At 36.4% G+C, this 144,179-nt stretch overlaps 1 long non-coding RNA gene across 1 annotated transcript; it reads left to right on the plus strand.

Annotated features, from left to right (window-relative positions):
• Window positions 1-32,473: 32,473 nt before the first annotated feature.
• Window positions 32,474-99,188, plus strand: LOC123650658. Its single transcript, XR_006739454.1, has 4 exons — window positions 32,474-32,596; window positions 48,525-48,566; window positions 98,968-99,061; window positions 99,164-99,188. It is a non-coding gene; the product is annotated as an uncharacterized LOC123650658 (long non-coding RNA).
• The last annotated feature ends 44,991 nt before the right edge of the window (window positions 99,189-144,179 follow it).

Consider the following 144,179-nt stretch of genomic DNA (forward strand, 5'->3'; position numbering starts at 1 on the left):
GTATACAGCATCTACAAATGGCAGTTGAATATTCCTCAAACAGCTGATTTTCCATGTCAGCAATGTGTAAACACAAGCTAACCCATTTTGACCTCTTGTGCTTACCTTTCTCTCAAGTCATTAGGAACAGTAGCTTTCTTGTGTTATGATTTTTAGGAAAGAGCAGTCCCAGAATAAATTGGCTTCAAACCCTCCTGATACAGCTTATTAATTTTATGTTGCAGCCCTTTTCTCTCCAGAATCCATAGGCACCTCTGTGAAGGTAGATCAGGATTGGTTCAATCATAAGCAGTGGTTTCAAACTCAAATGCCAGCTATGGCAGGCATATTACACAGGTCAGGGGTCACAAATTATAGCCTTCAGGCCTGTGTTTGAAAATAAAATTTTTTTTGGAATACAGCAACACTCATTCACTTATGGATTGTCTGTTGCTGTTTTCATGCTACAACAGCAGAGTTGAGTAGTTGAGACAGTGACCATATGGTCCTTAAAGCCAAAATATTAATATTTACTATTTGATCCCTGCCGTAAATGCACAGGCCGGATGGAAACAGCAGTGAGCGGCAAGAACTGTGGTAAACCAATAAAGGTACACTGTATCTGAAGCACCTAACAAATATTACGATGTAGAAAAGCAGGCCCAGTTTTAACAAATTCAATATTTGAAAAAGGCCAGAAATCCAGATTTTATATGAACTCTTCAATTTTTTAGTGTAATTTTTTTTTTTTTGAAAGAAAGAGTTAACACCATAAGCTCAACAAAATTGCTCTACTGCTTGGATTTACCAGTTTACAACCTCTGAAATAGCACTTAACAGCCATGTGGCATTCATTAAGTAAATAAGTTGCCCAGTGTCTGTTTCTCATTTGCAAGCTATTGAGTGCCGACTCTCTGAAAATACCAACAAAATAAAACCTGCGGATTAAGCAAAGCTGGGTTTTTTGCTTACCCTCAGTAAAGGAAACAAAGATAGTCTTATTCATGTCTAGGAGGGAGAAAATCAAAGGCAAGATATTTATAAGATTTTGGATGGCGGTAGTGGGGCTCTGCTTTAAGGTGGGTCTTTCAGTGTGGGGGCCTGATTGGAATTGAGCAAATTAATGACACAGCAGTTTGGGATTGGTAAACACAGCACAGAGAGGCTTTGGAAGCAAATCTTAAAGGGTAAACGGTTGTTTGAGCCTAGAACAAGCTGTTGTCCCTAAGAGGAGCTATATACTCTATGAGGGCTGGCTGAGTAACTGGCTGTAGTTTCCACATCAGCACTTGCTGCTTCACCTTGCACTTTTATGTTATAGAGATGTCATCTTTCCTTAAAGCTCATGAATCAATTTCTGCTAGCTTCACACTTTTTCCTAGCAGCTTCCTTTCCTCTCTCAGCCTTCATCGAATTGAGGAAAAGTTAGGGCCTTGCTCTGGATTAAGCTTTGGCTCAAGACAATGTTGTGGTTGGTCTGATCTTCCATCTAGACCACTCAAACTTTCTCCATATCAGCAATAGGTCTGTTTCACTTTCTCATCATTTATGTGTTCACTGCAGTAGCACTTTTAATTTCCTTCAATAACCTTTCATTTGCATTCAAAACCCCGCTATTTGGCATGAGAGGCCTGGCTTTTAGCCTGTCTCAACTTGAAACATGCCTTCCTCACTAAGCTTAATCATTTCTAGCTTTTGATTTAAAGTGAGAGATGTGCAACCCTTTCTTTCACTTGAACACCTAGAGGCTTTTGGAGGGTTATTAATTGGTCCTGATTTCAATATTGTTATGTCTCAAGGACTAGGGAGAGCCGAGGAGAGGGACAGAGACGGGGGACTGGCCAGTTGGTGGAGCAATCAGAACACACACATTTATTGTTTCCCGTCTTGTGTGGGTGCAGTGTGTGGTGCCCCATAACAATTACAACAATATAAAAGTTCACTGATCACAGATGACCATAGTAGATATAATGATAATGAAGTTGTTTGAAATATTTTGAGAATTTCCAAAACATGGCTTAGGAACAGGAAGTGAGCACATAGTGTTGGAAAAATGGCACTGGTAGACTTGCTTGTCACAGGGTTGCATAAACCTCAAATTTGTAAAACACATAATGTATGTGAAACACAATAAAGCAAGGCACAATAAAACAAGGTATGCCTGTGTATTTTAACTCAATCTATCCAAAATGTTATTATTATTATAATATGTGATCAACATACAAATATTAATAATATATTTTACATTCTTTTTTATATTAAGTCTTTGAAGTATGGCATATATTTTATACATATTAGCACATCTCAATTTGGACTAGTCATGTTTCAGTTGCTCAATAGCCATACATCATTATGGATTATTGTATTGGATAACACAGGTTTAGAGACTGGGAAAGAAGAGGTGTTGGGAGAACAGGGGAGATAGGAAAATAGGCATTAGCCTGAAGATTCCCAGATGCATTCTAGCTGAGTGCTGAGGAAAGTTATCTAACCTTTCTGAGCCTGAGTTTCGTTACCTATAAAATGAGGAGGACAGTTCATTGATGTATTTTAAGGATCATACAAAATTGTGTACATGGAAGTACCTAGTAAGGCACTTGAAATGTGTTCTCAATGAACGACCTATACATTTATTCTTTTATCAAACAAGCATTAATTTAATGTCTAATATTGTGTACCACTGTTGAGGGGACAGTGAGATGAGTGCCTGACTTAAGTGGGCTCTCTGTATTACAAAGTAAAGTTGAACAGGTATAAAAGATGTTGGGCAATTCAATTAGCCAATAAAGGAGAAAAATGTGGTTTGGGGCCATGGATTCATGACCCCTGGTTTCAAGCATCAACTTTGCCATTTACAGGCTGTGTGGCACTCAGCAGGTCCCTTACACCATATACCTTTGCTTCCTAATCTATAAAATTTGAGATAGCAAATAGCAATTTTATAGGATTGTTCTAAGGTCTAAATGAGGTCATGTAGGGGAAAGCACTTTATAAACTGTGAAGAGTTGACATTCTAAGAGCTTTAACGTAAGGATTTAAATTTTGTTGGTTTCATTGCTTATCTGCAGTCCCAGGTAAATAGAAAAAATATTAGAGTTCCTGAATTGTGGGGTTTTCTTTTATCCTATGACTTGCCACGTATACTTTCTCTAAGGCCTATTTTCTCCAGGCAATTAAAACGATGTTCGAGACAAGAAATAGTAACATTTGGATTGAACTTAAATTTTTTTTGAGCTCTGGGGAGGGAATTAATTATGTGAAAGCAGCGTTAAATCTCCCTTTGTAAGGATGGTTCAATATATTTTTGTCCCCTTTACGACAAGTAAACTACACGTTTCTCATTTGAAGCATATTCCAGAACCAAAATGAAGTTCATCAAGGCTCCTTTTCTCTTCTTTGTCTGCAGTGCACCTGTCGTCACTCTCAGACCCAACACCTTGCCAAAACTCCTTTAGAAAATTTTTTCTCAATTTTCCTCAACCCTCAATTTTCAGCTTTTCTTTTATCAAATGTAAGAAGTAAGGCTGGTGCCTGTGATGACAACTTAAAAGCTCTGGTGGAAAAAAAAGTACAATTTTTTATGCTGGGTAACTTTTCTTCATCATTCATCCTGAAGGCGAGCCACTTCCTTTGTTCTCTAATTAAACAGTTAGGACAACGGTGATTATTCAACCAAAAGAAGCACAGACCTGTCAAATTCTCTTTTCTCACTTTCCTTCAGTGCGGACTGTTGTGATTTCTGAGAACTGGTGTCAGGAGCAGACGTTTGCAGGGCTTGGAGATGGAGTTGTTCTTCTGGATGGCTCCTTGGGGAGCCCTTCTACCGTGGTCAGCACCTCTGCTTGTTCAACAACTCCGTTGGGTCTAGATTTGAGCTGAGTTATTGCTGAATCAGAGGGAAGGTTGTATTATTAAATCTGCCAGCAAAGAGGGCAGGACTAGCTCTTCTGCATGATTAACTCAGTTTAATGGAAGAAATGTTAATGTGACTTTGCCTCTTTTCTCTGAATGGAAACAAAGATCCAAAACTTGGGGTGAAGAGGCATTAAGTACCCAACATTCTAAGGAGAGAGCTAAGAAGGAGCCATACAACTGGGGCCACACATACCCCTCAGGCTTTATTAAAACCCAGCTGAACTGCTGTCTTCTCTTTCTGCTCTTTGGTCATATAACAGAGAGGGAAAGAGCAAGAATGAGAGGTACGTGTGAGTAGGGATCTTGTGGGTGGGTACCTGGGTCTTCCTTTCTTTAAAATCAAATGATGGGAGAAACTTAACAGAGAGTCATTTATAGAGATTGGGGGGCAGCTGTAACAAGGGCACATTGGCATTACATTGCCTTTATAGACAGCACAGACAGGGCATCTCTTCTTTCTCCCCATTTATGGAAACAAGATGACACTTAGAAAGGGGTGAGAGAGCGGAGAGAGACAGTAGAGGGTCCTCCTGCATGCCCACTGTTTGGATGACAAGGGTGCATGAGCTTCTGCGGGCTGGACAAAGGTCAGGTAGCAGGACTGCACCTTTCTTGGTGAGGGCCCACCCAAGAAGGCAGTGTCATTGGCCAAGATCTTCCAACCAGCAAGAGGTGTAGGGAGTAGTCTTGGTGGTAGAAGCTGAGGCAGAGTAAAAAACCCTGAGCCAGAGTAACGGCTCTTAGGTCAAGGAGGGTCTGAGACAGAGAAACAGCAAAAACAAATGGGATTGTATTCACGGACTTGGTTAGGTGAAAGTAACTTGGACTTTTTCCTTTATCCCTTCCATCTTGCTCCAACCCTGGAGGAGCTGGAACAACTATGAGTTCCTTGCACCACAGGTCAAGCCTGAATGCGGAGATTGAAGTTTTAAACTGGATAGGAGTAGGCTGTTTTCACTGGAAGTGACTGGGAAGCTCTGGTACCCATCTGAGACATCATGGTAGAACAGGAGAGGGGGGTTAGACAGAGCCTGGTTGAAGGCAGTGACTGGGAAAAAAAAAATCACTGTTTATGTTTGTGTGTATAGAATTCAGACTATGATACCAATTACCTTCAGTTTATCAGTTCTGTAAATAGTAATATCCTTATTATATGCCAAGTACTGTACCTATAGATTTTTACGTACTCTACTTCATTGATTCTAAAACTCACTTATCCTCATATTTTAAAGTTTCTGAAAATATGATGGTTCTTACAATCAATAGTGTTTTATAATTTTAATTAGTAACCTTTTTCTTTCTTAGCGCTATGCAAAATAATTGTGCATCATGTTTTCAATAGTTTTTAGAATTGATAAAATAAAGTACAGTATTTCTGAGGTGGCTTCCATTATCTCCAATTTATAGCTGTGGAACTGTAAACTTCATGCACATTGCACCTGTCTCCATTTTGGGAGTAAATTTTCTGTCCTCAGTGGTTTCAAGCTTTTTTCAGCCTTCTGAGGGACTGCTGTGAGGGAAGACCACATTGGACTGATCTTTAGCTGCTGTGGTCTGTTTGTCTCCCCGCAGAATTCACATGTTGAAATCCTCACCCCAAGGCAATGGTATTAGCAGGTGGGGCCTTTGAGAGGTGATTAAGTCATGAGGGTAAAACCCTGAGGAATGGGATTGGTGCCTGTATAAAAGAAAGCCCCAAGAGACCATCACCTGTTTCACTATGTGAGGACACAGGACGAGGCACCATCTATGAGCCAGAAAGTGAGCCTCACCAGACTACTGAGTCTGTTGGCATCTTGGTCTTTGACTTCTTGGTCTCCAGAACTGTGAGAAATACATTTCTGATGTTTATAAACTTCCTAGTTGATGGCATTTTGTTTTAGCAGCCCGAACAATCTAAGATACCAGCTATAGTTCTGTGTACTCTACACCAGTAGCTCTTAAACTTTTTGGTTTTAGGAACCCTTTACATCTTAAGATTTATTGAAACCTTAAGAGCTTTCTTTATATTTGGAATATCTATTAATATTTTCTATATACAAAACTAAAGCTGAGGCATTTGAAAAACACAAGAATACACAAGCACTTTAGCTGTTGAAACAGTGATGTCATGGCCCTCCTATACCTTCTGGAAAGCTCCATTGTACCCCTGTGAGAAAATGAGACCCAGAAAAGGCAGATAACACCTTTGTTTTAGTAACAAAATCATTTTCACCTCAGAAAACTTGAAAGAGTCTTGGGGACCCCCCAGGGTCACTGGAGTACACTTTGGGAATTGCTGCTCTAGAACTTGCCTTCTCCTTTTTGCAGCTGTGAAGAGGCTGGAACTGAGTTCCTTTGCAAATGTTCCCATGAAGAGAATGAGTATGTGTAACAACATGCTCAGTGTACATTCCAGAACATTCTCTGTCAGTCAAAAACACAACCCCAATTAGCCTTTCATGGCTCAAGCTTCCCAAACTGGTTGGCCTGGAATTTCCAATAAGGTCATTCTCAAGGCTTAGGAAGAAAAAAACGCAGTGTGTTATCTCTAAGATGCCACAATTAAAAAATACACGTGCATACTTAGAATGGAGCCATGGGATATCTCTCCACAAAGAATCATAGTCATGGTTATAAAGGGTGTAAAAATGAGGATGACATTAGAATTCACCCAGCTTAGCTCCTTCTACTTATGGAAAAGGGGCCCTGGAGGGGTGAAATATTTTGCCAATCATCACATGGCCAGTGAGTGGCAGGGCCATCTTCTGACTTACAGATTAATACCTCTGGTGTTTCCTGTTAGTCATGGTATTTTAATAAATTTTGTAGTTACATTTTAGGAAACAGAGAAGGATGCTTAATCCTGCAGGGTTGAGACATGAAAACCTGCTTCTCTGGGAGGAAAAATTATGAGAAGGATGGAGGAAGTGGAGAAGAGAGTAGGGGAAGGTTGGTTCCCCAGGGGGGGTTGCCTTGGAAGCTATTTCCTAGGTCTGACAGAGTTGGCACTGACTAGTTCTATTGTGATAGATACACTAGATCAATAGGTCTAGAGAGTAGTTACTTGAAGCAGAGCCTCCAGGACAGCAAGGGAAGGGGCCCGTCTTTGTAAGGGAGACAGAAAGGCTGGCTCCAGGCAAACTGTGGCCTGGGCCAGGTTTTTCTTTGTATCATAGATCGCAGTTCTCCTTTTTAGTTCTTTCACCTCATGCTCCCTGGTAGTCTCACATTTTACAAATGCTACTAATACTACTAATAGTTACCATTTCTCCTGAATTTATGAGAAATGTCTGGTACTGTGCTAGGCAGTTTGCACACTTTATCTGATTTAATTCTCACAACAACCCTATGCGATAGGCACTTTCACTATCCTCATATTACAGACAGGGAAAATAACTTTAGAGAAATTGAGTAACTTGCCCTGAGTCACGTGGCTGGCAAACTGTGGTGCTGTGACTTAAATTAAGGCTGGCATTCCCACCCCAGTGCCCAGGCTTCTCACACCACGTTGCTTCTCTTGCCTCACACTCACTGCTGCTCCTGGCATCAGTGTGGACACACTCTCTCATCCATTATATCTTTCAATTCCAGTAGCCAATTTTCAAAATAAATACTTCAACCTTCATGTTGCTAATGAGACTACTTGGTATCTGAGAAATTAAGTAAATTTGCACAAGGTCATATAAGTAGTAGCACTGATATTTAAAATCAAACAGATTTTTACATCTATATCCCAAAGTCCTCAAAAGGCCTTATCCTTTCTGTGTAAAGGTGATTTTCTGAGAATGTGCCAACATGAGAACCTATAAAATAAAGTCTTTCCAACAGGGAGTGCTCTCTGAAATCACAGTTCTTATGTCTGCAGGGATACTTGCACAAACTACATTTGTTGCAGTGTGTGGAGGTGAAGAAAGATAGAGGACTAAGGGAGATCGGAGGAGTAGGTGAACTTCACTTCAAGTGACTTTACTTGCTAATACAGGCTTTCCCTGTATTTTTTTAAATATATATTGCATTTAGGAAACAGCAACTGCTTACCTTTGATGCTTGTCCATTTCAGAAGAACAATAGTATAAGCCAATGGCCTAAATGTAGGAAACATGAAAAAAAGATTTGCTTACTCACTTTAGTAATCTGTATTAACCAAATTTCTTCCCAAAACTTATGAAAACAAAATTTATAAGGTTAGCTAATCGCAAAACCAATAAAGAGAAATTAAGTCAAGAATAAAATAAAAATATTGTATTCAATTCTATTCAATTAGTCCACAAACAAAAGTCTAATTTTTTTTTTAGGAGGGGGAAAAAAAGTTACATTAACATTACGATACACAATGAACTCATCAGGGATTCACATTTTGTTCTAAGTACCAAAGTGTTATCATCCTCTGAGTGGAGGTTCTTTCAGGTTCTTGGTGATTGTGAGGAAAAGAATTTGAGGAGGCACCATGTAAGCCAAGCAAGCAACTTTTTATTGAAAGATTGAAAGTGAAAGTATGATCTCTCAAGAGAAGGTGGGGGCAGCCTCAAAAAGAGCAGCTGCACTTGGTGGATATGATTTTTGGTCTTTTGAAGTCTTCCTAATTTGAGGGGAGGAATATTCAAGGCTAAGGGATTGGCTTTTACTAAGAATTTGGGTAGTAATTCCTAGAAGTGGGTTCCCTCCTGTTTTTATACTTTATTATGTGGTTGTTTTGGAACTGTCATGGTGATTTCAAGGGTGGAGAAATTTTAACATCACAATGTAAATTATATTGTAATTAGCCAAAGTTCGTATAAGGTGACCTAGATAGCTGACAAGCCAGCTGAAGCAAGTCCTTGTCAGTGGTTCTCAATCCTCCTTAGTTAGACTTGAACACCTGCACCCATTCTGCAAGTACCTGCATCTGGTCTCAGACTTGTCTCCTGCTCTAAAAAAGGGGTTAGTATATCAGTGCTTATTGGTTGCTCCTCACCACCTTCCCCTTGTTTCCAAATCTGAAGGTCTGACAAGAGTAGTCTACACATTTTGGCCAATTGTTTTACACAATGTAAGAGCACTTTACATCCCCCTTGCTCACTTCCTGATTCATGGATTCAGTGAGTGAACAACTGACTGACTGTCTCAGGAGAATTCTCAAGAGTTCATTCAGTTTCACTTTAGAGCATATCTAACATAATCACCAAAACTTCACCATCATCTGAGAGACAACGTCTCTTAAACCCAAAATAACAGTATCTCGCCACTTTCTAGATGTATGTTCTTGGAGAGGTTAATTGCATTTTCTGAGCCTCAGTTCCTCAACCCTAAAATGTTGATCAAAATTCCTACCACAAGAATTATTGTAAAGATAAATGCATGAACAAAACAAATCATGGTTACTGGTACATGGATGAATTTAATAAAAATAATATATTTCCCTTTTTTGCATAGAGTCCAGCTCTGGTATACCCCAGAAGAAGTAGCTTGAGTTGTATTTTCAATAGGATGTCTTCAACCAGTTCCCCTTCTATCACTTTACTTATACAGAATATTGAGATACTGCATGAATCCTCATGTGCCAATATTCTTCTTATTTAAATGGATCAGGAATCTACAGATGTAATTCTAGTCCCAGTTCTGCCACTACCTATATAAAAAGTCAGACTAGCTGGATCCGACTCTTTCTGTGATACCCAGTATGTAATTTTTGTGTGTTGCATTTTCTTTCTGCTTCATTGTGCATATCATAGTCCCATTAAAAAAGCAAAAACCAAACCAAACTAAAACAAAAAACACCACTGTGACCATATTATCTTCCAACTCTCCTCCTCACACAAAAAGAGAAATAGAGAAGAGAAAAAAAAAAAAATCTCCCCACGCTGCTGAGGACTCTTGAAGCAAGCCATGCTAAAGGTAAGAAGGCATTGCTAATCACCACACTCAGTAGTTTCTAATCAACAGCGAGTTTTTGACCTTGCCTTTCTTAGAATGGAAAAAAAAAAATCCCTGAAGCAATTCAGGACTATGTCACTTCAGTCTTGTCACAGAACTAATTCTGATTCTGGGATCAGACTCCTTAAGTGTTCAAGATCGTTGGCATTAAAAGCTTCAAGACTTGGAACTCTGGGATGAGCTTGTGCTTTCCAGTTGTGGACCTGCACTTCTTCTAATCATTCAGCTGGCTAATGATCCCCTTCCAGCAGGTGTAAATGAGTTTTCACACTCCAACCTGGCTTTTGTCAAGCCTTTAATGTAAGTAGCTAATGAGTGCTATTGCTCTGAGTTTTCTCCTGCGGAAGAAGGGTATGTCTAACTAGTGATATAATGACAAGTGCACGCTAATGTTATTCTGTTCGGTGGTGCTGAAGAGCACTGAGAATTTAAGAAAGATGAATCTCTGAAACAAAGGCAGACTAAAAACATATTAAGCAGAGCCGTGCTGACAGCCTAATTCCATTACTTCTACACGTTCTTGAATCCACTCAAGCATAGCGAAGATACCTCGGAGGTAAGAGGGAAGGAGGCAATATCCTCATTAAAAATGCAAGCAGAGCCTGCAGGCAGGCCCAGCATGGTAAGCTGGCCCGGCTGGCAAGAAGGAGAAAATTGATCAGACCAAACATTGTGACTTCAGCATTTCAGGGCATTGAAAAGCTCACAGATTTGACATCCTGCCAAATAGGACTGCAAATGAATAATCTTCTCCAGGACTCTTGATGTTCTTACTATTCACCTCTCCCTGAACAATGGGTTTTTATTTTGATGATAAACTCCCAGAGCTTTGGAAAGTGCTAAGCCCAACAAAACAGTTTTATTCTCTTTGCAGTTAGCGTGTGATAGACGTGTTTCAAATGTGATGGCATGCATTTTAAACAATACAGGTAATACTTTTGAAAAGAAACATAAAAAGAGGCTCTGTTACAATTTCCTGTGATTGTTATAAATAACTTGCAGCACAAATTGTTCCCATCATTCAGTAATGGGTGGCAGGGATAGGAGGCTATGGTATTTCTCTTTTTTTTTTTGTTTGAAAGTAAAGTTCCCCATCTGACTTAGAGTTTTCCTTGTGTTTTTTAAAACATCTCTAGCTCTGGTTTTCTGTGTTCCCCCAACAAAGAATAAGCTTTGTTCATCCATGTAGACCCTGCACTGGCCGGCACAGAGTAATTACTCACTGTTGTTAGTTGAATAAATGGATGAATACATAATGAATGAATGAAATGACTGGTTAATCCAAAAGAGTTAAAGCAGGGAATCTCATACAATTATACATAGGTATCGTAATTGTTTTATTTTAAACAAAAGGATATGTTTCCATTTGTTTATGAGTCCTTTGATATAAGGTCAAGGGCTTTTCTTTGAATATGTTCCACCCAACACAGTTCTTTCTCTTCTTTCTTGCATAAACCACACCAATAGTACATCTTTCACAATTTATGGTTTTGTTATCTTTAAAGGGGAGCAAGAACTTAAAGACACATGCAAAGCATTTTGAAGGAAGAATAATTTTAGATTTTCCTAATCCCCCCCAACATTATACAGCTTCCTTGCTATACTAATCCAACAATAGTTTTTAAGCTGTTTTATTAGTTTCCTATTGCTGCTGTAACAAATTACCACAAACTTATTGGCTTAAAGCAACACAAATCTATAGTTACAGTTCTGGAGGCCAGAAATCTGAATTAGGTCTCGCTGGGCTGAAATCAAGGTGTCGGCAGGGCTGTGTTCCTTTCTAGAGGCTCCAAGGAAGAATCCATTTTTCTTGCTTTTTTTCCAGCTTCCAGAGGGGTCCTGAATTCTTTGGCTTGTTGCCCTTTTCATCATCAATGTCAGCAATGACCAGTTGAGTTTTTCTCACCTTGTACCACTCTCACTGATGCTAAGCCTTTCTCTTTCATTTTCAAGACCCGTGTTATTATATTTCCACTACCCAGATTTTCTGGGATAACATCCCCATCTTAAGGTCAACTGATTAGCAACTTTAATTCCACCTGCAATCTTATGTTACAAATTGCTATGTAACGTACCATATTCACAGGTTCTGGGGATTAGAGTGTGAACATCTATAGGGGAGCTTTTTGCTGCCTCAACAGCTATTTTAACCTATTTTCAAACATATAACTTGTTTTTAATAAATAAACTTTCTTTTCATAATCATATTTTATTCATTTATATACATTTAATTAAATATAATAACTACCACTACAAATACAGCTTTCATATATACATTTAGAAACCTAAATAAAAAATTTAGGAAAGCAAAATCTCCTCTGGTGGATGGGGTGTTATGCCTTAGCCAATATTCTTCCTCACTAACAGAATCCCAAATTTGTTTGTGGTGACAATGTATTCTACTGTGGGCAGTTAATTTTTTAAGTTAAATTCCAATCCTGTTCCTTGGTTCTATAGCTTCCTTTGATGCTAAGGTTGGCCAAACGCAGACTCAGTTTTGGCCAATGAAACCTAAGGGGAAATCTCTTGCAAAGGGTTTTGGAGAAGCTTTTGTTTTTCTGAGTCAAAAAAGAACCATTGTAATTGACAATATTCTGACTCCTTTGTTTCTCTTGCTTTTTTCCTTCCATAATGGGAAGGACATGGAAATGATAGTTGGAGCTTCAGTTGCTATTTTGTGACATGAGGGAAAGGTCAGTGCAATCTTACGTTTTTGACCATGGCTTATGGAGTTACTGAACTGAAACTGCCTAACTCTGACTTTTTGTAAAGTGAGAAAAAATAATTCCCTAGAGTTTTCCTTTCCCTGTAGCCAAATATATTACTAATTGATCTCATGAATGTAGAAGGGCATGGACACACTAGAGAATTGACTACTAGCTATGAGTATTCAATGTGTTATGAGCTTCAGTCAATAAACCTTGCAAAGGGAATGGAATGCAGGAGTTAACCAGGAGAGTTGGTTAGGTGGGGGTCACTTAATGGACAACCTACCGTTCACTGAAAGTCTGCTTACAAAGTGATATATAGTCCACTTGTCTTCGATGTCAAGATTATATGCATATGGCTGGAAACTCATTTAATCTAGGAAACCCACAATATTCAAAACAGAGTAGGTTGTATGTTTTGGTTAAATATAGCCTTGATGAAACTTCTAGATGTCCTGAATGCTGCTTCAGGTCTACCTCTCTAATTTTATCTCTTGCCGCTTCTCCACCTCTTCCAATGGCCTGGCAATGCTGAGCTGGGTGTTGTCTATAAAATACTTCATGCTGATTCATAATTATATGCCTTTGGACACATCATTCACTTCTTCCCTTGACCACATGGAAAACACCTATTTTTCCTTTCAAACACTTTTCAAGTTATACCTTTTCTGTGAAGCCCTTCTTTTCCCTAAGATCCAGCACTCTCAGCCCTCCTGCCAATAGAGCGAATCACTTAATCACTGCTGAGCTACCTTTGAATCTGTTACATACTTTTACCACGGCCCTTGTACAAACCTCTTTATGTGCCTGTTTGTTCTACTTTCCAAAAGTTGGGATCATATCTAGTCCATTCATATCTGTAACTCTAGGATCTAACACAAATCCTCATATGTAATAGCCCCTTAATAATTTCTTAACTAAATTAAATTATGATCTAATCAAACTTATTTGTAAAGTTAGACTTACAAATAAAATGAATTAGGTGGCAATTACTAATTTAAAAATAGTTACTGTTTTACAAAAAAATTTTCTTCTTTCATTCCTTCTTTTTTTCCTTTTTTAGTAGGACAGTAGGTAGTACAGTATATCAGGGCTTGCTCTGAAGTTAATATGCTTGATTTGAACCCTGCCTGGGCTACTTAAAAATTTACCAAGCTTGGGAAAGTTATTTAAACTTTCTAACTTTAATTTTCTCCCATACATATTGGAGATTAAAGTGATTCTCTCAACAGAGTTACTAGGAGGTAATAAATGCTAATTCATGTGTCAATGTATATACACAGCACATTGACAGTCACACAGTGTCAACAGACTGAGTTTACTAATGTTAAATTCTAATCCCATCCCAATGAACTTTTCCATTCAGAAGCCTACCAGATTACCCTACTCAGGTATGATCTCCCTCTTATCTCAGGCCCCATAATTTATCTCTGTTCTGACAGTTACATTGTTTTAAAAGATTATTTACCTGTGCATATGTATTGTCTCCCTTAGCAATATAGAATAGTCAGCAAGAGCATGGACTCTGGAGCCAGACCACATGAGTCCTAGCTAGCCTTTTCTGAAACTCAACAGTTACACATGTTGGGCAAGTTGATTAACCTTTCTGTACCTTAGATTTTTCATTTGTAAAATAAAGACAATAATAATGCCTATTCATAAGGCCTATTGAATGCCTATTCAATAAGGATGTTGAGATGATTAAATGTGTTAATATATATGTAGAGCATAGAGTAGTATCTGGCATATCGCAAGCACTCAATAAATGTTAATATTAATATTATTCATTATAACAATTATATATTATTAACATTAATAATAATGTAAATTTTATAACCTCCTTGATGGCATAACCCTTATGTGGTGGATGTTTGTGTCTTCTGAAATTTCTCTTGGTTGTTCAATAAATATTTGAATGTTAACACATGGATGAATGAATGAATGCACTGGCTGTATCAGTCGAGGTCTACCTGTTTCAGTATCTGGGTAAGAGCTTTGAACTCAGGAGCTCGTTCTTCTTAGCTTTGATTTCTTGCATTATGTGATAACTGAAGTTGCTGAACTATAAGAGAGAGTGAAATTATCACTGTAATTAAGAAGGAGGTGTATTTTCAAGATTTATTTTTTCCTCTATGTTATTAATACAATAAGATTGCATTTAAGTGGAATTCATAGGACTTAGAAAAGGAGACTAGGATGTGATTTCCCTGTGACAAATTTTTAGCAGTTACAATTTATTAACTAACTAAAAAAGAGGATGAGAAAGTTAAAGAGCTTGATTCTAGGTTCTTGGAATTTGGGGGTCAAGATGCTTAGCATTATAGCTGCACAGTATTTCTCTGCATGGCAGATGGAGTCTTTTGGACCCAACAGGCCTTTTTAGGTGGCTAGTCAGCTCCTCATCATCAGTTGCCCATGCTCTGGTCATACTGATCCCTGACAATGTCATGTCCTTTCAATCTTTTTCTCTACCTAATGACCTTCTACTCTTCCTTCAAAGATAGACTCAGTATGCATCTCTTCTGTCACTCTCCCCCGACCTCTCCCTCCACAATCCAGGTACTCTCTCTTCTCTCTGTGCAGCATGTTAATGATTTACTAATGTGTTGTCTTCCCCTAAGTGCTGACTTGCTCTTGTCTTCTTTCCCTAGGACCGCTCCCTCAATCTCTGTTGGTCTCTGAGAGAGCTTTAAGGAGCCTATACTCAGTGGATCCCAGTGTTTGCTCAAATTCACAGAGCAAGTGAGTGTAAAAATAGTATTGGTAATTAGTGAGCATTTTCTATGACTCAGGGACATTGCTAAGAAATTTGTGTGGATTATTTCATCTAATTCTTATTTAAAAATAAAGGAAATGGGCTCAGAGCACTGTGCCAGTTTTACCAGTGTTGGTTACAGGGCACCAGGTGGTGTAGCAGGGATGGGAACCCAGAACTTAGGGCCCAGTCAGGCACAACTTCTCAGCACCACAGTGCTGCTCCCTCATTCCCACTCACATCTCATTCTCCTATTTCTGAATTTCTGAACTATGTCACTCTTTATGGCTTCTTGTTCATCATGAGACATATCAAAGATGCTAAATATGTACATGTTAACTGATTGAACAGCTAATGCCTCCATATCACTTAAAAGCCTTTATTAATACCTCATTTAACAGTATATTTCTCCTAGGAGCTATGAAATTTGTGGCCCATTTGGAAACAACATAAATATCAGTAAGTGGACATTAGATGAAATAGATGATGGCATTTAAAATGATGTCAACAAAAGCCCTATGGTAACATGGGGAAAATATTAAGTAACATGGGAAAAATATATTTTCAGCAAAAACCCCCAAAACAGCAACAACAAAACACCCAGGATTTAAAGTCCTGTGTATAATGTGATCTGAATGACTTAAAATTATACTACAAAATTAAAAGTTATTGATTATCAGTGGAGGAATTATAATGATTAACTCATATATATAATCTTATTTTATATATATATACACACATATATAATTTTATAACCAGTAGAACACTTTATTTTAAAGAAGTATGTAGGAAGCAAATGTCCATATAAAATTCTAATGATGTCTTAAAAAGTGGAATGGATGACAGTCTTTTATCAATGCCTAATTGCATAGGAAAATCTGATTAATTTTATTGATCTCTGGCTAAGTCAGAAAGATTTAAAACCCTTTAAAGCTTTTATAATATCATAACAACTGCAGCTTTTTAGGACACCTAAAATTGGGTCACATGGAAATGCATGATTCACAAATATGGTTTCTGACTATGCAAGATTAAAGTCTTCATTTACACTCTTAATAACTGATTTCTCTGACCAGTTTTTCAAAGAGTTGCTCACCCTTTTGCAGAGGAAAGATTACGGTTCTTGTTGATAGAGGAATAAACAAATACGGGGACTTTTTCAGGAAGTTGCTTGTATTTATGTACTTTTTAAGCCTCTGGGTTGGAATACATACATAAAAGTGTTATGCCCATTTAGCAGATATGAGCTCTACTTATCTTTTCAAGGGAATTTAAATAATTTATATCAAAGCAGTATTCGTATCTTGTTGAATTTCCTCAACATTTTTAGGTACTGCTGTATTACATCAGAAAGAGCTTAGTTTCAGTTAGAACCAAACTATCGTACTCTTCATGAAGCCCAGGGATTAAATATGCCTCCAGAACAAAAACCAAACACAGTGATATGCATTGCTTGTATTATCAGCAAGATGTGGTATTTTGTTTAGCTTAGTTTCTAAAAATAATCACCTACTTTACTTTAAGTTTCCAGATGTCTGAGGGGATCTTAACTCTTCAGGTACTTAAATTATTTTTTTAATTTAAACAGTTATGATTCCAAGTATTATCAACCTCCTTGCCTTACTGAATAGAAACTATTAAATATAATTTATCCTTTCCCAATAATGTAAGTCAACGCTATAGTCATTGGATACTAATGGTGTACAAACAGACTCAATCGCTCAGGGACTTCTGAAGTATCTACAACCCCTTGGTAAAATGCCCCCAAACTGCTGCAGTTTTCATTTTATTTGTATCTGATTTTGAGCATTCTTCTGCCTTATCACTCACCATCACTTACTGCTGACATTTTGTCTCACAGTAGCAGGCTCTACACCTGTTAATCTGCTGTTGGCTGGGGAAGACAAAGTGAGAGGAATTGAGTTCTGCATGAAGAACTTGGCATTCTCTAGTAAACTGCTGGAGTTGAATGTATGGTGGGCTTTTGGACATCTGCGTGTGTGTGTGTGTGTGTGTGTGTGTGGATGTGCATGTACCTAATATGTGGTTCTTGGTCATGTCCCATTTAGATGAGATTATTCAGTAATGTGAGTTTCTGATAAATGACACTTTACATATATTTTCATGATAATAATATGTTTAGGTCATTTAAAAATTTGAAAGATGGTTTTGAAAGTAGTAAGATGTATTTCTAACATAGTATCCAATATTTTGACTCTGGTGGAAACAAGCACTCATATATATTAATATATGTATGCACATGCACACACACATGTATATGAGATTGTTATACATAAAACAGGACAGAGTAAAAATTCACTCATTTATTCACTTACTTATAGCTGGGGTGGAAATGTAATGAGGGACATGGGGACAGCTGTATTCCAAGACTAAGCAACCAAGAAAATCAAAGCTGGAAACATGAGTATCATTGATTCCATTTTTTTGGAAAGCTAATAATTTAAGAAGATTTGTGTTCAAAGTCTCTTCTTGCTGATAGATGTCACCTTTGTGTTTAGGTGTGTTTTTGAAGTGAGCAGTTTCAATTAAACTTTCCAAATTAAACTTTCAAAAACATTTTTTCCCAACACCTAAGTTTCTTTTGATAACTTAGAATTCAGGCAACAGCCACTCTTGATATGGTTTGCAACATGTCTTCAAGAACAAAGAAAGGTTTCATATCCCTCATCATCCTCTGTGAGAGAGGCAAGCTTACTCAGTCAAAGTATTTAAGGTCACCTGTTTGAACTTTCATTTCTTCCTGAGCAGCTGACTCCAGAGAACTTTATCCCTATCAGAGAGCGTTGGCTACTCGGGAAACCAGTAGGACACATTCCTCAAAATGTAGATACTTTTTCCTCATGAGGACACACTGCAAAGCAATATAATTCTTAAAAAGTCTTCAGCTGATTTAATGGTTCAAGATATTATCTATATCCTGCTCCCTTGAAATGGGAAAGAGCCATCTAGTAATCACAGTTCATTTATCTGCATTGTGCCTTGTGCTCATTTTATTACTGCAAGACACCACATAATATTATGATATATATGTTCACCTGTTTATCTCATTATAGACTAAATGTTTGTGTCTCTCCCTCAATATAATTTTTACTTTTTGTTTATTTTAAAATTTTAATTTCTATGGATACATAATAGGTGCATATACTTAGGGGGTATGTGATATTTTGATATCATACAAGGTACAATGATTACATTAGGGTAATTGGAATATCCATCATCTTAAACATTTATCATTTCTTTGTGTTAGGAATATTCTAATTTTACTCTTTAGTTATTTTTAAATATATGATAAATTACTGTTAACTGCAGTCACCCTATTGTGCTACTGAACACTAAATCTTATCCAAAATTTTAAATTCAAAACCCTAACCCCTAATGTGATGATATTTAGAGATGGGGCCTTTGGGAGGTATTTAGGGTTAGAAGGGGTCGGGAGTGTGAGATCTTCAGGATGGAATTAGTGCCCTTCTAAGAGACACCGGAGAGCTTGTTCTCTCCCTCTCTGCTTGCACACACAAAGAAGAGGTCATGTGAACAAACAGTACAATGATGGCCCACTTACTAGCCAAAAGAAGATGTCTCAGAATGAAACCTACCTTGCAAGCACCTTGATCTTGGACTATCAGCTTTCAGAAATGTGAGAAATCAATTTTTGTTGTTTAAGCCACCAAGTCTATGGTACTTTGTTATGGCAGCCCCAAGCTGACTAAGAAAGCTCCCATTTTAGATGGTCAGGTCCTTGAAAAGAGTAATTGGATCTTATTCCTTCCTTTATCTCTAGTGTGGTGATCCAGAACCTTGGCTGCATAGAGACGGTATTTAAAATACAGCAGCATCTTGGTCCCACTTGAGACTAATCAAATCTGATTGATTCTCTGAGGTAGGGGTGCACCTCAAAGTATCAGATTTAATTTTATTTTAAATTCTATTTTACTTTTATATTCAATTATATATGTTCAATCAGATTTGTATTTTATTAAATATGCAATTAATGTTTATATTCAATTATATCTTAATCAAACAAATCAACAAGAAAAAAACAACCGCATTAAAAAGTGGGCAAAAGACATGAACAAAAGTTTTTCAAAAGAAGATAGACAAATGGCCAACAAACAGATGAAAAAATGTTCAGCATCACTAATCAGCAGAGAAATGTGAATTAAAATCATAATCAGATACCATTGTCAGAATGGCCATTATTAAAAAGTTAAAAAACAATAGATGCTAGCATGGATGCAGAGAGAAAGGAATGCTTATACACTGTTGGTGGGACTGCAAATTTGTACAATCTTTATGGAAAACAGTATGGAGATTCCTCAAAGAACGATGTCAACCTACCATTTGATCCAGCAATCCTACTATGGAGTATCTACTCAAAGGAAAAGAAGTCATCTTATCAAAAAGACACCTACATTTAAATTTTTATCACAGCAAAATTCACAATTGCAAAGATGTGGAATCAACCTAAGTGCCTATCAATTCGTGAGTGGATAAAGAAAATGTGGTACATATATATACACCAAGGAGTACTACTCAGCCATAAAAACGAATGTAATAATGTCCTTTATGGTAACTTGAATGGAACTGGAGACCACTATCCTAAGTGAAGTATCTCAGGAATGGAAAACCAAACACCATATGTTCTCACTAATAAGTGGGAGCTAAATGATGGACACTCATGGGCACAACAAGATGTAAAATACATTGGAAACTAAGAAGGGGGGAGGGTGGGAGGGGGTGAGGAGTAAAAACTTACTTATGAGATACAATGGGTACTATTATGGTGACAGGTCACTAAAAGCCCTGACCTAAGCATTATGCTAGGTATCCACATAACATAAACATTTGTACCCCCTTAATATTTTGAAATTTTAAAAAATTACATATGAATTATTTATTATATATTATAATTTATATATTATAATATACATTATGAAATTATATCTTATAATACAATATATTCAATAATATTGTACTAATTGAATTTAAATTCAATTCTATTTTAAAAATACTACCCTATTTATTCTGATGTGCAACAATGAGAACAACTGCCCTAGCAACTGGCGTACTACCCATCACACAGTTCATGCTTTGGGAATAAACTATTGTTCACAAAGAACAATATGTAAAATAAAATGTGAAACAAAAGCTTTAATTACTTTAGTTATAACTACTTTTCAGCTTGGGAGCAAATGGCAAAAATGTCTTTATTTTTCTTACATTTATTTTATGTGGTATCTTATAATACATATAAATCAATTATGCACATATGATCAAAATCAATATTAGCAGAGAGTTCAGAAAGTCAAGATTTGCTTCTAATTAAAGAAGTCAATGTATAGAGGCTAGCAAGCACGGCAGGGCTGCATACAGGGAATCTTTGTTATTGCAAAGTAAATCATGTGCATATTTTTGGGTGGGCTCAGATTCAAGCTCCTTGAGAACACAGAACTTTTTCAGTCTCTGTGGTCCTGATCACATTTTACTTTATAATTCCCATAAAACTTTCAAATCTGCCATTCTGTCAACGTACCCCTTGGAATTTGCAGTTCCCGTGATTTAAATGATTTGTGCCCTGAGCAATTAAAGTCAGGGAACAGATTCAACAAATTTTCACTGACTGCATCCTATTTCTCAGGTTTCTTAACATAATATCATATTTAATTCTCACAACAATCCTACAAGCTAAATGCCATTGTCTTCCTTTCACAGTTGAGGAAAACTGGGTACAGAAAGGTGTGTCAATGTGCTGAAAGTCTCACTGCAAGTAAGGAGGCAAGTGTGATTTTAACTCGTGGTTTTGGCTTCTATCTCAGTCCTCTTGCTGCTGCATGGCAGCCTTCTTAGGCCAGAAGTCTGACAACAAAGAATCAAAGATGTATCAAGCATCCTTTAGGCAACCAGTGTCACTATATGGGGCAGTACCTATGACATCCTTGATTAAAGACCCTCTGGGGAAAGTCACTGTTGGCTGACTTATTAGAAAGTGGGAAAGATGGTGGACAGCAAGTATAGGACAGTCCTGGAGTGGCTGCCTTAGGGACAATGTACTGTAGACAATGCAGTGTAGACAATGTAGTGTAGACATTGTAGAAAAGTCCAGTTCTGTCTGTGGTCCAGAATGTGGTGCTGATGAGGGTTTTGTGAGGAACCTGCAGCCTCAAGGCCATATGTGGCCCTCTGGATCCCCAAGTGCAGCCCCACGATGGACTCCAAACCCAAACTTCACAGAACAAATCCCTTTATTAAAAGGATTTATTCTGTAAAATTTGGATTCAGTGAAAAGGCCAAACTCAAGAATCCACAAGGTCACATGCGGCCCCAAGGTCACAGGTTCCCCACTCCTGGTTGAAAGTCACTAAGGTCTGCAAAGAATTGCACTTCCCAGCTGTTTCTCACACTTCTATATGTGTAAGAATCATCTGGGTGGATAATGATGAACTTCCCCAAGTAATAAGACACAAAGGATACTAGAGACCACGTGGTGCAAAACATTGCTCTCTAGGATGGCCGTGGTGACACTCATAATCTCCGTAAACTGCCATTGGCCCATGGAGATGCTGCTTACGAGTTCCTCATGTATTTAAATCATGTGATTCATGGCACAGATGTAGAGAAGAGCTTAACACGTAGGAAGTCCTCCATATATTTTAGCTATAAATTTAAAAGGTGGAAACTAAACCCCACATATGAGAGACACATTAGCCAAGGTGACACTCCAAAGAGCTGGTATTCGAAAATGCAAATGAGTTTATATTTCACTCCTCTCAATTTCTCACAATTTTGTGCCCCTAAATTTGAATGTTGAAGTTTGTGCTGATGTTACTAATTACTAGAGAATGAATGAGAAATCGTTCATAGAGAATAATAATAAAATACACCCTTTTTGAAATTCATGTGCTATAGTCTTTCTCTCAGACTCAATTATTTCATTGTTTTTATAGGCACCACAAGAAATACTGCCATGTCAAATAATAATTTAAACTTAAGCTCTTTGACACACAAGTCGGCCACTGAGATATGGTAAGCTATACGTAGATAGTGAGTGGATCATCTGACTTTCCAAACCCAGGCAGAAGAGACTGTCTAGGAACCTGGAGAAGATGGCTTTGAATATGTTCTCTGACAAGTTGTCTCTGAGCTGAAATGGGACAATTTACTGCTTACATGCAAAGCATCTTAGGAAGGAAACAGAACAGGGGCATAATCTTCCATAAAGAAGGAAGGCAATTTATTTCTTGAAGAATAGGCAGAGGGACAAACTACCTGGCTACAGCAAGGGCTTTTTTGCAATTCAAAGGATGACTGTAGCTTGGTTTATAATGAGTTTTTCAGGGAAGCAGTGTAGAGCTACTCTCTGGAACTTTGCAATATTAGTCTAGCCCTCAACCAGCTTTAAAAATGATAAATCTTTGTCCCTGAAATAGCATCTTTTATGTTTAATTTATTTTCTTTAGCTTGAACAAAGCCTCCCTATTTATTTTCTCTGGCCTCAGGGGTTAATAATTTATTTTCTTCAGCCTCAGGAAGGTCATCTTCATTTTTTTCCCACAGATCAAAGAGGAAACTTTTTAGATGCAGATCAAATGGTAGTACTGACCATATAAGTTAAGGGATAGAGCAAGTATGAAAGTTTATTCCTCAGTTCTTGTTATGCATTTTGCTACATTTGAGAGCACACATTAGGTTTAATTGTGTGTAGTGATTTAGGCAGCTGTAGTTACAGATTCATGTGACAATATAATAAATTGCCACTCATTTTGGAGATTTCATGGTGGTATGCTGGAGTTGGCTAGCTGGCTTGTTGATTGTGTACATCTCTTCCCACCTCCATGTTCAGTGATACCAGGTTGGTAACTTGAAATTGGCCATTATGGGAGCATTACACCACAGAAATTGGCAAATGCCACACATCAGATCTATCTTTCTTTTGTTTAGAGAGGTAGTTATTAAACATGTACTAGCTCACTACTCTCTTTCTACACACATGTTTGTGCATATCTAATATAATTAAGCACCTTTATTCAGTTTCTATATGCATCAGAGATTAAAGTCATATCTGTCTTCATAGAGATTTTGTTTTTTTCATTTAGTCAGTAACCCAGAAGCGTTGAATTGGGAACTGATAGTTCAGTCATGAACTGTCTAGACTTTCCTCTTCCTTTAGGTCTTTAACTGGTCATTTTTATATTTGTTTTAGTTGCTGAGACTTAAGGAACTTCTGAATAATAGGCATACAATTTAAAATTTAAATTTTATTTCCAACTAGCATATTTAGAAGAGAGGGACCAGGTTTGATAAGTGACTTATAACCATGTCTCATGAGGGAGAGTTGAATGGGTGAAAATACTTTCCCAGATGACATGTAGTAGTTGCTCATCCAGGGTCTCCCCAACCCCAATAAGCTGGATGTGAGAAACTTATCCAAAAGTGGTATAGACTGTGCTGGGAAACAGGGACAAGAACCTCGCTCCTTGACACGCTCACAAATTCTAAAGCAGTGCCCTGAAAGACTGAAAATATAAGTAGAAAGCCAAAGCTAAAAGAATGAGAAGCTAAGCAAGCATTAAACAACCTCATGGGTCTAGGAGAAGCAAAAAAAAAAAAAAAAACACCCCAAAATAAATAAAATAAAAACAGATTTTAGGATCCCCAATGAGAAGGAGTCAAGGTAAACAGATGAACTTTTCAGCTGATATCCCTAAAAGGCCACTTCTTAAAAGTGGGAATAAATAAATAAATAATAAATAAGTGAGGCCAGGCATCGCAATGAATGAAACCTGCTCTGAATCCATTCAGTCCACTGCATTAAGGTGATCATTTCCTACTCTATTGCCTGCCGTGAAAGTAGTGAAAGTAAATGCTCGCTGGAGAAAGTATAGCATCATTCAGAACTTCCAACTGAACACACAGAACATCTAGCACTCTAAAAAAATGGTAGGCATGTAAAAGATAAGAAATAAATGAAAAATAAAGAGAAAAAAAACCCGGAAAATTGTAACCAATCCATAGGAAATTAATATTTTGGTGGTATCAGACACAGATTTTAATAACCATGGTTAATATGGGTAAGAAATTAATGAAAACTTTGTAATTTCAGCAGAAAACTTTGGAACTGTAATAATCAATTATAAATCAGGGAAGTGGAAAATAAAACAAATACAATCAAGTATACAAAAGATGGGTTTAACAGCAGAAAAGACATAGTAGTCTAAGAGAGAATTAACAGTTTGGAAGAGGGCATAAGAGATGTAATCTAGGCTGAAGATAGGAAAAATCAAAAGATAGAATATAAGACAAGAATATGGGAGATAAGTAGAACCTAGTGAAATGATCTAACATATATGTAATTGGAATTACAGAAGGAAAGGTGAAACAGAATGGGACAAAACGCTTATTTTGTAGTAATTGAAAAGATAATGATTTAGAGTTTCCCAAAATGGGTGGAAAAAAATTATGCCCAATATTCACAAAGCTTTGTGAACTCCAAGCAAAATAAATATAAAGAAAGCTAAATACATCTTAGAAAACGTCTGAAAACCTAAAACAAAGAGATAATTTTTAAGATAGCTAGAGTAAAAAAGATTACCTTCAAAGAACAATAAGACAGATGAAGAAGTAAACAAAGAAATAGAAGGACTTAGAATTCAAGAGAAATGTGACCCAGCTCTTGGAGATTGATGAAGGGTATCCTGAGGTTGTTACTGAAAGGAGAAACTCAGTATACTAACTTGCCTCTGACCGAGAAATTAATTTGCCCAGATTAGGGAAGAAGACAGTGGATATCCAACATGTTGAAAAGTTTCAATGTAGTTGTCTTCTGTAGTTAACAGATGACAATAGGAGATGCTTCAACAGAATTGGTCTTTCTTATTTCAATGGAAAATAACAGGATCCTTAAATGGTAGAGGCCAAATAAACGGCAGTGGAAAACCATCAGAGACATGGTGGAGGCCATAATTACCACAATAAACACTGGGCATGCACTTAGGATCAGAGTGTTTCCACCTGCAGAGGTCTTGGCAATGGATAATTGATCACAGACTCCCTGGAAATGAAATAGATGGGCCTATTAAAGTGCTATTTGACAAATTAAGCAAAATAGTTTTAGTTCAAGTAAGCAGAAACCTGGCTTGAGTCACTGCAGAGGAAATTAATGGCCTCTTATTCACAGTAGAGGTCCCTTTCTCAAGGAAACTGGTCTCCTTGTCAAATGAAGGGCTATGTTTCAGTGACCTGCTTAGTACTTGCACCATATATCTTAGTTAGTCCGGGCTGCTATAAGAGAATACTATAGAATGGGTGGCTCAACCATGAATATTTTTTCCCTGGTTCTGACAGCTACAAGTCCAGGATCAGAGTACCTGCATGGTCAGGTGCTCAGTGAGGGCCCTCTTTCTTGTTGTGTTCTCACATAGCCTTCCTTGGTGAGCATACAGAGAGAGAGTGAGCTCTAGTCTCTTTCTCTTCTTATAAAGACAATAAGCCCATCGTGTGGGGCTCTATCCTCATGACCTAATTACCTTTTAAAGGCCCCATCTCCTAATGCAACCCCATTTGTGCTTAGGGTTTGCTATAGTTTGGATGTTTGTTCCCTCTAAAGCTCATGTTGAAATTTGATCCCCAACATTGGATGTGGGGCCTAATGGGAGATATTTGGGTCATGGGGGCAGATTCCTCATAAATCAATTAACCCCTCCCTTGGAGGTGTGTGAATTCTCACTCTGTTTCTGCAAGAGCTGGTTGTTAAAAAGAGCCTGGCTCCTCCCACTATCTCTTGCTTCCTCTCTCATCATGTGATCTCTGCACACACCAGCTCTCCTTCACCTTCTGCCATGAGTGGAAGCAGCCTGAGGCCCTCGCCAGACACCCAATCCTGAACATTCCAGCCAACAGAACTGTGAGATAAATAAACCTCTTTTCTTTATAAATTACCCATCCTAAGGTATTCTTTTATAGCAACACTAAACAGATTAAGATGGGGTTTCAACACATAAATTTTGGAGGGGACACAAACATGCAATCCACAGCACCATAAATCACAGTTATAGATGGCAATTCTCCATCAAAGCCTTCTCTAGAGGAGAGCTCTGAAATGCTAAGGGACTTTGCCATCCAAACTGCCCATAGTGACTGGGTATTATCTAAATCACTGAATCATAAAATTAGAAATGCACAGGTACATTCCATTGCAAAATGGAAATGGTATACAGGCTTGAACAGGTCTAGGCAAAGAATAAGAGGGGATGCTGAGAAGCAAAAGGGGTAGATGTAAATGGATTCCTTCTACTGGCTGCACCAGATCCTCATTCCACCATTATTAACTTCTATGTCCTGGAATGATCTGACTTTCAGCTGGGTTTGGCCAACAGGGGGCACCAGCAAGAAATCAGAGCACGAGAATAAATTGAGGTTTGGTTGTTCCCTGGCTCCTTCCCTGCTGGTCTGCTGGTTGGCAAAGGCTATTCTCTTCTGGAGGCCACACTTCCTGTCTGCATGTCCTCTCCTGCAGCTAGCTACCAATTTTATCCCCAGTTTTTATATTCTCTTCCCTTTGACCCTTGAAACCTAGGGAGGTAAAGGATCTCCCTGTTTCTAGCAAAATGGTGTCTTCTAACCCTACTAATTCCCCTTAAACCTGCTCATACCCTTGAAAATAGTCCCTTTATTAAAATGTTTTCAATTAGCTCATTTGGCAGTGCCATCTGTTTCCTGTCAAGACCTTGCCTGATGTAATTTCTAATTTAAAATGCAAACTTTATCATAGTATTTAATTATCATATATATGAGTCTATTTCTAGACTCTATTCTCTTCATTGACATGCTTAAGTGTTCTTGTACCAATAACACATTGTTTTAATTAATCTAGCATTATAGTATAGTTTTATATCTGATAGGGCAGCAGTTTTTAAACTTTTTGGCCTCAGGACCCCCTTGAAGAGCTCTTGTTTGAGAGACAAATATATCAAAATTTTCAATGTTAGAATTAAACTGGAGACATTTAAAAATATTTGGTCATTTATATAAAAATAATAAATCCATTATTTGTTAATATATTTTATAGAAAAAAATATATTTTCCAAAAACTTTAATGTGTTTCATTGTTTTTTTCAAATCTTTTTAATATTTGGCTTAATGTAAAACACTTATAACATGTGCATTTACATTGAATTGATTGCAATATTGTTTTGCTTTAGCTATATGAAGAAATTTCACTTCAGACAGATATGTGCTGGGAGGAGTATTTTAATAGCCTTTACAAATAATTGTGGATTTTCTTTGATCCTATATCTGACTGTGGCAAACAGGTTTTTTTATTGATACACAATATTTTACATATTTGTGAGGTATATGTGATATTTTGTTATATGCATAGAATGTGAAATGATCAAGTCAGGGTATCTGAAGTTTCTATCACTGGGTATTTATCAATTCTAAGTGTTGGAATATTCAAGTCCTCACTTCTAGCTACTTTGAAATATATGGTTATTTGTAATGTGGAAACTGAAGCCACATCAATAAAATTCTTATATTTAAAATCTATTGGTATATTTTTCCAATATTAACCTTAGACACAAACATAATTTTATAGCATCATGCATTTGTCATTTGGAAAATATTGATTTCCTGAAGTATGCAAATCTTTCAAATGTCAAGATATTAGACAATGTCAAAAAATCAGTTAATATCACTATGAATGTCAGTCATCAGAAAAGTCTCAGCTATTGAGAAGCTCTCAAGCTCATGGTGGCAGATACAAGTTTTCCAAAATTTTAATTTTCACTTGAAACTTCAAATTATATCATTGGCAACAGATAATGGCAGTTGTTTTCTGTGATGTGACAGTCTCACTTCATTTATTTTTGAGAAAATATCTGTCAAATATTCCATGTCTGAGTATTGTAGTTTGTTGGTCACTCTTTCAAGTAAAAGTGGCAGCTTGTTCAGCTCATAACTCAAACAATCTCATAAATCCTATTCATTGAGAGCAATATTCTACTTCAACATGCAGTAGGAGCGCTTTAGATGTACTTTCTGTTTTGTCACACAGGATATTAAAAAACGCATACTCAAAGATCAAGATTTAATAAAACTAACAACATATACTGCTTCACCAAGGACATTCATAAGTAAAACTGGCAGCTTCTTCTTCTCCTTCTCCTTCTTCTCCTTCTCCTTCTTCTCCTTCTCCTTCTCCTTCTTCTTCCTTTCTCCTCCTCCTTTTTTTTTTTGTAATGTGAATGTGTGGCAGAATTTTGTTTCCTTGCCTTGCTTGATTCATATGAAGGTGCCAGCAGTTTACCCGCCACTGCTTCTGTACCATCAGTATAAATGGCAACACAATGAAAATGGCAAATAACATCGTTGTATTGTCACGAAAAGAGGTTTGACTTTATGGATCCCTTAACAAATTTAAGGGACCCCCAGGGTCTGCAGAGCACAAATTGAGAAAGACTTCGATAGAGTAACTATTCTGTGCCATACTGGAGGCTACAGATAGCACAATGGTTAGAATTTCGGGACTCTTAAAGTGAGATTTTTTTTGGAACCAAATTCTGACTTGACCACTTATTTTGAACATTCCAACCACGCCCAACCTGTCCCTCTATGAGACACAAACTCTGACACCCTTGAAGCATATAAGCAGGTGCCCAATAAATTTTCATTGAGCTGACTGCACTAATGAATAAATAAGGGCAAAATGATTTTATGTCTGTAAGACATAATCAACAGAGCCCACGATTTTTAAGAATGAGATGAACTATTCTTCTTTTTTTCTCCATGTTGCACTTTTTTTAAAATTTCAGCATATTATGGGAGTACAAATGTTTAGGTTACATATATTGCCTTTGCCCCACCTGAGTCAGAGCTTCAAGTGACTCCATCCCCCAGATGGTGCACACCACACCCATTAGGTGTGAATATACCCATCCCCTCCTCCCCTCTCCCACCTGCCCGACACTCGATGAATGTTACTACTGTATGTGCACATAAATGTTGATCAATTAATACTAATTTGATGGTGAGTACATGTGGTGCTTGTTTTTCCACTCTTGTGATACCTTACTTAGTAGAATGGGCCCCAGCTCTATCCAGGATAGTACAAGAGGTGCAACCCAAGTGCCCATCAATACATTAGTGGTACATGTATACCATGGAGAACTATAATTCTTATATGAAGATTTTCTTGAGTCCTCCCCTCAACCTCAAGGTATAATTATTCTCCAGTATTTCCAAGGTACTTTTTATATCTTTCTATGTAAACAATTTTTTTTGTTTTGATTTAGTGATTCTTTCTCCAACTTAAGTTTAAGCTGCTTGTGAGCCAAGAAAGATGATTTTTTGTTTGTTTTGTTTTTCTTTTTCTATTTCCAATTCCAACCCAAACTCTGACAGAGTGGGCATGCAATAAATGGTGGCTGAATGAATGACTGAATGACAAAAGCAAATTTGACCCTGAAATCCTTTCTGATTCATTTCACACACATTGTAGTTAAATTTAGGTCATGAAGAAGATACGGTAGATTTCTTTGTTTCTTGAAGACACACTTGAATGTGATGACATAATTATAATAGTTATATGTTCTCCTGTATGCAGAACACCATCAGTACATTATTTTTTTGGTTTTTTGGTTTCCTGGGGTTTTTTAATCATATTTTTGAACTTTTTCCAGAAATGAATTAGACAACAGAGGATAGAGTACACAGCATCTTCCTGGAGAAAGATGGTCAAATATCTAGTGAGGAAATGAAATAACTTCTTCTGGTTCTTATTTTGCAAAAGAATAAAATATTTTATTTGTTTTTCTCACACAACACATTGGACATTTTAAGGGAAGAATTTGAAATTCTACTCTAAGATTAGAAGAGCACAAAATGTTCTTTGTGCTATTTTGATTTCATCAGAAATCAAAAAAAGCAATTTGAAAACTGTAGCAAGTAAATTAAAGGACATACTTCATTTTTTTGTATGGCCCATAGTGTCAATTGGATCACAATCATAACAATTACAGTGATCCAAAAAGGAAAAAATTTAGATTTTTAAGAGCCCATACAGATTGTTTTAAACAGGAAATTATGCTCAGTGGAGGTGGAGGCGAAGAGGTACATCCTTCTTGCTATTGCAATGAAGGCATGTGGGGGGCTAAGTGCTGTAGTTTGTTGTTAATTCCTTTTTTTTCTTTCTATTCTTTTCTTTTGAGAATAATTCTTCAATTGGCTGCCCTGTTCTCTGGGAAGCTTGATACTGCAGAATATAATATATACCATCACTACTACTCTAGCTCTTTTAAGTTTTGTAATCTTCCAGGGTAAGGCCAATGCCTATTGATATTCATTCTTCCAATTTAGAAAAAGCAATTTGAAAACTCTAGTAATTTAAAGGACATATTTCATTTTTTTTTTGCATGGCTCATCTCATTGAATTTATAGTATTTGAATCAAAATATAATAACTTCTCCAGTCTATGTCCCCTAAGTGTTCTTGAAAATCTCATTCAATCAAGAAACAATCTCATATTTCAATCATACAAATCTACCTTTAAAAAAAAATGAAGACATGCTCTGAATTCTGAATAAAGGGGTAGAGCATAAAGTGTAAACAGGAGTTAAACTTTTCAAATGTGAGAAACAGAAGGAATTTAGAGATTGGTAAGTTCAATTCCCTCAATTTGACAGATAAGAAACCTTTCTTAGAGAAGTGTATGTTAGCAACTACTATTATGGTTTACTTTTTGGGAGCTAAAGATTGTGTCAAGCACTTTGCATTCATTATCTGCTTTAATTCTAACAACACCTTTACAGATAGGTAGACAATGTCTAGAAATAGAATCTAAGGCTCAAAAGAAGCCAAATAATTTGCCATGTGTCTCATCTAGTCAGAAAGAGTCAGAGTCAGGATTTGAATCCAGGTCTGTCTGCTTGATGTTCTAGCCCATGTTGGAGCCCTGAGAGGATGTGCTGTGAAACTTTAGAAGGAGAAGGTCATAAGCACAGGGGAGTTAGTGCTTTTAAAGTTATCTCTTAGTTGCTGGGAATTGGTAGAGATTTACAGCGTCAGCTAGTGAGGTGATAATTGGATTTTTAGCTCAACTCAGAATGACTAGGAGAATGTGATTTATTTTTCAGTACCTGTGGGAATTAAAAAATTTGATAGTGAGCTGCAACCCCAGCAGGTTCCTCTGACATAGTATAAACTGCACTTTTGGGGAAGGGAAAGATCATTGCTAGGCATTCCCCATCCTAACGTGGGTATTGGGGATGACGTGTGCTCCCCAGATGCATTGGTTCTCTCACTGTTAGTTGTATGATTTTGGTACATAATTTCACCTTAATATCAGTTCTCTCATCCATAAATTAGTGACAGTAAGAAGCAGTTAACAACTTAGTGGGATCGTTGTGAAGACTTAGCAAAAATAATATATATATAAAAGAGATTTTGAAAAGACAGTACAGATTGACATATCATTGCACTAAAGGTTACCAGGTGTTTGTTAAGTGGGAATGGCTAGTGAAGTCAGCTTATGAATAAATCTATAGTAGAAGCTACAGCATAACACTTTTCACTTCTTTTTCTTTTAGTTCTTCTTGTTATTATTTTGTTTCAACATATGAATTAAGGGGGTATAAGTGTTTTGGTTACATGGATACCTTCTATAATGCTTAAGTCAGGGCTTTTGGTGTGCCTGTCGCCAGAATCACATTCATTGTACCCAATAGGTAAGTTTTTATCCCACACCCTCTCTCCCACCCTCTCCCCTGTCTTGGTTTCTCATGTCCTTTATATAGCTTTGTGCCCATGTGTACCCATGTGCCCATAGCTGCGGGGTTTCAAATTCCCAGATCAAGCACCACACAAATGACCTGAATACTTTTATGTGTGCCCTAAAGGAGATCTTTATTTCTTGTAGCTGTAGGGTTGAGACTGATGAATATCAAACCCAGAATCTCATTCTGTGACTGACTGAGTTATGATGCAAGTTGAATTTCCAGTCCCTCAGTATATCTACTGATAAAAGGAGGGCATTAATTGGGAAGGAACAGGATCCTGGAAGTTGGAATAGGAACATGTGATGAAGCTAAGGGCCCCTAAATTCTGATAAGTCCTCTTTGCCAATGGAAGCCTTTGCATCCCAGGTGGAAGCGGCCTCTCCATTCTCATCTGAGGAGATTAACACTTGCCTTGCCTGAAGAAACTCTAGTGGCCTCCGCTGAGACAGCTGCTGCAAGACAGTAAAGATTCTCCTCAGGACCCATCCCCACCACCTCTCTTTGCTTCTAGACCTACAAGAAGACTCAAGTCCCAACAGGCCCCTAAAAGTGAGGTACAAAGTGTGATGCATGAGAAGGTGTTCTCCACCCTAAGAAATCTAATTGAGTTTTCTAATTTATATAGATTGAAACTGGAACACAGGTGGGACGGATATTATGGGTGTGGGATGATAACGGAAGGAACATAACATTGGATCAGACATAATTTATTGCCACAGGTTCACTAAGCAGAAATTCTGCATGTAATGGTATATCACAGGGGATTAGAAAGGGCTCTAGCAGTTTATTTGTTTGGTTGGCTGAAAATAAATGAAAAAGTGGCTCACAGTGAGGTGGTTAGAAATGCTACACATGCCTTGGTTTAATGTAGAGGTAGGGATTCAAAGGCTTGAGGAGATCGGAATGGTGGAGTGGATTTATCATTTAAGACCTAGTCACCCACCCTGGGATGGTCCAGAAGACACACCTTTCACCATGACATGAGAAATGAATTTGTGAGGGGAGTTCCAGTATCCTTGAAAAGAGTTCTGTGACTGCTCTTCTCTGTAGGAACTGTGAACACTGCATTGGGAAACCTAAATGCAATGGGAGTAATTAGATCTCAGGGTAGCAGGGGCCAAGTGGCAGCACTCAAATGCCAAGGGCAAGGAGAACATGATTACTGAAATGGATAGCAGGGTCTATGACATGCAGATCTCATGCAGATCTATGGCATTGGCTTGTTAATCATGGTGTTCCTAGAAATGACATAACTAGGATGCCTACTAAATTATTTACTTGATCTATATAAGGAGAAGGGTTCTGTAAGACAAAAGTCAAGCCTGAATCATGAAAACCGACAGTCACATCCCTGGAATCAATTCCTAACCTTGAGGCAGTTTACAGACCTATATCCCTTAAATGAATCTAGGTTGTGTTTTGATTGTATGCAGGATAGTTGTATCATATTAGGTGGAATTATGACCTTGTCCTAATTAATTGTCTTTATTTGGAGGTTAAGTACGGGTTAAGGAGATGTGTATGGGTGAAAAGTTAATAAGAGATGAACTTGTGATGGTGAATTTTATGTGACAGCTTGACTGGGCAATGAGGTGCCCAGATATTTGGTCAAACATTATTCTGGGTGTTTCAGTGAAGGTATTTCTGAATGAGATCAACATTTAAATTGGTAGACTAAGTAAAGCCAATTGCCCTCCAAAATGTAGATGGGCCTCATCCAATTAGTTGAAGGCCTGAATATAATAAACAAACAGACCCTTCCCTGAGTAAAAGAGAATTCTTCCTGCCTCACTGCCTTTGAACTGGGATATCAGTTGGATATCAGTTTGTTTTTTTCTGCCCTTAAACTTGAACTGAAACATTAGCTCAAGCCCAGGGCTTTAGCCTAATGGCCTTCAGACAGCAACTACTACTCACTTATTCACTCTCTACCTCGCCTCTGTTTTTCTGTCTTCACTCTCATAGTCTCTTCTCTTCTCCTTTTAGATTCATTGTTTTCATATATTGTCCAGGCCTGGGGAGAGAGAGTTCCACACTCCAAAGCCACAGTGAGACCCAGCATAAGACAGTAAATCGGTAGCTTGGGCTGATATTATAGGTTTTTTTTTCTGACTCTTGCCTTTGAGATGGTTCTGTATAAAGCTCAAAAATAGAGAGTGTAGGTCTTGAGTAAATATTTTCAAGAGGCCAAGATACCAGTTTTTGCTTTAGGCAACTTGAGCTTGTTTCTATTACAGGCAAATGAAATTTTAAAGAAAAATCTAATACATAGTTTAGGTTATTATGAATAGGAGCTTCCAAAAATGGGCTTAAGTTTTAAGTCAAAGCTGCTAATAAAGGAGAAAGTGCATGAATAAAAGAATGAGAATATCATCATAAGTTGCAAAAGTAGAAAAATGGCAGAAATGTTCAAAAGAATTCCAGAAGCAGTGACAAGATGTATTTTCATGAACATTCACTTGGTAAGGCTCAATTATTATTAGGGTCAGCCCAATTACATAGTTAGGCCTCAGGCCCATGAGCTCATGCTAATTTGAACAGCTGTTCAAAAGAAGTTCATTGCTATTTGTTTGACAGATGGAGAAAATGATACTCACTAATGGCCTAAGTTGCTTTGACACAAACTGATTTCTCTATTGTTAAAACTTACTTGCAATATCAATTGCAAATAGCTTTGACAATCTGAACCTATTCTTTAGTGCTGACATCCCAAGGAGGAACTTTTCAAAATCTGAGATCCTCATTTGAAAAGATATTACAGTTATTGTAACCAACTTCCTCTTATTCTCTTCCCAAGGAGAATTGAGAGTGGGAAATGTGGGTCTTATACATATTCCCTTTGCTTGAAGGAGATTGTTAGTCACCTTTGTTGCTGATTGTCATTATTTGGAGCTCATCTCCTCTACCTTTGGAAATAAAAGGGATGATTGCATTTTATTCTCAAGAAGGGATTTATAAAACTTATAATGTTGGAAGAAACAGCTGTTTCTCTTTACTATGGCATTTGCTTTCTTTCATTGCATAGAATGTCAGCTGGGAGATGCTACTAAATGTTGGATTAAATGAAACACAAACTTAGTGTTTGTTACTATTTGGAAATAATTTTTCCATAATTGTTTTTACAGAAGAGAGTAAAATGTCCTTAAAATAATTTCTCATTGGGACAAAGAAGACAGAAGACACAATTGAAATGAAGTGCATTCAGCTGGAAAATGTAGATAAAATGTATACAAATTAATTACACAATAATTGAAAAACACTTTGCATTTCTACAGTATAGCTCTTAGGGAAACTCACAAACTCAGGTTTAGGGAGTAAGTTTTTTTCACTCTCTTTCAAAATTATAGATCAGAATATTTAGGATCCTCAGTCTTCTCAGATAACCTTTTCTAATGATCAACATTATTCAGATTAATGAGATTCAACATTCTCCTAAGTGGAGTTTGGGGATAGAGTATTTTGTTTCTGTTATTGTGCTTTTAAGAAACTGCTTTCTTTTCTTCTCACTTTCTTTAGATAATTATTATTGTATCTGTTTTGAACTCAGTGTCTTCCCTCATTCTCATCAGTCTACTGATATTTCATCTGTTTCTGATATTGCCCCTCTTTCATTTACTTTAAAGCCAGCAGCCAGAGTGGTCCTTTTAGAGCAAAAGGTTGATCATGTCACTCCTTTTGATCAAAATCTTTCAATGGCTTCTCTCTCATTCAGGATAAAATCCAAAATTCTTACAATGGCCTTCAAAGCCCTACTTCCTCTCACCCCACATTATCTCTCTGACTTCTTCAGTTCTCTCTCCCTCTTGCCCTGCTCCAGTCACGCTGGCCCCTTCCTGTTCTGGGAACATGCTAGAAGCTAGTCACTTGCTATTTTCTCTGACGAGAATGCTTTTCTTCCTCACCTCCTATAGGACTCTATTCGAATGTGCCTTTCTAAATGAAGACTCCCATACCACAATATCTATCAGTTTTGGCACTCTGACACTCCCTGTCTCCTTCCTCCCTTAATTTTTCTCTCTAGCATAGATTGCTGTCTAACATTCCATGTTACATTTATCCTCTTCAGTGATTGTCCCCCTCAATGAGACCCTATATTCCCTGTTGACTGCTGTATTCCCACTGCCTAACATGAAGCCTGATGTATGTTAGATGCTCTGTAAATATTAATATGTGTTGAATGTTGAATGAATTAGTATTTCTAAAACACATACACAGAAAACAAGCCAAATGTACCAGTTCTGTATCATCTGCTCCCCCTTCTAAATTCTCCTCTGCATCCCTTCCTAGTGGGGTCTGGGTTAGATTTTGTTAATAAGAGGCACCCAAGCAAAATTTGGGGAGCATAAGAGAAGCTATTATCCTCTTCTAGCAGCAGTGGACCAACACGTGGGGACATAGCAGATGTGAGGTATGCATCCCTTCCTGGGCATTCTCCTGTGACTCACCTGCTTTAGAACCTATGTAGCCCAGCCTCTCTCCTTCCTGAAAGTCAGCGGATATTTTCTCTGATCTGCAAGTAACCCTTTAGCCCTTCTGGAGGTTTGACATGTACCAATCCCCTTTTTGCCTGTTTCGCTTGTCTGCCTCATCAAAGTCTGATTAAAATGCACCAAAATTATGAGTGTATCAACACACAAACATAAAAAAAACTTTTTAAATCTTCAGCTATAAGTATGACTCTCTGTCCCTGAACTAAACTCCCCTTCTGATCTTTAGTTCTATCAACTTATTTCCCTACAGAAAGATGGCATCAATTATAGCAATTTAAGGAGAATGCTCAAAACTTTACTAATCTAGGTGCTTTCACTCTCTTTTATTTTTACCAATTTGCTAAATCAAAAATAGTAGATATACATTTTTAATCTTATCATTTAATTTATGGTATATTTTTATTCAAAAGGTTTATATTTTCATGACATTTAAGTATAATTTTTATGGTTTTGTCCTGAGGGTTATGCTGAGAAAGGCCTTTTTCTCTTGGGTTTATATAGAGTTTTTTCCTATATTTTCTGCTATCATTTTCTTTCTTATTTGAAATCTTACCATTATTTTTCTCTAAATATAGGATTTTTTTTGTGTTACTTCTGGCCTTTCAATTTCACTGAACTAGGTATAAATTTTGTTGCTAATTCTAGTCTGTTTCAATTACTCTTGCATTGTAGTTTATATTTATATCTTAAAATAAAGTATTTCCTTTATAATTCTTATTTTTTAATGTTTTAAAACTCTTCTACCATGATTGGTATTACACAAAGACTTAAGAATCTTTTTTTTTTTTTGAAGTATCTAAATTTTTTTCTCAAATATGGATTAGAATCCCAATGTTGGGAAATATATTTGGAAAGACTAAAACTATTAATAATTTTAGACTTTCTCAATATTGATTTTCTTTTCTTTGCCTTAATTTGACTAGATAGTGTTTAATCTATGTTATGTTTTTGAAGAAACATACCTTGGTTTTATCAAGTCTAGTTTCTTTCTTTTTTTTTTTTTTTTATGTATCCATTCCTGGATTCAAATTTCCTAATCCATTCATCCTACTTTCTTTGTTTTGTTACTGTTTTCTTTCCCTAACTTCCTTGTTGAATATAGGTCTAAATATATAATTCTTTTTTAGTAATAAAAGCATGTAACATTATGAATTATTTAGAAATAGCTTTGGATCATCTCTTGTAATTTGACATATAATTTCCACTGTTGCCTTACAAACATTTCATAATCACATCTTTAATATCATCTTCATCTCTGGAGCTATTTAAGAGAATGTTTTAAAATTTTTAAATAGTTGATTTTATTTTTTACATTGTGATCAATTTCTAGTTTTATTATAATATGATCAACTGATGCTCCCTATAACATGGAAATTCTGCATGTTTGCTTTGTGACATAGTATCTAGTCATGTTATTACTGCAAAGGTTTTCATTTTCAGGCATTTGTCTTTTAACTTTGTTCTTGGCATCTTTTGGCATGCAGATTTACTTTTTTTTGGAGTTAAATCTGTCCAACTTTTTTGGTTTCTGGCTTTAATGACTTGATTAGTGAAGTATAGGTTTTAAAAAATAACTCATAAAATTATATAATATGTTTAACTTCTGCCAAACGAGACTATTTGTATTTCCTTAAACCAAAACTACACGTTCACATGAACATAATTTCTCCTAATATTTTATTCTCCCTGAAATGGGTTTTCTCTCATCTACATCTGTAGCAATCCTGCCAATTCCTTAAGATCCATTTTAAAGCCTACTTCCTCTGTAATATTTCCTTATTTGCTTCCATCATACAAACAGATGTACCTTTCCCTTTTCTGATTCTCCACTGCACATTATTTGTAACTTTCCTGTGACATCTCATATCCTTCCTTGTGCTGAAATTAATTCAGTGCTTACTTCTTCCTTATTTTAGATATGTATTTTCTTGAGCACAAGAACTGCTTTTTTTCATGTTTATTTTCCCCTGACACAAATCTTGCACACAGAAGGCAAGAATACTATAAGAATACTTATTGTTCTTGAATGGTTTAGTGTGAGAGAGAGACTTTCTATGATTTAAAATCAAAGCACTCCATTCTGTTCATTCCAAGTTGCTCAGGATGAAAAGATGGTTACTTTTCCAACTTGAAGTATCCATTGTGATTAACCTGACAGGATGAACTACGGAGACCCAGGCATGCTCAGAAATGCTAGACAGACTTTTAACTTAATAGTTCAGGAAATATGGTTACTATCCTTGTTTCTGTTTTATGTTGCTGGGCTTGTAGAATAGATTTCTCAACTTCAGTTTCTAAGCTATCTGAATAAAAATATATTGTTTATCTGTAAAATATCACTAGGGAACTGGCTGTTTCAGATGTCAGGTTGATCTAAAACACACTTCCTTTTATCCACAGCCTTTCTGTTTACTTTAGCAATTTATCGGTGGAAAACAATCCTTGGGCTTGATATCATCACAAAAGTTCTCTGATAGGCTCTTTTTTAAAGAACCTGTTTGAGGTTTCCCAGCTGCAATCTTTTAGGTAAGGCCAACCTGTTCTCTATACCTTACCGTTTCTATTTGGCTGTTAGTAATTGTGTTTGAATGGAGTTCTTTTTTAAAAATTTAATTAAATTAATTGATTTATTTGTTTTTAATTTTTAAAAATGTATTTACTTGTATAAATTTAGGGGGTACAAGTGTAATTTTGTTACATGTATGTATGTCAGGGCGTTTAATGTTTCCATCATTGCAATAATGTTCATTGGACCCACTAAGTGATTTCTCATCATCTAACCCCCTCCCACCTCATCTTCCCCCTTCTGAGTCTCCATTGTCTATCATCCCACACTCTGTGTCCATGTGCACACATTATTTAGCTCCCACTTATAAGTGAGAACATGCAGTATTTGTCTTTCTGTGTCTGAATTATTTCACTTAAGGTAATGGCCTCCAGTTCTATCCACCTTGCTGCAAAAGATATGGTTTCATTCTTTTTTATGACCGAATAGTATTCCATTGTATATATGTACACCACATTTTCTTTAACCATTCACCTATTTATGGATACTTAAGTTGATTCCAAATCTTTGCTCTTGTGAAGAGTGCTGTGATAAACATAGGAGTGCAGGTATCTTTTTAATATAATGATTTCTTTTTCTTTGGACAGATACCCAGTAGTGGGATTGTGGGATCGAATAGTAGTTATATTTTTAATTCTTTGAGAAATTCTTGAATGGAGTTCTTGAAAGAGTTGTCTTTTTTGCAAACCCCTTTGAGGATTTCTTTCATCTTCACAAATGGAAAATAGACTTTTCTATTAAAATTTTAGGGAAAACTTTCCGCTACTATTGCTCATTCTCTCATTTTATACACCATGGACACTTTCCATCCTTTATGGTATCATTTGTTAAGCTCTTATCTTCCATTTTACATGTTAGAGACCTCTCTAATAAGGTACTGATTTTGATTGGCAATGATTGTGGGCTCCTGTTTGATGTCGTTTTCGTGGATTTAAGCACAGCTATTAGCTCTGTATGTCCTAGGTGAATAAAGAAAATCTCTAATCCCATAGCCATTGCCAAAAAGCAGAAGAATCTGTAGCACTAGAATTTCATGACTATTTTGTCAGTTTAATTGGTTTTTCTTGCTTTAAATCAATTTCAGTGGTGCAAGGTATTCTTATTGAAATTTATTATGTCATATATATATAAATTTGCTAGGGCTACTATAATAAAATAGCACTGACTGGGTGGCTTAAACAATAGAAATTTATTTTTTCACAGTTCTGGAGTCTGGAAGTCAGATCAAGGTGTTGGAAGGTTTGGTTTCTCCTGAGGCCTCTCTTCTACTTGTGTCCCCACACAGCTTTTTTCTGTCCACCCTTGTCCTTGGTATTTCTCCCTCTTCTTGTAAGAACACTAGTCATATTGGATTAAGGCCCACTCATATGACTCCATTTAATCTTAATTATCTCTTTAAAGAGTCTATCTCCAAATGCAGTCATATTCTAAGGTACTGGGGTTAGGACTTCAACATATGAATTTTGGGGGACACAGTAGTCCATACACCATGGTAAGTAAAATATCACATTGTTCTACTTAAAGGGACACTATATGTAATGTGTTCAGTACAGTTCCCAGCACATAATTTGGACTCAGTCGTTGGTGGTGGGAGTTACTTTTATTGTTAATGTGTGGCCGTTATTATTACTTATTACTATTATTTAGTGAAGCAAGGCCATACTAATGCTAGATATTTCTAGGGTAAAAATCTTCTTACAACTATAGCGTTGTTAATACCCAACCAATGAATCTCTTATTTCAGATGCAATTTGACATTATAAAAATCCCAGGCCAGTAGAAGGATTTGGGCAAACAAAATAGAAGAGGTAGCTTAATAAACTGAGAGTAGTAGTAGGGGCTTTGGAATATGAAAATCTGCATTCAAATTCCAGCTCTGCAAAGTATTGGCTGAGTCCTTGACGCAAGTCTGTTAACTTCCCTGAACTCTCAGTTTCTAAATCTAAGAAACAAAATAAAAAGCTCATATTTATATTGTAAAGATCAAGTAAGATAACACATTTGGAAATTTGAAAGGGCAATAGTACATGTTTATGTTTATGGGCTTTATTTCATGACTTCTTCTGAGGAAAAGGGTAAAGAAGCTCTGTGCTTTAATAGTTTTAGAAGACTTAAAAAAAGACATTAATTTCAAGTGAAAAAAGACCTGTAGGGAGAGAGTGCCTTTTATTATGTATTATGGCAATCTTTGCTCTTTTGGACAGAAAGGTCTCTTTTGTAAGCAATTCATGCACCTGATAAAAAATTCAGGCACTACAAATGAGTATGCAATGAGTGAAGAGAACAATCTTATTCTCACCTCTAACCTCCAGTTCCTCAGTTCCAATATGGAAACAACCATTGTTATGAGATTTTCATGTTTTGTTCTCTTCATATGGAAGTATATATTCCCCTGTTTCCATACACCCACTTAAAAAAAAAAAAGAAATCTATGATATATTTTTAGCTTGATCTTTTCATTCAACATTGTATCTTGGAAATGCCATCACATGATGTCTGTAGGCACTTAGTTCTCTTTTCTGGGCTTTTCCTCTTTATTACAGGGGGCTTGAAGCCTAACAACTACATCCCATACACATTTCCTTCCCAGCTGGTTGCTGTTTACAATCTTCCACAGGGAGGCACTGCTGGCGATCAGGAGACTGGAGAAAGAGAGAAGGCATTTTTCTTCATATGGCTCTGGTACTGGCAGTGGTAGTCGCAGGTGGCAGCAAGTGGCTGCAGGTGTCGGTAGGCTCAAACACTATGGCTGATTCCAGAGTAACAGCAAGGGTGGCAGGGCAATAGTTCCAGTAGCCTCCGCAACAGTCATGCTAGTAAGGTTGGTAGCAACAGTAACCAGGGTGACTTTTGCTCAGCTGTACTCAAAGTACCTTCAGCAGCTCAGTGGCAAGTAAAGGTACACAGGCTTCTGCCGAAAGGCAGTAGCAGACTTTTGATCAGCAGGTAACACTACCTTGTCCCTTTTCTCACTCCTGCCTTTTCAACCCCTAGTGGCTTCCTAATTTCTGGGAACTACCTCCTTATTCTTTCTGCCATCCCCAACCCTACCCAAGTCTTGTCTGGCTGTACTATCTGGAGAGGTTTATGTTTTTTCTGACTAGATACCAATTAAAACAGCAATTATATATCTAAATCTATTTAATCTGTATTTTCTTTATCTGCCATTTGCTAAATGGTAGTCCATAGTATGAGTGCACTATTATTTATTTAATTGCTCCCTTAGTGATACACATTTGGACTCTTTCTAGTCTCTTATTGTTACAGTTATTGCTTACCCATGTCAAATATATCTGCAGAGTAAATTCCTAGAAAAAAATTGCTTCATCAAAGTCTTTGTGAATTTCAAATGTTAATACATATTATCAAATACCCTCCAAAAAGGGTGTACTAATTTATATTCCCTTAAACAATGAAAGGGAATGACTATTTACCCATAGCCTGGCCAACAAAATGTATCATCACACATTTTGATAATTTGATAGATTAAATGATATCATTAATGTTTAAATATATATATTACCTTAGCTAAAGTAAATTTGAAAATCTTTTCAAATGTCTAAAAGTCATTTATATTTCCTTTTCTGTATACTACCTATTCATGGCTTTAAAAAAATTCTATTGTTATTTCATTTTGACTTATAATAGTTCTTTACATACTGAGGATATTAGTTCTTTGTCATATATATTGCATAATTTCCCCTAGTTTGTCATTTTCTTTTGAATTTCTTCTTTGCAGAATTTTTTAGTATTTATATAGTCAAACTTGTCTTTATACTGTGAATATTTTATTTTATAATTCTGGGTTTTATGTTTATTGTAGGAAAACCTTCTCAACTGTGAGATTCTAAAATATGTTTTTTCATGATTTTTACTAGGGTTTTCATGATAATTTTTTTTTATATTCAAGTCTTTTATCCACCAGGGATTTGGCTCTAGGGAAAGAGGTAGTAAGTGATCTGACTTTATTTCTTCCAAGTGGTTAGCAAGTTGTTTCAACATAATTTATTGAATAATTGATATATTATTTCACTGATGTGAAATTATATCTTTATCATAATGCTAAATTATTCTGTTCCATGGAATTACTGTCTATTCATGTGCCAGTACCAAGCAATTTCAACTATTATTTATATGGTCTTTTAAAATCTGATAGGATTATACCCCCTATTATTCTTCTGTTTAAACATTTTCTTTTATCTTTGGATATTTATTTTTCCACATAAAATTTAGAACCACTTTGACCTGTTAAACATCTTTTAATTGGCATGGCCTTCGACTGATAATCAGTTCAGGAATAATAGAACAACCTTTTATATATTTAAAAATAGAGAGATTCTATATCTATAAAGTAGCATAATGCCTGTTTCATTCTGGCCCATAATCCTAACCATTGTCCAGTGCTAAAAACAATGCTGTTGGGTAGCTGAACATATACTTTGTTAAAATCAGAAAAAAATGCAATTGTGAAGGCATTGCCATCACCATCTTGACCCTTTTAGACATCCTAATTAGGACACAAGAGACTTTTCTTTTCAGTTACAATGTGTGTTTATGGGCATATGTGTTTGTTTTCCTTGAAAGGAAAATACTTTAATCATAAGGAAGATGGACATGAAAGAGTGAAGCAAACTCCGTAAGTGCTTAGAGCTGGAAGAGATTGTAATGTGTAGTATCTAATTCCAGTGTTTCATTTTACAGATGGAGGGAGTGAGGCCTGAAGAAAGGAAGAGACTTATCCAAAGTCACGCCATGCATTTGTGGCAGAATTGAATTTAAATTCCATTTCCTCTGGCACTCAATTTACCTTTTCCATAGAGTTCATTGCTTCTCTCTCCGATTCACCAGTTACATGCTTGAATCTCATGGCCAAGAAAATAATACAACTTGGAGAATTGACTTTATGTGTATACATAAAGTCTATTATGGCACTTGGTACAATTTGAGATCTCAGTGGTTTGTCATGGTAACAGAAAGCCTACATTAAAGACTCAGTCCTGTAAATTATGGGGTATTCAAGAATCTCATTTTAAGATACAAATGGTCCTGAAAAGGTGGCATTTGGGTACCTTTCCTAAAAGTCAGAGGGAGGGGTAGATGACCTTTAGGCGTTTTAGACATGAGATAGCATGGATCCACTCCCTCCACATAACAGCTCAGCTGACACTGACTTTAAGGGACAGGGCAAAAAAGCCAACAGAAAGATTTTTAAAAGGTTGATCATTCCCTCCATGGTGTGCTACATTTCTAAGAGTAAGGATGGGGGACTGAATATACAAGATGTTCCTATTTCTAGGTAGCTAGGATTCAATATTGAGACTCTTGACTCAAACAGAGAGTTAGGAAGGGATGTACCAGGGTCTCAGATAGAAGCTTCAAAAAGTTTTAAATTTAACTTGAGCCCACATCCAATGGTTTCTTACAGGCATCCCTGGGCTCCTTGTTAAAACATAGAGAGTTAGTCTGCTAAGTATCTTTTTGCTTGGGTATTACTGTGAAGGTTCTTTTGATGTTTCTGTGCACTAGCTACTCGGAGTTACAGACACTGTGAATATTTCACAAGATAGCCCTAGATATTAATAGCATTTGGAATGCTTACATAACATGACATTTTAGCAAAAAGAATTATTTTCTATGTGGCACAATTGTTTGCAGATTTTCTTATTTTTTATATTTATGGATAACATGAAAATGAATGGCACCCAACAGAAACCGTCTTACCTGAGGAGCTCTGAGACTTTTATACTAATTTCACTTTCTCTTAAGCATAAGCCTTTGAAGTATGAAAGGCCAGAGAATCTAAGGCACAAAGGAGTGATGTCAGTAACTAAGGATGGATAATGGCCTGTTAGAACCGACCCATAGCTCCTGATGTTTGCTTCAATTGACAAGCACTAAACAGGAAATTCTGAGATTTGAATGGACGTTAGAATTGCCTGGATCTTGTTTAAATGCATGTTCCAGGGATTTTCCCCAAGAGAGCTTGAATAGCATCCCTTGAATTGAGCTAAAAATCTGCATTTTAAATAATTGCTTAAGGGAACTCTTACATTGGCAGCCAGGATCACACTCCTAACAACAGTGGAGTGTCTCTAATTATTTCTCTCCAGCAAGAAATCTTATCAAATCAGACATCACAGAATCTCAAAAATACAGAATACTTTATGAGTCATCTCACTAGTCCAACAATTTTGTCTTTTTAAGATCCTTCCAGAAAATCCCCATTGGAAAGTAGCTATATTTTACAAAGTCCCCCCTTATACTGAAACAAAATCTTTCTCCCTGTGCCCTTCGGTCACTGTCCCACTTTCAAGACTATGTTTAAAAAGTTAAGTTCCTGTTTCATATATTAAAGGGTAATCTTATAGGGCCCCTTGACACTTCCATTCTCTGTGCAAAACATCCCTAGTTGCAAAGCATTCAGGGTATTCCCAATGATAGAAATTTTCCAGGCATGAGAAATAGTTTAGCAATTCTTTCTTCTGACCACTCCAGGTCTGAATGTCAATTTAGGATGCAAGATAATTTTTTAAAATTCACTAGTTAGTCAATTGTTGTGCCCATATTAATTGAACTGCTCCTGGACTACCATAGTCCAAGCCCTTCCCTGTAGTTCACATTGGGTAGTGCAATTACAAGGTGGCTTTTACCAACTTCTGTTTTACCCATTTTACTAAAGATCTATTGTCCAGGTGTTGGCCAGATACTCCTGAGCTATCTGGCTATGAGGTGCCAGGCACTGTTTGGTGTTGCTGATGTGATGTCAACTATAGTGATAGGACAATTAGGGTGGCTCACTTGCTCATTTCACCGTGGAGTGGTCTTTTTCCTTTTAACTGCTTTCCTTTCCTTTTCTTTTAAGTTGTAAAGAGGGGTAGCAAGGACAGGGAGCATCTTTATATGCACTGATTCTTCTAAACAGTACTTCTTTTACCTGCCTTTGTTCCAGAAAACTAGCTTCCTCATATTTTAAGAAATTCTGAAGTTGTTATGAGATTTTTTTCTCTAAAGGAGGAGGACATGAAAAGCAGGGTAGAATGCAGATGGGGAGAGAAGAGGGAGATCAATTTGGAAAAAGGATGCAACAGGAGAAAAATCTACAGGGCCAGCCCATGTAATTGTGTGATGGGAAGTAGATACGTATGTATGTATGTATGTATGTATGTGTGTGTGTGTGTGTGTGTGTGTGTGTGTGTGTGTGTGTGTGTGTGTTTGGGTGGTGGTGGTATCACAATTCAAGGATCTCAAGCTAGAATAGAGAATTCACTTTAGGGACCTACAGAAGGTAAAATTAAGCAAGTATAGTGCAGATAGTCAACCGCGGCTGGCAAAAATGATTAAACTTTATGCTGAGTCAATATGGACCCCATATGTTGATGCTTTGACTTGCCTACCTTACCTTATTTAATGTCCTAAGAATGAGCTCACCCCATTACTGCAAACACTTTAGGAAAAATAATCCAACTAGAAGTTGATTTGGTATGATTCAATTAATTAGCCTGGTTTTAGCCTCTGTCAGAGGAAGGTTAAGGTTTAGCTTCTTTAATAGAGTTCCTGTGGAAGAACATTGACAAGAAGACAAATGTGACTGATTTCCCACCTAAATTAGAATGTTCTATTTGGATGTGGGTACAGAGAGAAATAGAATCTGAGACACTGACATTTGTATTAACAGAGCCATATATAAAAGTATCACAAACATCACCGACAATTATGCTATGACCAACAATTATGGTGAAACTAAACTCAGACCCAGTATCTGTTATTCGGTCCTTATTGGTAGCGTAAGTTCCTATGACTTAACTTGCACATAAGTGAGTATATGTGTAAAAAACTGTATGTGTGTACACATATATTGCTTAAAATAGTAAATTTGCTCCTAGAAAGCAGAATATTTTTATAGACTGATGTAATATTTAAATAACATTTAAAGCAGTAAGGGAACTCTAATGATATTCTGTGAGCCAGCAATATTAGTGGTATGAGTAAAAAAGAAAAAAGCTTTCAGAAACTGCATTAATTCAAGCAGAGTTTATAGATCAAGAGAAGTGATAGATGTAGTGAATTCTGCACTTATCTGATCACATGTATCATACTGTGTTTAGTTCTAATCACCATCTCTTAAAAAGGAACTAGAAGAGCATGTGTTCCTATGTAAGACAGTTATAATATGTTAAGAAAGTTCTGAAAATAACTTTATATATAGGATATTTAGGCCAAGAAGGTTTGAATGGAAAGGATAATTATTTTAAAATATATAAGTAACTGTAACATGAAAGGGAGAGTTTATTTTCTTGTTTTCTTTTGGCTAGACCTAAGGCTAGTAAGTGACAGGTATAGGAAGGGAGCTTTTAGCTCATTATAAAAAGAATTTTCTAAAAAATCAAAGCTTTCTAGCAATAGAGGTATCTAAAGTAATGGTTACATGATTATATGCCTATGATATTACAGAAAAGATTCCTATGAAAATTTGATGTAAGATAGAGTTAGAAACCTTCCATGTTCTTTTCTATCATACATGGTTATTATCCTAAAATATTCAGAGCATGGTAGGTTGACTTTTTTTAATAAAAGTGATAAATTTTGTGAGGACAAAATGAATAAAATATATTTCCATTTTTACTCCTAATTAAAGTTGTATGTAAATTTGATATTTACTTGTTTTTACATATGACATATAACGAAAGAGAAATATATTTCTAAAATATGGTCATCAAATATTAATAGAGTTCGGTACCTGAGCAATGCTATTATGAAAACAATACAATATTACATTGCAAGATCAAACTTACCCAGGCAGTATTCATCTACTTATTTGTGTGATTTAGCACTGATGTCTTTTCTGAGATACAAACAAACAAAAAACCAAAAAATTGAAGATTTAGAACAAACCTTAAATCTTTAAAAGTTATAGTGGATTTTTTAGTACAATTAATCACAGAAGTTACAAGACAATTTTGGTTGGCTGAGCAAGAGCCAGATAAAATCTCCTCCCCCTTTGCCCGGTGTTTGTTCGTATCAGTTAATAACATGCGAACCTTAGGGCTGTGGGAAGACCCAGGAGAACAGCATGACATTCATCCTGCAACCAGCTACTTGCACTGTGTTTAAAACAGGAGACTAGTTAAATACATGGGTACTGGAGCCAGAACAGAACGCCTTACTCAAAATGTGAGTTTTGTTTCTTCAGAACTAAGTGAATTTGGGCCAGTAACTCAAGCTTTCATTGTCTCAGTTTTCTCATCTATAAAATATAAAAAAAAAAAATCTACTTTATTGGACTGTTGTGACAGTCATAATTACAGTAATAGCTAATATTTATTGAATGCTCACTATGTACCTGGCACAATTCTAAATTCATCAGCTGTATTGCTCATTTAACCCTTGTAACACACGATACTATTGGTCTTTTTTTTTCTTTTTCAGTTGGGAAACTGAAGCACAGAAGGAGTCGGCAACTTATTGAAGGTAATGGTATTAACCCAAGCAATCCAGCTTCAGAGATCACATTCTTAGTTATTACTGTCCAACCTTATCAAGAAGGTCTTAGCATGCGGTAAAGAACTCAATAAATTATGGCTAATATTATTAAAGGCTTATGTTTTACATTGCTCAGGTACTGACCTTTACTATTTGGTTACTATCTGTTAGAAATAAAGAGGTGATCTGGACAAAGAGATGTTGCTAGAAGCCTGTGGCCATGCCACCTCGAATGCACCCAATCTCATCTGGCAAAACATTAAATGAGATCCTTTGTGAGACTCTAAACACAAACAGAGCTACTTTGCATTCCAAGTAAAAAGGTAGAAAAAGCCATCTCTCTGCCTCTGTTTAGGACTTGTTTAGGGACAACATGGCAGGCAGGGACACTAGTGAGGCATCACCAAGAGACTTTGCAGTCAGTGGGCACGCACCGGGGGCCAGGGTGAATATTGCACAGCAATGGTGCCCAGCAGTCTGGCTTGCAAGCATGATTAAGGCTCCACTTTTAGGTCTACTTATACTAGCCAAAAGATACATTGAAGTGAACCACTTTTTATCACATATGACAGTGGAGTCTCAAGCTGCCATAATTTGATAATTAAAAATATATCTGGGTTTCACTTCCAGTGATAGCTCAGAAAGCTCGTATCATACTCACCCTCTCTCTCAGGTAACAAATATGAAATCTGGACCAAATATATAATACTATATTTTAAAAAATCTTCCTGAAGGCACTGGAAAGTGAAAGAAAGCAGACAGATTACGGGGGTCTAATGGAGGTGGAGACAGGAATCAATACTGGGAAGGGAATGGTGCTGCGTGAGTTTTCCACTTTCATTGTTTCCATCCTGAGGAGAGGCCCCAGTGTGCACAGGTGGGGTGGTAAACTAAAAGAAAATCTGCTGTCATCTTGGCTCAAAGAAACAGTGGACAAAGTTCAGGGCAAACCACAGTTACAGAAAAACAGGGCAGGAATCCTGGAGAGACAGCTCTAGAGGGAAAGTTAAAAAAAATTCAGTGTATAAATTCTTCCCTCTGAATCTTACCTGTGTGTGTTGGACTTCCAGTAGCATAGCAAGGCATAAAGAACAGATTTGAGATCAGGACTGCTTCCCAAGAGACTGTGCGGTTTGAATTTAACAAAGCAATTTGCTAAAACAGATAAATCAACACTATATAGGACAATGTAAGAGAATCCAGAGTCTCCACAACATTAAATGTATATGTCCAGGGCACATTATAAAATTACTTAACATAAGAAGAAATGGGAAAATAGGAATTATTCTTTCAGGAGAAAATACTGATAAGACAAAAACATCTTGAAATGACCCAGATATTGGAATTATGAGACAAAAGTTTTAAAGCAGATGTGATGATCATGTTCAATGACATAAGGGAAATATACTTGGAATGAATGAAAAAAATAGAAATGGAAAACTGAGAAATGGAAATATTAAAATGGAATTCTTTAGAACTGGGACATACAACGTCTGAAATAAAAAGAAAAACATCACTTCATGGATTTAACAGCAAAATGAAGATGACAGAGAAAAAGGCCAATAAATTTGAGAGAAATAGGATGGAATATTCAATCTGAAGATGGAGAGAAAAAAGATTGAAAAAAAATGAAAAGAGCCTCAAAGACATAACATTTGAGGCCGGGCGCAGTGGCTCACGCCTGTAATCCTAGCACTCTGGGAGGCTGAGGCGGGTAGATCGTTTGAGCTCAGGAGTTCGAGACCAGCCTGAGCAAGAGCGAGACCCTGTCTCTACTAAAATAGAAAGAAATTATCTGGACAACTAAAAATATATATAGAAAAAATTACCCAGGCATGGTGGCGCCTGCCTGTAGTCCCAGCTACTTGGGAGGCTGAGGCAGAAGGATTGCTTGAGCCCAGGAGTTTGAGGTTGCTGTGAGCTAGGCTGATGCCACGGCACTCACTCTAGCCCGGGCAACAGAGGGAGACTCTGTCTCAGAAAAAAAAAAAAAGACATAACATTTGTTTTAATGTATGTGAAATTTGAGTTCAAAGAGGAAGATAGAAAAAATGGGGCAGAAAAATACTTGAAAAAATAATGTTTCCTAAATTCTTAAATTTGACAGAGACACAAATTTATAGATTCAAAAAGCTAGAAAACTCCAACCAGGGTGAATAAAAACAAAACTATGTCTAGGCACATTATAATCAAAATTTAGAAATCACAAGAGAGACACAAAAGAGTATATATTGTAAGATTTTATATGATTTTATATGTGAAATTCAAAAAGGAATAAAACTAATCAATAGTGACACCAGATAAGTGATTGCCTAGCGCCAAGGGTGGGGATGACCTCAAAAGGACATGAGGAACTTTTGTGAGGTGCTGGACATATTCTATATCTTTTTTTTTTTTTTTTTCTTTTTAGAGACAGGGTGTGGCTACAGTACAGTGGTGGGATAATAGTTCACTGCAGCCTTGAACTTCTGAGCTCCAGAGATCCTCCCACTTCAGCCTCCTGAGTTGTTGGGACTACAGGTGTGTGCCACTACGTGTGGCTAATTTTTTGTTTTTTTGTAGAGACAGGGTCTCATTATGTTGCCCAGGCTGGTCTCGAACCTCCTGGTTCAAAGGATCCTCCTGCCTTAGCCTCCCAAAGTGCTGGGATTACAAGTATGAGCTACTATGCTTGGCCCATATTTTATATTTTGATTGTAGTGCTGTCAAAATTCAGTGAATCATATACATACGGGGGATGCATTTTGTATGTTTTTATATGTTATAGCGCAATAATGTTGATTTAAATAAATGAAAGCAGTGTTTGGAAAAGTATCCTCCTAAAATGCAGCTTCACATCAAAAATCTTAATGGTCAAACTATACTATTGCTTTCTCATGGGACATACAGGATAGAATGAGAAAATATACTTATTAGCCATATTGGCTAATAGACTTAGAAGATCATAAGTCAAATGAAATGTCCATAGACATACAGAAACAGTTTCAGAGAGCACAAGTTTGGTAGAGCAGCACATTTTTTTATTTGGTTCATATCAGCTTGTTCAAATATTTAGAAATGTTTTGTTGTTATTGCTTTTCAACTATATACATTTGTATCAATGAAACCTTGAAATCATGCAGTATTGAGTTACAAGTCTTTTTCAAACCTAATTTCTATACCAGAATCTTTCCCAAAATATGAAATTCTGAGATTTTATGTGCCAAATACCTAGGATAATATTTGTAAATTTTGTAGTTTTTCAATATCTTGCAGAATTAGTATCCTAGGAATTATGAGTACCCCTTTGACTCTAATTTCCATGAGCATACCTACTGGATATTGTTTATTCTTTCATACTTTTATTAGGATGATTATTTTAAATATGTAATGACAAATTATGATGTGCATTAATGGGTTCAACCCTATACTTACATGGTTTGGGAATGTGTAGTTATTCTCTGGAAGAAATAATTTAGCAACATTAAGAAATTTTTAAAAACTAGTTAGCCTAAACATCTAAACAAGCATTGCAATTAATAAAGAAGAAAAAATAAATAGATATGATCTTATTTCATGGACATTGTCTGATAAAGTCTTGGATATTTTAACTAAATATAAGTATGTCTGAGAGAGAAAAAAGTCTTGGATATTTTAACTAAATATAAGTATGTCTGAGAGAGAAAAAAGCATATATATTAATTCAATATAATAAGATATTAATATATATTAATAAATTAATTGTGATATCTGAGAACAGGGACCGTGCCTTTCTTATCTTTATATTTATAGTAGTAGTTCAGCTATCAGTTCTGTCTTAAAATCTAACTAGATCCATAGAAAATCATGTATCTGAAACTCATTAGCTTGGCTGCCCACACGCAGGCAAAATCTTTTTTATAAATTTCATTTTAATGCTATTCTATTAGTTTTCTGTCTAATATTGCTAAAACAAATAACTATATTTGAAAAGCTCCAATAATTACAGAACAATTGTTAAAGGCATTGCCCATTTTGTTGTTCGGTGTACCTTATATAATGTCTGAGACAATAGATTGTTTCTGGGCTTTAGTAGGAAAGTTTGTCTTGAAAAATTACACTTTTCTTTTATTAAAAAATAAGAATTAGAGACTAGATTTCCCATTATTGTGTAAAATTTCCTGCATAAAAGCACTTATCCCTCCCTCCTACCTCTCATACCTTAAAGACCCTTCAGTGGCAACCTATTACTCTTATAATAAGATAAGTCTCCTTAGCATGGCCTCCCTGAGGGCATGGCATGGTCTGGCTCCTGTCCACCTCTTCTGCTGCATCTCACTCCTAGAATGGTCTACATTCCCCTCCACTCCCATGGTCTCCCCCTGCCCGCTTCTGCCCTCTCAATATACACATTATCAATTACCTTATAGTCTTGGTACAATCATCATTTCCTTAGAAAAGCCTTCATGGTCCTCCTGAATAGATCAGATCTAGTAAATGTTCCCATGGAACCAAATATTTATCCTCCAAAGCCATTATCATAGTTTGTAGCTAAATATATGTTTTGTGAGCATTTGGTTAATGTCGATTTCCTCGTTATCCTGTGAGCTCTATATGGACAGATAGAGACTGTGTCCACCTTATTGCCCCTCAAGAAACCAAACACTATGCACAATACCCGGGAAGTCAAAATGCTGAAATAAATATTTCTTAAATAATGAATGGCTGCAGGAAACTTTTTTCTGCAAACATCTTTACATAATTATTTATATAGGATAAATTCTTAGAAGCGGAAATGAGTACATTTTTTTCAAGCACTCAGTATATGTGAGCCCCTGTATTAGGTATTATAGTAAGAGAGTGTCTCTGACTTTAAGAGAGAGTTTTATAAGGAGAATAAAGGCAGCACTCAAGTGATCATACTGCCAAGTAGGGTTTGATAAATGCCACACAGATGGTATTACATCACTCAATGTGCTTCCCAATGCTTACTTAGGTATCTGAATACATAATAGGGTAGCAGAGTTTAGGACTTTGATTTCTGATATGAGCATCACTCTTACAGGTGTTGTCAACCCAGAATTCTCTCTTAACCCTTCAGATTTGTCATAGTGCCCTTCTGTGTAAAACATATACAAAAAAAGAAAAGAAAACAACAGACAGATTTCCCATTAAAGTTTTGAGTGAAGAAAAGGAACGTGCTTTAAAATGGATAGCTCTTTAACATGGGCATGACCTAGCTCAAATTAGCTGCTCACCCAGAAATGCTTTATTGCTATTACTGCTGTTTGTTTAAGTTCCATCGAGCCAGCTTTTATAAATTATCCCTTAATACGTTCTAGACAGTTTGGTTTGGGGAGGATGTTCACTTTCCCCAAGGAGCTAATGAAAATTCAGTGTTTGCCTATTTCCTGTACCTCATCGCAAAAATCAATGCCTGAAATACAACAGCTGCATAGTGATGATCTGTGGTTGTGGGGCCTTCACAGAGCTGAAAATTATAGCTCAAAAGGCAATCTTTCCCTCTCTCCTTTGAAAACTTTAGACTCACACATCTGCTGCCTTCTTGACCCTGAGCCTTCTATCTTTTTATCAGACAGGAATGTTTTCTTCTTTCTTTTGTGGAAAGTGCTGACTCTTCCTGGAGGCGAGGCCTGGAAGGTAGCTGCTTACCGCACACCTGTAGCTAGACTTGAAATCTCCACAGTATCCCATACCGAAGAACTGTGCAAAACTGAAAATTACAGAGTAGCTTTCCAGCTTCCTAGCAGTAAATTCTATTTGCTGGTGTGAAAACACAACAGCTGCAATGTTTACTAGGTCAACAAAACCAAGGGATTTGTTTCTTTTATTGGAGTTTGTGGAGAAAGGCTATTTGCTGAGAAAGAATGGAAACTGAGATTGGGAGAAAGAGGCTAGAATTTGGACCCCGTATCTTCAATTCCTTTAAAATAGGAGTTTTCAACTTGAGGCCCAGGTGGATCTGCTGAGGATCTGAGACCAAGGATGGCTTTTAAGGGGTGTTTAACCCAATGTGCAGGGTTATGCAATTTAGGTGAATTTAGGAAGACTTTGATTTTACCAGATTTCAAAGTGATACTTGCCTTCAGGCATAAGGTAACGGTCCTATTTTGTTTAAAAAGATGATAGAAATAATTGTGTAACCTTGAGCAATATATCTATATGAGACTCAGTTTGAACAAACACATAGAGATAATATAACAAAATAGAAATAATAGAACTAAAAAGAATTATAGAACAAAATAGGAATAATGGAACAAAAGGAATAATAGAAATACCTCACAACGTTCTGAAAAATGCTTGCAATACATGAGGACATTATTGATGTTAGTGACTTGGGTTTATTTTTATTTTGTATAGGATAGTGTTAAGGACAACTAATAGTAATTAGCTCAAAGAAAGGAAGGTTGAAAAGGAACCCAGTATGTTTTCAAATATTTTAAGAACTATGTTGATGCAAGGTTTGAATATGCCCACGTGGGGGGCATTGAACTAATGAATAAAATTATATTAAGGTGCCCCTATAAAGAACTTCCCAGCACTGCAGTGTCCAAAGATAGGATAGTCTGTGACCATTAAAAATGGGTCCTTGATGTGGGAAGTGCAAAAACAAATATTAACTCAGAAAAGCTGAAAAACTTTCTCAAGCTCGCATAGCTCATGAAAGTCAAAGCTAGGATTTTAACTTTAGTCTGATCTAAAAGTCTTTGGCAAACTCTTGAGTGGTGCTGATTCTCTCCTGACACGCTTCCCATCACTCCATTAAAGGGGCACGGGTTTGCCTACAGGTGGCACTGTTGAACAATTTGTTAAACTACTTAATTGCTAAATTACGTAAATATGTGTATTCTCTTGACATCATTAAATTTATCTTACAGTCTAAAAACTTTAAGTGTAATTTATTTGAACCTGTTCAGGATAATGTATAATGTTCTGTAAAGGCAAGAACCATAAAACTGTTCTTGTTCCAATCGTGGTTGTGGCTTGATTGGCTGGTTCAACTTCTGTGTTTTAAACAAATAGAAGCACAAATGACCCACTGCCAATTCCCTCATTAGCCAGTTAAGAAATGCTCCAGGTTCCCCTTGATAAAGGACATTGTTCCTTTATCACAGTCTTCTGTTTCTCCCTGTGGTATTTGAAAACAGATAGCAGCATATCTAATCAACTGTTGCTTGGACAAAATTACCCTTATGTCCTGGCTCCCTGCTTATCAGCTGACTGAAGAAAACTCTTTTGTTGTCTTGTAGAGGTGGGTGGATTGCTTTCTTCTGTTTCTCAAGAAATCATTCACATTTGGGGTGGTAGGCAATTAGAGCATCTAATTCTAATGTATGTAACAAACCTCCTGTTTCACCTCAGCACAGGCTCATTATGTCTTGCAAGAGTGCTGCATGTTGAATTTGCACCTTCAGTAATTAGTACAGCTTCTCTGCCAGCCCTCCTTCCTGCCTTTGCCAACATTTTCAGTGTTAGCAAACAAGCATCAATCACCAACCCTATGAGCAAAACTAAGGCCTCTCTGTGCAACTCAATTCACAGACTAGACTGAAATTCCAGGTTTAAGAACTCATCTTTGCCAACATTGCAACGGTATATAACAGAAATAGCAATAGGGAACATAGTAATGGTGAGCAAATTTTATTGAGTACTTACTATGTGCCAGGCATGGTTCTAAATGCTTTACATGGATTCTTTCACATAATCCCAATGGGAACTCTAAGAGGCAATCTTCATGTCTATGCACTTTATAAATAAAAAATAGTGAGGCACAGAGAAGATAAATAACATGCCCAAGGCCATGGAGCTGTAAGTGCTGGAGCCAGAAGGAGATGGAAAGCATCATCTGCCAGTTCAACGTGGAAAAGCTCAGTGTAACACTTTGGAATAAGCGCTCAGATTCTCTGACCCCAGGCTGACCAAGTCACCACTGAATCAGACACTAGGGATCTCCAAAAGGAGTGTGATTATTACATTTGTTAAATAAGCCTAAATGGAATCTCTATTGGAAGACAGGAAGGCATGGGACATTTCCCAGGGTCTTGGAGACATTCTGAAAGGGGTTCAGGTGAACAGTGAGGCATAGGGAAGTTAGAGAAAAGAAACAGAGAGAGATTTTTTTTCCAATTGATGTCATTTGAATTGATCTCTATGCTGGGATAAACCTCTCTGCAGGGAATGAGCGCGCACGTGTGTGTGTGTGTGTGTGTGTGTGTGTGTGTGTGTGTGTGTGTGTGTGTGTGCTCGCACAAGCGCCTGTGTGCTATTGTGTGCTATTGTTGTCATGGCAGTGGTGTGAATCTTAAGGAGACAATGTGAATGTTTTTCAGTCAAGCTGAAACAAGCTTTGCCACTGAACTGATGCCAGAAATGTCCTAATGAAGTCAGGGAAGCCCCCTAAACACTCCAAAAGGGTTCTGGGCTTTGCTCAGGACAGAATTCAAAAGCGAGCCAACTAGCAACAGGAAGGTTTATTGAGAGAGACAGATGACAGAGCTTACCCTACATACACAGTAGAGATTCTCTCCCAAGCAGCTGGGGAACCCTTTATGGGGCAATGGTAACATTTTTAAATGTTCAAAAACCCTGTTGGGAAACAGCCATACATGACCAGCATTGTCTTGTGGGCAGGCCATAAAGTTTAATTGTAAACTGCTGTCACAGGATGGTAAGTGCATGCAGTTCATAAGGCTTGGTAATTCATCCATCCTTGGGTGGTTCTGGACTGGCCAGCGACTCGATGGTGACTTCCTTTTTCAGGGTAGTGAGGATCAGGTTATTGGTTAAAATGGCACTCAGCCTCTCAACCTTCCTTTTCTGTCTTATCCATACATAAGAAATAGTCTATGATCTCTGGCTCTACTTCCAGTGAAGGGGATTCTCTTCATACTTGAGACCAAGTGCCACGCTGTCCTAGCTCTACTCACTTCGTACCTGACTTGTCATTTTGTGCCAAATTTGCTTTTCTGAACCATCATGATCTGATTCTTGGACAAAAAGATAACAATAAGAACAGTGATTAGAGACACTTTGCTAAGGCTAATTTCATTAAATTTAAAAGACAGACCTTCATTGTGAAATTATGTCCTCTTATTTTTTTTCCGACACCAAATCCTGACGTTCCTACCAACCTACTTGCTGAATGTTTTTAGATTCCCAGTAGCCATGTTTCTCATGCTTATATATTAAGGAATAGTTTGTTTTGTTATTGAAGCACTCTAATGCCAATGACAGCTGCAGTCACTGCTGTTTACTAAGCAATTGTTAAAATAGACAACTGAAGCCTCATGCCTAGAAAGACAATGTTTCCAGTGGTTAAAACTCTATAGTTGGACTATCTGGGTTAAAACGTCTGACCCCAAACATGCTAGTTCTAGAAACTTGGGCAATGCAATTAATTTCTCTAACTCTCAACTTTAACATCTGTAAAATGGGAATGTGAGTGCCTATTTAATAAGGTTATCATGAAGATTAAATTATCTAATGCATGATTAATTTAGCACAACACAGGATCATAGTAAACACTCTTAAATGAAAGCACCTGCATTATTTTAAGATCACTAACATTGTTAACCTAGGACCAAAATAAAAGTTTAAGTAGTATTGATCACAGGTTTTTGCATGCAGATTTAAAAATCAGTATGGTATCTATTAATAAAGAAACAAAATTGGTCTTCATTCAGTTTATTAGGGCCTGTATAACAATACAACATGTGAAATTCCCAGGATGTTCTGGAAAATAAGCCCTATGTTGCTGTGCTTTCTAGGCTACTTTTAAAGCAAACTGTGGAAAAACATATTCACTACAAAAATAATTTTTAAAAATCATTTAACAAGGTTGACTGATTTTCTTTGTTGGAATTTCTCAGAGTCTGTAAAATTCAAATGTGCTTTGTGAATAGGCAAGGTAGGGGTTTGTATATGCAATATTGCACAGGCGTTTTGGACCAGACCCTGTTTTCTCAAAGTAGCCATGGAAGCCAGTTTAGCAGGGCAATTGGATTCCTGTGAGTCCTCATAGGTGTGTCCATTTCCAGGTTTGGCTCTCTTAGCCTAGGCTAATTTATAGCACTTCAATTTATTGTTCTGGGCTATTTCACAAAACATGAATATGTGGACTACATTAATATCTTAGCATTATTTAATTTATTTGGAAGCTGAATGTTAGGAAGGATAGTTCTTTGATCCTTTATGGGCCAGGAGTAATGGTGTGGGCCACTGAATTCATCTATGTGCTGATGGAATTTAAAATAATCCCCAAAAGATCCTTATTTGGAAGGGGTAGTACCAGATCACAGACCATGAGAGCAAGAGGATATCATTTCCTGTTCTCTTTTTCCTCCTAATTAAACTTTTGTAAAAGGCATCCATCCACCTTCAGGTTTCCTTGTATATATTCAAAACAATTCATCCCAGACAGCCAGGTAGCAGCATCTCTTAACTCAATAGTTTATCTTCCTGTTTAGCCCCCATCTGCCTGTGTATCTCAGGAAGCTGGGCTTTCATTGCCATGAGGAAAGCTCTATCTTGAACCCAACTTTACCATTACTGCATGGGTGATGTTTCCTGCTTCACCCTGTGCCAGAGAACCAGAATTTAGTAATAATGATGTTAACGTAAATATTTTAAAGGTCTCTAACTGGGAATCTATTATTGGCCGAAAACATGTTCTAACATTACCAGGAATCAGAGACATGAAAAAAAATATCAATTTGGCAAAAGTTAAAAAGATTGACCATATCCACTGTTGATCAATTTGTGGTAAAAGGATTATCTTTGTATCTTGCTAACAGGAATGTAAATTGCTGAAAAATGATTTGGAGTGTAAGTTTTACATGTATTAATATTTTCCTTTTGACCAATAATTCACAAAGCCTTAGTGCCTAAGAAAATTTGTAGTAGGATATTTTGGGCGGTGTTATTTGTACTTGCTGTCCCCCCTGGCTGGAAAGGTCTTGCATAGATGCAGAGATGCATGGCTGGCTCCATCATATTCTTCGGTTCTTAGCTCACACACTTTTTCTGGTCACTTTTGAAAAACTGCAACTCTCCTTTGCTTTTTGTTTTCCACAATGCTCAACATGACATGCTGTTATTTTACTTATTTTTGTGTTTATTTTCTATCTTCTACATTAAAATGTAAATTCCATCAAAGCAAGAATTTTGTCTCTTCCCCTGAGTGCCTAAAGCAGATACCTGTAGACATTCATAATAAATATAGGTTGAATGAATGGATATTTAAATTTAAAAGAATGATTTATGTCTCTATGTAATGACCCAGAGGGAAGAATAAGATATACTGTTGAGAGAAAGCAACTTTTAAAGAAAAGTGAATGAGATGACCCAATTTTTGTAATAATATGAACTGCATATGTGTGAATCTATATCATGGCTATCTCTACCTATCTCTCTCTCTATCCATCTCTTTATCTATAGCTCTAAGAGCACAGAAGTTACAGAGGATATATGCCAAATTGCAAATTAATATGGGTTGCCTTAGGATATTGGAGTTAGGCTGCAGAGTTAGGGAAGAGAGTGCTAATTCTTTTTGTACCTTTATATTGTCTGCTTTGTGACAACAAGCATTGTGTTACTTTCCTAATAAAAAAAACAATAGAATAAATGCAATCACACCCACAGAAAATGACTCTGGGCTGTTTCTTTAAATGTAATATGGCAAAAAATTTTCTTTTACTCTTGCACAGTTGGGCTTCTTCTCATCTTCATAATACTAATGTCTGCAGGCTTGTAGCAAATAGATAATTAGCTTCATTTGTGGTTTACCAGCTTCTCAGGTTCAGATGAGCATGTACTCGTTTGCTAAGGCTTAGCCAAGAGGACTCCTCTACCTTGAGCCTCAGCTCTTAATTGTCTGAGGCTTTGATAGGAGAGGATGATAGTCATGTATCAGAATTTTTGCACTTCTCACAAACTGGTGTACCGAAGGCAAGACAGTGATAGTGATCAGCCTTGAGTGCAGGCACTAAGGGGCTACATTGTCTGTAGATAATTTAAAACCAATAATAAATCTAACTAAGCATCTACTTTTTATTATCACTATGTGCCAGCAGTTCTAAATAATATCTGTCTTAAGATTCCCCTCCTAATAAATGCTGGCCCTAATTTTTAAAATTAAGCTGAGGTTACTGACGAGCCAGGATAGTCTGCCCCATCCTTGGTTTGTCACTACTCATTAATTTGATTTTCATAATGAAGGGTAGTATCTTAGTTTTATTAAGCACCTATCATACATTTAGCACAATGCTGGGGAATAGAAATAGAGAGATGAATAAGACATGGCTCCCACATTCAAGTTGCTCACAGTTTAGCGAGGAAGCAGGCACAGATGCAACGGAATAAAATATGGGTGATGTATTTTAATGGAGCAATCTCCAAGTGCTTTGAGGAAACAGAAGAAGAAGTGATTAGTTCTGCCTGGGGAATTCATTCAATACTGTTCACAAATGTTTCTTGAACGAGTCACCTACAGCGGGCCAGGTATGTTGAACAAAACACAAGGTGCCTGTGTCATTGGAGCTTACTTTCTGGTAGGACAGTGCAGATCACAGCATGAGTAAGCAAGGTGAATTTAAGCAGAAAAAGGTGCTTCAGGAGAGGACCTGGGAAAGGTGGTCAGAGATAGCCTCCTGAAGAGGTGATGTTTGGGCTGAATGATGACATGGAGACAGCGAAGATCAGAAGTAAGTGCTATAAAATGGAGAGGTGGCACAGACCAGACCCCATGGAATGGAGGCTCATACACATGGCTGTGCTGAGAGTCACCAGGCAAGTGGTGCGCCCTGCGTAATTGGCCTGGCTTGAGGCCCAGCCTTTGCTATGTTGTAAAACCTCCACAGGAGATTCTCATGTGCAACCAGGGCTGAGATGTTACAAAATGTAATGAGAGAAGTATGATGACGACCACAGGAAGGTTTTTAGCAGGGAAGTAGCATGATCTAATTCACGTTTTAAACCTATCCTTGTGCTTGTTATGTGCAGGAGCTACCACACGGAAGGGAAGGGTTAAAGCAGAGAAAAGAATTAGAAGGCCTTTGCAGCAGTCCAGTGGAGAGGTTTGGGTAGCCTGGACCAAGGCGGAGGCAGTGGAGATGGAGAAACATGGAATCAGGAACAGCCCCATGGCTTTCTGCTGGGCCTTGATGAAAAAGAAGTCAGATTTTTACTTTTGATGGAAGAGTAGGAACAAGAGCATGGAAAAGGAATGAAAACCAGTGTGGGTTGTGGTAGGGTAAGGAGTGATGGGATTATGGGGGACACAGGTGTAGAAAGATTCAGACGGATAGCATAATGAAGCTTCTAAGTCAATAAACCTCTTTAATCAATGACAGAAAAGTTAAGACTTTTTTATAGGTAAATTGCTAAGTAGCAACACTAATCTTTGATTCCTCCTGGCCTTCCCCTTGAGTGGTCTCTATTGCTTTTTAGGGTCTTTCTTTCAGTGTCCATATTAGGAGGTTTTCCAACCTGGGAGCTATTTTCGTTGGTAGGCTTAAGATTTGCTAAGGTTTTCTCCTGTCTTTGTCATGCAGAGTTTTAACACTTGCTCCTTTTTTTCTACCCAAAGTATCCACTGCTGTAGAGTAGCAGTGATCAAACACAAAATGAGTCATGGAGCCTTTTGAAGTGGGCTCTCACACAAGCCTCACTGTGTTAACACACCATAGAGGCCCTTTGCTGTAGGAGACTCCCAGAGTGGCACCTAATGCCCTGCCTCTCAATTTCCAGGTTCACGGCCTAGTTAAATGCCTTCTCTGGGCCTTTCTCTCCTGCTGTGCAACTTTATATCATGGAGAATGTGCTGTGTTGACACCAAATGATGATTGCATGTGTTATGAAATCTTTCTTTTATTATCTCTCTTCGGTGGGGCAATAGTGGAACTTTATGAACTGGAGCCATGAAAACAGATACTGTTCTATAAGGCTGAAATTGGCTGATTTTAAGGTTTTTGAGCTTAAGACATCTATTTCCCAAAGTGAGTAATCACTAATATGTCAGTTTTTTCCCCCTAGCTTAGTGATCCATTGTTTTCATGCTGTTATCCTTCTTCTCAGAGAATGTCCAGTCTGTAGCTATCTCTATAGGGCAGCATTACATTATTGACCAAGAATGCAGCCTGTGGAGTCAGACAGCCTTGCCCTCTAATCATAGTTTTACCACTTACTAAGTGTGGACCTGTGCAAGTTACTTAACTACTCTGAGACTTGATGTCCTTGGTGCTGAATGGGTTGTCCCTGGATCAACAGTATCAGTACCATGTAGGAAATTGTTAGAAAGGCAGAATCTCAAGCCTGATTCCAGACGTATAGTATCAGAATCCACATTTTAGCAATATCCTCTAGTGATCCATATGCATATAAAGGCTTAAGAAGCAATAATCTAGAAATAGTCTTGCTTTGTATTCGACTCTACCTGTGCGTAGAAATATCTAATCCAGAAGCATGTGAACAGAGGAAAACTTGAGAGTTGCAATTTTCAGTGTAGAGGTTTTTTTTTTTTTTTTTAAAGCTCATTTGTAAGAAATAGAAATAATGGAGAAAGAAGGGTAAAACACTTTGTATTGGGGAAGGCAGACAGGCCTTCAGTTACCCCCTCAAATTACAATATTTAGGTGGCCACTCAATTTGTCTATGCCGAGAGTTAACGTTGGAAAATACGGTGAAGGCAAAACTCTATAATGAAGCTTCAAATCACATTTTCGAGGCTTCTTACTTTATTTAGAAATGCCACCACCCACCTCATCATGGAATGCTCACTATTCTTGATAGAACTCAAAGGAAAAACAGCTTTATAACCAGCACTGGATTTGTGTGCAAATATAGCCAGCTTAGACATTTCACAAACTCCTGATTTCATTGGCTTGGTAACTGTCCCTATTTTTATCAAGTCAGGAAAAGGGGCAAAGAAGGAAGAATACTGAAGTTTCTGGAGTCATTCTTAGTCACACCCACACTTGCCCTATCATCTTCTACTTGTGGCTGTCTTATTAATCTTTCAACTTTTGCTGTTCCATTCGCAGCACAGCTTGGATTTTTAGAGAAAATGTCTTTCCATTTCTTTAATTGCCACTATTAATCTTTTCCTCTACTTTCATTTTTCAGCATTAACACCACATTTTTTTTACTCTTCTCTTGCTCCTTGCTGCCCTCATCACCCAAGAAGTGACCTGAAAATGCTTTGGCACCAATTTTGGATATAACTCTCTACAGTGGTGAATCATGGGTGACCTTCAGTTACATTGCATTATGTTGTATTTCCCATTGGCAGGTGGTGAACAGTAAAAGTTTTCACTCTTTTATGTTAGGGAAGAACTAATTATGATAAATAAAAAGTACTATAATTCTCTGTATTAACTAGAGCTACCAGCAATAGCCAGTGCAACAACATGGAGACACTAGACTCAGATCCATCGTCCAATTGCTATTTGACTATTTGAACACACTGTGTGAAGAGTTTACATGAGAAGAAGAAAGAGGGGAAGTCAAAGGCATATAACTGAGGATAGGGTTGGTCATGCTGTGGCAACTAGCAGCTCCCAAATCACAGTCTTTTAAGTTCACAAAATGTCATAAAAATTATAAATTACATGTCCAGTGCTAGTTGACAGAGACGCCCTTCTCACTGTCAGGGGTGAGACTAATCAGGGCTCCATTTTGACACATGCTTCTTCCATCCCCATGAGTGGCAGGTGGAAAGGAAGGAAGAGAATCTACGATGGCTGTCAAAGGTTTCTGCCCAGAAGTGATACATTGTGTTTACCCATGTTGCATTGGCCAAAGCAAGTCACACAGCTTATCCTCAAATGGTGTGAGAAAGTGCAAGCCAGAAATATTTAGTGACGAGCACTAATGACTATCAGAGACTATCACACCCTTAGACATCATGGGTTTGAGTTTTCTTACTTTACCACATACAAATTTTGTGAACTTAATAAACCTTGAATTTCTTAATGTGTAAAATAGATATAATACCACCTACCTTACTTAGCTCACGGGGTTATTTTGAGGATCGAATTCCCTAATATGTGTGAAAGCACTCTAAATATGTCAAGGATTCTCTCCAGCAAAATGTTTAGCTCCTAATATGTAGACTTTATTTCTATCTGTGTTCTGTCTCATGGGCTGGACAGTAGATGATGGGTTATTATTAAATCTGAATGCTCATGTATAAAATCCTAGTATGAGTTAATTAAGAGAGTTTGTATATTATCAAAAACCAGGCAGAAAATCTGAAAGTGCAATATTGGTTTTGCTTTCAACTGTGAGGTAAGAAGGTGGAACACTTTTCTGTTTCTTAGAAGGCCAGAATCAATTCCACCACTGCTGATATTCCTGTGACTTTACATACCGCCAAAAGATTTGTTCTCTAGGTTAATAATTTAGTTTGGAGAGAAGCCCCCTGGGAGCTCTAAGTCCCTGAGATCACAATTGCATAACCGTGGAAGTGCTTTCTGAGAAGTTTCTGGACAACAGCAGGGATTTGAAAGGCTGTGAGAAGGGAAAAGAGAAAGAAGAGAAACAATAAATGGCTGGAAGTTAAGTTAGAGAGGAACGTTGGGAGAAAGAATAAATAAATTTAATCAGAAATTTTAAGTTTTTTGTATACTTATCATTTGAATCTTCTTCCATTTCTCTCCCTACCTTGTGCAGAATACCTGTGACACTCAATAATGTTTTGTGGAAGTGAAGCTTTTGTTTGTTTTGTTGACTTTATTTTTTCTGAGGGGATGACCTACAAAATGCTGAATATGGCCTCAAGTTGGATAGAGGATGAGAACCAGGCTGATCTGTGAGAAGGCTGCTAAAATAGGTGATATCAAGCATGATAAGAATGGGAAGAGCAGTCCTTCAGGCAAGACTCAAAACCAACTAGCTGAGCAGATAGTTGTGTGATCCAAAAAGATAATTCAGTAGTTGATGCATGCTGTAGGTTCCTCTACTTATTAATTTTGATTTGATTCTATGAATAACATCTTGGATGACTCTCCCCTAGAAGAAATTATACTTAGTCACTGAGTTCCTGAGGGTCAGAGCAGTGGTCATTGTGCAGGAGGCCAGAGGATCAATACTAGAATTAAAGAGAGACACTGAGTTCAAGAGCCAAAGTGAGCAGATAACAGATCTTCTAAATCAGAGGCATTAGAGGAGAGAACAAGGACCAAGTACAGACACAAAGAGTAGTCAAATCACCATGTACATTGGAACAGGTAAAATGGGAGGTGGTATAAATTTATTCTATAAACCAGGAGCATTGTATCTGTGTTGGCCAACTCAGTCCTCCTAAAGTTTGCTGGAACAGAACAGACACTAGATATATATTGGTCTTTTGGATTTCACTCATCATTAACTTTTCAACAGGTTTTTAATTCACAAAGCATCTGGGTTGTATAATTGCTTACCTAATAGTGTCCATTACATGGTTGGATGGTAATTAGGACAGAGATAAACTAGGGAAACATAGAGTGCTCTTCAAGCCATCTTAAGTACTTGAGTAGAAAATGTGGCTTAGTAGAAGATATTCAGTAAAATAGCAATCTCACTGCTACTTCATACTTGTATGACCAAGCTAAGTCACTTAACTTCTCTGAGTAGCAGTTTCCCCATATGAAGGGATAAAAACAACAAACTCTTCACCTTTATCACATAATTATGGGATAATGTACCAAATAAAATTATTTAATTTCTTCTTTGTAAAATGCATAAACTATTATGCACATAGCATGCTTTTCTCCTTCTATATCTTTGCATAGGTGTTTCCTTTCCACAGCCTTCACCCCAACCCTCTGCTACGTGGAGTGCTAAGTCCTTCTGGCCTTCATGCCTACACCGCAGTGGTCTTTTCTAACCATCACCTTCCGCCCTGGTTTGGTAAGATGCCCCTCCTTTATCCATTACAGCACAAATCACATCATATTATCATTTCCTAAAGGCAATTTTCATGATGGTAAATTTGTCTCATCTATTAAAAAGCTAGTCCTATTCTCTAAAAATGTCTTTTAATTATGAATTATTCTTACAAAAGAATATGATGCTTATTACTGCTTTAAAAGTCAACATGAAGACAAAGATGGATATAGACTGATTATTGCCATTTTGACACTAGATATGCCTCCCTAAAATCTACTGTTGCTTACTAACCCAGTCAAAGCCAAGCTAGAGCCCACCCCTTTAGGTTGATCATAAACACAAAAGAAGGCATGGATACATAAATTGTGGATCTATATGTGATTGTAAATTTATTATTTAGACAATCAAGACTATGCTTATATTTAATATTTTAAAAGATAATTATCAAAGCGAACATACTGAATTTTTATAGAGATTTTCCTAACCCATAGAATATGTCTTTGGTCCCCCAAAGGTCTAAATATCCCAGTTTGAGAAACATTGTCCTGGAGATTGGATGGAACAGAGAGTAAGAAATATAAGAGCAGGAAGCTAAATAACTCACCTACAGCATAATACTTTCACAGAATTCTGAACTAACCCTATGAAGAAATCATGGTTGACAGATAATTTGCAGAAAAACCTCAAAATATACTGGACATAAAAAGATTTATTCTGGATTACAAGTAAATGCCAACCAGACAATCAAGACGGATGTAATTAACACAAACTGAAGAAGACAGAGAAAGTAAAGCAATTTTTTTTGGCAAAAGATTATTGCTTGAAATTTCCTTCCTGCTAGGCAACACTGGACACTGATTTGATTTTTATTGCAATGCAGGGATAACAAAGTCACATATCATTAGGTTTCCACAGAGGACATTGAAAAGAAAAGCCTCATTCTTTTAGATGCTGTTACTTAAAGATTGGTCTAGCCTGCCTGGGTCAGGAGATTTCTCAGCCAGATGACTGGCTTTCCAGAAGTATCCAGAGTGGTCTCTCGAGGAAGTGCACTTGGAAAAGGGAAAGGCGTGGCTTGGCAAAACTAGCCTGTGTGACTTCCCTGACTATAGAACACTTTCAGTTTCAAGAAATTCACAGAACTGGATTCAGAGAGAGAACAGTGTAGGTACATCCAAGCATGGGCATGTTTGTTCCTCTTGTCCTTTGCTTTGTGTGCTTTTGTGTGTTTAATAATTTTTTTTAATATACCACACATGCAATACTTTGTAAGTAAAGCAAAAATATAAAGGATCGCTGCAGAGCAATTCTAAAACCCCTTGATAGCCTTCCGCTATTTTCTTCTGGGATGGTGGCAGTCATTCAAATGGAAAAAATGACCTTGTTTAATACCTCATTGAACAAGAAGACCCCTTGCCTGTAAAGAGCCATAGTTCCATTACTTCAAAATCAGCTACTGCTTGACCACTGGGGCAGATTATTTTGAATACTTTTCCCAAGAGGGCTTCTCATTAAAATGACTTTGCCTTAAGAGCTAATGTAAAAACCTATTTCACTCATTAATTACCTCAGGGGTAGAAATTGCTTCCTAAGCTTTACTTGGAACCAATTTTTCCCCCCTTAACTTAATTTCCTTTCCTTCACCAGGTTCAATTGCCTGTGATAAATACAAAAAAGAAGAAAAAAAAAAAAGTCTGTCATCCAATGTTCTCTAGCAACAAAAATTGCATTTCTCAATTAGGTCTGTTATTAACCATCTTTTCTACTCTATGTAAAGATTTGCAACCCATCTTGAAACTGCAGACCTTTTATTTTCTCTCTGAGCCTGGACTTTATTGGGCCTATTTTAACATGAGGGATGTTAATGTCTCAGTTTTCAATACAGCACTGAGCAAAAATAATATATGAGAGGTGAAATCTAAATGTATTCAGGCTGACCTGCACCTATCAAATCTGATCATCATAAATAGCTTGACACTATAGCTCATCATCCCTTGTTTCTACTCTAGAGAAATTTATATTGAATTGGTAGCTCAATTCTGTTACCTTGCATTAAGAAAAGTCCATTGGAGCTCAGATAAAGCAACCTAAGTTGGCAGAATTCCACGTCTACCAATTGCCTCCCTCTTTGAGGAGGAATAGATGCTGCCTTTCAGAATAGCCATGGGCATGGACTCTTGACTCAGGATCTCCAAACCTCTTCTCCACCTTTAATTTTGACTTAGCTCCAACAAGATGAAAGAAGCTGTATTACTCAGTTCTTCAGAAAAACTGAACAAATAGAATGTAACACACACATACACACTCACACATACATACAGGCATAACTAGGAAATATTGCAGTTTTGGTTTCAGATCACCACAATCAAGCGAATATTGCAATAAAGTGACACAAATTTTTTGGTTTTTTGGTGCATATAAAAGTTGTGTTTACACTATACTGTAGTCTATTAAGTGTGCAATAACATTTTGTCTAAGAAAACAATATATATACCTTAATTAAAAATACTTTATTGCTGAACAATGCTAATGGTCATCTGAGCCTTCAGCAAATCATATTGTTTTTCCTGGTGGAGGATCTTGCCTTGATATTAATGGCTGCTGAGCTGACTCATCAAGTAGTAGTTGCTGAGGGTTGAAGGTGGCTGTGGCAATTTCTTAAAATGAGACAACAATAAAGTTTGTCACACTGATTGACTCTTTCTTTCATGAAATATTTCTGTGTAGTATGTGATGCTGTTTGATAGCATTTTACCCACAGTAGAACTCCTTTCAAAATTGAAGTCAGTTCTCTCAAACACTGCCAATGCTTTATCAACTAAGTTGATGTAATATTCTAAATCCTTTGTTGTCATTTCAACAATGTTCACAGCATCTTCACCAGGAGTAAAATCCATTTCAGAAAACCACTTTCTTTGCTCATCTATGAGAAGCAACTCCTCATCCATTCAAGTTTTATCATGAGATTGCAGCAATTTATTCACATCTTCAGGCTCCACTTCTAATTCTAGCTCTCTTGCTATTTCCAACATATCTGTAATTACCTCCTCCACTGAAGTCTTGAGCCCCTCAAAGTCATCCATGAGGGTTGGAATCAACTTTTTCCAACTGCTGTTAATGTTTATATTTTGACCTCCTTCCATGAATCAGAAATGTTCTTAATGGCATCTAAAATGGAAAATCCTTTCCAGAAGGTTTTTAATTTGCTTTGCCCATATCCATTAGAGGAATCACTATCTATGGCAGCTATAGCCTTATTAAATGTATTTCTTAAATAATGAGACTCGAAAGTCAAAATTACTCATTGATCCATGGGTTGCAGAATGGATGTTGTGTTAGCAAGTATGAAAACATTAATCTCCTTGTATGTCTCCATTGGAGCTCTTAGATGACCAGGTACATTGTCAATGAGCATTAATATTTTAAAAGGAATCTTATTTTCTAAGCAGTAGGTCTCAAAGTGAGCTTTAAATATTCAGTAAACCATGCTATAAACAGATGTTCTGCCATCCAGACTTTGTTGTTTAATTTATAGGATACAGGCAAAGTAGATTTAGCATACTTCTTAAGGGTCCAAGGATTTTCAAAACAGTAAATGACCATTGCCTTCTACTTAAAGTCACTTACAGCAACTTAAAACTGCATTAGCCCCTAACAAGAGAGTCAGCCTGTCTCTTGAAGCTTTGAAGCCAGGCATTGACTTCTCCTCTCCAGCTATGAAAGTCCTAGAATGGCTTCTTCTTCCAATAGAAGGCTGTTTTGTCAACATTTAAAATCCATTGTTTAATGTAGCCACATTTATAAATTATCTCAGCTAGATCTTCTGGATAACTTACTGCAGCTTCTACATCAACCCTTGCTGCTTTACCTTGTACTTTTATGTTATAGAGATGGTTTCTTTCTTGAAACCTCATAAACCAACCTTTGCTAGCTTCAAACGTTTTTTCTGAAGTTTCCTCATCTCCCTCAGCCTTCACAGAATTGAAGAGAGTTAGAGCCTTGATCTAGATTAGGCTTTGTCTCAGGGAATGTTACGGCTTGTTTGATCTTCCATCCAGACCACTAAAACTTTCTTCATATCAGCAATAAGAATGTTTCTCATCATTTATGTGTTCACCAGAGTAGCACTATTAATTTCCTTCAAGGACTTTTTCTCTGTATTCACAGCTCAGCTAATTGTCTGGTGCAAGAGGCCTAGTTTTCAGTGTTTCAGCTTTCAACATGCCTTCCTCACTAAGCTTAATTATTTCTAGCTTTTCATTTAAAGTGAGAGACATATGACTCTTCCTTTCACTTGAACACTTAGAGGCCATTATAGGGTTATTAACTGGCCTAATTTCAATATTCTTATGTTTCAGGGAAGAGGGAGGCCTGAGGAAAAGGAGAGAGATGGGAGACTGGTCGACGGAGCAGTCAGAACACATATGACATTTATCAATGTTCTTTAAGGTCTTTAAGTTCTTTATCTTATATGGGTGTGGTTTGTGGTGCCCCAAAACTATTACAACAATAACATCAAAGATCAATGATCACAACTCACCATAACATTTATCACAATAATAAAGTTTGAAATATTATGAGAATTAAAAGCAATGTGACACAGAGACACAAAGTGAACACATGCTGTTGGAAGAAATGGGGCTGATAGACTTGCTTGACATAAGGTTACTGCAGATTTTCAATTTGTGAAAAACACATTATCTGTGAAGTGCAGTAGAGTAAAGCACTATAAAACGAGGTATGCCTGTGTGTATATATAATATATATACAAGAGGGTTGTCCAGAAAGTATCCAGCCATTGTTAATAAGAACATATTACATGGCTGGATACTTTCCAGATAGCCCTCTCTCTGTCTGTCTGTCTGTCTGTCTCTCTCTGTCTCTATATATATATATATATGTGTATATATATATACACACACATATATAGAGGGGGAGGGATAGAGAATGATTCATTATAAGGAATTGGCTTATGCAGTTACGGAGGCCGACAAGTCTCATTATCTGCAGTTAGCAAGCTGGAGACTCAGGAGAACTGATAGTTCCAGTATAAGTCTGAAGGCCTGAAGGCCTGAGAACGATGGGAGTTGATAGTGTAAGCTCCAGTCTGAGTTCAAATCTGAAGGCAGGAGAAAACCAATGTCTCAGCTCAAAGAAAGGCAAAGAGAGGGACTTCTCCCTTGCTTTGCCCTTTTGTTCTATTCAGGCCTCCATTAGGTTGGATGAGGGCCACCCACAGTGGGAAGGGCAGTGGGCTTTACTCAAGTCTACCACTACAAATGTTAATATCACCTAGAAACACCTTTATGGATACTCAGAATAATGCTTAACCAAATATCTGGGCACCCTGGGTCCCAATCAAGTTGACACATAAACTAAATTGTCACAGAAACCTTGATCTCAAACACTGATCTTAGAGGAAGAAGAAAGAATAACTTACTTAGATGAAGGGAAAGAACCAAGCAATAGAAAGAGTTAGGGGTTTCTTTAAGAAATGTTCCTGTTGATGAGTAGCGTTCTTTCTAATCACTTTCCTAATATACATTTATATTAATTGAAACAAGCAGAAGTTTATTACCTAAAAACTTTATTAAGTCCAAAATTTATATACAAATCAGGACACATATCACATAGTAAAACCACTAAATTTGAGTATATCTTTTGGTACAAAATATTAACTTTTGTAAATAGTATATTGATAACAGTTGAATTATGAATGTTATCTTTCCAATAAATTTTCTGCCTTTGAAGCTCATTAAATTCATTTCATTAGCTTGATATGTAATATTGCTATGAATTGCTAGATTATAAAAGTTCTAATTTTATATCTATAAATAAAATAATAAATTCCTTGGGAAAAATATATGGCTGATGCATATATTTAAAATGTTTGACTTCTTTAGTAATCAAAGACATAAGAATTAAACCAAAAGTAGACATTCTCCACTTGATTGATTCACCTGACTATAACCCCTCCATTCCCATCTTAAAACATAATGATTTGTTAATAGGAAGGACAACTGAGCACTATGGCAAGTTACAGTGCATTTATGCTCTTACTAGTTAAGTCCCATACTTACGAATCCAATGCTATGAATCAGTATGTTTGCTCTCAAACTATTTTATAATAGCTATACTTGTCATTATAATCACATAATTTAAATATAAGCAACTAAAGAGAAAAGTATTACTTCTATGAAAGCTAAGTTGAACGTTTAGAAAGTTTCATGAAAACTGAGTTAGGAAAAAAATGATTGTATTGAGTCAGATATAAGTGAGATAAACAGTAGCAGAAAGGGGAACAGTAAGAATCTAGAAACACTGTATATTCAGAGTACTTTATGTTTTCTCTCCACTTTCAAAGATGAGAAAATGGAAATCATAGAAGATGACTTATAGGAGTGGTTTATGCAAGAAAATCATCATGTACCTGAAAAATAAAAAAAAAAAGTTCCACTACTGATAAAAGTCAAAATCATGCCATCAAGCATTTTTAATAACATACTTCAGCAATTTATGTTTAGCCCTTTTGAAGCCACACTTTGATGTTTGTATTAATTTGCAGTATATCTCAATAATTGGCCCATCTTTGATGATAGTATTTAATTTTCACAGCTGATAATGAGTGTGAGTGATTATGTTATGTTCAGCAACTATTCACTCACTCCGTTTCGCATCTACAGAACAGTGTATTTCCCCACCCCACTGACAGCGGACTTGCCCATGTGACTTATTTTAGCCAATGCAAAATGGGTAGAAGTGTGTCCATTCTTAGCATTCTTACCTAAGGTGTTAAGAGGCTTGGCCCATTTTTACAAGCCCTCTTGAGCCTCTGACATCTACCTGAGAAGGTCATGTACCAGGTTGAAGCTTTTCCTTCATCCTGAGTCCCAAACTGAGAGACACATGGAGGAAACCTGAATCTGACCAGCAACCTGGAGTCCAGTGATGGGTCCAACTTAGCTAAGCTGGTCCAAGTTGAAGCTGAGTTGCAGCTAACCCACAAAACTGTGATGAGTGAAAATTAGCTAGGTGTGTTATGAAAATTAACTAGGTGTAGTCATTGAATTTTGTGTTGTTTGTTACACATTATTATTAGAGCAAAAGCTGACTAATCTGGCTTTTAACAAATTTTGTGACTAGCTTTGCACTTTTAAATAGATATGTTTTTTTAATACTTCATCTAGGACATATATCTCTCTAGTATTCCTTTTTTTCTCCACTAAGGTAGGCTTCACCTCTAAATAAATATTTGAACTGATATTATTTGGAGCTACATCTCTTTTTGCCACAAGTCTAAAATAACACTTTGAAATGTGTTTGTAATTCACCTGAGAAGTTTGCTTTTACAGACACATGCCCCAAATAGAAAAGGCTTTGGCTATACATAAAAGTATTAGGAATAAAGTCACCTTAATATATTTTAAATAGATTTAAATGTCTAAGTGACTCATGTTATTTTTATGATCTCTTGTTTTATCTCAACTTTTTAAGTTAATCTACAACTACTAGTCACATTAGCATTTGATAAAAATATTATTATTGTATTAAAATGGCAAAGAATGTATACCCATTATTAGGGAGAGTGTGAGGAAGTGGGCAGTCACCATGTACCCTAATAAGTGAAGTACATATCTTTTGGAAGTGGTAATTTGAATCACAGTGTAAAACATTTAGAAGAAGCCATTCTATCCTCATTGTATGCTATACACAGAATAGGGCTTGGTGCATATTTGGTATTGATAAATATTTGGTGACTGAAAGAATCTGGATGCCTAAATGCTAGCAAGGATTCAATCCTCTAAGACTGGTTTTATTGATGTTTTCTCTCTCCCTCTTGCTTGCTTTCTCATGGGAGTATAATTGTACCTATAAATATGCTAGACGCAGAAAAAGGTATTAGGAATGAAGAGAGCTGAACGATTCACTGATTGACAAGTTTTTTCAGTCTATTGATTAAATATTTAATAATATGTACAAAATTGTAAATGTGCATGTAATTTTCCCTGGTACAATCAGAAAATTTCCAGAAATATTGACATTTCTCTAGTGTGTCTGAACACATCAGTTTTTATCAGATGAGTTGTAGGCTTACAGGGATATTCACTGTAGGCTCGATTATACTAGTGAATAATTATAAACAACATAAAATGCCTGACTATAGGGAATTGGTTAAATCTATCACAGGGCATACATGCAATGAAATACAGCATGTCTGGCATTTAGTAAGAACTCAATAAATACTGTTGACTCATTGACTTCAGTCACTAAAAACAAGGTTGTAAATGTATATGTACTGACAATGGAAAAAATCCACAACATATTAAGTAAAACTAACAGGTTATCAAGGAGCATATATTACATGATATAATTCTATTTCTGTGTGAGTTAAAACAACATGCATATCTATATCTTTATCTGTATACATAAAGAAAGTTAAAGGATTTTTACATGAATGTTAAGAGTTGTTATTTCAGGGGTAACCATTTGTGTTATTTTCTCTTTTCAAGTTAATGTTCTTCTATTATTTTCTGATTTATTTTATAACAATCATATTTTATAATCATAAAAAAGAAAATATGTTTTTGGAAAAAAATAATTATATATTTAAAGTATTTAAAGATGGACTATGTGTAAAGCCAAATCAGCTACTGGTGAGTAGCTTACAAATGAGAAAAGAGATGGTTCCCCAGGGTCTGGTTTGCCATGGTATATATGGGAAAATTTACAAGTGTCATAGATGGAAAAGAGGCTGGAAAACTTAGGTTTTTCTACCAGATATACATTCTATAGTGAACTCTACCTGCATACATAGTAATGGTTGATCACTTATTCTATAGAACATGGAAAAGAAAGTACTTTTATACATTATTCCTTAGGCCACTAACCAGAAAATAAATAACAGAAAGAGATAGATAAATTTTGATTTAAAACTAAATCAGTCTCCATTCCCCAAATCCTTGCCCTAGAAGTCTCAAAGCCTGGAGAATGCATAGCATGCCTGGTGTATGGGATGCACTTATAATAAAATGTTATTTGTTGTTTATCTGAAATTCAAATTTAACTGGGCATCCTGTGTTTTTATTGGTTAAATCTGGCAACCCTACTGACCAACCATATGTCTGGTCTCATTTTCTCATTTAATAGGAAGTAATCAAATCTGCCTGCAATGTTACTGTGAGTATCAGAGGTAGTATCTCTCACATTTACTTCCCCTCTCAAGCCCTGGCCTTTACCCCAACACTGACTCTGCCGTGGCTCATCCAGCCTTAGCACTGACAGCTTGTAGTGACTTTGCTTTCCTAAACCACAATATAAGGTCTGTTAGGGCCATTCTCATTTTATACCCAATAGACAAGGATAAATACTGGTACTTTTGCTAGGTAGAACAAAAAAATTTCTCCATTTTTTTTTTCTCTTTCTCTACACTGTGTCCTCCAGCCAAGAAGGCACTAATGGTGTGGTTCTAATAATCCCCCATTATTATGTCCTAGTATGAAATGGTGCTTATTAGAGCATATTAAGTTTTCTACTGCCACAACTATGTTGCATAACCAACCATCTCAAAACATAGTGACTTAAAACAGTAAGATTTATTTAGTTCACAAATCTGCAGGCTGGTGATTAAGACTGACCTTGGCTAGGCCATTCTCTTGGTCCCTGCTGGGATCATGCACACATCTGGCATTTGGTTGGCTGTTGGCTGGAGCAACAGGGGCCACTGGGCCATGCGTTTCTCTGATTCCAGCAAGCCATCCTGATCATATTCTCATGGCAGTGATAAAGATGCAAAAATATAAATGGAAATATTTGTGCACTTTTTTAAAAGTCTCAGTTTGCATATCATATGCTACCTTATCTTGATCAGTTCTAGTCATGTGGCCAACTCAAAATCAAGGGGCAGGAAAACAGATTCCACCTGTTGGTGGGAGGAAGTGCAACAAACCATGACAAAAGGACATGATTACAGAAAAGGTTGAAGGTATCATTAATATAATCAATATGCCACACATAATTCATATGATAATTAAAATTCATAATGATAACTAGCCTTTATTAAGTACTTAAACCTTGGTCTCTGGCACTATATTAAATTAGTGAGCTCTCTTTACTAATGCTGAAAGAACTGCTTGGCTGAATATAAGATTGTTAGAACTGTTCACATTCTAGGAACAACCTATTCTTCTTCAGCATCCTGGAGGCACCTAATGAGAAGAGTAGCCAGCACCTCCCCAAGGACGGACTAGCAGTAGTTCTGTGTCAAACCGAATGCAGTTGGCATTTTAGTACTCATAAATTGATTTTCAGTCTGACCAGGCAACTGTGGAACTGCTTCTTACTGAGCAAATCAAAATTATAAATCTATTTAACCTTTTTTTCCTAGACTTCTGTTAAATACACAATATGCACTGCATAGATAATGCAACACAGAATGAAATGGAAAATAAGGTCTTCATCCATCCCTAATCTAATTGTAACAACTTGCTGATAACTAATGAAAAGACCAGAAGGTAATCATTTCCTCTTTTGAATGAAGAAGAGCTTTGCAGCTTGACTGTAACTGTCTGTGAATTTCAAGCTCCATTTGTTGAAACTAACATGAAAACAGTGTATTTGACTCTTTTGGAATCACTATGCAAAATTGTTTGGAAACTATTACAGAAATTTATATTCATCTTTGCCTTCTCATAATAATTATCTTACATCATACTTTATAACAAAACAAATATCCTGGATCTTATGAAATTAAAGCAGAATAAAATTGAACTATAAGGGACTTTCCTTCATGTTACTAGCAATTAACATTTAAATGAATATTTAAATTATCCATAGCACAAAATTGAGGAAAACAATTACATTTAATTAAATTTATAACTCACAGTGATCAAAATAGAAACTTAAAAAGGATTGGCTACTAATTTTATTCTTATAGATCAAAAGAAAATTTTAATATTTTAACTTTTTCTGTGCATATATTATACAATATTCTTTGAACACGATGCATATAAATTTTAAAAAAAATAGCGTAAATTCTCTTTAATGTGTTATTCTGGTTGTGTGAGCATATGTATATCCCATATTACCAAACATATATAAGATGTACAGTTTTAATGTAGTAAACTGAAGTGCAATGATTTCAATGGAAATGTATATTTTTGAAGATTTACCTTGAATTCTGTGAATTACCTGTTTTATACCAACTAAACATGTACTATAGTCAGAAAAGCTTTTTTTCCTCCCAGTTTAGGCATATAGATTACACTCTAAGTACTCTTTGCAAAAAAAAAAAAAAAAAAAGAATGCTAGTTGTGGCTGAGTAAAAAGAATCCTGGACTTAGTGGCATGCATCCTGCTTTGACTCTCCAACACTTGTTAGCTGTATGACCTTGAGCAAATCTCACCAGAGCTTTACATTTGTCTCCAAAGTTTCATGAAGCAATTTAAATAAAACAATGGCACACTGCAAGAACTCAATAAGTTCTTATTGAACAACTGAAATAAGAAGTACAAAGAAAGAAAATAAAAGATGAGTTTCCTACCTACATTTTGCTATGGAAATGCCCTCTGGTTTTCAGTGTCAATTGACTTTTTCTGGATTCAGGCATAAAGAAGATCGATAATCTCTGTTGTTCAATAATATGGATACACAACAAATATTATGAAGGTTAACTGCAAAAATGCAGTTGTGAAACTATGTCTTTAAATATAATGAGATTATACCATAGTGCTTTCTCTAAAATGTAGATGAGAGATTTTTCTTAAAATAGTTTATGTGAATAGCCTGAATTATTAGAACCAATCACTGTTACTAGTGAATCTAAACTTTTAGGGGGTTATGAACACTTTTAGAATCTGCCAAAAGTTTTGGGCTTACTTTACAGAACAAAAATCTATATATGAAGATTTAGAAATCTTGCCTACAATTTCAGTAGGATTCACTGGACCATCTGAAGCTACATAGATCTCCGATTTGACAATCTCTGCATTTAAAGCAATTTGCTCATTTGACTTTAGTATTAGTTTAAATGTTAACTTTTCTTCCCTTCCCTATTTATGTTGTGAGGATGTTGAAAACCAATGAAAAACTCATTCAAAAGCAACAATATTAAGGTTCACAATATTTATATAAAATACATGAATAAAATTCACCCTTTAAAAACCAAGAACATTTTTCTTAATATAATGGAACCAAGATAAGAATGGATCTAATGTCAAATAAAGTAAAATGCATAGTATATATTTCTCTAAACAAAAACTATTGGTCCATACAAGGAAAAAAGCATGTCCTTTGCCTCTTCCTATGGCAGATACTCTCAGATACTTGATGGTATCCCAGCTCTTTCTTTTTCCTTCCCAGCAGCCCTCACCTACTATTATGGAGGCTAAAAAAAAAACCAATACTAGATACTTTGTTTCCCAAACTTCCTTGTAGCTAGGACACAGGCAGGGGATAGAATGCTGGCCAGTGAAACAGCCAGCAATGTGAGCTTTTAGGAAATATTTATTTTTCCTTGAATAGAAAGCATTGGTGAAGAAGAAATTGCTGCCACTTCCTTCCTACTTTTGGATGTTGTCCTAAGGGGATGATACTTGAGCTCTTGCAGCCATCTTGTGACTGTGAGTTTAAGACCAAGAGACACTGACACAGTGTCCTGAAGACTTATATTGTTGTACCACTTAACAACCCTGATTTGCATAGCTATAGACTGTTTATTGTGTGGGAAAAATTAACCCATACTGTTTATAATCTCAATTTTAGGTGGATATTCTGTTCCTTGAGACCAAAATCACCCAATTGAACCCCTTATCCCTCAAAGTTCTATAATTAGCTAACTGCTGTACACCTTGAGAGACAAAATACATTTTTATTTCACGGAAGACAATGAATAATAATATTTCTGAAATCACAAATACCATGGTAGAGGTTCTTGTCTTGAGTTGTAAGTAGTGAGAGAGAGAGAGAGCCTATGATGCCACTGTGTTGGTGCCAACACAGAAGCTTTTTATCTTTCTGTTTCAGAGCAGTCCAGTCCCATCCCTTGGCAGAGGATGAGTTAGAAAGCAGGCCTGACCATTCAGGCCTGTGGCGGAGAGTGACCAAGGGAGTATCAAATTTGTAAGAGGGAAGGAGAGAAGGAAGGAAAGAGGGAGTAAATAAATTAAAACTCATGGGTAGGGCCAGGCACAGTGGCTTGTGCCTATAATCCTAGCAGTTTGGGACATTAAGATGGAAGGATGGTTTGAAGACAGGAGTTTGAGACCAGCCTGGGCAATGTAGCGAGACCCCATCTATACAAAAAATAGAAAAATTAGCAGGGCATGGTGATGCACACCTGTAGTTGCAGCTACTCAGGAGGCTGAGGCAGGAGAATCACTTGAGCTCAGGAGTTTGAAGTTGCAGTGAGGTATGATGACACCATTACACTTTAGCTGGGGCGACAGAGCAAAACTCTGTCTCCCAAAAAAAAAAAGCATGCTGTTGTATAGGAGTAAGTGAGAACAGCCTGTATTTTTTCTTTTCCATTTCATATATCATTTAGAACTTATTGCCATGATTCCACAAAGTGAGTAGGCTTTAAAACTTTAAAAAGTTAAAAAGAAATATATAAGGAAAACCTGTAGTGTGTTATTTTGGAATACCCTGTAATGTCCAAGGGTTGTTATGCAGGGAAACAAGACAATTTTAATGGCTTTCATTTTTATTGCACTAGATTTGCAAAAAGCACCCTAAACCTTCTAAGTTAATAAATAAAAATATTTTGACCTTTGCTTGGTTGGCAAACAACATTGTTTCAGCGCTGGAATTTTTAAACCTTATTCTTCTGTTATTTTGACCTGCAAGACTTTACATTCATTGTTGCAAATTCATAATGCTAATTAAATTAAACCCTGGCATACACTTTGATATTCTGGTGCCATGTTCCACTTGATCACAAAGGACTGGGTAATCAATTTAACCCTTAATCATGACTTCTTGTGACTTCTTTTGTGTTGGTTTCTTGTATAGCAAGTTGAATTGTATATTCCAGTTTAACTTAAGGTGAATATATTTTTCTCTCCAACTATATTAAAAAATCCCTTGAAGGTAAAGACTCTATGTTTTCAATATATTTTTCAATTTCATCCAGAGCCGAGTTACTTAAAGAATGTCTCATGGGAAACCACTCCCTTGGGATGTCAGCAGATATTTTTTTAAAAGGTTTATGTTCTCAAATAAGGTAGAAAAACTTTGGCTTAAAAAAATGTCTTTACTGTATTACACTTGAGAACATTTAAAATTAAAATTCTAACATATCCCATGTCCCTAAGCTGGGGACATATATGTAGGAATTCTCTTAATATATTTGAATATAAAGTTTTGGACAGGGGGTGATAGAGTGATAGGATAGCTCTTAAGAGAAAATACACATTGAGAAATGCTGTTCCACAATACATAGTCTAGTCTAGTGTTATGAATATGGTATATGTCACATCCAGAAAAAATGATTCGTTTATTGGTTTTGACAAAACTCTTTCATGAGTGATGATGCTTACTTATTTTTCCAATGTGGGAAAAATAATTTTAGCACTGTAACTAAGTAAGTCATCTTTACATAACTGATACCGTATTTACAGAAATATTTAAATTTGTGGCTTTATAAAGGCAAGAAACAAATTTGTTGAAAATAGCTGAATCCACATATAACCATGCATTATCTAAAATTTATGTAAGGTGTTTATATGCTAATCTCTATAATGGATAGCCAGTTAATTGTGAGACATCGACTTCCAGTATGGCAACTAGTTTATGTTATTTAAACTTCTTGCTGCAAAAAAAAAAAAAATCTATAAAAGACAAATAGAATATTGCAAGCTGACTAAAAGCATGTGAGTGATACCAGGGCAGAAAACATTCAGAGAGCTAAAATCCTGAGGAAAAGTGGAATGCAGATAGAGGAACCCAATATTTAATTGTTTTCCCCAGCAAGGTGTTTGAGAGGTTGAATAAATGCAAAGAACTTTTGGCAATCTTATGGTGCTTGGGAGGCCAAAAATTAGAGCTCAGGACCTGCCAAAGAGGAACGGCACTAAGAAATGCCCCAGTCTTTTAGTTCGGGCCTTTGAAGGGCTCTATGTCTGTGTAATGGCAAATCCAGAAAAAAACAGCCCTCATAAAGACTGAAGCGAACTTTGAATTAGTTCATTCCCTGAATGAATTAGAATGTCCTGCCTCATCTACCTGCTGCCAAAGGCAAATGTAAATCTTTTCTGGAGGAAGGTAACATCATCCAATGTCTCAAATTACCTCTGCAGTGTTTTCATTAAAAAGGTCAGGTATGCAATAAAAAATAACAGGGCATACAGAGAAGGAACAGGAATGTTTATAATAATAGACAATAGAAACAGAGCCACAGGAGCTCCAGATACTGGAGTTATCAAACATGTGTTTGAGAAACTGTAAACAATATTGTTCCCAAGAACAAGAATATATAAAAAGAGTCAAATTGAAATTATGGAAAAATTTCAGGAGAAAATGTTTAACTCTTCTTATCGACTAATTCAATGATATTTATTGACCACCTAGTATGAGCAAAGAAAAATAAAGAGAAGAAAGGAGAGTAAAAGAGAAAGAAATCTTACCCATGTGGTACTTAGATTTTGGTAGATGGAGACAAAAAATAATAAATATAAATAAATAAATAATATACTGGAATGTTTTAAGTCCTACGAAGAAAATAGATAGGTAAGAAACTTCAGGTGTGACCGGTGCAGTTGGGGTACATGGGTACAATTTAGATAGGGTTGACAGGCAAGCCTTATTTAGAAGGTGACATTCATACAAAGCCTTAAAGCTGATACCTTGATAAGCCCAATAAGCCAGGCAGAGAGAAGAACCAGTGCTGAGGTCCTAAAACAGGAAATTAACTGGTAATTTCAAAGAACAGAAAAGCTATGAGTATAGATGGTGGTAGGAAACAGGAAGAAGGCGATTAAATTATATTGAACCTTATTGACCAAAATCTTTGACTTTTACACTAAGAGATACAGGATGCTCTCAGAGAGTTCTGAACAGAAAGGGCTACAAGCTGATGTAAAAGGATTCTTCTGGCTGCTCTATTGCAAAGACAGTAACAGAAACCCAACCAGTTAGGAATGACTGCAGAAAACCAGAAGAGAGCTTCATATGTTCAGACATATTAATAGGTTCAGACAGAGTTAAAATCAGAATATATGTGGAAAAGTGATTGGATTGGATTCTCTATACATTTTGAATTTGGAGCCAATACCAATTCCTTATGGATTATTGTTGGGTATAAGAGATTAATTATTAATATTAATAGCACCCTATTTCACTCTCAGAAAGGTTCTAGTTTGGACAGTAAATCATATGGTCACCTTAGTTAAATCAGAATGGACCTCTCTAGGTCATAGAGTATCAATATGTCACTGTATTCCTTGATTATAAATTCTAATAGTTCATATAGGATCATCTCATCAACATTTATAAGAGTGATTTGTCTTAATAATTTGGAAAAATTTAAACACCATAGGAATGATCTATTCAATAAAGATTTTAAAGAATTTACTCTTGAATTCATCTTGGTCCGGTAGTGTTTCAAGAAATAGTTTTCTTGGCCGGGCGCGGTGGCTCACGCCTGTAATCCTAGCACTCTGGGAGGCCGAGGCGGGTGGATCGCTCGAGGTCAGGAGTTCGAGACCAGCCTGAGCGAGACCCCGTCTCTACTAAAAATAGAAAGAAATGATCTGGCCAATTAAAAATATATATAGAAAAAAATTAGCCGGGCATGGTGGCACATGCCTGTAGTCCCAGCTACTCGGGAGGCTGAGGCAGTAGGATCACTTAAGCCCAGGAGTTTGAGGTTGCTGTGAGCTAGGCTGACGCCACGGCACTCACTCTAGCCAGGGCAACAAAGTGATACTCTGTCTCAAAAAAAAAGAAAGAAAAAGAAATAGTTTTCTTAATTTGGGGGGCTTGCTCAACTTTCTCAATTTCTTTGGCTCATTTTAATGATCCAGTCCCCAACCTTTTTGGCACCAGGGACCATTTTCATGGAAGACAATTTTTCCATGGATTGGGGAGGGGGGATGGTTTTAGAATGATTCAAGTGCATTACATTTATTGTGTACTCTATTTCTATTAGTATTACTTTGTAATATATAGTGAAATGATTACACAACTCACCATAGGTTGGGGAACCCTGATTTAGATATTCTATGAAGATTTCATTCAAATATTTATGCTTATTAGCAATTTTTTCATCAAAGTATCCTTTTATAGTTTTTTAAATTTTATTATATTTATTTTTTCTTTAATTAGAGGACCCAGTAATTTTTAATTATTCTATTATAATTATTTTCTTTTGGGGGCGGTTTGAATTTATTTCTCTATTTTCCTAACTTTTAATTTACCCATCTATGTTTACTGATTAATTTTTCTTGTTTTCCTTACATCTTTTTGTAAGAGTTCCATATATTTCCTAGAGACTTTATTTTCAAAGTTGATGTTATTTGATACATAAAGAGTCTTGAGAGTTATAGCTATGTAAGTTGATTGTATTTTATTTAATGCTTTTTCCTGGAATTTATCCTTGTCTAATATAAGTATCATGGCTCTTATATAACATTGCTTATTCTTTCACTTTTAAACATCCTGAGTTATTTTATTTTAAAACTGCCTCTTATAGATAATACATAGTTGAGTTTTATTTTTTGATTTAATTTTAGAATCAATTCTTTCTAACAGCTTATTCTAGCTACAAAGTGTTATAACACGTTTTTTCTCTAGTCTTGCTTTGTATTTTTAATACTGTCTTGCTGTTTGCTTTTATTCTTGCCTTTTGCTCCTTTGTGTGTGTGTGTGTGTGTGTGTGTGTGTGTGTGTGTGTGTGTATTTAACTCTCTTATTTGCAAAGTATGTAATCTGTTTTGAGTTCTATTTGGGAATGACCTTTATAATCTCCACTAATATTTCTCAAATTATACATTCAGAAATGAAATTATTTCTATTGAAATTATCCCACTTATACTATCTCTCTCAATAACTTCCTGCTACCCATGGGCTTTGTTGGAATTATTATTATTTTTAAATTTTGCTCCAGTTCATTACAAGGGGATTTTGTTTTCAACCACCTTATAGTTTTATATATAATACATAATAGTTTTATGACTCTAGTTACATGTTTATTTAATCTTATATTTGTGTTCAAATAGATTAAATCCTTACATTCACTAATGTGTTTTTATCAATTGAAAATATTTATTGAGGGCTTTCCATGTGCTAGGCATTGTGTTTGACAGTGGAGATACAGCAGAGAACATGAAGATATGATCTTAGCCCTCACCAAGACAGACAACAATAAACAAATATATGAATAGATCAATAAAATAACCATTGTCCGTAGAAATAAACAAGGCGTTTTGTGGAGGATAAGGGAAAAGAGGCTATTTTAGATAAAGTGATTAGAGAAGAATTTTCAGAAGAGGTGCCACTTAAAATATGAGAAAAATCCCACCAGAAAAAGAACCAGGATAATAACATTCCAGGCAGAGAACAACATACATAGAGGACCTGAGCATGCAAAAGAGCTTGGCATGTTTAAGAAACTCAAAAACGGCCAGTGTGGCTGAAGTTGAGTGAAAAACATCAAATGAAGCTGCAACTCAGCATGCCTCTCTAATCTTAAATTTCTTGTTTTTCTTGAATTCAGGAAAATTTTTAGCTATTGCCTTATCATGTATTGTATCTTACCCATTCTCTCTATTATCTCCTTCAAAAAATCCAATCAGTCTTATGTTAAAATTTCACACGAAACTAGTAGTATAAGTTCAGGCTCCAAGATGAGGCATGATGCTCTAATTTTCTTCTTGCATGAGTAGACAGCAAGCTTCCCTAGCACTTTCAAGGACAATTAATTTTAATTTCTAAGTCTCTTTTCAACAGTGAGGGCAGATGGAGGGCTATTTTCTGCATAAGACAGGACCACAACATTGTCCTGTTTTTTAGTGGTATTTGTTAAAACTGTGAATATTGGATAATTATTAATACCAATTAGTGTTAAGAACTGTTAAGGATCTAAGATTTTCACCCCACTTGAAAGATAACAAACTTGCCATAGTTTTATGGATGCTAACAGAAGACATGAGATTCTTTGGTCAGAGATGAGGGGCTTTTAGTACTCAGCAAAGAAAGTACTATGAGCTTCATGTTTGTGTCAGTTCTTTTTGTTCCCCCAAGTCCCATAGAGGCGATGCTGAGAGGCTTATGTGATTTTTTTTAATGAAAACCTGCCTGATGTTTCTTTCAGAAGGAGAGATTATCTTTATTATGTTGAACACAAAGCAAACCCTGCCCCCTGCTCCAGAGAGAAACACTATCTCTAACTTCCAAAACTGTTTGCTATACAAACATCCTTGGAAAGATAGTGAAGAGTAAAAGGAAAATTGGTGTCCCTGCTCACCAGACATGCAGAAGTGCAAGAGAGTTCTAGAGAACTGTCTCCCAACAACTAATTCCTATGAAAGACTTTGCTTTCCTATAATGTAGTGCATGAATATTGTTTTTTTGTTTTCCTTATGACCTTCTGGGATGGCTGTACACTGCTGAAAACTCTATGTATGCTTTTCTCTTGGAAACCATACCAGCATTCTCCATGGAGTATTACTTTACGCTTAATATCATGTCAATTACTATAGAATTTAGGCTCAAGAAATATTTGCTTAATAGATCAGTTCCTATCTGTTCTAAAATAGCATTCTATGCTCAACCTTGCTTACAAGATTTTATGCATGTGTATTTCAAAAGATAATTATGATGAAAATAAGAGTGTTAATATATATTTGGCTACTCTCTGCAGTATTGGAAACTAACATTTATTAATTAGTGAGTAGTTCTGAGAAAGCTTCTAAGACAGATTCCTTCAAAGTAAGAAAATTTTTAATTTTATTTCAGTGGATAGCCAAGTAGGAACTTAATTCACACAGTGGACTGGCTTATTGATTTAAAAAGACATAGAATAAAAATCCCAAACCAAACAAGAACAAAAAAAGAACTCATGGGATTTACTTTTCATCTCAAGGGATTTGAATCATTTTGCATTTCCTATAGTCTTGGGGGCCCTAACTCCATAGAGATGCCCAGCTCTGGGAATATAAGCAAGTAAAAGTGAAGTTTAGTGATATAGATCATCCAATAAAGTTTAAGAATGCTCCCCCTTGAAGAGTAAGAAAAGATATGTTCTGTTTTCCCAGGAAAAGAGGCAACAGATGGTGTAGAAATATAGCAGTATCATAAACCACAAAAGAAACTCACATTTAGTCTTTTAACAGTCATCTAGATAGGGAGGTTGATGCTCAATTCTATTGGTCTATAATAACAAAATAGTTGATAGACTTTGGTAAGTTTTGTAAGTCATATTAAAGAATAGAAAGCAATAGAGTTTAGGCTAAAGTTACATTATACTTTTATCCATTTATGAGATTTTTTTTTCATGGTAAAGTTGATCTGTTTTCAAAACACACACCTAAAAAGGATGAAGGCAAGGAAGTGAGAAATTTATATGCTTTAGAATGGATAATATGTGTACTATGTACTAAATGGTATCTAGGAACTGGAAATCAAAAATGAAAAAAAAAACACAAAACTTCTTCCATATTCAAAAAATTGTAGCCTTGAATAGAAAAAACGTTAAAAAATAATAATATAATAAACATTTGATTGATCGAGTCATGAAATGATCACATTTTCTGTTTTCTTATCAGTGGGCAAGAAACGTGATGAGTTATCACAATTAAGGATATTGGCTACACATTCCCATTTATGGCAACTCATTCTAGAAGTTATTAGAGTCATTTGTAGGAACATGAAGATTTTGTATGATGAGAGTATAAGTAGACAAGATTCCTATAATATATTTCCAAATATTAATTTATAAAATATTATTACATATCTTTTAAAAGTTATTCTCAAACTGCATGATAATAACATACTATCTGGATAGTATATGGCAAGGCTTTTGTTAAACAGATGTCAAAAATTTTAACTTTCTTTCCTAATTTGGACTGTTTCTTCCCTATTTATGAATACTGTACAAAGCATATATAGCATGGACTGGTCTTTTTCTCCTTCACTCCTTCCTTCCGTCTCTTCTTTCCTTCCTTTCTTTCCTTCTCTCTTCTCTTTCTCCGTCCCCCTCTCTCCCTCTCTCAAATTTATTTCCATAAAGTAAACTACTACTAAAATAAACTACTACTGTTACATTACTACACTATGAGTTTCTTGACAAAAGGAATTATAAATTATCTACATTTGCTTGCCTAGTATGGGCCCAAGGTACCCTCTTTGTGCCTGGTACACAGATGATACTCAATAGAAGTTTGCTATATTTAAGAATACCATCAACTGAAAAACTTGAATATCTCCTACTGTCCAGCTATTTAGTGGTAGTTTAAGTAGTTCTGACATTGAGTTTGATGTGTTGCAAAAGAAATTTGGGTTCAGATACTAACTGGCTGGTTGCATCCTGATTCACTCTCTATATCCTCCCATTAAAATGTCTACAACACCTTGACAGAAATTAAAATATAAAATAAGAATAATAGTGATGACTCTGACCACTCTACTGGCCCATGGAATTTTGTGAAGGTTATACGGGATAATGTGACTGAAAGCTTTCTCTATTGTAAAGAAGCATTTGATGCCAGTCGTTATTACTACCTCTGTCATTACAAATAATGCTAGGATCAATCATGTTAATGAGTAGGATAATAAAAAGGTAACATCAATGTAGATAATTCAGATGATCAGCCAAGGTAACCAAAGACACTTTAAATTTGTTTCTTCTGGAAATGGATTTTAAAAAGCATATTTTTAGCAAAGCACTTCTCAAGTGAACAAACTTAGATGAAATTATTTATGCATTCCACAAACACTACTGAATGAATACTGGGTGCTGGGTATCATGCTAAAAAAATTAGTAGCCACCAAGAAAAAATAAGTAAGGATTCTCCTTTCTGAGCAGATGTGGTCTAGTAAAGAGGTTGAGATATGTACATTAAACAAATAAGGGAAATTGGTGAGTGCCCTAAGCGAGGTAGACATATGAGATATGCATTCAGGTCCCATTGAATTGTGGCTAATTATAGAAACTTGTACTCACAGTGGATCAAATACTATTTCTTGAAATGTGTTATCTTTGTAATTTATTTTAAATTATCAAGATTTGTTAGTTCTCTCTCATGATACCTGCAGTTTATTAAACAATTGACACAATAATGCTTGTATGAGGTAGTAAAGATAGGTATTTTAACCTATCTTTAACCTATCATGCTCCCTTATACCATAAATTAGTGAAGATCCATTAGAATACACATAGAAAAAAAAAGTAATAAAAGAACCAAAAGAAAATAGATACCATGCAAAAATGGAAAGTGACTTCAATAACATATATTTTTGAATGAATATATCTAAAAATTTACAGTTTTTTTGCTTTCCCCAACTTCCTAACATTTTATGAAAGTTGTCACTTTTTTCCACTCTAACTGAAATTCAGATCTTATGTTCAAAATGCTTACTGACTTTGGCATTTAATGCGAGAAAAGGGAACAATTGGCTAAAGCGAGGGATGAATTGGAGGCTCGTTGTTTCTTAAAACATAAAATAATGATAATGCCTCCTAATATTGTAAACTTTCTTTATTTGTAAGCTCTTAATTTTCTACTAAATTGATCTTTAGATAGGAGAGTCAGGAGGAAACACAGAGCACTTTCCTTTCATTATGTTATTGAATGGGTAGGCACATACAGAGCATCCTAGTCTCAGCAGAAATCTCATTTAACAGGGCATCTACTTTAAGTAGTCAGAATGTCAACAGTTTCTTTTGGATTCTTTTCTTTTCTTGGATACGAAGACATCCCAGGCATACTGAATTATGCTTTTTTGCTTTGATGGGCAGATTAGCTTATCTAAGGCAGCAACACTTCATATCACTCAGTTAGCTTTCTTCTAGTTTCCAGGCTGTGGCTGTGTTATGCTTTTGTCTCAACTCATATAAGGTAAAAATCATTATAAGTTTTCTCAAGGCCACAGATTAATTGTCATCTTTCAGAGAGAGCTAAAACCTAATTCTTAGAGCTCATTCAGGTGTATTTTTGTGCAACATTAAATAGAACAATGGCATGTTTGAGACGTGTTTCGCAAGTTTGACCTTTTGTTCATCAGTTCCAGGTTCTTGAACCATTGTAATTAAAGTTAGCTATAAACAAATTCAGAATGCCAACATCACAAAGAGGGGATGACTCCTCTTATTTTATAATTGCTTGTCACAGTTTGGCTTTGACTACAAATCTCTAGAGCTCTTTGATAGAACACAAAGGAACAAAATCTGTGTCTTACAGAGAGAAATCTTGCATGACTATGTTTTTATTCTGATGACAGAACTCAATCCAGTTTTCTCTTTTCCTTTCCTAGCCACTAAATTTTGGCTCAGCTTTAAGAATTGGAATTTTCTATTGCCTGAAAATATACACTTTTGACAATGTGCTGATGTTACCGCCCAACCAGATCCTATTGCCTGCCACAAAGAAGGGAATCAATACACTGAGTCAGCAGGTGTTGCAATGGAAAAAGAGTTTAATATCATGGGACACTGAGAGAAGAGACAGGAGGAATTTCTCAAATCCATCTCCCTGAGAATTTTGGGGCCAGGGTTTTTAAAGGTAGTTTGGTGGACAAAGTAATGTAGGGATAAGGCAGAAAAAGAAGGTTGAGAGAGACTAAGTACAGCCATTTTGTCTGATAGCAGACCTTAACTACCCTAAGCAAGGAAGTTGCCAAGTTGCCGGCTCATGACCACCTGAGGATTACTAATTACTAAGCTGGGTGCCTTGCAAATGGTGCTTACCTTCTGTGACAGCAGTTTATGATTAACTTTTATGGCCTGACCTCAAGACAATGCTGGTCATGTACAGGGTTTTTGAACATTTATAAGTGTTACCATTGCCCCATAAGGGGCATATCTCCTGCTCAGAAAAGGACCCCTACCTACTCTGTCTGTGGAGTAGGATCTGTTTACTTAACCTGGCAGGACTTAGAGATACTATTGTCTACTTATTGTACTGTAGAGGAAAAATAGAGAATCCTAGGTACTGCCCGTGAACACACAGATGGGATGGCCACTCAAAATCAAGGCCATGCCATCTACCATGTAGGGGGAGATGCCATTCCTGACTTACACCCCCAGTGGAATTATCAGAGAGCATCTATAGACTGTGAACGCTGAAACTACATAACTTGTCTAAAAGAAGGGATGAGAAAATGCATAGTGAAACCAGTAAACTATGACAAGTTTACAGAGGTAACCTGCCCTCTTTCAGGGTCGCCTGGTTGAAGCTCTTAGAAAATACATTAACACAGACACAGATTCCCTAGAGAGACAGGCCCTCTTAGGAATGCATTTTTATCTCCCAATCCACCGCTGATGTTAGAAGGAAGCTGCAAAAAGCAGCAATGGGCCCTCAGTCTCTTGTGAATCAGCATCTAGGTATTTTCCTTGGAGTTTATATTAATAACAATAGGGACAAGGTGGAGGAAGTGAAAAAAAACATAAAAGAAATTATCAGAAGGCCCAATTGCTGTTGGCTGCCTTAAGCCCCCAGCCACCTCAAGTTTACCCACCTTATGGTAATATGATGAGGTTGGTGTGGCATCTGGGATGCCCAGACAAGAGTCCTCAACTCACTGGTCATTGGATCTCAATCAATGCGCCTTTTGTAGGCAAGAAGGCCATTGGAAAAAGGACTGCCCCAAGCTCTGAAGGGAGGCTGGGCCACTGAAATCTATAATGGCAAAGAGAACACAGGATCGATGGGGTCTGAGGCCCCCTATGGCTCCCACCAGACATCTCACCATCCCTACAGAGGAGCCTCAGGTAACCCTGGACGTGGCAGGTAGGAATGTTAAGTTCTTATTAGATACGGAGGCTGCCTTCTCAGTGCTGACCCATTTTTCAGGGCCATTATCTACTTCTACCTGTAGAGTAACTGGAATTGATGGACAGCCAAAAATTAACAGGTTTACCCACCCTTTAGATGGGTCCCTAGGGGACCATTCATTTTCGCATAGATTTCTGCTTATGCCTGAATGTCCAGTTCCTTTGATGGGGAGAGATTTACTTCCCCAGTTACAGGCCACAGTTCAATTTGGTGACTACTATGAAACAGCCATCCCAGAGAGAACTTTGCTTTTGACTTTGAATGCTTGTCCACAGGGTGGGCCCCTCCGTTTGCAACAACGAAGTTCCTGGCAGGGCTGTTGACATACCCCTAGTTTGGATTGCTTTAAAACCTAATGTTATATATCCCTGGAAAAGGCAATACATTTTAGGGTCGAAAGGTATTTAGCCCTTTATAACCAAATTTTTAAAACACTGGCTGTTATGGCCTTGCTAGTCTCCATGTAATATCCCAATCTTGCCAGCAAAGAAACCAAATGTAGAATATAGGTTTGTCCAAGACTTAAGGGCAATAAATGAGGCCATGATTCCAGTTCATCTAATAGTTCCCAGCCATTATATAATACTGACCCAAGTGCCTGAAGATGCTAGATGGTTTACAGTCTTAGATTTGAGAGGTGCCTTCTTTTGCATTCCTTTACACCCAGATTCTCAATACACTTTTCCTTTTGAATGGACTGATCCTGATACTCGTGTGACATCACAGTTTACTAGGACAGTTTCACCACAAGGATTTAGAGAGAGTCCTCATTTGTTTAGAAATGCTTTGGCAAAAAAATTAAGAGAGTTACAATTAGATAGGGAGACTCTTTTACAGTATGTAGATTGTTTACTGATATCCAGTCCCTCTAAGGAGGACTCTGACAAAAACACTAGGTCCTAAATTTGGGGGTACAGCATCAAGTGTCTCCCCACAAGGCACAAGATCTCTATTCAAGAGGTTAAATATCTAGGATATGTCCTCATTCCTGGAGCCTGGACTTTGGCTCGGAATAGTCAGGAGGCTATATTGGCACGTCAGTCCCTTCAGCTAAGAAACTTACAAAGCAGCTAAGAAACTTTTAGGAATGGTAGGATTCTGTCAAATCTGGATTCCCATGTTTGGCCTCATAGTAAAACCTCTACATGAGGCTTTAAAGCTGATCATGAGCCTCTAAACTGAGAGGAGACCTGCCAACAGGCCTTCCTAAACTTGAAGGAGAAACTGGGGACTGACCCTGCTTTAGGACTGCCAGACTTATAAAAGCCTTTCACCCTCTATGTGGCTGAAGGGCAAGGGACAGCCTTTGGGGGGTCCTTACTCAAAGACTCAAAAATAATCCTAGGCCTGTGGCTTATTTTTCTAAACAGCTAGACCAGGTGGTGGCTGGATGGCTGGGGCGCTTGTAAGCCAAGCAGTAGCTGCCACTGCACTATTGGTGGAGGAAGCCAATAAATTTACCTTAGAGCAAAAGATGAAAGTAATGACTCCTCACTATGCACAGGGAGTTTTAAAAGCTAAGGGACACCAGTGGTTAACAGGGGGACATCTGCTTAGGTATGAAGCTCTTTGGCTCAACACCCCAGACGTTACCCCTAAAATGTGTCAGGTTCTGAACTCTGCCACTTTACTACCTGACTCTACCCTTCGGGAGAAAGAGCCCCAATCCATTCATTCTTGTATTGAAATCATAGAACAGACTTATTCCAATAGGCCTGACTTTAAAGATGAATCCCTGCTTAACCCCAATATTGAATGGTTTATGGATGGAAGTAGCTTTGTCCATGAAGGAAAGTGAAAAGTAGGGTATGCCATAGTTAGTCAGCAGGAAGTTATTGAAGCTAGGACTTTACCTCCCCAGACTTCTTCCCAGAAGGCAGAGCTAATTGCTTTAATCAGAGCTTTCCAACTGGGAAAGTCAGTATCTTTACTGCCTCTAAATATGGGTTTTTGGTGCTCCATGTCCATGTGGCTGTGTGGAAGGAAAGGGGATTACTGACTGCTATAAAGCACCATTCTGAAATTTTAGAACTTCTAGCAGCAGTTCAACTCCCCAAAGGAATAGCTGTCATTCATTGTAGAGGACACCAAAGGGGGATCCTTCCAATGTTAAAGGACATGCCCTGGTGGATAGGACAGCTAAAACCATAGCAAAAGGGGAATTCATACTGCAGGCTCCAGCGTCAATATTAGAGAAGCTGCATATACCAACTCTGCCTTGTTATACAATTGAAGAAATCAAATAAGCTAAACAAAAGGGTTTGTGAATCAGAATGGTTAATGGGAGACAGCAAACTCTCCTTTTGGGAGTGGAACAATGGAAGATAATTAAACACTTCCATGACTCATCACACTTTGGAGGAGACTCTTTAGATAGGCTTATCTTCCAATTATCTCTAGGAAAAAGTTTGTTCCAGACTGTTAGGAGGGTCACCGCCTGTGAACTCTGTGCTTGTAATAACCCTGGCGACCATCCTACACCGCCGCCTTTCCGCCAACCCATCCAGCATCGAGGGACATATCCTGGGGAGGACTGGCAAATGGATTTCACCCAAATGCTGCCCTGCAAGGGACTAAAGTATTTGCCAGTGTTTATGGATACCTTTACAGGTGGGGTAGAGGCTTTTCCTATTAGGACAGAGAAAGCCTTAGAAGTGTCAAAATGCTTACTTAAAGAAATCACCCCACAATTTGGATTACCAAAAAGTTTACAAAGTGATAACAGACCTTCCTTCACAGACAAAATGACCCAGCAGGTTTCCTCAACCTTAGGCGTTATCTATCATCCCCACTCCTCCTGGAGGCCTCAATCAGTCCTCAGCAAGAATGGAAAGGCCAATCATGTCTTAAAAAGGACATTAGCAAAACTTTGTCAAGAGAACTCCGAAAACTGGGTTTCCCTTTTACCTGTAGCCCCCTTATGAACAAGGATGGCTCCAAAAGGGACTGTGAAGCTTAGTCCATTTGAAATGACTTACAGGAGAACCCTTACCTCAGATCTCTTATTTGATGAAGAAGCACATAAGACCCTCACTCATTTTGTCAACTTAGGCCAGGTTCAAATGGCCCTCTGAAAATATGGAAACAAAATGCTACCTTCCCTGTGAAGAAGGAGGTTAGTTTCCCTGTACAACCAGGAGACCTTGTCTTATTGAAAACCTGGAAAGAAGGATCTCCTGAGAACCGGCTATTAACACAACCAAAAAGGAAGGGCCCCTCCCCCATATTACTAAGTACCCCCACTGCTGTCAAATTCCAAGGTACTAGTTGGGAACACCTGTCTAGAATAAAACCTGTTTCTTTTTTTTCTGAGACAGAGTCTCACTTTGTTGCCCGGGCTAGAGTGAGTGCCGTGGCATCAGCCTAGCTCACAGCAACCTCAAACTCCTGGGCTTAAGCGATCCTACTGCCTCAGCCTCCCGAGTAGCTGGGACTACAGGCATGCGCCACCATGCCTGGCTAATTTTTTCTATATATATATTTTAGTTGGCCAGACAATTTATTTCTATTTTTAGTAGAGACGGGGTCTAGCTCTTGCTCAGGCTGGTCTCGAACTTCTGAGCTCAAGCGATCCACCCACCTCGGCCTCCCAGAGTGCTAGGATTACAGGCGTGAGCCACCAGGCCCAGCCAAAACCTGTTTCTTATGAGCCCCCACAGGCAATGGCTGAAGGCACCACAGCCTTCATGTGTGAAGCCGTAGAAGACCTCACATACCTGTTCAAGAAATCACCTCCTAAAGATAGCCAAAAGGCTAAGTAACATCCTCATACTAATATGAAATGTTTGGTTTTCTCTTTCTGGTGTTTGTTGGTACTTTCCTGATAGTCTACTGGTTAAGCTTACTTTAGCTACTTCCCAATGGCTGGAACCAAGTCTCTTGTTGACAAGTATAGTGCATCTCCAAGCTGTAGTCTTACTGTCTCTAATTCTGTGGATTCCACCTGCTCTGGCTAACTACTTGATAAGTACTTCCAACTTATCAGCAAAAGGCTAAAACCTTTCATGTGGCTGGGTATGTTATGAGGGACCACTAAAAGATAAGTTTCTATTGTGGGCAGTACCAGCACATCTTCCTGCCTCTTATAATTTTACCAACGTGACCATGGAACCACATGCTGCCCCCCCTTTTTTTTCACCTGGGGAACACTTCCAAATTGGACACAAATCCCATGTTTCAGTCTTACTTGGCCACTTTCTGCTACCTGTAATCACACTATAAAGAAATATTCCTGTAACAGAATGACTAGGGCTTGTACTCGGTGCTTCAGTGACATTCATGGATTTTATATAGATAATAACTGTAACATCACTTACAAACGCCTCACACACCTTAATAGTACTTATCGAGCTGGATCTTTTAACAAGGACACTTGTAAGCTTAACTCCACCCATAGATGCCCTAACTCTCCAGGATCTTATGATGCTTCTTGATGAAGCTGGAGAGTTCTGATTCCTATCCAAGTTGAGACTATTTTTCTTCCTGTCGCCAACCCTCCCAAATGCCACCTTGCTACTGCCTTAGCCTGTCAAATTCCCCCAGGTTTCCTCACTTGCTCTTGTCTATCACTAAATGCTTCATGGGTTACAGCAAACTTTGTGGCTGCTCAATAAAATAATGCCTATATGAATTTGTGTACCACGAGGCTATATATGGTTATGTGGGCTCCCTTTAAATAAGGTTATACATAATCTTCCTCTTCATAAGCATGATGTTCATGGTTACTATTGCCTTGACAATGTCTGTTTTAAAAGTCAGTGTACCCTGGGGTGGATAAAATCCTCTAATATATGCCTGTATAATACCACCCATGCCACTCCTTGAAAGAAGCATGCAATTGGCCTCATGTTGGCCAGAGTTGGAGCTTCTATTGGGCCCCTAACCCCCTGGACTGGGTTTGCCTACCATGAATTTTACTGCATCACTTTATACTGTTTCACAAGAAACTGGGGATGCTTTGAACAACCTGAGGACTTCCCTTGTTTCACTAATGAATGTTGTTATGGATAATAGGTTAGCATTGGATTATCTGCTGGATGAGCAGGAGGAGTTTGTGCTGTGCTGAATACTACCTGTTGCATGTATACTTCTGGGCAAGTAGAAGAGGACATAAGGGAAATCTACAAATAGGCCATGTGGTTACAGAATCTTAGTATTATCAACCCTACCCTCCAAAACATATGGGAGTCTATTAAGGGGTATCTACCTTCAGTCACCTGTTTTTTACCTTTTTGGGGACCCCTAGTAGCTACCTTTTTTGTTGATCTTTGGTCTTTGTTTAACCTCCTCATAAAATTTGTGTCTTCGAGGTTACAACAGTTTCAGCTCAAGATGATGCTGGCACACGGCTTTTGACCTGCCCAACCTCTCAACCCAGAGAATGGAGATATTCTGCCTTCAGGCCCCTCAGATCAGGTTTCCAGTCCCCCCAAGAGGCAGGGACTACAACCCCTCTTCAGCCTTAAAGAAGTTACAGAAAATGGATCTTTATCCCTCAACAACCCATAAAGATTCAAAGAATAAAACTCTGAGGGGGGAATAATGTCGGTATAAGGCATGAAAGGAAGGACAAGAGAACCTGAGTGCAGCCATTTTGGCTGATAGCAAACTCTAACCATCCTGAACAAGGACGTTGCTAGCCAGTCACCAGCCGGTGACCGCCAGAGGATGTGTGCATTGCTCAGGTTTACAACTGTTTGTGCTTACCTTCCTGTGACAGCAATTTAGGATTGACCTTTATGGACTGACCGTAAGAATGCTGGTCATGTATTGCTGTTTCTTAATGGGGTTTTTAAACATTTAAAAACATTCCCATTGGCTCATAAGGGACCCCTGTCTTGCTCAAGATAGGACCCCTACTCTATGGAGTAGGATCTGTTGTCTGTCTGTTGCTCAAAACTTTCCTGTAGCTAGTTGGTCCAGTGCAAAGCCAAGAACCCACTTGGTGAGTTTGGGGGCTTTCCTCCCTTCCTTGGGGCACCCCTACATCAGTGTGGAATAATAGGTACATTCAAATGAGAACCTTCTTAGAGGGCAAACATAAGTAAAAATCACTTTAATTTATAGAATTGCTACTAATTCATTTTAACCCAAAGTTTCTGCAAAAAAAACCCCAATATTTTAAATACATCCTGAGAACTTGTTATTAAATTGACTACTTTTCTAAGGTAGAGGGAAAAAAATCCCAAATTTATTTCATTTACATTTTTAGAACTTCTTATTTCAAGATGACAAAGAAAGACATTTCCACAACTTTGTTTCAAAAATCACCCAATTCAACAAGGAGAATGATAAATAGAAACAGTCCATCTTCAGTAAAATTAGACAATATTTGTAAATCTGAAAGCCAATATATATGAAAATGAAAGTACTTAGAGGACTGATAAATGATTTAAGAGAAGAAAAAGGTTAAAATATAATGCTTGTAGTGATGAGAAATTCACACTGTTAATGCCCTCGGAAAAAATTAATAATTGGAGGTACAAGGTACTTCTGAAGATTTAGATGTAGTTAGAACTGGAGCTAACAACAGAAAGATTGCTCATAAATTCCCCTTCTGGAATCTAGGCTGCCAAGTTCATTCCTACCAGAAAAGACCTCTGACAAGGATTTCAGACCAAACAGGAGAGGTTGAGACACTATGCTTAAACAAAGGAATGAGGGAAAATGTCGATTCTGAAAAAGATATCCAGCATAAATCTTAATTTATGGGGACAGGGTGCTTTTCCTAAGTAGTTTGATAGGATAATACAGTGAGAAGATGATATTAACATGTGTTCTCCTTTAGGAAGTTGAGTTCATGTCCTAGAAAAAATAGGATTCTTTGCATCGAGTTGATTTAGTGGTTGTTATGGCAACTACTTTGCATTGAATGACAAGGCAGCAAGCACAGGTACCTAGCTTTGGGCAGATGCACTCACTTTTTTTTTCCCACATGAATGATTAACTTTGTAAGTGAGTAAGTACATTTTCAGTAGGAAGAACGCTAAATACACAAATAAAATCCATGTTCAGTTCAAAACTTTTCAGCAGGCTGAGTCTGTCTGAAAGTCTCCCAGAAGGGACTATTTGGTGAAATTTGGTTTAAGTAAAAATAAAATGTTCACAATTTAATAAATATAATATTTGCTGATATTCACCAATGTCCAGAGGCTTTTTAAATGGTACTGTTTGCCTCATGTATTCCACAAAAGCTTTCTAAGTGCTTACTCTGTATGAGACACAGCATAGACATGTTCAGAAAAAATGTGAGGCTAGGGGAAGAAGAGACACAAATTGCTTTCTGCAATATTTAGACTATAGCTATAGATGTCAGATAAATCTGCATATAATTGTTTTCTTTTAATCAGCTCTTCATTACAAATTTCAGACTGATGTTTTCTAAGTTAGTAACTAGAGCTTTTTATTAATTTATTTGAAATGCTTTCTCTATTTAACATTTAATGAGATTTCAAGCAATGGTACAAGCTAGATAATATTTTTCAGTTTATTGCTTTATCAAAGAAACAAAATCTTTGATCCTTTGTGTACACTCCTGTGTTTCCATAACCTTCAGGATAAGAAAAATGTTTTATGGACCAGATGTAATTTGACCATAAAAGTTCCTCTTAAAGGAAACCACAAGGTGCTACACTGGAGATATCTTAATGGTATGACAATCCTTAAATATTTCTTTTAGTATTCTCTCTGAATTTCTCAAACTGTGATAAATTCTGGTGACTTATTTATTTATCTATTTATTTTATAAAAAGACAGTTCTGTCATGAGAAATATAAGCAAGAAGAAAGATAACTGATGTGAAGAGCAAATCTTTTATCAAAACCTGGAAATGCATTCTGGTAAGAATAACTCAGAAAAACAGACATGCCACAGCAAAGAGGTTATATCGTGGCTTCCAAATGCAAAACAAATGTCAAAAATTATTGTAAGCCAAAATGTTAAATTGTCAAAAGAATTGTTTTTTTGTGTGTATTTTAACCAGGGAGAAAGGAAATGCAAAATGTGTCAACAATCATTGCTTGTTAACATCACCGTAACCTATTAATTATAAGCTACAAGAGATATAGAAGATTTTTAGCAGTTGATGGCTAGAAAATTTTTTATAATTTTGTAGTGGACACTGAATGATAATGGATATAGTTGAATTAGAGTAATTTCAGTCCCCAGTTTTTTCTAAAATGCCTATCATATGACAGTTAATAAATCATGTCAAATTTCTCCCCTTTCTTCGTAGCTCCCCCACACAGAAAAATAAAAAACACTGTAAACATTCAGTGGATATTGAGCTTGCCTGAATCCAAAGAAAACTTGAATCCTTTTTCAAAGTCAGTGGTTAGCTTAGAGTCCTCAGCAAGCAGCATCAGTACCACCTGGGAACTTGTTAGAAAGTCCCAGAAGTCCCTTGGAACTCAGGCTATGCACCAGACTCTCTGAATCAGAATATCTGGGGATGGGGCTCAGCAATATGTGTTTTTTATAAGCCCTCCAGGTGATTCTGGTGCTAAATTCACTACATAAATTTCTAAAATCATCCTGTAAGTTCAAACCTCAGGTGTAATACTTATCCTTAAATACCAATTAGAAAGATGCAGCAGTAGAGTTCAATAGTTCGTATCAAAATATGCCCAGCACAACCAGTTTTTCCTTCAGCACTGGTAAAAAAAGTTTTTGTCTGATTGTACAGTGATGATACATTTGACTGGGGCCATATTTTATAAAAAATACATATATTTAAATACAATTTAATGCAGCAAGGTGCTTAGACTATGAGGGTATGGGTAAATTGACAATAGCAAATAACAGAGTAGGACATTAGTATAGCCCATTGTTTGTTTCAGGGAATATATTTATTGAATAGTCCAGTGGTAAGAATTTCCCACACAATTCAAAATGTTATTTTCTTTCTCTCTTTCTTTCCCATTTATACTGTGTGTGTGTGTAGTTTAATTCAGGTAAGTGAATTGCCCATGTGATGTAGTATTTTGGCCATGTTATTTTATTATATGCTATATTAGAATAAAACCTCTTATTAAGAACTATTAAAGGAAAAACTTTAGGCAAATTAAATTTAGCAAAGTTTATATGAGCAAAGAACAATTCATGAATTGGGCAGCCATCAGAACCAGAAGTTCAGCGAGCTCTACCCGGCAATGTGGGCAGTCAGTATTTATAGACAGAAAAAGGAAGTGATGTAAAGAAATAGCTTAATAGATGACAGACAAGTGTTTGCCTTATTTAGGCATGACATGATGAGGAATTTGCTTTATATGAACATGGTCTGATCAGTTGGCAGCCTGTGACTGCCTGGAGCACAGCTGTTGTGACGACTGAGACTCAGCTATTTGTTACAAGAATATACTCTTACTTAGGTTGCAGTTTGCTTGTATACTAAGTTAGGTTGCAGTTCGCTATGTAGGGATTCAAAGTATGAAGGCAGCTTTAAGCCAAATTTAATTTAATTTAACAAGGCAGATCCAAAATTTTGTAAGTACTTGAGGTTTAGAGAAACTAGTGTTATTCCCATTTTAAACAATGTAACTAGTTCCATGATTTTGGACAACACTAGGCCTCAGTTTTCTCAGTTATATTCTTCTACAAATGGATCTTGAGAGCTGGTTTGGAGTTTGTTGTAGGGTGTGTGTATGGGTGTGTGTGTGTGCGTGTGCATACACACGTTTGTGTGTGCATGTATTAATAAAAAAATACCCTGACAAGATATATCCCCAAAATATAAAGATCATTGAATTTTAGAAAATCTACTTTCATATTAGCATCACATGAACAGTAGGAAGTATATAGATAATTTGCTTAACTATTTAGATGCAGAAAAATTATTCAATAAAAATTCTTAACAAACTGGAAATAGAAAAGAATCCTTTTAGTTCTTAACCTGATAGAGGGTTTCTGTGGGGGGAAAATGATAGCAAATATAAACAAAATAAAGACTTCCCTTAATTCTGAAATAAGAAAAATATATCTGCCATTATTCTAATGTTCAATATTGTACTAAAGGTTTAACCAATGCAAAATACATGGAAATAATGGAAAGAAAGTCATGCCACTCTTCTTATTTTCAAATGATGAAATTGTCTACATAAAAATACAAGAGAATTTGTAGACAAATTATTACAAATAACATCAAGGTTCTTAGATACTAGATCCACATACAAAAACTAAGAGTATTCTGAGTGCTCCTAATTCTGCTAAAGTGTAGCAATTTTAAAAATTCTCATTCACAATAATATCAAAAACTAAAAAGCCAGAAAGATACTTTATAAATTATTTAAATGTGGAGAAAATTTCAAAATATTGCTGAAAGATACAAGAAATAATTAAATTGAGAGATACTGTGTTCACGTATGGGAAGCCTCAATATTGCAATGATACCAAGTATCTAAAATTAATCTATAATTTTAATCCACAACAACATTTTGTTGAGATTTTGAGAAAGTCATGAAAATTCTGAAGAAGGAAAATGTATAAGAAATTGATATGGCAGATATGAATGTTATTATAAATCTATAGTAATTATAAAAGTGTGAGAAGTGACACAAAAATGGGCAATTAGACAAAATAGGACAAAACAGAAAGCCCAGAAAAGACCTTGACGTTTATGGAATTTGATATATCACAGCAATTGTATTATATTTAGTGGAAAAATATGGGGTACTCAAAACATGATCTTAGGACAGTAGGTTATTCACATGGAAAAACATTTTAAAATTAGATTGATACTGCATGTCACATACAAAAATCTAAACTATACATTCTGGAAAAATACAGAAAAATTTCTTAGGACAGATTAAGCAAACATTTCATAGTCCAAAGAGAATAAGTTATAAATAAAAAGGCTGAAATTTTTGAATACATTAACATTTTAAATTTCTATACAAAAAGTACCATAAGTAATGTGAAAATATAAGTCAAAGACTAAAAAAAGATATTTATAATGTGTATAGTCTTCAAAACATAAGTACAAAGAATATACAGTACAAAGACTTTCTAAAACTCAGTAAGAAAAAGTCAACCCAATAGAAAAATGGGCAAAAGATATGAAGAGAAAATGTGATCCCTGTCCCTCCCCACAAAAAAAAAAAAAGAAGAGAAATTGACAAGTTCTCATCATATTGACAAAATAAATGTTTCACTATACCAAGTATTGATCAGGATGTGGCACAACAAGAAGTCTCCACACATTGCTGATTGAGATAAACACTGTTACAATGACTTTAAATAAAAATTTGGCAATATTTAGTAAATTTTAAAATGTACATACATTCAGTAATCCTACAATGGAATATCACACAGAAATAAAACTTTGTGTCTGAGAACTATCTGTACTAACAAGGATGACTCTCCAAACATTAAATGAAAACAAAGCTATATTTTATGTAGGAATACATAACCCATGTGGTAAAAATATAAGGAAATACATGAGAATAGGACACAACAAAAAAAAGAAAACTACAGGCCAATATCCCTTATTAATACAGATACAAAAATCCTCAATAAAATATTAGCAAACCAAATTCAACAGCACATCAGTAATAATAATAATAATCCACCATGACCAAGTGGGCTTCATTCCAGGGATGCAAGAATGGTTCAACATACATAAATCAATAAATGTGATTCAACACATAAACAGAAGCAAAAACAAAGACCATATGATCATCTCAATAGATGCAGAAAAAGCATATGATAAAATTCAGCATGCTTTCATGATAAAAACCTTCAACAAACTAGGCATAGAAGGAATATATCTCAAAATTATGAAAGGCATGTATGACAAACCCAGCCAACATCATACTGAATAAGGAAAAGTTGAAAGCATTCCCACTAAGAACTGGAACAAGACAAGGATGTCCACTATCACCACTTCTATTCAACATTGTGCTGGAAGTCCTAGAGCGAGCAATCAGGCAAGAGAAAGAAATTAAGGGTATCCAAATTAGGAAAGAGGAGGTCAAACTGTCACTTTTTGCAGGTGATGTGATCTTATACCTAGAAAACCCCAAAAATTCCACCATGAAAATCCTGGAATTGATAAATCCAGCAAGGTCTCAAGTTACAAAATCAATGTACACAAATCAGTAGCATTTCTATACACCAATAACAGTCAAGCTGAGAGTCAAATCAAAGACTTAATAGCATTCACAATAGCTACAAAGAAAATAAAATACCTAGGAATAAAAATAAATGAAAAAATATATCATGCTCACAGATCAGTAGAATCAACATTGTGCAAGTGTCCATACTACCCAAAGTGATTTACAGATTCAGTGAAATCCCCATCAAAATACCAATGTCAGATTTCACAGATACAGAAAAAATAATTATACATTTTGTTTGGAACCTGAGAAGAGCCCAAGTAGAAAAAAGCAATCTTAAGCAAGAAGAACACATCTGGAAACATCACATTGCCAGACTTCAAACTATACTACAAGGCTATAGTTACCAAAACAGCATGGTTTTGGCACAAAAAATAGATATATAGATCAATGGAACAAAATGGGGAACCCAGATATAAAACCATCCACATACAGCGAACTGATTTTTGACAAAGCAGATAACAATATACGCTGGGGAAAAGAAAGCCTATTGAACAAATGGTGCTGGGAAAATTGGATAATCACGTGCAGAAGAATGAAATAGGATTCATATCGCTCACAAAAATTAATTCAAGATGGATAAAATACTTAAATGTAAGGCATGAAATCATAAAATTCTAGAAGAAAATTTAGGAAAAATTCTTGTAGATGTCAGCCTAGGCAAAGAATTTATGAAGAAGACCTCATTGGCAATCACAGCAACAACAAAAAATAAATGGGACTTGACTAAATTAAAAAGCTTCTGCATAGCTAAGGAAATAAGCAACAGAGCAAATAGACAACCTATGGAATAGGAGAAAATATTCACAAGCTATACATTTGATAAAGGGCTAATAACAAGAATCTACAAAGAACTCAAGCAAATCAGCAAGGAAAAACAACCCCATTAAAAAGTGGGCAAAAGACATGAACAGAAGCTTTTCAAAAGAAGATAGACAAATGGCTAACAAACATATGAAAAAATACTCAACATCACTAATTATCAGAGAAACACAAATTAAAACCACAATGAGCTATCACCTTACCCCAGTTAGAATGGCTTATTATTAATATTAAAAACTTCAAAAACCATAGATGCTGGCACAGATGCAGAGAGAAGGCAACACTTATATACCATTGGTGGGACTGCAAAGTAGTACAATCTCTATGGAAAACAGTACGGAAATTCTTCAAAGAAATAAATGTAGACCTACCATTTGATTCAGAAATCCACTACTGGGTATTTACCCAAAAGAAAGTAAATAATTTTATTAAAAAAGACACCTGCACTCCAACACACAATTCACAATTGCAAAGATGTGGCAGCAACCCAAGTACCCATCAATCAATCATGAGTGGATTAACAAAATGTGGTATATGTATACTATATAATACTACTCAGCCATAAAAAAGGATGAATTAAGGCCTTTTGCAAGAATTTGGATGGAACTGGAGACCATTATCCTCAGTGAAGTATCAAAGGAATGGAAAAACAAACACCACATGTGTTCACTATTCAATTGGAATTAACCATTGAGCACACATGTGCACAGAGGGGCATAAAACTCAGGGAAACCAAGCAAGGTTAGAGCGGAGGATTGGATGGGTGAAAACCTACCTAATGGGTACAATAAACACTATTTGGATGATGGGCACACTTACAGCCCTGACTCAAACATTACAAAACTGATCTATATAACCAAAAACATTTGTATCCCTGTAATATTTTGAAATAAAAAAAAACTGTAGATGAAATAAAGTCACCTTTATGTCATCATTATACTCCTCTGCCTTCAATCTCACTGCTTATCAAAATAATTCTAAACAACATAATGAGATTAATCTTTCCTTAACCTGCTCTCTTTCCTCCACAATTTCCCTCAGAGTCACAATAATGTCCGCCTTAGTCCATTCAGGCTGCTATGACAAAATACCATAAACTGAGTAGCTTATAAACAACAGAAATTTACTTCTAACCTGCATGCTGGAAAGTTGAAGATCAAGGTACCTGCAGATTCGGTGTGTGGTGCGGCCTCACTTTCTAGTTTGTAGATGGAGCCTTCTAACTGTGTCTGCAAGTGATGGAAGAGACAAGGCAGTTCTCTGGGGCCTCTTTAATAAGGGCACTAATCACTTTCATGAGGGCTCTGCTGTCATGATCTAATCATCTCCCAACGGCCCCACCTTTTACTATACCATCGCACTGGTGATTATGTTTTCAACATATGTAATATATAAACCTCATTTAAGCCTCAATGTATCATTGAATAGATGATTAAACACAGGTTTTGAGAATCTAGTGACTTAGGTTCACTGAGACCCAATAGAACCATGATTCTAAACCTAATTACAGGGCTTTTAATCCCCCAATATACCAAGATATTTTTGAGTTAGACTAACTTCAGTTGATTCCTCATATCTTTCCTGTTTTTTTTTTTTTTTTTTTTTGAAATGTAAAAGTCTTAAGTAGAGCAAACAGTCTTAGGCTACAGTGCTCACACAAAATACAGATTTTTAGTGAAGACTTGCTTGATGAAGTTGGTAAAAGTAAATACACTTTCATAAAAATTTGAACAAAGCCAAATTTTTTGTTTTGTTTTGTTTTGAAGATGATGGGAGGTTTGAGAAAGAAATAGTTTGTTAGGAAAAGAGGAGGGAGCAACATAAAATAAACTGGCAATATGATTTTAATATGAAGTATCTTAAAATTGGCATGGAAACTGGGACATAAACATGTGGAAAGAAGATCTGAAAATATTTCAAACAGACTATTAAACAGTGCCAATTAATACTATAGAGCAGTACCACTAAGATGTAACTGACAACAGGACAATAAGAAGACCTGCAGGGGTTTTCCAACAGTAGTAAGCACTCCCATAAAAGCTGTTTTTTGAGGTAAAAAAAATCCAGGTCTGTACATACCCATGAGCAGGAAAAAGTAAGAAAAATATATCGCCAGGTTGGGAAGTTATTATAATACCATTTGCTAAACTAGTTCATATAAATTTTTAACCTTAGGGCACAGCTTTGAGGTTTTTCCACACAGAATATTGTATGTTCAATTTCATTTTTCAATGCATTCATTTCAATTATATATTCCTTTTCTTTTTAAATTCACTGCCTTTTGACAACTTTATATATCACTTGATTATTAAACTAGCATAGAGCATGTAGTAGAAAGATATTGTGCTCTGTATCATTTGTTAATTTCTACTGTGCAGCTTGAGTAAATTTAAATCCTTCTAGCCTGAGGAATCTTCTTGGTTCTCAGTGTTACCTAAGCACTTCAATAAAAATATAAACCTTTTAGGCTTTCAGAAAGCAGGTGTGTCAGAAGATAATATGCTGTCCAAAAGTGCCTTAAATCACCCATCAGCTTAGCTTTTTAAAATGCGCTATACCTTTACACACACCAGAATGTTTTATGATCTAAGACAGCAACTTTAATATTTAAAATGTTACTGTTACTCTAATCTAGTGTGATGTGTTACTTCTCATTGCAGTGTTTCAAATCGTGTATGCTTAGAAGACTAAATTTTCAGTTTTGATTTATTATCTTGTGAGTCAAGTACTTTTAATTGGTTTTCTATAAGATAAAAGTTTACTCATTTCAATTTCACAAATAATTCATGAGGGCTCATGAATATGCATATTCTATCTTATGTAGCATAACATTATTAATCAGTTTTTCCTCAAAGTAGAGTAATAGATTAAATGAAATGGGACTTAAAATGAAAAATAGATTATAAACAAAAGGATTTATAGAAAATAACTTTTATCTTTCTTCATTGTTTTAGAAAATACATTCCAATTTTATTCCAAAAGATAAGGTCAATTTATTAACATTTGACATACTATGTTATTATTCATCATTTTTGCCAACAGTATGTGTTGATTTGTGTACATGATAGGACTAAAGATATGAAATGGACAAATACGTGAGCCTTGAGGAAAATGAACACATTTTTAAAGTATGATATTGTTTACAGATATGTTTGTGTTATCTAAAATATTCTACTACCCTCCAAGGCAACTGCATCCATTATAAAATTAACGTAATGCATTTTTAGGACTCAAATTTACTTTTCACAGTTGAAAATCTATGAAGACAGCTGTAATTATAGCATAGAACTCTTATTTAAGGTAAAATATGAATAACTGTTAGTGGAAACAAAAGTAATTTGATTTTTTCTTGCACCCACATTAGCTATTCAAAGGTAGGTAGCAGTAGAAGTCATTGTAGTTATTTTGCTTACCACTAGTTTTAGATATACCAACCTAAGTGCACATAATAACATACAAACAGGTTATGTTTAACAGCACTGTTATATTATACTTTAATAATCGAAAAAATTTAAAAAATATTTTCATCTAACTTTCTGAGTTAATTATTGTATGAAGTTTATTTTGTTTGTACTGGTGACCTTAATTTATTATCCTCTTTTAAGAACACTGCATTGATATCCTGTGTTCTGTGGTAGGATAATGTAGTTGTGTTATTTAGAAGAAAATCCAATACTAGTTTGCTTCTTAGTTTGCTTCTTAGTTTGGCTATTTATTAATTGGCCAAAATAGAATTATATGGTTCAAAGTCGTTATCTCTTGTGTGTTTGTTGCATCAATGAGAGAAATTTACCAACTAACTTCAGCCATTTGGTCCTTCCACCCATTTTCACTGGACAAAGGAAATTCTCCCAGTACATAACCCCTCCTCCTGCAATGGTTAATAAGAAGTTTGAATTGCTGTCATAGGATTTTACAGGGCTAGAACTCTCAGGATTCTTAGAGTAAGACAAATAGTAGCATGTATTATCAATTTTGTTTGCATAACTAGTGAAATAAGGGTCCTTTGGAGATAAATGCACACACAGAGCTTTCTTTTGCTTTTTCCTTTCCTTCCTCCCTCCCTTCTTTTCAATTTTTTTTTTCTTTTTTTTGTAAATTTCTTAAGAAATTGTCACAGGATTACACACAAAAAGTTGTTGCTTAGTAAAGTTTGTTAGAATTTCTTTTCTTCCCCTCTGAACTTCTCTGGAATCCTCCATGTTCTAGGATACAAGTAATGGTTAGGCAAGTTGTTATCATTTTTAGAAAACCATAAATACTAAATGGCTTATTCTAGAATTTTAAAAGTCTGTGGAGATTTCCCAGTCACTGCATGTGTTAAGGAGTCAGTCTGGGGTTGGGGGGAAGCAAAGTCACCATTAAACTGAGAGATGCACAAAAAGTATAAATGAATTATTTTCAAAGAAAATAATAATGTTATTAAATGCACATAATAGTAGAATTTTAGAGGTAAAAGGAAAATTAAGGATTATTTGGCTCTTAATTCTGTTGCTTGGAACAAAAGTTCTGCTTTGTTCCAAAGTTTTTGGAATTTAATTTGAAAAATATTGGCTTGAGAAAAAGCAAGTGTGTTTTCATTTTGTTTTATTTCACTTAAACCGCAGGACTCCTCAGCACCTATAATTTGCTCACAAACATTGTGAATTGGCAGAATAAATACCACATTAATTGAGGATAAACAAACAGTTCTGGAAATATCTCATAGGTCTTAAGTTTACCTCTGACATAACACAGTTTTGGTTAGCATTAATCAAGTCTGAATTTTTCTTTTTCTATTTAATGTGGAGATAATAAAATAATATCCTGATCAAGATGGTTTTAATGTGCACTTCAGGTTGACTAAATTTGGGCAAGTTTCTCTCTAACTGTTGGCCCTGGTCTCCCTTTTCTTAGAGCATTTACTTCAGAAAATTCGCAATTGAAAATTCTTTCTCTGCCCCTTCCAGATGTAATTCTCCCAGGCTCTTGCCAGTTTCATAACCCAGGAAATTCTTTCCAAAGGACCTGGGAGCCATCCCTTTGAAACACGATCATCAAGATAGACACTGCCCCTATCTCTCAGTCTCTGTGCCACTTCCATCAGACAATTAGCAAACACAGATAGTCTAGTTACTTTCACCAACCTCCTCCCTCACTTCTTCCACTAGCTCACTCCAGCACTTAAATATTTGCCCACCTTTTGTTTCAGTAGAGTTGAGTTCAATCTCTCTCTCCTACTGCAATTGTTTTGACTAAAATGTCCCCAGCCTGTTTAACTTGTCCAGTGTGATTTTTTTTTTTGACAATTCCCAAATCACACAACTTACACAGCCAAGACTAGATGTTAATAATTCTGTGTACCAGCTGGATGCCCATCTCATTAAATGGGTTAATATGTGTGGTATGAGTTTGCTAAGAAATATTAAAGATGGTTTACCCCATTTTCGGTTTGAGGAAATTTGCTCTATTCATTTGTTCCGTATCATAATTACTTGAGAAAGAGAGAGAGAGAGATGGAGAGAAAGAGAGAGAGAAGGGTATACTAGTATACTATCCGAATGCTTTATTTTCATGATTATATTCATTAGAACTATTTTAAAACTCAGCCTTAAACAGGTTCTCTCATGCCTATTTTAGAAGGGAAAGATTTGTTTCATTTTGTTTCCTAGTATATGGTCTGTTAAGAAATAAAAATAATTTTAAAGTAATATTCCAATTAACATCAGAAATGAACCCAAAATCAGAAATGAACCCTAAAAGCATACATCCATAGATTAGATTTCAATAAATGGTTTTCTCTAGTTTAACAAGCAACTTCAAGTTTCCTTCAGCTATTTTCTTTTTGTGACCTAATTTGTGTTGGGCTATCTATTCAGATTCATTCTCCCTAAATAAGAGTTTTATTCAATATAAAATGATTGATTCTCACTGGAGCAGTGCACACTATAACCACAGAAGAATATAAAACTGTGGTGCCTTGGAGCTTCAGAAACTTTGGATGCCCTAAAACCATAAATAAAGTGCCCCAAAAGACTTCTGACTTTAAGGTGAGAAGAGTAGGTTACAAAGGACTTATGTAAGACTTCAGTTCTAAAAGCATGTTGATTGGCACTTAGCAGATAATAAATATTAATTTTCTTCCTTACTACTTAGAAATGATTAATGGTTCTTTATTTCTAAACAAATTCATTTCAAACTATCAAATGAATAAATGTCAAACCTTTTGCCTTGATCATTTCAAAGAAGAAATCTCTCTAGGGGTATAGGCTTTTTAACATACTCATTTTACCCCTCTGGAAAATGCTCCTCCTCTCTGATGTGGGATGTTTGTTATGAAAATGGAAGCTGGTTGAACTGAGAGAGGACTGAAACAATTGTATGATGGGAAAGAGAGTTTTTTTAAAGCCATATTAACTTGACTAAAAAATGTACTTTTCAACTGTATTGGGGGTGTTACATTCCTTGCTTCCCTGAAGCTAGCAGGCATCATGAGGCTGAGAAATTCTCTTCATGTTTATGTCAGACTGCCTAGCACTGGCCTTTTTATACTACCCAGAGAGCCCAGGGGGATGGCAACTACTAAGTGGGGAATCTTGGTGTGGTAAAAACTTTTTGGTAAATAATGACAAAAAATTAATGGGAAAAAAAAAAAGAATAAGAATTAATGATAATGGTGTCTCATTGTACCCTGAGCACTCTCTTGTGCTGAATGTATGTCTGGTTTGTTAGTGAATGTTTCAGTTTTCATAAAATGTAATCATTTTATTTTAAATATTCTTTATCTCACATGAACTCTGAAGGGGTTGTACCTCAGAATTGCTTTTGGAGCTTTATTTAAAAAAGAAATATACCTGATCTTACCAGCAACTGAACCAGACAGTGGGAATAACAAAAATGAAATAATCATCAAGAAGCTAAAAATCTATCTGGGAGGAAAAAAACATATAAAATATAAGCAGCCTGAAAAGTTTTCGCAACATGAATGTAGCTATAGGAACCCATAAGAGAGAACAAGTGATTTTAATTAAGGGTATCAATGAGGGCTTCAATGTGAAGGTAATATCCAACCTAAACTTAAAGGATGAGAAGTATTTCATCAGAAAGAGATAGGAGTAGGAGAATGGATTCTTAGAATAGATAACCTCTTATGAACAATCTTATTTTCCACCTCTAATTTAGTAATGATACTATGTAAAATATGAAGGAATAATCACTTGGGTTAATTTTTCACCATATAAAGATAATTTGGGGCTGGGTGTGGTGGTGTGCACATTTAGTCCCAGCTACTTGGAAGGCTGAGGCAGGAAGATTACTTGAGCCCAGGAGTTTGATGTTGTAGTGAGCTATGATGATGCCTCTGCATTCTAGCCCAGGTGACAGAGTAAGACCCTGTCTCAAAAAATAAAATAATAAAAAAGATAATTTTGTGTACCTAAGGCTTTCTGATGGATTAAAATTTTATTTTCAGAAAATTCTCAGTATTCTTGTGCAGTTTACCCATACAGCAGATTCTAGGAAGGACATTTGATTTTTCAGGTTGGCTTCACCTGTCCAGTACCTGGTCCAAAAATGCCAGATGCTCAATCAAGTAATGCTTTGGAGCTACCAGCAACCTGCACGTAGTTTACGTTAGAACACCAATTCTGAATTCAGATGTGAAATCAAAGGAGGATAACAAATTATTGGGAATAAGAAGGTACATGTGCGGCCTGGAAGAGAATATTCAATACTGTAATATAATTTTAACATTTGAAAAATGGAAAAGAAAGCTCTTGCTTTTATAATGCAAATTACAAAGAACAAATCTCTCTCTGAGTAATTGCAGCCTGGTGGGCATACTTAGAAAATAGAATGAGAAAGAATTTAGGGTGAGAAGTGTAAGGTACATGTTAGTTAACCTGATATGCTTTCCAGTGTGTTCTGTGTAATTTTTACTGTCAGACTGTCATTTCTATTGCATATCTTGAATATATAAATATGTTATTTCTGCAACTGTACATTTATTTTATTGAGACATAAAGTTTAAGTGTTGGCTAGGAGTAAGATGGAGTAAGCACAGTCTGTGCTGTCTTTACCAATGAATACAGATGTAAAACCAGGTCAGAAGGTATGGGACAGCTATTTGATGAATCTGAGAGGTAGTAGTAGTAGGTGGATTGGGGAAGAATACCAGAATTCAAAGTACCACCACATTGGAGGCAAGTTAACCTTTTTTTTCTTCAGCTCTCCTGCTGTTTATTCCCAGACCCAGCTGGCGCTGCAGATGTGCATGGCAGAGCAGGGTAATGAAAGCCTGGCTGAAGACTGAAAAGGGATTTCTCAGGTGCATGGAAAGTATTGGGGAGATTACAGAGAGGAAGAAATGTGGGAAAGTGATCTCAGAAAATTGTTTATGAACCTTTGGGCTTATTTGAAGCTGCACATGCATGGGTATAATTCTAACAAGCAAACCAAAGGCATTGGAAACTGAAACAACAGTCAGAACCACCTTCCAGATAGATCTAAATAGTAGTAGAAAGGATTTGAAGAAGTTTGAAACTGAACTGATATTAGAACCATAGCTCACAGAAGAATTTGCAACCTGAGTTCAAGTTTGCCCAAACAATTGCTTGCTAAAACAAAAAAATATCAATATTTGCACAGGATATAAATAAGACCCAGAATCTCATAACATAATCATCAAAATGTCTAGGATACTATCCAAAATTGCTTGGCATGTGAAGAACCACAGAAATCTCAACTTGCAGCAGAGAAAACAATCAATCACTTAATAGACACCAAAGCTGGGATGTCAAAGATGTTGGAATTGTCTGACAAAAATTTTGAACACCTATTTTAACAATGCTCCAACAAGTAAGTCCCAAAACTCTTGAAAAATATGGAAAGAAAGTAAATTCCTGTAAAGAGATAGAAGAAAAGAAGATCCAAATGTAAATATCAGAAATGAAAAAAAGTAATTACAAAAAAAAATCAATGGACAAATTCTCTAGCAGAATGGAAATGAGAGAAGATAGAATCAGTGAACACAATGAAAGAAATATCCCTTCTGAATAACAGAAAGATAAATAATTAAAAAAAAAAAGAGAAAGATCCTCATATACCTGTGGGATGATATAAAAAGTTCTAAGAGTTGGGTTATTAAAGTCCCAGAAAAGGAGAAGGAGTGTGGTGCTGAAAAAATATTTGAAGGAATATGGCCAAAAACTTCCCAAATTTGACAAAAGGCCTACAAATGCAAGACTCTCACTGAAACTCAATGGGGTAGGGCTTGGGGGGTGGGGAGAGGGAGAAAAAAATAAAAAGAAAAGAAATCCATGCTTAGATAATCAAACTGCAAAAAAAAAAAAAAATTAAAGATTTTTAAAATCTAGAAAGCAACAATATTACTTATAGGAAAGCAATGATTTGAATGACTGTAGTTTTCACATCAGAAACCATGGAGACCAGGAGGATTCTGACATAAAGGGGAGAAGATAACATTTCTATAATCCACTGAAAGTGGTGAAATACGTATTCTAAGCAGACTGTGCTTAGAACAGCCATTAAAAAAATACAAACAGATTTAGCAAAAACACAGTGGATAAATGGGAATACGTTCTAAAACATATTCAAATAACACAAAAGAAGGCAAGAAATGGGAAATGGGAAAAGAAAAAAGTGAACGAACAAACTAAAAAAGTGGTAGACCTAAATTCAAATGTATCAATAATTACATTAAATGTGTATAGTCTAAACACCCTAACAACAAAACACATACGCACATTTTATAAGAAAATTAGAGCCCAATACAGATGCATAATTCCTTAACAAAATATTTAATAATGAAAGCTAGAAGTACTGTATAAAACTGATAATTTGTCATGACCAACAGGGGTTTATAGAGGAATGCCAAGTGTAATGAAATTCAATTTATATAATTTGTGATATTAAGAGACAAAAGAAGTCAGTGTAATAGTCAAGAAAAAACTTTTCAAGGCATATAGTTTTGAAAGGAAGAAATAATATTTTTTCTACATACAGGTGACTTGATTATGTATGTAGAAAAATCACAACTAATCTACAAAGCAGTTATCAGAATAAGTGAATTTAAGAAACTCACAGGATATGAGATCAATTGATAAAAATCACTTGTATTTATATATACTAGCAATGACCAATTGGAGTTCAAATTATTTTCAAATACTATTTAAAATAATAATAATAACAAAAGTAAATACTTAGTTATAAATCTAACAAAATATGTACAAAATATGTATAAGCTTAAAACTGTGGAACACTAATGAAAGAATAAAAAACAACTAAACAAGTGGAGAAAGATACTATGTTCATGGATTGGAAGATTAAATTTATTAAGATGCCAATGCTCCAAAATTTACCTATAAAGTTGTGAACTGAGATAAAATCTTAGGTCTCCCCTTCAACGGTTGACTGAAGGGACCCCATCTTGGCCAGGGAGATATCCTAAAACTAAATTGCCTGCCATGAGGAGGGAGGTCAGACATGCCTCATTATGCCCCCCTCCTTTCTTGGAGATAGATATCCTTTGTAACCCATTAACAGGCCTCAGGGTATGCAAGACAAACCTGCAGGTCCTCAATTTGCACAACAAATGTATGTCCTCTCTAGTGGCTTGTCTCTGATTAACAGACCTCCTCATCTTAAAACATTCCAAGCCTTTAGACAAAGCTTCATGTCTATAACCAATTACAAGTCAAAGAATCTTTAAACCCACCTATAACCTGTAAGCTCCCTCTTTGAGATGTCCCACCTTTTTGGGCCAAACCAATGTATCCCTTCCATGTATTGATTTATGACTTTACTTGTAACCCCTGTCTCCCTGAAATATATAAAACCAAACTGTAACCCAACCACAGAAAGTCCACTTGCTCAAGGCTTCTTGGGAGTGGCTCTGGGTGGTGGTCCTCAAATTTGGCTCAGAATAAAGCTCTTTAAAATTATTTTACAAAATTTGGCTTCTTTTCTGTTGACAAAGTCAATGCAATTCTATTCAGAATTCCAGCACCATATGCTGGTTTCTCCCTCTCTCCCTCCCTTCCTACCTTATCTTCCCTTTTCCCTCCCTCCCTCCCTCCCTCCCTCCCTCCCTTCCTTCCTTCCTTCCTTCCTTCCTTCCTTCCTTCCTTCCTTCCTTCCTTCCTTCTTTCCTCCCTCCCTCCCTCTTTTCTTTTCCTTCCTTTGTTTCTTTCTCTCTTTCTTTCTTTCCTCTTTCTTTCTCTTCCTCTCTTTCTTTCTCTCTTTGTCTTCTCTCTCTCCTTTCTTTCTTTTTTTTTGTAGAAATAAACAGCTGATTATAAAAATGCATATGGAAAAGAAAATGAACTAGAATAGCCAAAGTAATTTTGAAAGTCATTAACAAAGTTTGAGGGCTCATATTACTTGAGCCCTCATATCATATCATAAAGCTTCACAGATCAAGAGAGTGTGCTATTGACAGAAGGATGGATACATAAATAAAAGGAGCAGACAGTTCAGAAATAGACCCACACAAATTTGATCAATTAACTGTTGACAAAGGTGCAAAGCTAACTCAGTGGAGGAAGAATAGTCCTTCATCAAATGATCCTGAGACAATTGGATATTCAGATAAAGAGAGAAAAAAATAAAAGTATAGACTGACTTCACTCCATGCATAAAAAAGTAATTCAAAATGGATCATAGATCTGAATATAAAACCTACATCAATAAAACTTCTAGAAGAAAACATAGGAGGGAATCTTTGTGACCTTGGATTAAGTATAGATTTTCTAGACATGAGATCAAAAACATGATTTACCAAAGAAAAACGGGTAACTTTTTCCTCATCAAAATTAAAAATATTGGCTCTCTGAAAGATAACTGCTTTGAGAATAAACAGACAAGTTGCAGCCTGACTGAAAAATATCTGCAAAACACACATCTGACAAAGGATATGCTTTCAGCATATATAAATGTCTCACAAAACCCAGTAATGAGAAAACAACTTGATTTAAAAATGAGAAAAGACTTGAACAAAAAAGATATATGAATAGCAAATAAGCACATGGAAACATGAAGAATATCACTAGTCTTTAAGGAAATAAAATTTAAACCATGAAGATAAGATCTGGCAGTACCAAGTGCTGGCAAAGATATGAAACAACTGGAATGTTCGTACATTAAAGATGGGTACACAAAATACTATAGCCACTTTGGAAAATAGTTCTGCACTTCCTTATAAAGTTAAAACTACACTTATCATATGATCAACTCATAAGTATTTACAAAAGACAAATGAAAACATATGTTCACACAAACGCCTTTACACAAACATTTATAGCATCTTTATTTATAATTACCAAAAACTGGAAGCAGCCCAAATGTCCTTCAACAACTGCATGGATAAATGCATGTTGATATATCCTTACAATGGATTATTGCTCAGTAATAAAAATGAGCAAAGTACTGATGTACATAACAACATAGGTGATTATCAGATATATTACACTAAATCAAAGAGGCCTGACTCCAGAGTTCACTTGCTATATTTGGTTCAATTTATATGACAGTCTCAAAAAAGCATAACAACAGGAACACAAAACAGCTTGGTGGTTAAGCGGTGCTGGGGTGATGGGTTGACTACAAGGGAGCCAGAGAAAATTTAGGGGGATGATGGAATTGTTTTATATTTGGTTTTGGTGGTAGCTACACAACTGTATGTGTTTGTCAGACCTCAATGAATTACACCATAAAGAAGGTGAATTTTGCCAAATGTAAATTATGCATCAATAAACTTGTCTAAAACATTATTTAAATACTGGTACTTCATCTGAAGTTGCATCAAACTCCTTAAAATCTGAATTGGACTGAATAAACTATTTATAATATGTATCAATAATAATGCACCAATGTTAGGCTTATGAATATCATTTTTGGCAAAAAGAAAAATGCTCAATGGACAGAGGAAGCAGGAGATTGTCTTGTATCATTCACCTCTAAGCGTTGGCTTCCCAAACAACCCACTAATCTACAAGAAAATATCACATTATAAGGGAGTAAATTAGGTGAAAATTTTTATTACACACCAGATATTTGTCTTGCTTTATGAAGATTTGAATCAGATGACAATTTCACAGGATAGTTTAGTTACAACTCGTTGCCAACTAACTTTCCGTATAAAGAAACTGACACATAAAGAGGTATAGGGTTAATAAATCGAGGAAGTTTTTTTTTTTGCCAAATAAATATACATTTCTTCACAAGTAACAGTATAATTTTATTAATATTTGTTATTTTGGCTTAAATTATTCCACATGATTGTGACTTGAAAAATCGTCAAAAAAATAAAATAACCAATAACTGGTTGAGTCAGAAATGGGACAGGGTGGTCTGGAAATCTCTGGGAAAAAAAAGGAGGCTGGAAAATTTCTAATACAAACAAACATTTCGTATATATTTAACTCAGTGTAGAATTTTGTTCAGAAGTCTTTTTCAAAAATAGCCAAGAATAAATCCGTTGTAATGGAACATTCTCTTGAATAAAGAATGTTAATAAAAATAATATACTCTACTAATATTTTAAATTGAAAAAAGACATAATATTGACAAGGATTGATAACCAAATTTTTAATTACATTAATTACATATTGAATTGCCCTTTGAAATCTAAAAACATCTACTTCAATTCTGTATAGTTTAAAAAGCAGGAGGGGGATTTCCATTTGTGCATAGTATATTAAAAAGTAGAAGACTTAAAGCAGAATATTATCTCAAACATTTTTTGAATATTCTCAGTTATTCTGTTTCATACTCTTTTGTCAAAAGGTGATAGCCTTGCTGGATTTAAAAGTTGAAGCGCCCTTTTTTCCCTGATTTCCTAAAATCAGGCATAAGACTAAGTGTTTCAAACTATCAAAAAAGTATAACTTTGAACAAAGCTGGGAACATTTGGCTGATATGTTGAAGTTTTGGATACATTGACTCTGAAACATCAGCATTATTTCTCTTTATGATTTACTTCTAACATGCAGAAGCAGAATCCAGCTATGGATTCAGTAAATTGTCTCTTAAGATGTCTCATCATTTTCTTGTCTTAATGAGGTTTATATAGACAAGGCTCTTAAAAATTATTTCAAAGAAAATAGCCAAATCCAATATCTGTGGGATGAATTCAGACAATATTTTCCTGATGTAGCTCCTGCAAATGCTATTTAGAAGGTTATGAGGAAGACTGTTTTTCACTAACGTTGAGTTGTTGCCAGATTTTAAGAGTGATTTTAGAATTCAAATTTGATGTAGCTATCAGAAAGACTATATGGAATGTCACTTTTGAGATCTGGAGGCAAAATATCTCTCTGTTTGTCATAAGAGAAGAGGATTTGCCTGTCATCTATTTTCATCAGGATGCATTTGCAAAGATGTATTTTTTCCTGTACTTCTTCTGCCTTTGAAAGCAAAGTAATACAGCGGGCTCATTGTAGTCATTAGTACTGTTGCCAAGTATTTCTGGTTCTCTGCTTTTTGGCACATGGTAGGATTGCACCTCCTGATTTCGTTTTGGTCATGTGGGGCTGGGAAGGAGTTTTGGCTAATGAGTGATGAGTGAAAAGGAAGCAGGGCACTTCCAGGCTGAGCATCTAATGCCAAAGTGAAACACTCCCGAACTCTGTTTCCCATTTCCTAAGTCACCAGCTGCATTAGTTTCCTAGGGCTGCCATAACAAATTAGGTGGCTTAAAACAACAGAAATTTATTCCCTCACAGTTTAGGAGGCCGGGAGTACAAAGTGAAGGGGTTAGAAAGGTTGGTCCTTATTGGAGGCTCTGAGGGAGAAGCCATCCCATGCCTCTCTCTGTTGGTTGTTAGCAATGCTTGACATTCTTTGGCTTTGTAGATGCATCATTTCAATCTCTACCTCCATCTTCACATCACTTTATGTCTCTGTGTCCTCTCCTCTTTTTATAAGGATACCAGTCATTGGATTTAGGACCCACCTTAAATCCAGGATGATTTTATCTCAATATCCTTAACTAATTATATCTCCAAAGACCCTATTTCCAAATATGGTCACATTCTGAGGTTCTAGGTGGATATGAAATTTTGGAGGACACTATTCAACCTTCTACACCAGCCATGGTCCAAATTCTTGGTGCTCTATCAACCTGTGATCCAGAGGGAAGATAGCATGGAGCCTCAGCCCAACTACAATGAACCTTTAGCGTAAGTGAGGAAGAAATCTGTGTCAATGCAAGTCACTGAGTTTTGGGAGGTTTGCTACCACAGCATAGTTAGTCTATGTAGATAGACACAGGTGTGATGTTGAAAATGACTCTTTTAGTGTTCAATTTTCCATCCTACCTGGTGTGAAAAAATCTGTTGGAAGCAGACTCAGTGGTCATGTTAACATCAAATGATTATGGTAAAAATGTGTATTTAAGCTTAAACTTCACTTTAAAATATGTTGGTTTATCCAAGGAGATTTGGGTTAAAAAAAAAAAAACAAAACTTGAATAGTACTAGTTGGAAGAAGATAATGTTTTTGCATCAGACAAATGAATTAGTTATCCAAAAATCAAGCTATCATTTTAACAAAATATTAACCAAAATCCAATTAAGTTTTTTTAATGTAAGGAAATGACACACTAGTCCATTAGACAAAAAGTAGAATAGTTTTGATTGTTTATTCTTTTTGAATTTAATATACAAATGTCCTGTTTAAGATTTTTGAATCTGGACCTCAGACTAGTCTGTAGTTTTCTGCATTCCTTTTTTAGGATTTTGGTTTTTCTTTTCCCATCAATTAAATTGAATATTCTTTTCAGTGCCCTAAAATTACAGAAAATTTTTTTTAAGTATATGGAAATATTCCAGACTTCACCCAGGTATGGTATTTATTATAGGTGGACTTATTTTGTAAATTTCTTAATTTATATTGTATTATTGATCTATTGGGATTTCTTTACTTTCTTAAACCAATTATCGTAATACAATATTATTTTTCTTCCTTTTTTTAAATATCAAAATATTAAGGGGGTACAAATTCTTTTGTTGCATGGCTTGAGTCAGAGCTATAAATGTGCCCATAACCTGAATAGTGTTCATTGTACCCATTAGGTGGCTCTTTACCCCTCCCCTCCTGTCCCCTCCCCACTGGTTGATTTCCAATGACTTTTACTTCCCTCTGTGTACTTGTGTGCCCATTGATTACTTTCAATTTATTAGAGAGTACATGTGGTGTTTGTTTTTCTATTCTGGAGATACTTTGCTTAGGATAATGATCTCTAATTCCTTCCAAATTGCTGGAAAGGCATTACTTCATCCTTTTGGTGACTGAATAGTATTCCATGATATACATATACCTCATTTTGTTAATCTACTCATGAATTGATGGGCACTTGGGTTAATTCCACATCTTTGCAATTGTGAATTGTGGTTCAATAAACATTTGAGTGCAAGTGTCTTTTTGATAAAATGACTTCCTTTCCTTTGGGTATGTACCCAATAGTGGGATTGCTAGATCGAATGGTAGGTCTACGTTTAGTTCTTTGAGAAATCCCCATACTGTTTTCCATAGGATTGTACTAATTTGCAATCTCAAGGTCAGGAGTTTGAGACCAGCCTAAGCAAGAGCGAGACCCCCATCTCTACTAAAAATAGAAAGAAATTAGCTGAACAACTAAAAATATATATAGAAAAAAATCAGTTGGGCATGGTGGCACATGCCTATAGTCCCAGCTACTCCGGAGACTAAGGCAGAAGGATTGCTTGAGCCCAGGAGTTTGAGGTTACTGTGAGCTAGGCTGATGCCATGGCACTCTAGCCTGGGCAACAGGGCGAGACTCTGTCTCAAAAAAAAAAAAAAAAAAAAAAGAGAGAGAGACCTGAAATTTAAAGATTCTTTTTATGGTTTAAAAATTTTTTTCTCATTTAGCAAACATTTATGAGATGCACCTCATTTCAGCCAACATGTGGAGTGCAGAATAATACACTGACATGATCCCTGTCACTGAGGTTTTTATAAACTTGTAAGTCTCTGCTTTGTGTTCAGTTCTTGATGCGAGGCTTCTTAACATAGTAAATAGTATTGTACATCCTTGTACTTTACAATTGTAAATCCCTCAACGATTTCCAAGGCACTTTCTCAGATTAGGGTATCTCATTTGGTCCACACAGCCATCCCCACAGGTTATTTTGGTTTTACTGGTAATGAAAAGGAGACTCAGTAAAAAGAAAAAAAAAAGCACCAAAGTTTATACAGACAGCAACATGTGATGATAAGGAACATAAATTCAAGGTAGCCTGGAGAGCCAAACGCATTATCATCTCTCTATTTAATCAAGATCAAAAGCACCAAAGATGTTATTAATTTGGGAAATATACTGAGTATTCAGAGCTTTGCACACATTTTTATCTGTCGGGCAACTGCATATACACCCCAAACTCACATGAAGATCCCTGGATGAATGCCAACATCAATTATCTGTGGGGGAGCGTAGTACAATTTATCAGTTGCTTGGCTCCTCCACTAGCATAAGTCCTACAGAGAAAGGAGGATGAGATGCTGGCAGAAGAGGAAGGGGTGTTGTTATTCTGGAAGAAAATTCTGTACATCCAATGTCTGTTATTATCGATGAATAAGAAGGGAAATCAGAGCAGTGAAAGGGACAAAATCTGGAGAAAAGATATAAAAACTGGAAGAAAAGTAAAAATTCAGTCACTCATTCAGCTTTTTGTGCATTCCCAGATGATTGGCATTTAGTAACTCTCCAGATGGCCGGCTGAGGTGCTCACCTGTCACCGGATTTATTGGCATCCTGTAGACCATGGGCTACAAGCCATTTTGCAGAAAGTTAAATTAGAGCTGAACCATTCCTGCCAGCATAATCAAGCAATATTTGCCACGAGGCACAAAATGGAGTCCTTGTGGAATTTTTATTCAGTGACTGTTTTTTTTTAATACAAAATGAATCGCTGAGAAGATGCTAAGTTTATTTGCAATTCTCTAAAAACTCCATCACCTTCCACAAAGGGATGATGAAAAGATTAATTCCTGGTTAATCTGAGAACCTGGAACACCTGAGCTCTAGATAACAAGGGTGCTTCCTTTGAATCCAGAGGGTTCACTTATAGCCTATCTGTAGAAATTTGAGCCTAATTTAAAAAATAATAACAATGTGGAATAGGGAATAATATCCAGGATTAGAGATAGTTCTAATCTTCACCCCTTCTGCCCTTTGGGAAATAGGGAATACTGTTGTCTGATTGTGTAGGCTTTAAAGAGAACCCACATGAGCAAAATGAAAGGAGGGAAAGAGCCACCTGTTCCTCATCACCTTTTGACCAATGATTTTCAAATCCCCATGCTAATGCTTTGTCATCGATGCATAACAGAGGTTAAAAACAAATCAGTATATGTTCTGAATCTTCACAGGCACCAAGGTATGTCCAGATTTCAAATATGCACATTTTTTTCAAAGTGCCAACAATTAACATAAGAAGAGCTAACATTATTAATGAAGTATTATGCACTTGAGTGCTATTGGGAGCAATTTAAATGAATTATCTCATTTAATCATTACCATACAACCCACTATACAACTTCTCAGGTCCAGCTCAATTCTGCATCCTTCATGCTTCCTGCTGCACAGGATCAGTATAAACAAATGAATGAACAAATATTCCTTCAGTGCATTTTATTTTTTCTCAAGCACTTTGACATAAACTATTTTGTTTAACCTTCACAATAAGCCTGGGTGGAATATGGAATGTGGAATTTTTGCAGATGAGGAAACTGAGGCTCAGAGAAATGGAATGACTTGGCTATGGCCTCCTAGCACGGAACTGGTGATCACAGGATTTGAGCCCAGACAATCAGAATCCAGAGCTGGTACTTCTGAGACAACACTAAATTGCTTATATGCTGCCAGGAGGATTATTGCCAATATTCATTCTCAAAATTATCCACTATCAGATCAAAGTGAAATGAGTGGAATACTTGGCCTAATAATTCCATTGAGCTCAAAATCAGTCACAAAATCATTGAAACAGCACCTCTGTTCTCACACCTCATCTGCTTAACTGCTCCCAAGGTTCCAAGAGCCTACTTTCTAGCAGAGGTGATCTTTTACAGGGTGCTATGTATTTAGCTGAGCTTTTCAAGTCACTTCAGTTGGCTTATTCAAAGGGCTAAAATAGCATTGCATTTTTAAAGACAAAATACTAGCATATTTCACCAGCATGAATATAGCTGTTACTTTATTGTATGGTCAAAATGTTTCTCAAAAGTGTTATTATTAGTCAGCCATGTCAAAATTGACAGAAATACCTGGTAACAAAGGCAAGATCATAGATGAAAATGATTATTCCTAATAAATCATTTATTTGGACAAATACCGTCTGGAGGGGAAAGAGCAACAAAACTTACAGCTTGACAGTTTCCCTTCATTCCTCCTCATTGTGTCTTCAGCACAATATTCCATCAAGACCAAGGGGCAACTTCACTGCTTAAAAACCTAGAAACAATTAACATCCAAAACATGTATGCTCTGCTGAACATAGAACACAGAGTAATACAGTGCATTATTGCTGAAATGAGGTACGTCTCATAAATGTTCACTTAATAAACTACAGGGAAGCACCTCATTTTAAAGAATATGGAAAGATAACGTAACACCCAAACTAGTGTATGTTAAATCAGTTTCAAATATATTAATTTGGGGATTTTTTAATATGAAAAACTTGATATTAATTTTTTTATATTTTTCTTTTTAATTACATATGACTTACATACAATAAAGTGCACAAATCTTAGTTGTACCAGCTGATGATGTTTTATATTTGTATATATCTGTGAAACCACTACTCAGGTCAAGATAATTAGAATGACTCCTTACTATGTCTTACGGCAGCATATGTTTAACTTTAGAAGTAAATAACTGCTAAAACACTTTCTAAAGAGGTTTAATTAACCGATTAATACTCCTAATAATATATGCAGATTCCAGTTGCTCTATATTCTTGCAAAACTTCGTATTGTTATTCTCTTACATTTTAACCATTCTGCTGTATTAAAGGAGGTATAGGGGTGAGGGGAAACTTGCCCTTTCCCCTGAAAGTGTGTGGAAAGATCAACTCACAATTAAGGCAGATTAATAAGAGAAGGGTTTATTTACCATGTGCATGTGCAGAATGGAAGAATGATTTCTCAATATTCCAATGGGATCCAGATATTTTTATATACATTTTTGAGAGAGGAGGGGGGAAGATAAGGAGTACAGGTAATTCTGTTTAGGGCCATAAATAGTTGCTGGGGAGGATAAATGGATGGGAGAAACAGATTGACTTGTATATTAACCAAAGAGACAGGTATTATGTTTAAAATGATTTGGGCCAGGTCTGGTTGCATTCTTGATTGTTTTTTCTGCAATACATTGAGACAACAGGGAGAGGAAGAGAAGCCTATTGTTCTTTTTGATAGATTTGTACAGATAGAGGGAAAGCCCCTTCCAATGCTTTTTGATCTCAAAGGGCCTATGATTCAAAATACTCTTTATATTAATACTAAGAAATCATATTTTGGGGTTAAATTTCCTGAGCTCCTTCAGAGGCATTGAATTAAGGCTTTATAATGAATTTCCATGATGACCAATGATGTTGCACATTTGTTCATGTGCTTATAGATTCTTTAAATGGAGCCAAAACCTCCAATTAAAAGTCAAATCTGTCAGACCAGATTTTTAAAACACCCAACTATATGCTATCAAAAGAAACATGCTGGAAATAAAAATACATATAGGTTAAAAATAGGATTCTTATGGCCTACAGTCAAACAAGGTAGGTCAGATAATTTCTTTATGGCCAGTTTTTACACAGAATAATTTTAGGTTTTATGGCTGGCTTTTGGGATAAAAAGGGTTCTGGTTTCTAAGATCCACCTTGGGGAAGAGGGGCTCTAGTTCAATGGCCTGCCTCAAGGAAGAATGGGAGAGGCAGGAGGATAGAGGTCACAGAAAAAATTTTGCTTTTGAGGCATTCACTTTGGGGTACTGTTTTCTGAGCCCCATTAATGTCAAGGAATGCAAAGCAACAGGGTCTCTCATATACTTCTAGTGGGAGTATAAAACGGTATTAGTATTTTAAAAATAGGTTGGCATGCCCTAAGAAAGTTAAATATATGAATATATTACTCCTAGGTATATAATAGGGAAATTTTAAAACATGTGCATCAGGCATTATTAGAAAAATATCTATAGCAGCACTGTTCATCAAGTTAAAGATATGGAAGCAATTCAAATGTTCTTCAACAGAAATTGGGTAAAAAGTGGTGGCATATTTATAAAGTGGATTATTATTTATCAGTGAAAAGTGAATTGCAGCTACATAAAAACATCATCAAGGTCAAAACTTATATTGTGGAGTGAAAGAAGCAAATCACAAAAGAATATATACAGTATGACTGTATGTATTATCAAACTCAAAAAGTGGCAAAACCAAATAATATATGATTTTTAATTGTGATCATAGGTGATAAACTATTTTCCTAAAAAGTAAGAAAATAAGTGATAATCATCAAATTAATTTTAGTGGTTACTTCTAGGGTTAAAACAAGTTGTTATCCAGGAGAGGAATTCTAAGGTACTAGCAATATTCTATTCTTAGCTGGAGATATGGTTACATGAATATTAGTTTATAATTACTCTTAAATTGAGTTTGTACATTTCATAATTCTCTTTATATTAAAAAAATGTATTCCCATCACTTTCCCAGCACTTTGTCCATATTACTCCAGTTTTTCTCCTGGCATTCCATATTTCCAGATGCCCTGAATGCTAGAACCAGAGTGGCTATTTGCAGTTCTTTAATTAATTACTTCCTGAATTCCCTACTTCTGGTTCTTGCTCCTATTTCCTGTGGCCTCTTATCTTTTGCTATTCCAGGATTTTATCAGGGAAACCTTATTTTTTCATAACTTAAGCATGCATTGAGTCTCAGTTTCTTTATCATATCTACTTTTTATCTTCCAGAAATTCCTCATTATTTTGTTATTCATACAGGATGCTTCTCATTTCCTTGTATTGCTATGTATTTATAAATCTCATTATTTCTTTTGGATTTTGAGGAAACAGAAAGGTAATGATTATTCTCAGATATTTTGATTCAGAATCCTCCTATTGCCCTAGAGGAATATTTTAGAACATTTTAGAATATCTTTACTTTCATTCCTAAGTAATCTTTAACACACAATCTAACATGTTAAATTTTAACTTTGGACTTTTCTACCAACTCAAACAATCCATTTGGGGCTCTGTTTAGTAGCTAATGATATTTTAATGTGCTGTGGAAATTACAACTTGGAATGCATATTAGAATTAGCTGGAAAAGTTTACTAGTATCCAGGGTCCAACCCAGAACAATTAAATCAGAATTTCTATAGACAGAACACTAAAATATCTATTTTTCAAAAAAGATCCAGGTTATTTAATGTACATTGGGGATTAAAAACCACTAACTTAGTGGATGAGATAAAAGTATAAATATAATTTTATTCAATAACTATAAGATAAAATTATAAAATAAGATAAAATGACATTGGATTATATTTAGGATCCTCACTACCTTCACCAGCATGAGTGGATATTAATGCTTATGCCAACAACAGCCATGCCAATATTTCTCTAACGAAATAAGGACCCATTTTTCTACCCTATATTTGCAGGGAACAAGTCTCTCCTGGCTCTACTTACTTGGACATCTAAGGTTTCTCTGTTCTCAGGGGACATTATTTATTTGAAGAAAATCTCTAATTATTGGATGAGGATCTTTTCCCCATATTTCTAATCTAAGATTTCATTTTCTGGAAATTATGTCTTACTCTTACTTAAACAATATCCTGATAATTATCTTGGCTCTGGCTTATCCACTAAGTTTCTCTATTCTAGAATTTATAAACTACGTTTATGCCCTTACAATCCTATTGGAATTGGTCTTCTCTTGAAATTCTAACAGGCGTGGTAACCCAGCAGACTATTGATGGGCATTTCAGCTTTTCACCACCAACTGCTTCTATTCCTTTTGTTGTTGTTGTTTCCTTTTGTTTTTAGCCGCTAACAAAAAGTCTTAACTGCCGTTCTGGAGTGGGAACTATGATCTGCCTCATTCCTTTGTAGTCAGCCTTTAAACCCAGCTCTTAACTCCAGTCCTTATCTGATGCTTTGGGCTTGGATTCTTAGGTCTATGATTAGTGCCGCCCTGTCCTTTGACCCACATTGATTTATCCTTGATTTATCTGGTTCGTTTCTCTACACGAGAGTAACCATTCCTCAGACTCATCCCCAAACCTTTCCTATACTTTTTAGGACCTCCATATCCAAGCCCTGGCAGTGTTGGCACTAGAAATGCCCTAACAAGACCATCTCTGGTGTTCCTCAAGACAGGCAGCCTCCTCCTGTTCTCTGAGAAAGAATACTTGCTGCATAGAAGCCCCAGGGATGTCTTGTCTAAGCCTACAAATGCCAGAAATGTCTCCTTTCACTAGCCATTCCCCCCCTTACTCTCCATTCTTAGAGATGGATACTTTTGATATTGAAACCATCCTTATAAAATTAATTAAAACCAAGTTGCTGGGATTTTAAGAAGGACACATGTCTTGAGAAAGCACAGGTAAACATTAACCACCTCTTGCCCCATAGCCCACTCCCTTATAGCTGTTTACTGCTTAAGAGTCACCTAGATTTTGTCACAAAACCCTGTAACTTCCCTTCATTGCTCTTACAGATAACATCTTCAAGGTTAAACCTAAGACTGTTTTCTGAGATTTTTTCCAGATCCTGCATTCCAGTGGGCTCATTGACACCAGCCCATCCTGTGACCCCTGCTGAGGAACTGATTCAGCACAAGAATGCGGTTTCTACATCCCTATAACTACATCTCCCTGATCTAGCCAATTAGTTATGCCAATTCCTTACACTCCTGTCTGCCTAAATTCCCTTAAAAACCCCAGCCTAGAACTTTCTAGGGTGACAGATTTGAGGGGTTCCTCCTGTTTCCTTGTTTAGCTGCCTAACAATTATTAGACTCTTTCTCTGCTACGACCCCTGCTGTCTCAGTGTATTGTGCTAATACTGTACAGTGGGCAAAAAACATGGCAGTCCTATAACAATATACCTCTTCTCCTTATAGTGATTATCTCTGTTTTGTGAGCACCTCACACCATAAATGTTTAGTAAACATTTGTTAAATACACCATTGACCAAATGAATAAACAAACGAATGGATGATTTGGGGTGACAGCTCATCTTGGACCCTATGTTCTTATTTCTGAGGGATGCTCTCAATTTTTATATCCTGTTCTTCTCCAGAGGTCATGATCCTATTCAACTGTCAGGCCCAACCAACATTTCCTCTAAAAAGCCTCCTCCAACACTCAGGGGCAAGAGTGCTCTGTTTGCATATGCTTCATGTCAGAGTTCTTTGCATCCATGTCTCTTACACCAAACTGTGAATAGTTAGCAAGAATCATACCTTCTTCCTCTCTGTACTGCCTCATTCTTGGTAAAAATATATTTCATGTTTTATGAATATATTAATAAATGTATGTCAAATTGAATTAAACTAAATTACCTTTAAAATTCTTTCCTGCTCTATTTCTCTCTCATTGACTCAACAAGCATTTATTAAACACTTAAATATCATATCCAGAATATGTTTGACACCAGGAGTACCAAGATAAAAATGGTATGATTCTTTCTCTGGAGGAAACTCATAGTAGAGTAGGAAAAACCTGAAAAGGAAATATGTGAACTCCAATATCCTGGGCCTCACCTGCCTTGCCTATGACTGACTACAAAATAAGATCTTAATTCTTTTTTATACTCAAATTAAATGGCCCAAGATAAAATTGCTTTATCTCATGCCCTCTCCTTCTCTCTCTCTCTCTTGTTCTTTCTTTTTTCTTTGCATTAACTGTCCTCTGGTAGTGATAGCTACCATCTGCCTCCACCCATCTCTACTGGAAGAAGAGGGAGAACAACTCCAGAAAGGGGAAACTGCTCTCCTCTGTGTCATTTTACCCATAGATGGGCATAACACTTTTCTAATTTTCTGCATGTCACTGAGACAAGGAGTAACCATTAATAACATTTTATTGAATAGTCAGGGATAGTGGAAGGGCGTACGGCACATAGAGTAATTACTACACAAGTACAGAGCCATCCTAGAAAACCTTGTAGGCTGGTTTGCTATGTCTTTTTGGTGTATTTCTCCAAGGCTCGACCCCAGTACCTGATCTGGTCTAGGACTCTCTTTGGTTCAGAATCCAGGTCATGTGAAGCCCCAGCTTGGAAGTAGAAGTGAGGAAATCTTTCCCTAAGTCACATCTAAGGCTTATTTACCTCCACCTTCATTTCTGACCCAAGATTAACTTTTCTCCAAAATAAAATGTTCAGTCATTTGATAAACATTATACATAGTGTCTACTCCTAATATGTCCCAGACACTGAATTAAACAGATGTCGAAGGGTTCTCAAATAAATTCTACCAAAGAGGCACAACAAAGATAAGTCCTAATTCACTGTTAGCCAGAAGGTTAGAATAAAACTGAGACTGTTTTCTTTGGTACGTAGGATACAGCCACTTAGGTTAGTTATAAGAAAAGAAAAAGGGACAAGAAACAGAAATGTGAGGGGGAGTGTAGCCAGAATTAGTTAACAGTTCTCAGAAGTAGATGTCCTATGGGTAAGCAAATTGGGACAAATTCACTTTGTGAGTTCTACTTTAACAAGGAAAAAAGATAGTTTAAACAAGTCCGGGAGACTACATTCCAAAGTTTCAGGTTTAGCATGCACGTGTGTGCAGACACACACACACACACACACACGCACACACACCACGGTGTGCTTTATTTAGGCTTGGGGCTTGCAATTCTTGGTATAGAGCTACAAAAAAGACCCTTACCCTTTACACAGACTAACTATGTGTTCTCGTGAGCTCACATTCTATTGATGATTAACAATGAGAATTTCAATGCTTAGCAAGACTCACAAAGTTGTGGTCTGAGTCTGGCATCCCAGAAAAAAATTTCAAAATACTGTCACCTTGGTGTATATCTCAAAGTCTGCATTACTCAGTCATACCCTCGTCACTTCAATATACAAAGGAAGTGACAAGTGTTGTAATAGATGTTTGTAAAAGGGTCATTGGCATTCAAACGAGAGTGACTAAATCTACCTGGAGAAATCCAGAAAGGACGAAGAGAAAATAGAACAAATGACTTTGATCTTGAAAGATGAGAAGGAATTCACTGAGCAAAGAAGGGGAGAAAGGCTACTGAGGAAGAGAAAAAATGAGATTAGAAATCTGTTTCAGAAATACAGTGTGAGGAATGATTTGGAAAAGGAAAAGACAGGATATGAGAAGATAAATGAGACAGTCTACTGGATCAGTCCAAGAAAAAAAGACAAGGAGGGCTTTAAGGGAACCCTTAGCAGCAGAGATAGAGGGAAGCAAGCAGATTTGAACAGCATGCCAGAGACAGACTTGGCAGTTTCTAGTTTGAGAGGGACTTTAGGAACAAGGAAAGACCCAAAGACGTCTCTGAATTGTAGTTGGGGAGAAAAATTGAGAAGAAAAGCAAATTTGTATGTGTCGAGAGAAAGTACCTCTGTTTTCAACATTAAGGTACTTGCGGGATCCCTAGGTGGACGGATTCAGTGGGCATATATCAAACATCTGGGATTGTGGCAGGAAAATGGAGGTTAAAGTAAAGATTTGGAAGTCACTGGCATGGAGGTTAGTTGATACCACATCAGTAAATGATGTTGCCCTAGGATAAGTTGTTGACTGAAAAATAAGAAGGGTAAAGTGTAACTAAAGAAGAACATTGAGTGTATAAATGATTAACGAAACAATGATAGTGAAGAAGAGATCCTTTGGACCAAGATTAGTCACATGGTTCTTTCATCTACAGTGGGTTACTTCCTGAGGAGGAGATTTGAAATCATAATGCATTGGCTACATCTGACTCTTGTAGGAGGTTGAATCAGACTGTCTGAGTTCTTAATATGGGACATATCTGTGTTTGTCAATTAGCAGCAGCCCGGCACCATATAACGGAGCTTAATAGCCCTGCATTGATGTTATTAGTCTTCTGATGATGCTGTCTCGGTTTTAAGTGCTAAATCTAATACACAAATGATTGCCAGTTAACAGCAGACCTGCATGTCACACCAGCGTTTAACACACTTGAAAGAAAGAAAGAAAAATACCTCCCCATAAAATGTGGAAAGATGCAGTGGAGTCTATTAATATACAGTGAACCAAAAGTGTGTTATTGAAGTCTAGGGCAATCAACACATTTTTATTTCATAGAAAATCACCAATTCCTGTCAGAGAAGATCACACATTATTCAGTTAATACAAAAATGAAAGGAAAGCCATAGGAGATGCAGTCATAGACGATCCCAAAGTCCATATGAAATCTACATACCAGCACATCTTTACAAATGCTTGTGGTACTCTTTTTAAAACATTCTTTCCTTATTTATTATTTAAGTATTTCCAGGGAAGTAACATGGTGTAAGAAAAATAGCAAATAAATAGATGAGCACTAGTGTTTGTCTCAAAAGATCTGGGGATGTAAATTTCAGCATTTTGATATTGGTAACTGCTTCTGAACCAGAATGACACAAATCTCTCACAGGTGTGCCACCACAGTTTGATCTGTATTAAAATTAATGTTTCTCAATGTTATGTACTTAGGCTTACGTTGTTACCTGTTAAATGAAGTGTTGAGCTGACTGGATTGTACAATGCTTGTGCAGACAGGGTCCAACATGCAGGAGAAAAGTGGTATGAGAGAATATCTAGCCAACACCAAAAGGTGGTGAATTTTCTTACTTCAGTCAGAGTGTAGCTTCGGTTTGTGTTCCACCTGTTGTCTGCACGTTTATGAATACCTATGCCTGCTTTAGCTGTGGTATGGTAGATAAATACTGAACTTGGGGGTCAGATGATTTGGAGTTTTTATCCTGTTTCTGTTCCTTACCTATTGTGTGACCTTGGAAAATAATTTAACTGCTCTCAGGCTAGTTCCTCCATATGCAGCACAAATGGTGAGAATTAAATGACATTTTTTTCTGGTGAAAGTTTGCAGTACAAAAGCATGCTGAAATGAAAAGGTCTACCAATGTGGTGTTATCATAAAACCACATTTTGCATACATCTAACACTTCTTCATAACAATCCATATGATAATAATAATTGTAACAAAAGATAACACAAATAATAACAAATAATAATAACAAAAGATAGCTACTGTGTGTTTGACACTTTTGTGAGTGACTTACATATATTGACTAATTTAATCCTTGCAATAATCTTATGATCCGTGTATTATTTTTTCCTCACCTTATAGGTAAGCAGACTAATCATGGTAGATAGGATTTAAACACCAAAAAATCTGGCTCTACTGCCTATCATAGAGTAAATTCACATGTGAGTAGCTGTAAGGATTTCCACTGATAATGTGTTGCTTCTATACTTGGTGTACATACAACTCTGACATGAGTGAAAAGCAATAAGGTTTTGAGTCTGCCGATTAAAAAAGCAATGCATTTCAAAGCCACAGAATAGTTTTCAACTGTAATTTCAGGTGAAGCAAAGTTAATTCCAGACTGATCTAAAATGCATGGAAGAAAATAGGTCTTTCAACTTCAATGCAAACTAAAAAACAACATTCACTATTATTTAAAGTTAGTTTGTTTCACAGTGTTGTAAATGTTTTAGGAGAAAATTTCAAAAGCAAACAGAACTGCAGGTATATATTTCAACAAGAAATGATTGAGGTTTAGGAGCATACTGATATGAAAAGAGGGGAAAGGACTCACATGTATTGAATAAACACAAAATGCCAGACTCTGTGATGAGTTCTTGACATATCATACAACTTAGACCTCAACAAGAATATGAAATATTTTATAGATCAAGAAAATGAGAATTAGACTAAGTTTGAAAGAGGACTTCCAAATTTTCCAAATTGCTTGTTACAAAGGAATGAAGGAAGAAGAAAACATTTTAAAAGACAAAAAAAAAAAGCCCTACTTTAGTTCACATTCACCTACTTATTCTTCATTTAACAAATATTTATTAAACACTTTCTGGGCAGCCTTACACTGAAGGAAGCACTGTGCCCATTACTGTAATAAAAGCACACAGACTCCTTCTCTTCAGGAAGAGACAGAAATAAAAAGGCCATTCTGTCCTTTTATTTAAAAGGCCATTAGCTATAAGGATAAGCTAATAATCTGCTGGAGAACATGTAGGAGGGAGGCTTTATCCAGCTTTGGGTAATGGGGAATTTTTTCTGGAGGGTATAATGCTTAACTTGGGGAGAAAGGCACTGGCTAGCATGAGATTAAATGTGTCTGCCATTTTTCCTTTCTCTGATAAGAATTTCTTTTGAATCTGGTGAAACCTTATGCCAATGCAGAAAGGAAGTGGAAGTGGAAGGTTTTGAGTAAATCACAACATGCATTTGGAAAGCTCTGACTTTTAAATAATATTTCTGGGAATTGATGCTGAGAGTCCTTTTGTAGTCATTCCTTTTTATTTTTTGTATCTTTCTGTCTAGATACACGTTGTCTTATTCCTCCCCACCCATCTTGCATCCCCTTTTCTTGTTCACCATGAACTGATTGGGTTTCAGTTGCGCTTTCTATTGTAGATGATGGACTCCCAATTAGATAGTCCCATACTGGCAATAATAATATAGCCTATTCTTTTAAATCCACTAAACTCTGCTCAAAATATTAGGTTACTCATTTTAAAAATGAAAACTCCTGCACTTTTATGTAGTATCTTTCTCCATGGAATTTATTTAGACAATATATTCTCCAAATCTTCCTTGGAGACCTTTTGACCTACTTTGAAAGTGGTTCAAAATGTTTGAGCCAAATTCACTTACGCAATTTTCATATTTTCTTTGGTAATATGTGGAAAGGAAGGGAATTACAATGTACTGAGTGGCTGATCTATACTGGATCACTTTACCTATATGTTTCATTAACTCTAGGAGGTAGGAATTTGGTCAAAAAGGATGAGCAACTTGCCCCAGGCCACTCTGTTAAATGTCAGAGCTGAGACAGACCCATATCTGTCTGCTTTGACGTTGTTGCTCTTTCTTTTGATCAGTAAATCCAGGGACCAGCCAGTTGCCTGGTTTTGTAAACAAAGTTTTATTGGAACACAGCCATGCACATTTATTTATGGCTGCTTTCAGGTTACAATGGCAGAGTAGTTATAACAGACACTATATGGCTCATCAAGCTGATGGTATTTACTATCTGGCTTTTTACATGAAATGTTTGTCAACCCTGAATATATAAAAATCATTTAATAACTTTAATTAATCAATGAGTGATTTATGGCATTGGAATAGTTTTGCTTTTTAAAAGCACACTTCAAGGAACTGCTTAGTTGCATTCGAGTTCCCTGAAATTTTGTTAAATTAGGTTATTTTCCCAGATTCTGATTGATGGGTGTTCTTGCACACACAAAAATTTGAGATTTATTTATTATCACTCTTGGTTGAGCATCAGTTTGGTTTATATAGTCTAACCCAGTGTTTATTCATTGTTGAACCCCCAAGTTCAGGGTAATTTTTAGGTCAAATGCACCAAACACTTCAAATGGAATGTTATCTCTTAAAATGTTGCAACTTTGGCAGTCACAGTGAATATAATTCAATGTGTGTAAACTGGGTATATTGAACCTATCAATATATAAAATTAAGTGGAAATATCACATTAATTTTATATGTTTTTGATCAATGTGTTTGCATAACCATTTATATTTTCCCTCTGTAACATACTCCTTCGATGATTTTGAAATCCTATAACTTTAATATTTTTATAATTATTAATGAGCTTTCCTATAATTATTTTATGTGTAAAAAATTGAGGGACTGTACATGGAAAAATAGTAATTGCTACAGACTTTTTCTGTTAGTTACATTTTCTGTTTCTTTTGTTTATACAGTTTGCTTAGAATATTCTTCCCCTCTTTTTCACCTGACAATTTTTTTCCTCCTTTTTTCTTATAAAATGGCCTCAAACTTACAGAAAAGTTGCAAATGAAATAAAAAAAAATTCCTGAAGCATTTTTGTACATCATGTCCTAAAACTCTTAAATTGAATACTTTAGTGTGTATTTCGTAAAAACATATATTTTCCTCTATATTCACAATACAATTATAAAATCAGAAAATTTACAATGATATGTTACATCCAATCCTCAGAACCCATTCAAGTTTTCCAGTTATCTCAACAATGGCCTTTATAGAAAAAGGATCCAATCTGGACTCACAGGTTGCCTTTAGTGGTCATGTCCCTTTGGTGTCCTTCACTCTGTAATAATTTCTTGGTCTTTCCTGGACTTTTTTGACCTTGACAATTTTGAAGAGCACAGATGAGTTATTTTGTAGACTGTCCCTCCAATTGGGTTTATCTGATGTTTTCTCATAATTATATAAAAGTTAAGCATCTGTGATAGAAACATCATAGAAGCAATGCTTTGTTCTTCGCATTACATAGTTGACACATAAGTTCAATTGCTGATAATGTTAACATTGATCACTTAAGGTGGCATCTGCCATACTTCTCTACTGTATAACTACTCTTTTTTATTTTGTAATTAATTAGCATTTTTGTGGGGAAATTTTTGAGACTGTATAATTATCCCATTCCTCATTATACTTTCAACTTATTCATTAATTTATATCAGTATGAATTTATGGATTTCTAGTTTACTTAATGGGTGTATAAAAACACATGCACATCTATTTTATTATTAATTTAAATTTTTTTCTAGGAATCACATTAAGAACATACAAAGAAACCAGTGAAATTAATTTTATTAATATATTTTATTTAACCTACCATATCCAAAATATTATCATTTCACCATGTAATCCATATAAAATAGCATTTAATGGGAGATTTTATTCCTTTTTCACACTAAGTTGTTGAAATGCAGTTTGCACATCTCAGCTCAGACTAGCTACATTTCAAGTCCTCAATTGCCACATTTGGCTAGTGGCTATCATATTGGGCAGCATGTTTCTAGATAAAGTAGTGAATTAGGAGAGTGTGGGAAAAATGAGGTGGAGAAAACAAACATTTAATTATCATCTCCTACACTGTAGGCATCATGATAATGCTTCTACATTTTTTTGTTTCAACATCCGCTTGCGGTTATTACGTCTGGGCTTGTTAGTGTATATTATCCCCCATATTAGTCTTGGTGGCTTAAACATTTATTTATCATTCTTGTTACATGTTAGCACCTGTGGGCCTATTGTCATGTCCCTGCTCCCTGTGACTTCTCATTCTAGGACCAGGCTGAAGGAGAAGTCTCCAGTTTGGATATATTATTCTTTTTTTTCAGCATATTATGGGAGTTCAAATGCTTAGGTTACATATGTTGTCTTTGCACCTCTCAAGTCAGAGCTTCAAGCATGTTCTTATGACAGAAACAAAAGAGCAAGAGAACGAGCAGAAACATGTAATGGCATTTTAAGGCTTCTGCTCAGGCATGATTTCCGCCTCCCATTCCATCGCCCCAAGTGAGTCACATCAACATTAACAGGGCAGGGAAGTGTCTTCCACCCCTGGGGGGTACTGCAGTGGGTGGAAATGTACAGCCTCTTAAAAGAAAGGGGGTGGCAAATACTTGGAAACAATAAAATGGTCTGCCACATTCCCTTATTTCAGATGAGGAAATTATGACGGAAATGGTTATGTAACCTACTCATTGTCAACTAGCTCAGCAGTGCCAGAAATAGGAATTAAACTAACGTTTGTCTTACTCCAAAGTCCATGTTTTTCCATTACATAGTTTGTAGGGTTCCCAAGGTATTATGGCTGATAAAGGGGAAAAATGTGTGCTGAAAAATTTCTGTTTGCTCTGCAGAGCCACGCTCCATCCTTCTTCATTCTACCCTTGCCCCAGGAGGCTGGCTTCATCAACAGCCTCTCTTGCTCCCTAGCTTCCAGATAAATTTGGCACATGAAAGTCCTGGCAACAGATTGGAGGGAGGCAGAGGAGTGAGTCTGGGTATTTTCTTATTTCATCTCCCTTCTAGCAGGGTCACCGTGGGTTGGCTGTGTCTCTTAACAAAACGTCTCAGCTTCTAGCAGGCAGCCCCTCTGCATGACCCCTCTCTGTGGGTTCTGGTGACACCACCTCCTCACCTTTTCAGGACTAAGAGTATAAAGGAGCTGAGCTGTTACCTAACTGGGCCACTGTATTATCCTTGTGGTTCCCCTACATTTTCCCAATACCTTTAACACACTAACTGCCATGTGAGTTGTATTTAACTCATGCTAGTTTTGAGCCAGGGGCCTCGGGAAGCATATGTAACTCATGTCTCTTCACCTTGGGAGCCACAAGAACTATTTTTCAAGTTGCATATAACTCACACACAGAAAACAATAAAAAATAAATTTTTCATTAAATTAGAAAGAATCATTTTGTTTTTGAAGTTTTTATTGTATTTTCATAATAAAACTCTGTGACTCCAAGGGAAAAAATTTTTTTTCTAGTGTGGCAGTCAATGTGTTAAAAACAATCCTTGTATTAGATTCTGCTTGAACTATTCTAATTTGAGTGTGTATTCTGCTTCCTGCTGGGACTCAATTCACAAACTGCTCATACCTGTACACCAAGGCAGGACTGAGGAGACACAACCACACTGTTTGTACTGCTTTTTCCCTGTTTTCACCTTAAACAGGTATGACTTGAGAAATTTTAGACACAGATAAAATGAATATAGAAGCATGGAAGAAAGTTTAAGGGGGCCTTGGATCTAAGAAAGTAAGACTTTCTTGGCTTCTATTTCTTGCCATTATGATTTACTGGTAAGAACATTCAGATTCTCTGGGCCATCTATTTCCATGACTGGAAAGATAACTCAAAATACAAGATGCACTGAGATGATAAAGATTCATTCACTCGCCCAAGAAATATTTATTATGCATTTACTTTAAGCAAGAATAAAAATTTAGATTAACAATAAATTTAGTGATTGAATTACTGTTTTTATTAAAACTTTTTTTATTATTTTCTACCTGTAGTCTAAACTCTCTTAAAAGGGGTTCTTAAAAGAAAAATTTTGAGGGTCTATTATTGTGAAGAAATCAACAATTGTCTTTCTTCTCACTTCTCTCCTCAAATAGTCATATTCATGAGGATGTCTTCAGAAAATATGTGCTTCTATATTAAAATGAAACTTAGAATTTCTAAGGGACAACTCAAAAAGGAAAGTGTTCTGGTAACAGTGATGATCAAAGTGAGAGAATAACAAGGAAATGTGAAGCTTAGGACAACAGAGCGGTAGCCTTTCCCCATAAAGGGGCACTCCTTCCACAGAAAAACTGTCAACATGATAGGGTTTATTACAACAGAGGAGAGAATGTTACCTCACAGACAGCAGAGGCCTTTTCACAAGAGGGGAGAATGAGTCTAATGAAACCTTAGGCACAAAAAGAATCTCTGAGACGCTGTAGTGAAATGGTGACAAGCATGAATTCTGGACCCAGGCTGACTGGCTTCAAAGCCTCTACTGCCTTCTTCTAGTGTGAATTTAGGCAAATTACTAACTGTGATATATAGGGAGGTTTACCATCCAAATCTCCGTTTGAGGAGGACATGTGGTCTGAAAATAGCCCCTAGCTCTTAGCTCCTTCAGAGTCTACCTCAATCTATAGAGAACATTTGGTCTGAAATCATAACTTTCCTGGGTCAGACTACACCTGGTGACTGAGCAAGGCAGAGTTATAAATGTTTGGCTACTTTTGTCCAACATGGGACACTGTGATGAGCAGTATTAGCTTTAACACTCCTTGTTGAGTTGGCCCAATTTCTGTCAAGCCTGCATCATAAGTCAACTTCTCCCTCTGTTCAGTGTTGCTTCCTCTTTCTTTTTTCCACTGGTGTTCACCTGACCTCTACTACACATCTGACCCTCCAAACTCTATCTCACTTTTTGCTTCCAGACAACTTAGCCTGTGACAGCACTGGAAGTGGTCTGAGAAAGCAAGTGAGGTGATAATGGGGTTTTGGAGCTGGACCATTCAGCACCTGGCTGATGATGAGGATCCCATCACTGGGTAGATGGAACACTAGGCTCAAGGAAGTAGTCTAAGTGTTGACTTTCAGCAGTGGACTGGAAGGGAGTATAGTGGAGAGAAGCATTAGCAGGTGTAACATATTAGACAGTTAAGACATATGGGGAAAATAGTAGATATATGGATGCTAAGAAATTGGGTGAATTGTTCAGGTCATGCCTTCCCTTAGAAGAGAGTGTAACGAGGACTGTGAATAATATCACCAAGAGCATCAACATCCTAGCTCAAGAGCTTTAAGAAACTCGATGAGTGCTGCTGCAAAATCAGTTTCTCTCCACAGATCTCTTGGCATCCACTGGACTGATTACTCTCAGGGTTTACCTCCTGACTCTTTAATACAACTCTCTATATTAATATTTCTCTTTATTACCTCACGTATCCCTCTTTTGAGATACCTGATCTCCAGGACCCTAAAACAACTAACTTTGCCACCACCTCTCAACAGCTGATTCAATTGGTTTTGCTAACAAGAATCTTCAAGAGCCCAGTTTTAGATTCTGCTTCATACACTCAAGAAGTTTATTGTCACCTCTGATATGTTCAGCAATGAATGATTTTCATTGCTCTTGAACAAAAGTGGGACTAACAATATTGAAGTTTTCCTGAGTCTCACAGAGACACAACTATGGTTAAGAAATCTGACCAACCACAAAGGAGCACAGCGCTTACCCATATTCTGAGATAAGACTCACCTCCACCCTTCCTCAGTGAAACTCTTGTTTTATAAAACCAAGTTTTCTTCCTCTTGTTTGAGACACTTCTCATTAACGAATGTCCTCCTTATTAGAATAGCCTGAATAAAGTTATCTCCTTAAATGTCTGGTATATTTTATCTTTGTACCTGCTTCTTCCTCTCCTTTCCTTGTGCCAATGTGGAGCCCCAATAAACATTTTGCAGTCTGAATTCTGTCTCACTATCTGCTTTTAAGGAAGTCAACCTATAACACTAATTTCCGTGTCTCAATTTCCTCACCTATAAATAGGGATAACAGTAGTAGTTGCCCCTACTGAATTTATTTTTTGTGAGGATTTCTTAAGTTAATATGTGTAAAGTACTTAAAATTATGCCTAGCACATGGTAAGTACTTAATAAAATTAGCCATTAATATTATTGAAGAGCTTGCACTGGCAGAGGGAGACAGTATACAAATCACTATTTTTGAAACTATACAAACTGTCTCCAGACCACATTGCCACTGTAGACCACTGATTAACCACATGATTAAGCACATGTATCATGTGGTTACCCCCTTACCTTAGAGCAAAAATACCGGTGGAACATCTTTGACCAATTGGAAATAATGCAAGCTCATAAATATGCCATGTGACACTCTTCCTGACATAGCTGCTGCCCACTTCCCAGTTTCATCTTCCCTCTAGGCCCTGCTATATTCTATCCTCTCATAATTATCAAGGACTTTCAGTTTATTTCCCACACAGGCAGGGCCTTAATACATGTCTTTGTGATGCTAGAAATGAATCTCAACCTACCTTCTTAGAGTCACTAAATCCTACTCTCTTGTAAAATTCAATTTATAAAATCTTTTGTACCTGCTCTTGCCCAGACATATGTACACACATGTCACTCAACATTGCACTTGCCACATTGTAAGTGCTATTAAAATTACTTACTTATGTGCCTCTCCTTTTCACTATTCCATAAGTTTTTAGAGAACAGAAACCACACTGAATTTTTGGTCCTTGTATAGAGGTGATCCCAATGAATATATATTGAATTATTGCACTGAAATGTAGGGTGCTGTATATACTTTTAAATAGTTGAAAATATCATAGACCTTGTGATTCTTTTATTATTCCAAGACTACGATGGTGAGTTCAAGAACACATGCATGCACATGTGCATACATGTATATACATACACACACACACACACACACACACACGCACGCACACACACCATTATTCTTTCGAGAATCAGAACCATTAGCCAGACCCTGAAGAAATGCTACGCACTTTCATATTATTTATTTTCAAGGATATTTCTTGCGTTTTTGTTAAAAATCCAGGTACAAAATGCTCTATAATTCTATACATTCTTTTTAGTAATACATAGTGTCTCAAAATTAAACATTTTTAGCACTTTAGAGATTTTTAAATGTTGAAAGAATGGTGTACAGAAGGTTTAATTTTAATGATTACATGAGTTTAATCTGAAAATTTGATGAAAATGTATTAATGGATTGAGGAAAAAAGAAAGATTGCTTCCTTTACCGTATGACATGGAATTTCAGAGGCCAAATATTACTGAAAAATTTTTAAAAATCAAATGTTGATATCCTAAGGGGATCCATATACCACAATTTTATCTATTGACCTTCACAATAAATAAAATTCATGCAACAAGCAACATCTATTTCCTTATTCAACTGTCTCATGATTGAGTTTTTACTCCATGCCAGGGAATACACAGAGGGGTGGGTTATAGCTATAAATCAGATAAGGAGCTTAAAGCCCAGTGGAGAAGACAGGCAAGTAAACATTAATTAGAGTTCAAGGTGACAAGTGCTAAGAGATAGTATGAGGTGCTATCAGCGCATATTAGAAGGCTACTTCTCTTGCTGATGGGCCTGGGAATGGAAAAGGCTGGGCGGAAGGATGGATGACGTTTTCATAGAGCTCTTTCTTTGCCTCGGCTGTCACTTGTCCTTACTATTAAATTGCCTTCTCTTAGTTCCTCATTCACTTTCTGTTCACAAGTACATGTTCTAACCCTTCAATTAGTTTGCAAATTCCCCAAGGTTGTGGGACAAATTTTCCCTTCAATTTCTGGCAATACTAAAGTCTCTGCATACAATGGGTGCTCAATAAATGCCATCGCCAGTGCTGGCCAGTAATTGCCTCTTGCCTAAGCTTTCCCTCAGCCTTGTGACACAGCTAACCAGGTGGAATCCCTCTGGTTTATGCTCAAAGCTGACTAGGAGGGCACTAAGGGAGCCTTTCCAGAGCTTTCTGGCAGATTAGCAGTGCGACTCCTATCATTGTTAGTAAGATTTACAGAGGTAATCTGCCTGGGATGGTAGAGAAACCCTGCTATTAAAATAAAAAGGGCAATACCTTCAGAACAGAAAAAAGTCAACTGTTTTACCTTCTAAGACATTAACATGATAATGTCACTGTTCTTCCAAGGGTGCCTGGCTTGCTAATAAATATGCCAATGCCATTCAGAAAGACACAAAGGGCAGACTATTAGGTGAAATATTTATATTGTGTTGCTTGAGGAAAAAATAGGTTTTCTCTCTTGACTCTTTTTTCCAGGGCTGCGTTCTCATTGAGATATCTGAGGACGGTTCTCCCTAAATTCAATAGGCATGGAGGCAAAATAAAAATTGAGGCTTCTATCCAGGTTAATAGTGAGGAGTTTCAGATAGATCTGAAACTAGAATCCCTGAAAATAGGCAGTGCAATACCGTTGGAAATGAGAGTTATGGCCAGATCCCTGAGGAACTTGGAATGTTTGCCCCCAAATTTTGATTTTATTGTAGGTAGTATGGAGCTTTCTGAAGGATTTTAAGCAGAGGAGAGTCATGTGTTTCAGGAATGTTAAACTGGAATGAACATATGAGAATAATTATACATGTTTACCATTATAATACAGTTAGCCCTCCATATCCATGGCCGTGGGTTCCCCATTTGTGGATTCAGCTAACCATAGATCAAAAAATTTAAAATAAAAAAAGGATGGTTGCATCTGCACTGAACATGTACAGGCTTTTATCTTGTAATTATTCCCTAAACAAGAGAGTATAACAACTATTTACAAAGCTCTTACATTGTATTAGGTATCATAATAATCTAGAGATGATTTAAAGTAAATGGGAGGATGTGCGTAGGTTATATGCAAATATTACACTATTGTATATAAGGGTGCATCTATCGATTTTAGTATCCAAAGAGCATCATGGAACCAATCCACCATGGATACAGAGGGATGGCTGTAATTTTTTATTTGAAATTCCCTTTAAAAAATATTTTTTCCTACACACTATAACAAGTCAGACCATATCAATCTCAAAGTTATTCATTACTATATCAGAGGTGTGTGGTGCCAGCCTTATAAAGTGATTCTGGCTAACATGGGCTATAATAATGTATCAGAAGAAAAGCTGAAAGATTAGACTTCAGGGAGGGTGAGAGTAAAGGCAATTATAGAGACCTGAAAATCAGGACTTCCCTAGAATTCTGCCTTTGTATAAATCAGCCCCAATCATAATCAGTTCTCCTAAGGCTTTGCTCAAAATGCAAATTTCTAGGCCAGGACAACTGATTTTAGCTTAAGTTATTTGACCATTCCTGGGGTTAACAGATGTTGTCTCATGATAAAAAAAAATCCCACCAGAATAACATGGCATAAGGGAAGGACCCTGAGAAGTCAAACCTTGAAGAGAAAACAGTGAAAAACACAAGACAAAACAAACACAGGTCCACTGCAAGAACTTCCCTGCAAAAGAAAGTTCACACTCTTTAGCACAACAATCAAGGCTTTGTATGAGAGGGCCCTACCCTACCTTTCAGAGCTTATTTCTTAGTATAATCATCCTTGCATAAAATATTTCAGACCCATCTGTCTACTTAACTCCCTCTTACATAAACCATATATTTTCATGTAGTCTTGCATTGGTTTATAATACCCTCTTATTTGTTAATAGTCTCTTTATAATGTTCTCTCCATTGCCCATCTTC

Source organism: Lemur catta, chromosome 15 (genome assembly GCF_020740605.2).
Source record: "Lemur catta isolate mLemCat1 chromosome 15, mLemCat1.pri, whole genome shotgun sequence".
NCBI classification, from domain to species: Eukaryota; Metazoa; Chordata; class Mammalia; order Primates; family Lemuridae; genus Lemur; species Lemur catta.